The sequence below is a fragment of the Meles meles genome, chromosome 9, assembly GCF_922984935.1.
Source record: "Meles meles chromosome 9, mMelMel3.1 paternal haplotype, whole genome shotgun sequence".
NCBI classification, from domain to species: Eukaryota; Metazoa; Chordata; class Mammalia; order Carnivora; family Mustelidae; genus Meles; species Meles meles.
The window spans coordinates 76,732,395-76,876,573 of NC_060074.1; the positions used below are offsets into that span (position 1 = coordinate 76,732,395).

The following is a 144,179-nucleotide window of genomic DNA, read 5'->3' on the forward strand; positions in this document are numbered from 1 at the left end:
TCCCTATTCCTTGTTGTTGTGTTAACAAGGAGGCTGGCCATTTAATATCAGATTTGCCTTGAATTTTTCCATGGACTTCAGCCTTTTTTGCTTAGTCATTTTTCTTCCCTGACTCCTTTAGACATTTGAATATATACCTCTGGCTGGTAGGATCAAGTTTCAGTCAAAGCATCAGCATTGGTGTATTCTAAATGTATTTTACTTGTCTTGGAAGGCCAAGATCCAGGTATCAGCTTAAAGGAGAAATCTAGGAGGCCATTTACCTTACTTCAAACCTAAGCAAAAAGAATTCTGATGGCCGCATATGGTCCAGCCCAATATCTGAAGGTATACAGGGGTGTGGAATTAAGACCTAGCTAGTGAGCATTTGACAAAAGAGTTGCATGTATACTATTTGATTTGTTACGTCCTTTGGTGGCATGTAGCAAAAATAAACATAAGCCAAAATAATGTAACCAAAAAGGGAATCTGTTGGCTCTGTAATTGAAAAGTATAAGAGTTCATCTGACTTTAGGTATAGCTATAACAGAGGCTCAAATGACACCAGGAGTTTGAGAGTTTTGTCTCTATCTTGGTTCTGCTTCCTCTGACTTCATTCTCTAATAGCCACCCTGCCTTATGGTCACAAGGTAGCTGCCAACATTTCCAGTACTACATCCTTTCAGGTCTATATCTAACAGACAAGAGTGCTTATATTTGTCCTAGTATTCTAGCAAAATCCTAAATATATCACATTATCCATAATTGGGATAGATGGGTCCCAGTCTCTGCAGCCACAGGAATAATGGTCAGGCACTAGTGACAGGTCAGATACTCCATCAGAAATAAAAATGGCGGGGAGGGGGGTGTGCCAGGGAAGGGGAGAGTGTAGTCCCCCAGATGGAAATTGGGCTATGGTTATCAGGAGAAGAATGAATGAAGGACGGATAGCATCAGGGTCAGAAATCGACTATATCTGGGCAACTTGTAAAACAGCAAATTTTCACTGCCCAAATATTCTGATTCATGAGGTGTGGAGCTAGGCCCAGAAACCTTCTTATTTAACAAGATCCTCAGGGAATCTGGTGCAAGAAGTTATTAATTCAAACGTCGTGCAACACTTTGAGACTGCAGTATCTTATTACAACTAAAAATAAATTCATTATTATATGCCAGGAACTGTCTTAAGTATTTTACAGGCATTATTTCAAATAATCTCTTTTTTTTTTTTTTACGGTTTTATTTATTTATTTGACAGAGAGAGAAACAGTGAGAGAGGGAACACAAGCTGGAGGAGTGGGAGAGAGAGAATCAGGCTTCCTACAGAGCAGGGAGCCTGATGCGGGGCTCGATCCTGAGCTGAAGGCAGATGCTTAACAACTGAGCCAGCCAGGCACTCCTCAAATAATCTTTAAACAACTCTATGAAGTAGGTAACATTATTATCCTTATTTTTGAATGAGGAAATGAAGCTTAAGAAGTTTAATAATTTTCCAGTGACACATAGATAATTAGTGGCAGAGTCAGGATTGAAACCCAGAACTTTCAGACTCTAAAGTTCATGTTATTACATTACTCTGTTATAGTATCTGTATTCCTTCAGATATCTGGGCTTGCCATAGACTGAAGGATGATTTATGAATCAGTTTGATCTTGTTATTCTTTGACGTAAAGAACAGACAACTTACTCATATTCATCAGTGCGAGTCACTGTGTTAAGCAAAGTTATATCAAGCAGTGTACTGTTTCTACACTGCTATATAGTATATGTGACCTTAGGCAAGTTCCATCAGCCTTCTAAACCTCAGTTTCCTTTTCAGTAAAGAATTATTTATTTCACTTCTTAAGACTGATAGAGGAATTTAGTAAATAAGTGTAAGTGCCAAGACTATACTGGCTCTCAGTAAATATCGGGTATTTTTTTTCCATCTGTGTGTTAAATCATAATTAATTCAGTGATTTATTTTCCTACCGCTTTGTTACTGTTGCTGATCCACTGAGAAGTTCCACTGTGGGCCCCTCATCACCCTCAGTATAGGCTCCAGGAAATTCTGACCAACTTGTAGTTTTCAGAATGTTTGTGATGCCCTTGACACCTGTGTTTCCGTCTGGGAGAGGTGGTCAGGGATTGGAAGGAGAGGAAAGAACAAATATTTATTAAGTGAATACTTTGTGTGGCAGGCATATTTCCAAAAATACTTTATTCAGTTTTACCAACAATGCTACATCCTGTAGATGGGAACTCTAAGCGTGGAGAAGTTATTTGCCTAAGATCTCTCTGTGAAGCAGGTGGGGACCCCAGAATTTGGCCCATGTTTCATGCTAGTGACTTCACAACCTGTGGGCTTTTCTGAGTGTATTATTCTTTGTGAAGCCCTTGTCACAGTTAACTATTCTAGTTAACTATTCACCTGGTAATGACTCTACTTGAATGAAAACCTTGGTATGTTTGGCATATTAATGCTCAAAACCAGAACAGAAAGAAACTGTCAAATGTGAAGAATCATGGGCAGTTCTAATGATGAGATTTACAATATTGATTATGACAATAATAAATACATCTTCTTTTAAATATAGTCCTAGTTGACCCTTTTTTACTCTAGAGTAGAAATTAGACATTCCAACTAATCAAATGCTAGTGTAGTAAGTTTCCTAATAAGAAAGACATCACATAGTTTTGAATAGATGCAAGGTTTTTCTTTTCTCCGAGAAGAGAAAAACCTTCTGAAATCCTCAGTTGAGTTAAAACAGGTTTTTATTAGAGAACTGTAATAAATTTATGACAAAGATAGAGCTTTGTAAAGTTGCCTTTCTCATTTGCTTTGCACTCAATTCTGTTAGAAGAATACTAGAAAGATTCAATTGAATAGAAAAAAAAATTACCACAGTTCTAAAACTTGATCAAATATCTAACAATATTAAGAAACTGAATATATTTTCTTATGCATTCTATTTTATCTTTCCAAGTCAGTTTTTATTCTTTCTGAGGCTCAGGAAAGGTATTCTCTGGGTTTTTCTAAAACTTCCTGGACCTTAAGTAGTCTACCCCTTTTCTCCATTGGCCATCAATATTTTGAAAATGGCAGTAATTTTATTTTCAACCCATAGAAGCCACCTCACTATGCACCTGGAAGGAATACCAACATCCTTTTCAAATAATGGGTTTCAAATACTGACTCAAAATATATTGCCATTGTTATCAAAATATATTGCCATTGCTATGAAATGCTGAGTGCCTGACAATACGTTACACACCCTCAAAAAGAAGATAATTCTAAAATTGTAGCAAAGACATTAGAGGATGGTACAGACAACATGAATGTTACGCTCTTTTCTTCACAGCCCAATCTCAGATTTTGAGGAGTGTATACCCTCTGCCTCTTTATTCTCCCCCACTACACATGAATTCTACTCTTGAGGGCTATTGTATTTGGCAGTGAAATAAGGTATTCTAGAGTTTGAAAAAAGAATTTAAATGATGTTTAAGATTGTGTTTAATAGGGGCACCTGGGTGACTCAGTGGGTTAAGCCTCTGCCTTCGGCTCAGGTCATGATCTCGGGGTCCTGGGATCGAGCCCCACATCGGGCTTTCTGCTCAGCAGGGCCTGCTTCCCCCTCTCTCTCTGCTTGCCTCTCTGTCTACTTGTGATCTCTCTATATATACCAAATAAATAAAATCTTAAAAGAAAAAAGATTGTGTTTAATAAATTATGTTTAAAAGATATTCAGCATTGTCTATGCTTTTGTAACAGTGTTTGTAAACTGTAGTGTGGATTAGACCACATTTTTCACAACCTACCTATACTGGGTTGAATAGTTACCAGCCCCAACCCCCTCCTAAATTACTACCTATCTGAAATCTCAGAACAAGACTTCATTGGGAAGTAAGGTCCTTAAAGATGCAATTAGTTAAAATGAGGTCCTGGATCTTACCATATTAGAGTGGACTCTAATCCAATGACTAGCGAACTTATAAGAAGAGAAAACAGAGATGCAGGGTCACAAAGGGAGAAGGCCATGTGATGATGGAGGCAGCGATTAGAGATACATCTACAAGACAAGGACTGACAAGAATTGCCAGAATTCTTTGAAGCTAGGAGAGAGACATGGGGTGGACTCTCCCTCAGTCTCCATGACGAACTGACCATGCAGACTCTTTGACTTCGGATTTCTGGCCTCTTGAACTGTGAAAAAATAAATTTCTATTTTAAGCCACAGAGTTTGTGGTAATTATTGTGATAGCCCTAGAAAGCTAATATACTACATTTCCAGTCTTACTTTATACTCCTTTTTCCTTACTATCTCCTGGGGAAGCAGCCTCTGATGAAGGATAGTTAGAAGAAAGGCAGGCAGGGACAACCCTCTCCCCCACAAGAGGAAACCACCCCTAAAAGGATTTTACACCACCCTGGAAGGAGCCCTCCACCCTTTCCCACATGGCTGACAAAAACCTGATTGGATGACAGGCACATAGAGGGTTGATCAGATTAGAACAGCCCACCAACGAGGCCATAAAAAACCCTAGACTTAGAAACTCTGGTGGTGACCCTCTTGGATCCCCTCCTGTCTTGAGAACTTTGTGCTCTCTTTGCTATCACTCAATAAAACTTGCTTTGCTGCCCACCGTACTATCTGGTCTACCTCTTCATTCTTCAAAGTGGCCTGACCAAGAACCATGGGCGCCAATAGAGAAAAAATCCTATAATACCTCCATATCTCCCCTTCCTTTATTCACCCTTTTGGGAGTGCCTTTCTCTTTCAGCCAGTTCAAATCCAGGTAATCTTTCAAATGGGACTTTTTCTATAAAACCTTCCCTATCACTCAGCTCAAATTCTATCTTTCTCTGAATACCTACAGTAAGTACTATTTGTTATGTAAACATATCTTAGGTTTGTGACCCTCCACAGTTGATATGAACTCTTCTTAAATTATGTATTGTCTTTTATATGTTTTCCTTTTATATATTACCTCACCAACTAGATGATAAATTGTGCCATAAGAATTAACTTCGTCAAAGAGAAGTTTGGTCTTTGCCTTGGTTCTGGGGACTTAACCTCTAAATCCTTAGAATATCCTGCCTCGTTAGAGTGTTTTTGTTTACCTGGGGCCTTGGGCCATAATGTAATCTCTACTAACAATGTGATGTGTGGGGATGGGCCTTGGGCCACATGGTACTGGCTTAGCCTCTGGAGGAAGTGGAGACTAAGTTAACCACATGGGTGATGAGGAAGCCACAATAAAAGTTCATGGCACTAAATCTCAGGTGAGGTTTCCTGATTTGGCAATATTCCATGTGTATTTTCACAGACTGTTGCTGGGAGAAGTAGGTACTGTGCACGGGACTCCACTGAGAAAGGACTATTGGAAGCTTCACAGCATTGTGTCTCCTGGGTCCTCCCTGTATGCTTTTTTCCTCTGCTGATTTAATCTCTATTCTTTGACTGTAATTAACGGTACAGACTAGTATAATTGCTATCTGAGTTCTGTGAGTCCTTCCAGCAAATTATTTAACTCAAAGATGGTCTTGGGGACCCTGAGCTTATGGTTGGCATGAGAAGAAGGGTAATTTGGGACTCACGCAGTCTGCATACACTAATAAAGGGAAGGGAATGGACTACGTCATGTTTATTCTTATACATAACCATAACATCTAGCACAGAGTTTAGTATCCATTGTTGAATAATTGCTTAATTCCTTAACACTTTACTGTTTAATTTCTTTCCCAAAATCTACTTCCCGGGCGTATGATATAAAGATAACTACTTAAATAAGGGACAGAGGAGAGTGAAAAGGAAAAATGAAGTAAATGTGCTGAGTGTAAGGAATGCTGCATGATGTAACAACAACCATTCACTGAGACTATACGGGCCACCACGTATGCTGCTAGTCCCTTGCTTGCAGTACCTTCTAATTCTCTTAGCAGCCATTGGAGGTATGATTGCTAACTTTTCCTCCTTCACAAGATGCAAAATGTTTAATCCACTGATACTTTTTTAAAAATCCTCTAACCTCTTATTTTTTTTCTTGCCACCATCCTCTTCCTCCTTGCTGCCTCACAGCATTTCACTGAAAAATTTCTCCAGCAAGTTGATTGCCTCCCTCTTTCCTGCTTCCTTACGTCTCACACATTCCTTCACTTACTGCAACTTACTTATTTCTTCCTTTCTATCAGAATGGTTCTTGTCAAGGTCTACAAGTATCTTCACATTGTCAAATCCATCAAAAGTGCCTCCGTTTTTCTGTCTCACAGTTTACCATGTCTTCCTCCTGTAAATAGTTTCAATGTTACTTGCTGATCCTAATTAGTCTCGTCTGATGACACCTGCTCCTTTACCTAAACTTATTTTTAAATGCTAGCATGACACCCAGGACTTCCTTTGAGGTCCCTTTCTATCTTTATGGTCTTCTTAGGTGATCTCATTCCACTGATTTGCAAACATCTATACTCTGATGATGCCCAAGTTTGTAATACCAGCCTTGATATGCTCCAGGCCCAGAAATCCGTTTCCTCATGCATTCCTCTTGTTGACCCATTGTATACAAGAGTCTACAGACATGGAAGAGGCAGAAGCTCACTGTGCTGGTGCATTTATGACTTGGTGTAGCATCCAAGGGGTATTTTCTTTCCTTATTCTAACCGTCACCCAGAATATTGTGTTCAACTGGAGTCGATAAGAAAACAATGAGTCAAAATAATTTTTTAATAATTAGGGAAGTGTTCATGTATAGCATATATTTATATACATGCATAATGTACAAAGATTTTTTGCAGGATTTCATAATTTTTAAATATTTAGATCCAATTCAGCTTTCTAAAAATCTATGTGACAATCAAGCAAAGTCACCATATTTGATCTCAAACTTAGAATAAAATTCAAGCTCCTTTTAATAGTTTTTGTTGTTTTCAAGTTCAGCCCTTTCTCTGCCCCACCCCCAATCCATATTCTGTCCATACTACCCTCTCTATTTTTTTAATGTTATAGTCTACTCAGGATGGTACTTGCTTTCCCACTGACTAGAATATACTTTTTTTGCTGATCTTGCTCACAGTTAACTTCTTCTCAATCTTCAGGTCTCAACTCAAGTCTTTTCCTGACCCTTGCCCCCACCTTAAGCAGGAGACTCCACTGACCCTGTATCACATGATTTTGCTTTCTTCCTTTATAACACTCTATATAGTCTCTATTTTTATTTTTTTTTTAAAGATTTTACTTACCCATTTGACAGACAGAAATCACAAGTAGGAAGAGAGGCAGGGAGAGAAAGCAAGCTCCCTGCTGAGCAGAGAGCTCGATGTGGGGCTCTATCCCAGGACCCTGAGATCATGATGCAAGCCAAAGGCAGAGGCTTTAACCCACTGAGCCACCCAGATGCCCCTGCAGTCTCTATTTTTAATTGTCTGCCCATTAGAGAATGGTTTTTTTGGTCTGCCTTACTCAGTGCTGTAAGAATAGTTTTTGTTTGTTTGTCTGCCTTACTCAGTGCTATACTTTAGCACTTATAACAGTGTCTGGCCCACTCATAATTAATTTGTCCAATTTATTTGTTTTACCTAGCGCCTGTGCTAGGATTTGAACTTGAGCTGAACTTGACTCCAGAATTCAAGCTCTTAAATACTCTGCTTGACTAATACTTCATCTAAAGCAAATGACAATAGATAGTGAAAGATGACTGGTTGGCATCCATCATGGAAGATTTCTTGGAGAATTATGTGAGTGACTTGGCAAAAACTTAAAGAACATTTCAGAACAGGTGGACACACAGAGGAAATAAACTGGAAAAATTATGAGGGGGATGACAAGGAAATCTTAATTTTAAGCTTAACTGTATTATAATGGAACCGATATTGAACAGACATAACAGAAGTCTGGTGGAAGAGATTAATTCAATCCTAGTTTCTCCCAGTTTCCATGCCAAATTTAAGTTTCTTTTGGAGCTGATGAATGCATTTATACATTTATATGTGTATAGGAGATAAAGCTCCAACTTTGAGAATCAGGTTGGGATTTATAACAGGAAGTGAGAAAGGATCTGTTGGTTGCCACCATTAGTACTCAAAAGTTGTTAAAACCAAAAGCCAGTAACTGGGAATCCTCCTATTTATTCATGTTTGCTTTGAGCTACTCCAATAATATCCAGCATGATTGACACCAGATAGAAAGAGCAATGGGAGTTGGTGACAAGGGTGGGGGCAAAGATTGAGCAAATAAAGTGTTTTTACTTTGCAAATAAATTTAAGCAGTCTCCAAAATGTTTAAGTTTATATATGTTCATCTTGTTTCCAAGAATACGCCACTTTCATTTTGCAGTCTAGTGTTGTTAAATAGGAAAGCCTAAAAAATATAAAAGAAAAAGTATTATTTACTTCACTCAAATGCTTAGAGAAAAATATACTTAGCTGTACCACCCATGATTCACAAATGAAGCTGAGGTCCAACTACAAACTACAACTCCCACTCAGAGATAATGAAGCATGAAATGGCACTTAGAATTACACTGAGAGAAAGTGCCTTTCCAAAAACTCAAGTTAAAAAAAAAAAAGGTATTAAAACATTGAATACACAGCCAGTAAATAATATGTTGTTTATTGGGGTTATTTACCCTCCATTTTATGCGAATTTTTGCTTTACCTAAATGCTACAATATTTCCTAATAATTTCTTAGGGGAACATTTTATTGATAGATTTGATTTAAAATCATTTTCAGAAAGAAATGCATCTGGGCCTGGCGTTTTATTATATCAAGTAACTATTATGGTCAAATTCTAAACACAGATTCCTTTGGTTTATTTGAGTTATCCTCACAAAACGTTTTAGACCTTTCTGCTTCTTGAATGTCATATGTTTTTATGTTGTTTGAATGTGTTTAGTAAAACTTCAATAGTAAAACTTCAGCTGTTCTTTAGTTTTTTTCCCAATGTAATATAAATTTAATCATGATCCATAGATAAACAATTCCTATATACAAAGCCCAAAGGAACTATTCATGGCTCTCTGATCTTAAGTGTTAACCAAGAAAGAAAGAAAGAAAAGAATAAAGGAAGAAAGAAGAAAAATATCTTTATCAAATACTTTATTTTATTCTTAGGTATATCATATTATGCCTAAAAACTAATTTTATTCTTCTTGATTTTGCTGTTACAATGATATATAAATGACATAAACCCATTCGTGAATTTTGCTGATTTAAAGAAATATTTGCATGAGAATAATGCATTTTATATAGTAGAATATAAAAAATTAATAGCGATTTTATTTTTTTCCACTAAATAACAGGAAATGTTTCCAATTATTTTTTAGAGCAGGACATTTGGTACAGATAATGTTGCTATAGCAACTTTAGAACAGACTTAATTTGGGCCACAGTGAGTGCACCCACTTGTTTTAAATTCATCATTCAGTCTAATCTAGCATTTACATGAAGAGCTGCATTTATAAACACTGTAGCAGGAGTGGCTATGTAGAAAGTTGCTTAGGGATATTTTGCCTCAAATTTCTACTTCTATTCATGGAATTTATTAGGAACCTACATCACAGGGTTACCAAGAGCTATAGTGTTTATTAAGAAAAAATAAAATCTGATTCCAATTTTACACAGGATTAAAAGCTTTGAAAACTAATTTAACCTTAATGGATCTCTGAAAATATTTTGACATTGAGATACACTTTACTATTTAGTATTAAGCCTTTATCTTGGAAATCTTGAAAATTGATCTTGGAAAGGAGATATTTACTGTGTTTACCTGAAGAAAGATATTTTAACTTGGTCTGCATTAACTTATTTCTACTGTAATGATACCATGTACCTATTAGAATTTTGCCAGTATTGACACACATTTAGGATCAAGATGGTTTCAGATGGGAATACATGGGGTTTCCCAATTCAAGGAAAACATGCTAAATGTTTTCAGGTTTCAATCTCATGAAGGATAAATCTTTAAGTTATGATTTCAGGTAAGATTTAATCTCTGTTACAACTGAGGTATTACTCTAGAGGCAGCAATATCTTCACACTTTTTTATCTGTACCTAGAATTTGTTTCCTATCCCCTTATGTTACAGGATTCAACTTTCCTCCAGAACACTGGTTCTAGACTGGGCCTTGCTATTTCACATTCTTACTTGTGTATTTCTCACTACTAGACAGAGGGTTCCATGAAGAATACTTTCTTAAACTTGGTGTTTTCTTTCCCCCAAACTGAACCAGCATGTGATATAGAGCAGGTGCTATATACCAATTCAACAAACATTTGCTTAAATTAATCAACATACAGCTCTCAACCACTTATCATGAATTACAAAAGTGTTATGGACTATTTTTATCTGGCCCTTGATCACATATATAACATATGGCATATGTATAACTGAAACGGTACCTGAGAGTACCAGAAAATAAATGTCATCTGTAAAGTGACTAAAACCAGGAAGAACAATAAGTAATGTAAGAGTTTAAAAGACAGCAAGGAAGGTCAGAGAAGGTTTTAAGGAAATGGGAAGATTTGAGCTAACCTTGAAGTATAACTGGGAATTAGGGAAGTAGCCAAGAGTGTGGAAGTTTTCTTCAGAGAAGAGCCAAGAGCAAAAATCAATGGAAATGGATAATTGATGAAAGAACAGTAAATATACAAATGTGGCTGGATCTAAAGCTATCTGAAAGAGAAGAGATTCCTTGAGAATGTTTAAGATTCCAGAGGGTGGGTAAGACTAAGTATCTTTTAAAAATTGACTGTGGAAACTATATAGAAATGTTTTATATTACATACTATAGAGTTCCTGTGTCCCGACTTAAAACTGTTTCTAGTATTTATTATTAATTTAACCTCAGAACGTTTTTAGAACAACAATAAGTAAGGGTCATGACAGAGTAAAATATGAAATATCCAATTCCCTCCCAAATCCACTATCTCCTGATAAGACTGTATTTAACAGACATTTCACATAAGACAGGAAAGCAATGAAACAATGTATTTTAAGAAAAAGTAAATTTAGTTGATATCTCATCTGCCCTGACTTACTGCTATTAGCTCCACGCCTTTAATCATACTCTTTAATTCTTCATTGACATGACAGAAGTATCTAAAACAGCAACAAAAAAGTAACTATTTTATATAAATGAGAATTGAACCAATGATAGAGAAAAGATTTGAAGATCATCCTCATGGTTCAAAAAAATATGACAAAAGGAAGCTCTTAAACTTTGTATTATATAACTATTAGAGCCAAAAAATAAATTTTCTAGAATAAAAATGGGCCACTGATATTTTAAAAAGTCTGAAGTCACCATATATGCTTAAATGTTTAAAAAACAGGGAGAATTTTAAAGAAATAATTAAGAAGAAAAATGGTGAAAGGCCATAAATCTAATTTAATGAGAGGTCAAGATATACAAATTTGTATAAAAGACTATTTCCGAGTAGAAATACTAAATAAACAGTGTGGGAGTCAACTATTACAACAAATGAAGACTGGATTTAGAAAACAATCAAGAATAGAGATTAGAGGGCGCCTGGGTGGCTCAGTGGGTTGGGCCGCTGCCTTCGGCTCAGGTCATGATCTCGGGGTCCTGGGATCGAGTCCCGCATCGGGCTCTCTGCTCAGCAGGGATACTGCTTCCCTCTCTCTCTCTCTCTCTGCCTGCCTCTCTATCTACTTGTGATCTCTCTCTGTCAAATAAAAAAAAAAAAAAAAAATCTTAAAAAAAAAAAAAAAAGAATAGAGATTAGATGTGACAAATGAAATAAATACAAAACCCTAATGTTTAACCTTTAAATCAGTGATCTGGGACGCTAAAACATACTATGGTGGAGAATAAAAGCATGAATAAAAAAAGCATAAAAAACCATGCAGCACATTAACAGAATATTATGATTCAGAATAAAAAATTGCTAATCTTTTGCTAACAGTAAGAAAAATAAAAAATAGGAAACTCATTTTTAATAACATATTAACTCAATTATGAGAACTAAAGGTGATATAAAACGGCATAGATAATCCTATACTCTTGCTTCCCAAGAGCACTGAGAGTTAATGAGATGGCAGATGGTTCTATTTGATACAAAAGGAAGGTAATAAAGCTTCAATGGGAAAGTGTCTTTATTAATAAAGAAATAATGTTTTGTTTAAACATTATAAAACCTAAGCTTGAGTGTGCCTGGTTGGCTCAGTGGGTTAAGTGTCTGACTCTTGGTTTAGGCCCAGGTCCTGACTTCAGGATGGTGAGACTGAGCCTCCCATCAGGCTCTGTGCTCAGTGGGGAGTCTGCTTGAGACTCTCTCTCCCTCTCTCCTTCTGCCCCCCCTTCACTTGTGCTATCTCTCTTTAAAATAAATTCATATTTAAAAAAAAAAACTAGAATGAGGTATATAGAAAATGTAATAATGGTGTGACATACATTAATCACTTACCATATTCTAGGCTCTGTGCTCCATATGTTTAATGTTAACATATTAAACATGGTTACTGCGATACCTCATATGATCATTCGTGTGATCGTGCTCTTTATCAATTCATTGCCTCTCAACTCCCAAATCTACCCTTCATTCTCCGTTATGAAAAAATAGAGCTGAACTCCTCAAATATTTTTCCTTTACAAAATAACACAAGTTGAACTTTGTCAGTAGCAGGGTTGGGGAGGGGCACTGAAGGAGGAAGGAATGTTTCTCTTGCTGGGTCCGGAGTGCTCTCCTTGCCGGGTGCGCCGCACCGTGAGTGTGCCTTCCCTAGCACCTGGCTCCGGCTAGTGCTGCCGCTGCCACCCTGGTGGCCACAGCATTTCCCCAGCACCCAGTCAGTCAGACAGCTTCACAGCCATGCACCTCCCTATGGGACGGCTTTCTCTGGTACCCCCTTAATCCACTCGGCAGCCATTCCACTGTTCTTCCTTGGCTGCTCTAGCTCAGCCCTCAGGCAGTGTCTGCTCCTTCTGACCACCGTTGCTGGGCTCTGTAGAGTTCTGTTTTATTCACTAACTGATCTTTTCCTAACTTCAATCCCCTGGTACAGCTAATAATTTTTTTTTATGTTAAACTCACTCTGTTCAAGTAACTGTGAGGTTTCTGTCTTCCGCTTGGAACCTGACTGATACTGCTTTGATGAGATAGCAATTAGTAAGCCCATTGTATTGATAGAAAAGAGCATAACCTTCCAACGTCATATGGCTAAGAAGTGGGAGGATTGGGATTTGAACCTTGCTTTTTCTAACTTCACAGCTCAAGTTCCTATTTACAACCATGTATAATTAAAAATAGCTCCCCCTTTTATTCTTAGAAGTGTCCCAGTTTATGTGAGAAGTTAGCTGACCACCCTAATTATACTAGTCTATTTCTCCTTCTGTTTAAACCAACAATTCTCAAGCCTTTTAACCTTGTGACACAAATGAGAAGAGTCACGTGTGTGTCACACTCTGTCCAGTTCCTTTAACTCCTTTTCTCACACTCCAGAAAACACATGTCAGCACTTGACTCAAGAGATGTCAATAGGGAGATAATCTTGAACCACCTCTAACTTATTATAAAGGCAAGTCTTCCACATGTTTTGGTACTTTGTCTACTACATCAGTGAGTAATTACTTATGACACCTTGCAGCTGCTCAAGACACTATATGTGCTGAAAAAAAATTAGTTATTCTAATTCATTCACTAAGGAAACATTCTCCTATGTAAACTAAAGTTTCTCAATTGCCTTATGTAATACGGTTCACTATGTACAATATAATAGACAAGTGTTAAAATTCAATGTGTGCATATTAATATACAAAGCATATTTCTTTACTAAGATACTTTAAAAAGTTGATTGTTCTAAGGGTACCAACTTACACTCAAGCTGGACAGTTGTTTTGATCCTTTATCACTACCCGTATTATTAACTTTTTCATGTAAATAGCTCAGAATAGGGATCTAGCAAATGCACACACACAAACCTGAGAAATAAATTTTAAAAAATTCAGTTGGAATTTGCCTTTGCATCTTTGGATAAACTATCAAGCATTTCTCCCAATAAGCCAGGAAGAAAGATTCCTTATTAAATATGCTAAGAATTTCCAAAGCTTTTCTAGGATTATAAATTTTGATTCCTTCTAGCTTTATATCTGATGACAAGGATGTGAAGACCATTGGCATTATACTTCTCTCCAAAGCTTGGAAACCAGGAGGTTCAGAGAAGGATTAGGGTCATTTGAGAATGAGCAAGCATGGCCCATCATCGATGTTTAGGAACGACATAACAAATAGATGTGCTGAGTGGATAGATGAGTACTATTTCTTCCTACTAGTGTCAACTGCAGTTATACAATATGCTCACCTCAGTGTCTTGCTTAGGCTTAAGCGTCTAAAATGTGCAAGTCATTGGCAATTTCAGACTCCCATCTGGAGTGAGGAGAAGCACTTTGAGAATCCAGCCTTATCATCTTAAGGATTGTGTGGCTCATGTGTTTGAGCGGGGATAACACACTGGCACTGGGCCTCACTTCACCAACAGTCTAGCCTTGAACTAGCAGCTGTGACCTATCAGTCTTTGAGGTTTTGCCTACAGGCTTCTTTGGCTTACATGAGCCTCTGCATCTGCTTGCTGCATACTAGTGAGATTTGCCTGCCTTAAGATATTTAATATCTATCACAGAGGCACCAGATGCCTGACAGAAAAGGAATACTAATGAATGCCGTAGAAGCAGGTTCAGGAAAGATTACGAAAATTGTTTACAGAACGCTCAAAATAGATGTGATACTAACTGCTGGCATAGGCTTCATTTGATTGTTTCTAGAAATAAGATACTGTTGTCCGTGTGATGATTTGGTATCATGTGGCAATTTGGAGCCTTTCCAGGTATTACAAGTATTCCAGGTATCCTACTCTTTCCTAGAATCGTAAAACAGTTGATAGGATTGACTATTAACCTGAAGGTTTAGCAGGGTACTTCTAGTTCTCATCTCCACTTCTCAGAAGGAATATTCACTTGAAAAATGTTTTGCGTGTTTGGTCTCGGTGAATGTGCTGATTATAGTGTAAGAGTTTACTTCTATGGTTATGCCACCCCATTTTACAAATATGTGTTTTTGAACACTGGGCCATAATATAATAAAAATAAATATGTATGCAGTTGACAATACACTGGACATGTCTTTTAGAGATACTTGTTTCCAATGGAGTGTGTTTATAAAGATCTTTGCATATTTAGAGCCATTATTCCTGCAAATTACACTCAATACTTTTTAACTGAGATAGAATTGATAATGTAACATGTTAATATCAGGTATACAACATAATGATTTGATATTTGCATATGTTACAAAATGATCACCACATTAAGTCTTGTTAACATCAGTTACCATACAAGCGACAAAATTTTGTGTGTGTGATGAGAACTTTTAGGACAATCAACAATTTTTAAAAGGAAATTGAAATCCATGCCATAGACTGGGTAGAGAATAATAAATTTAAATCATAACAAGAGCTAATGAATTTATCCAAGGCAGTGGGAAGGTACTGAAATAAAATCTTAGTTGGATTTGATTTTTTTAATAGCTTTATAAATCCTTTTCTTTCTCTGTAAATTAATGAGTATGTTCTTGACTACAGACAAATAGCATGAGGGAAACCAGCTGTAAATGCTTCTGTTCTGCCACACTTCTGCTGAGGTGACAAGAGAGAAACCCTCAGCCCATTTGTGACCCCTCAGCCTGAGGCTCAGGCAGTACCGGTTTGTGCTTGTTCAGCTACATCATTGTCAAAGCTAGTCCTGGATGCTCTAAGCTTTTCAGCTAGTAAAAATGTTCAGGGAGAGGATGAAGGGAAATTTTTAGAATACCTAATACCAATAGCACTGGCGTGGAGTTGGGGGCTCCCAGATGTCAGTACTTAAACTGTTGAAGGGGCTGGAAAAAAGCAACAAGCAATTGAGAAGTAATAAAACAAAAAACAAAAAACAAACAAACAAACAAAAAACTTTCAGTAATTACTAGTCTCACTGCCTTGGTTGTAACAGACAAAATATTCTGCATCCCTTTACATACCCTCTGCTCTGTCCCACTCCCCATGAGACAGAGATTAATGCTGCAATACCAAAGAAGGAAAATGTGATTACACCAGATTTTATTGTAATACCATTATCGATTTGTTGCCATAATAATGTAAGATGCACATAGCTTTACTTCGGTAAGTTTTTATTTTTCTACATTTCTCCCTAGAGATTTGAGAGTCTGTATGTCTATAAAATTGCAACCTTGGGTCTGCAATTGGAAATCCCATCTATTGTTCTCACATTACCTTTAATCTGTCTATCCAGGTAGCCATAAACTATCAGGTAATAGAATGTAGTACTATAAATTTTTTATCACCTTGCTACTGTCTTAAGAGTATCTTAATATTTAAGTTGTATCTAGACACACCAAGATTTTTCCTCCATCGTAGTCACTTTTATTTGTGGGATGAAATGTGTTCTGCCGTATTATAGATTTCAAACTTAAACATCCAAAAAGTAATGATGCCAGCCTTCTTCACACTACTGTCTTTAAAATAGAAACATATTTCAGTTAGTCTTGTTAAAACAAAACAAAAAAGCTTTTGAGCTGGTTAGAGCTTTCTATCTTCCCATCACAGATTGCCATTGAAGAGACACACTTTCCTCTAACATTTTTTGCTTATTCCTTTGCTGATGCTAATATATTGTGAATACAATCAAATTTCCTTACAAATTATTACTTAATATGTGGTAAATCCTCCTGAAATATTTCATTTTATATAATAGGAAACATTTGTAACACCAAATACTATTCCTTATCTGCTGTTCTGCTCTCTACCTTCACGCTCTCCCTAGCTGTTCATCTATTCTTACAGCTTTATCTGCTACCTACATGAGGATAGCTTCCAATTTATATTTCTGGCTCACATCTCTTCTTGAGTTCAGACTCCTGTGGTCAACTGTCCAGTTAACATTAGGTGCCCCAGAGGCATCTCACTCCTCACTCATCCAAAGTGAAGTGCATGGTTTCCTTTCAAACCTGCTCTTCCTCCTTTTCCTCATCTCAATAAATGTCATCACTTTTCCATGAAGCTATTTTGATCATCCCCTCATTCCCTGCATCCAATCTGTCAGCAAGTTCTGAGGGTTCCATTCCCCAGGGATATTCCAAATCTATTCACACCTGTCCAGGTTACCACCTGGAGCCTCCTGACTATTCTTCCAATGTCCACGGATGGTGTCCTCTTAGCCATTCCCCATGTGGGAAACAAAGTATTCTCTTAAAATATTTTAGATCATGTCATATCCTAATTTCACTTAAAATAAAATGGAGAACTCTATGTATTATATTTAAAATCAAATCTAGGGGCACCTGGGTAGCTCAGTCGTTTAACTGTGTGCCTTCAGCTCAGGTCCTGATCGCAGGATCCTGGGACCAAGCCCTGCGATGGGGTCCCTTCTCACTGGGGAGCCTGCTTCCTCTCCTTCTGCCTGCTGCTTCCCCTGCTTGTGCGTGTTCTGTCTGTGTGTGTGTGAAATAAATAAATAAAATCTTGAAAAAAATAAAATAATAAACATTTCAAAGCTATTTCAAGGTCTATTACCTTATCTCTGTTCCTTTAGAATTCAAAAATCACCTTAAAGATGTTATTATTTTACTAATCTTTTAAGTGTTTTCTTCTATAACATAGCTCATTTCTTCATACACCAAGTTTGTGGACCACAAACTTCTACTTGGTGTATGAAGAAATGAGCTATGTTATAGAAACTTCACACAAAACCACAAAACTTCAGTGGTTTAATGCAAAAAGAAGTTGTTTCTCCTCTTGTTCCATATCCTAGGCACATCAGTAAGTTTCCCTGCTCCACATAGTCATTCAGGATGCAAACAGACAGAGATCTCACTACCCTACACCTGCATAGTGTCACAATACCTCCCCAATTTCCATTGAAGGAAAAGAGGGAAGTAAGAAATTACTCATACTCTTCCCATAATCCAGAAATAGCATACCATATTTCTGCTCACTTGCCATTGTCCAGAATTAGTGGCATGGCCCTGCCTAACTGTGCAGGGGCCAACAGGTGAACAACACAGCAAACATTTCTCTCTCTGCCACTCCTTCTACACCATCCAGATGATATAACTAGCAATCTTAAAGTGTCTAGAACTTTTTGTTTTTCAATCATTTATGAAGGATGTATGTATATATGGATCAGAAGAATAAACCTTGTTAGAATGTCTATACTGCCCGGAGCCATCTATACTTTCAGTGCCATCCTGGTCAAAATTCCACCAGCATTTTTCAAAAAGCCAGAACAAACAATCCTAAAATTTGTATGGAACCAGAAAAGACCCTGAATTGCTAAGGAAGTGTTGAAAAAGAACCAAAGCGGGGGGCATCACGTTACCTGATTTCAAGCTTTACTACAAAGCTGTGATCACGAAGACAGCATGGTACTGGCACAAAACAGACACATAGACCAGTGGAGCAGAGAGCCCAGAAATGGACCCTCAATGCTATGGTCAAATAATCTTTGACAAAGCAGGAAAAATATACAGTGGAAAAAAGACCGTCTCTTCAATAAATGGTGCTGGGAAAATTGGACAGCTATGTGTGGAAGAATGAAACTCGACCATTCTCTTACACCATACATAAAGATAAACTCGAAATGGATAAAAGACCTCAATGTGAGGGAATCCATCAGAATCCTAAAGGAGAGCATGGGCAGTAACCTCTTCAACATCGCCACAGCAACTTCTTTCAAGATATGTCTCCAAAGGCAAAGGAAACAAAAGCATAAATGAACTTTTGGGACTTCATCAAGATCAAAAGCTTCTGCACAGCAAAGGAAACAATCAACAAAACAAAGAGGCCATCCACGGAATGGGAGAAGATATTCGCAAATGACACTATAGACAAAGGGCTGATATCCAAGATATATAAAGAATTCCTCAAACTCAACACACACAAAACAGACAGTCACATCAAGAAATGGGCAGAAGACATGAACAGACACTTCTCCAAAGAAGACATACAAATGGCTAACAGACACATGAAAAAATGTTTATCATTAGCCATCAGGGAGATTCAAATCAAAACGACATTGAGATACCACCTTACACCAGTTAGAATGGCCAAAATCAACAAGACAGAAAACAACAAGTGTTGGAGAGGATGTGGAGAAAGGGAAACACTCTTACACTGTTGGTGGGAATGCAAGTTGCTGCAGCCACTTTGGAAAACAGTGTGGAGATTCCTTAAGAAATTAAAAGTAGAGCTACCCTAGGACCCTGCAACTGCACTACTGGGTATTTACCCCAAAGATACAGATGTAGTGAAAAGAAGGGCCATATGCACCCCAATGTTCATAGCACTAATGGCCACAGTCGCCAAACTGTGGAAAGAAACAAGATGCCATTCAACAGATGGATGGATAATGAAGATATGGTCCATATATACGATGGAGTATTATGCCTCCATCAGAAAGGATGAATACCCAACTTTTGTATCAACATGGATGGGACTAGAAGAGATTATGCTGAGTGAAATAAGTCAAGCATAGAGTGTCAATTATCATATGATTTTACTTACTTGTGGAGAGTAAGGAATAACACGGAGGACATTGGGAGATGGAGAGGAGAAGTGCGATAGGGGAAATCAGAGGGGGAGACAAACCACAACAGACTGTGTACTCTGAGAAATAAACTCAGGGTTGGGGAGGGGAGTGGGGGGAGGGGGTTGGGTGAGCCTGGTGATGGAGAGCATGTATTGCATGGAACACTGGGTATGGTGTATAAACAATGAATTTTGTAACACTGAAAAAATTTAAATTAAAAATAAAGGATGCATGTATATATATATATATGTGTGCACATAGATATTGGTAAGCTTATGTATGTGGCACTTAGTTCTAATGTAATTTAGTTTAGGAGTGAGCATATTTGGAGACATGAGCAGTTAATATGCACAACACGCATGGAATAAAACCTTGAAAGAGTGTATGTTTTATAACATAATGTGTAAATTAATATAATAAAAGCAGTAATGTGATCACAGGTGGGAGAAATAGAAAAAAGTGAAAAGAATATTTTATTCAGATATAAAAATAAATACTATCTCAAGAATAATTTGTTCTTTTTTTAAGATTTATTAAGTTCATTAGGTACAGAGCAAAGTAGAAAGTGCTCTAAAAGAGAGCACAGCATGTACAAAGTCACAGTGAAATTAAAGAAAAGAGAGCACAGCATGTACAAAGTCACAGTGAAATTAAAGAATTAAAGTGAAATTAAAGGTGTGGGGGCACTTGGGTGACTCAGTCAGTTGAGCATCCAACTCTAGATTTTGGCTCAGGTCATGATCTCAGGGTCATGAGATTAGGCTCTGTGCTCAGCATGGAGTCTGCTTGAGACTCTCTCTCCCACTCCTTCTGCTCATTATGTCTCTAAAATAAATAAATTTTAAAAAATAAAGAATATAGTGTATATCAAATTAACAATTGCCTAGTTTGACCTCATACCCACTGGCAAGGCTGTGAGTGTATATTCCTCTCACACATTACTAGTGTGCAAAGGCAAAAGTACAATCTCTGTAAAGAAGGATTTGGCAACTTCTAGCAAAACTGCATACACATTATTGATTGTAGGCAATTCCTTTTCTAGAAATCTATCCCAAAATTGACACTGGCAAAAATGTGAAAGGACATTATTATGTACAAGGCTATTGATTCCAGCACTATTTTTTATTTTTTTATTTGTTTTTTCCATCACTATTTTTAAAACCAAAAATATGTAAATAACTGTCAACCAAGAGTGCATAAACTATGACTGACTGAATAAACTATGATCCATTTATACAACATAGACTGTGCCCCTGTAAGAGAAATGGAGACTGTCTTTATTTACTGTTAGGGAATATCTCCAGTATATATTTAAGTGAAAAAGTGAAGTGAGGAAGAGTGAGTATAATACACCACCATTTACTTTAGGAGAGTAAGGATATGAATATTTACATTATATAGATTGAACACAAAATTTCCATTTGTAGATTAAAAAGCAGTCACATAATCACAGTGTGATATGGTTCTATTTAATGTATATGCCTATATTTTTTAAAATGAAAGGAAAACAAATGTAAATGGTGTCTTCAAGATACAATGACACATATCCCCATTTCTGCTCAAATAGTCCCCATTTATATTTGTTTCCAAGGTGTAATTGTTACTATAACCCCTTTTCACTCTTGAAAGTGTACCAGTTGGACTAACATTTTATTTTCATATAGGGGAATTAAGGAAAAAGAGGTAGAGAGGACAGGTGGGAAAGAAAAAAATAAGGACAGGAAGGACAGAGAAGTTTGACTTCTTCGAACATATTTTTTTCTCAGTTTAACTTTGAAAGGTAAATATTTTAAATCAAAAGTTAAATAAAATAAATCTAAATGTGTATTCAGTTGGTAGCGTAACTATACAGAAACAATTTAAAGTGACATAAAAATGCAATAATAGTTCCCTACTGGTGGAAAAAAAGATCTACAAACATGTCTTTTATGAATTATGCTATTGTCGATTTTGTTGGTATTATTCTGAGATAGCTTTGTGTGTAGTGCAGAATAAAGCCAATGAATAATTGTACTGATCATTAAGAACCCGGATTTTCAGCATGAGAGAAAAGATGTAAAGATACAAAATCAATAGGTTCAGTAAGTATCCAGTGGCTCTCAATTTGAATTAAAAGTATCAGTGTTAACTCAGGATGTATCTTTAAAAAAAAAAAAAAAAAAATAGGGGCACCTGGGTGGCTCAGTGGGTTAAAAAAAAAAAAAAAAGGACTTGATTTTTTTAGAGCAACTACAGGTTTGTAGTAAAATGGAGTGGAAAGTACAGAGATTTCCTATACACTTTGTCCCCACACATGGATGATATACTCAGTATCACTCACAAGAGTGGTATACAGTTGAGTCTTGAACAGCACCAACTGGAACTGCATGGATCTACTTATACACAGATTTTTTTCAATAAACCCAGTACATTGTTTTCCTTAGGATTATATTAATAACTTTTCTAGCTTACTGTATTATAAGAATAAGTATACAACATGTGTAAAATACCAAATATGTGTTAATCAACTGTTCATGTCATTGGTATGGCTTCCAGTCAACAATAGGCTATTAGTAATTAAATTTTGGGGAAGCCAAAAGTTATATATGAAGGAAAAAAAAAAAAAACTCTTAGAGCCAATACAGAAACTCAAAAATGTTATAGGATACAAAATCTGTTGTATTTCTATACTCTTATAACAAACTACCAGAAAGAGAAATTAAGACACAATCCTACTTATAATTGCATCAAAAAGGCTAAAATACCTATGAATAAATTTAACCAAGGAGGTGAAGACCTGTATATTAAAAACTACAAAATATTGACAAAAGCAACTGAAGAAGACCCAAATAAATGGAAAGATATTTCATGCTCATGGATTGAAGGACTTAATATTGTTAAAATGTCCATACTACTCAAAGCAGTCTATAAATTCAGTGCAACCCATATCAAAATTCCAATGTCATTTTTTACAGTAATAGAACAAACAATGCTAAAATTTTTGTGGAAGTGCAAAAGATCCCAAATAGCCAAAGTGATCTTGAAAAAGAAGAGCATCAGTCCCCTTACTTCAAACTTTATTACACAGCTTTAATAATTAAAACACTATGGTATTGACATAAAAACAGACACAGAGATCAATGGAACAGATAGAGAGCCCAGAAATAAACTACATATATATGGTGAATTAACTTACAACAAAAGAGCCAAGAATAGGCAGGGGGCAAAATACAGTCTTCAGCAAATGTTATTGGGAAAACTGGACAGTCACATGCAAAAGAATGAAACCAGATCACTATTTTATACCATATACAAAAATTACTCAAAATGGAACAAAGAACACAAGGTCTGAGACCATAAAATTCCTGTAAGAAAACATAGGTGGGGAGCTCCTTGACATAGTTCTTGGGGATCTATTGAATCTGACACAAAAGCAAAGCCAACAAAAGGAAAAATAAAGTAGGACTACATCAAAGTAAAAAGCTTCGGCACAGCAAAGAAACCATCAGCAAAATGAAAAGGCAACCTACAGAATGGGAGAAAATATTTGCAAATAATATATCTGATAAGAGGTTAATATCCAAAGTATGTAAAGATTCAATTCAAGGGGAAAAAATCCAGTTAAAAAATGGGCATAAGATCTGAATAGACATTTTTCCAAAGCTGTACAGATGACTAACAAGTAAACGAAAAGATGCTTAATATCACTAATCATCAAGGAAATACAAATCCAAACCACAATGAGCTAACATCTCACACATGCCAGAATAGCTATTACCAAAATTAACAATGACAACAACAACAACAACACGTGTTGGCAAGGATGTAGAGAAAAGAGAACACTTGTGCATTGCTAATGGGAATATAAATTGGCACAGTCACTATGGAAAACAGTATGGAAGATTCTTAAAAAATTAAAAACAGAATTACCATATGACCCAACAATTTTACTTGTGGGTATTTATCCAAAGAAACAAAATCACTAACTTGAAACTAACTTGAAAAATAATTACACCAAGTTTATTACAACATTATTTACAATAGCCAAGATATGGTGACAACTTAAATGTCCATTGATAAATGAATTGATAAAGAAGATATGGTATGTATACATGATGGAATATTATTCACCAATAAAAATGAATGAAATTTTACTATTTGCTACAATATGGTTGGTCCTCAAGGGCATAATGCTAAGTAAAATAATATGAAAAAGACAGACCATATGCTCTCTTTTATACATAAACTCAAAAACAAACAAACAAACAACAAGGTCATAGATAGAACAGACTTGTGGTTGCCAGAGGCAGAGGGTCAGGGAAAGGAGGAATGCATGGAGAAGGTCAATTGATAAAAGAAAAAAAATAATAAATTTAAAGAAAAAGAATAAACCATTAATTCATGATATTAACAAAATAAATATCTATGATCCACTTAATAGATGTGGACAAATGACTTAATAAAATTTAATATCCATCAATGTTAAAAAATCTGCCATCAAAGAGAAAAGCCTTAAATCTAATCAAAGGAATTTATATAAAAAAATCAAAAGTTAACTTCTGACCTAGTTGTAGAACATTATGTATAAGTTCTTCGGACAGTACCTGGTACAAAGTAATTACTACAAAAGAGTTTGCAAAAATTAATTATACAAATCTTTAATTTAGTGTGTCATAACTGCTATAAACAATTACATATCATGAAAATTTATGGTATGATATGTAGTATTTAACTTTTATCTTGGCCAAAATTGCAAGTTCAGTAAATGGTCTTTCTTTTTTCCAGTAAATGTTTCTTTTCCCCACTTTGGGAAAAAAGTAATAAGTGTCTGTTATAAAGCTAACCTCTACCTCATCCCCATAAATCCTACAGCATTCATAACACAAAGAATATACTATGCATATTTTATCCCTTGGTATTTAATACTGGTCTCATGGCATGATTTAGAAATTATTCTCTCAACTTCTATTTTCTGAAGGAGATTGTATAGAACTGGTATAATTTCTTCCTTAAATGTTTGGTAGATTTCACCAGTGAGCCCATCTGGGCCTGGTGCTTTCTCTTTTGGAAGATCATTAATCAATTATTCAGTTTATAATATAGGCCTTTTTAAATGGTCTAGTTCTTCTTGTGTGAGTTTTGACGGATTGTCTTTCAAAGAATTGGTCTAGTTCATCTAGGTTATCAAATTTATAAGCATAGTCTTATAGCTATTCGTAGTATTCCTTTATCATCCTATTAATGTCGATGGGGTATGTAGGGATGTCCACTTTTTCATTTCTGTTATTAGTAATTCATGTCCTCTTTCTTTTTCCTTTGTCTTGCTAAAGGCTTATCAGTTTTACTAATCTCATCAGAGAACCAGTTATTGGTTTTCAGCCTCATTGATTTTCTCTATTGATTTCCTGCTTTTCAATTTCATTAGTTTCTATTCCAATTCTTATTTTTTCTTCTCTTCTGCTTATTTTGAGTTTAATTTGCTCTTCTTTTTCTAGTTTCTTGATATGTTATATCTTCAAAACCATCAAACAAAACTTATTATTTCCTAATTCTATACACTGAAAAAATCTAGAGACAATGACCAATTCAGTAGCTCTGAGCATCCCTAGTGTCCCTACTGTGCTCACTATTACAAATATTTCCTAAAAGGAGCCAAGGATTTTTGGAGAAATAAAGCCTCCAGGTCTAGTGTTGAAAGATCCAGAGTAAGACCAGATTTCTTGTTATACCAGAACGCAAAGAAGCTACTATCGGTGACTACAAGGGCCTTGTTGAGGATTCTGGAAATAAGCTGAATAGGCTCCCTCTAGCAGAGAGGGGAGAATCATGCATTTATTCTGCCTTTCTTTAAATAACTATACTTCAGGGTAATTAGTTTATGACAGGAAGCTTTTCTTTATGGAAGTGTCCCTACCATTAAATAAAATGGTTTTTAGAATTAGAATATTATTTTGCAAACCCTAATTCGTTAATGAATCTGAAAAAATGATCATCAATAGCTAAAATTATACAAGGAATTGCAATCAGATATAACTCCTGTGATGTTACACAACACCATATCTGAAGTAATCTGATAATGCATTTAGATCTAACAATCGATACACAGGAAAAACAGGGGACACCGTAGGAATGCAACAAGCACAATCCAGATAGTGGGAAAGTCTACAAGAAAACTACCTGGGAATAGCCAGTTTCTGGCTGGCTCTGTCAGGAAAGCATGAGACTCTTGACCTTGGGGTCATGAGTTTGAGCCCCACTTTGGGTATAGAGAATACTTTAAAAATAAATAAATAAATAAAATTTTAAAAAAGAAAACTACCTGGTTTTTTTAATGAACAAATATAAGGGGAAAAGAGACAGAAAGGGGGAATCTATAGACTTGAAGAGATGTTAAGAGACAGGTCAAACAATTGCAAAATGTGGGTTTCTTTGGATCTTGATTCCACAAAACAAAATGTATAGAACAAAAAATGTAATCACCTTATAAGCTGATAACCAGAGAAACAGGAATACTAACTGGGTATTTGATTATTGAATTATTGTTTATTTATTTATTTGTGATAGTGATGTTTTGGTTACTTTTTTTTAAGAGCCTACACATTTTCTATTGCCAAAAGAAAGCAAGTACTCTGAGTAACCTTCCTTTGATAGCTATCTGAGGAAGTGGCTACTTTTCTTAAATTGCTATATAAAGACATTGCTTCTGGAAGCCTGTCTCTAAGTAACACTCTCACTTCAAACATTCAGCATAATCTGATCTCAGTAATATAGTTCACAGTTATAACATATAACTATGATTAATGTACTTTGCAAACAAACAAACAAAACATTCAGATACTCTACTGGCAATTCCTAGAGGTCAAAAGAAACAATTTTTTTCTTCTATAGAACATGTGCCTCTCAGTCTTGCTCCATTTTCTCCTCTGGTAGTATCCTCCCTCTAGTGAATGACCCAGAAAGGCAAATGCCAAAAACCGAAGGTTTAACACCGGGACAACCGTGAGCAGTAGATAGTTGTGGTATCACTTTGCAAATAATAACCAAAGAAAAATCCCAAATATCTGAGGTAGTTGAACAAGATTGCCAATTGGAATATAGGAAACTAAGTTTACATACCAGAACGAGGGGGTTACAAATAGGACAAAAGCTGGAACAGGTGTTGAGTAACTCAGTTTGGCTGAGTAGTAAGAATGGAATCTAGGTTAAAGATAGAGTCAGGAGAAACAGATGGAACAAAAGTTGAGCAGTAAGCAATATTGAATAATCAGAACAAGAACAGTGTCAGAACCAGAACCAAAAAAATACTGAAGTTAATTCTCTGAAGAAGCAACAGAGACCAGAAACTCTTGGGCTTGCTATGGAAAACAAAAGAAAACAAAACAAAATTTCCCTGAAGGTACAGGGAAGCACCAGCCAGCAGCTTTTATTCAAAACTTCATTTGCTTAAAAGAACTCCAGTTCCGATCCGCCAGGAAAGCATACACTGTTCACTACACACAATTATACAACATTCATTACACATATTGGCTGTGGAAAAAATTTATAATACCATATCATAAGGTTTAGGTAAAGATTAAATAAAATTAAGTATTTCAAGCACTTAACACAGTATTCCTTAAAGGTTAGCTTTAAAACATTAGCTATGCTAATGGGAGGTTGTGTTTGTAAATTATATCTTATGGAAGGACACTAAATCTTGTCATTTCTATTCCTGTAAGGCCTTTTAATTATTTTTACTTGATATCTTTGCTGATAGGACCTTAGTTTAAGTCACTGTTTCTCAAAGTGTATTCCAGGGAACCCTGGTGGTCTCCAAGACTCTTTCAAGGGGTCATGGGGTCAAAATGACTTCATAATAATATAAGATATTATTTGCCTGTTTTACTCTCACTGTCTTCCAAATATTCAGCAGAATTTTCCAGAAGCTGCATGACATGTGGTGACAGCATTAGTCTAATGACTAACAGCACATGTGTTTGTATGCTCTTGTGCTTGAAAATTTCCTCACTTTTTATTTCTAATATGGTAAAGATCAGTAGATATAACCCAGATAACCCTAAGTTGTTTGAGGTCATCAATGATTTTTAAGAGTGTAAAGGGGTCTTAAAACCCAAAAGATTGAGAACTATTGCTTTAAGCCATCACTTGTTGCCTTAACTTCTTAATGTATCCCTACATTTTTCTAATTTCTTCAAAGTGCTCATTCAAAAATACAAATATGACTATATTAGATCTCTGTTTAAAATTTTTATATCTTCTATAACCTATCACAGTAGCGTGATAGAACAAACTAGCCTTTGGTTTCACCTAGGGCTGAATTCAAATTCCATGTCTGTCAGATCCTGCTGATAGACCCCCAGGAACAATTGCTCTTTCTTCACGTTTGTAATAAAAATCTCTGAATTTGAGCTTAGCACATGACACTACCTTTGGAAACAACTTTCTTAAGTTCTTAAGATGAGTGTGGTCATATGACAGTGGCCACTGGGAGATGAGCAGAAGTGGTATATATATATGAAACTCCTAGGTCAAGCTATCTAAAAAAGAAAGCTGGTTTCCTTCCATTTTTCCCTCTCTCCTGCAAGCTTCAAAAAGGAGCGTAGACAGCCTGCCTTTGTTCATGTTTAGCATCTGTCCAACCTGTGGTTGCTTTCTGCTTTAGAATGTAAGCTCCTTGAGGGCTGAATCAACCCGTTAACCCTTTGCGTTCACTGTTCCATACCTGATACTTGGCTGTGTGTTTGACACATGGATCCCTTGGATACATTGTGTTGACTAAAGTAAGCTCAGATGTTTACATTCCAGTCCTTGATTTGTATTTTTTCTTCAAGTGTAATTTGAGACTATCAATAAAGAGAAACATTAACTTTAAAAAAAAAAAAAAAAAGGAGCGTAGAGTATGCTCAGCCAGCTTTAGCCATATGGGTGAAGACGATACATACTACTTCACATTGTCTGCCCAAGTCTGTATTTTTTCATGGGAAAAAAATTAACCTCTATCTTGAATTAGTTTGACTGAGGAGGCAGAGACTTGGGCTAAACCTCAATCAACCGCCCGCATGAACTAGATCCCTGAGGTAAATGTGTTTAAAAGGCTCTATCTAGATATTTTTAGGTTCCTACACCAGTTTCCCATTAACCTGGGCCTTCTCTGAACAGTCTTTCATTTTTTTATTTAATCTTTCATTTACTATTAATGAAGTATGCTCGGCACTGTGCACAATAGTATAACAATATTTCATCACCATTCAATCAATATGTCCATCAATAATGTGAGATCCAAAATGGAAAAAAAAAATAAGAAGAATAAAATGGTGTCCTGATAGAGCAAAGCGACAGGAACTCAGAGGATCAATACCCTGGAACCCAGTCACATGGTTTCTGGGTTTGTCCACAAGTAGCCAGGACTTCAATAAATGACAGGGTTTTTTATTTATTAGAGAAGGACAATTAAGAAGAAAGTGGCTTAATTGGTGAAATAAGGAGTGCGAGCTGTGCAGAGGGGTACCCATGTGTGACTAAAGTAACATAGGCACATTTATCATCAAGCCTGGGCTATTCTAGAATCCAGGGCAAGACTGAAGTATGCAAATAGGAGGCAAGTGATCCAAGCTCATCAAGAGCTGTGGAGGCCAATTACAGAAGAAAGCTTCTACCGTAACAGAAGATATGTATAGGACGTTAGAATTATACCTTTTGTAGACGTGCTTTTCCACGTGAAAGAAATACATGTTTTCCATGTCTTTGGTTTAAAATGGAAATATGGCCCATTTGGAGAAGGGCGGTGTTATTATTACATTTTTACTAAAAATAATTTCTCATTTTATATTCTTTTTAGGCCAAACCGAATGAAATTGCTGCTTTTGTGGATCAAACATGGAATTAAAGACTCACACAACTGCAGAAAGGTAGGAGTGAAGGCCAGGAAGGCCTCTTTGGGGAAATCTGAATATGCAAGAATTGTAGGAAAACTGCCACCAAAGGTCTCAGATATCCATAGCATCAAAGTGGCTGATACGCAGGATATCAAAAACCTTACCTCTCATCTACCTAGGGTCTGTCTAAAGCTAGAGGATATGGCTTTTGCTTTTCTTCTTCCTTACAAATCTCATGCAAGTACTTCTCATTTGTATTTCTGCCTAGAATCCTGCTGGCAGGAAAGTCTGCAGAATGTAGTGTATAGGTTTTATCCCTCTCCGGGGCGTGGGAAACCCGGAAGGGTGTGAGCTTATGGTGATGTAATTTTTATCAATTAGAGTAGGGGCAGAGTTTCTGGGGAAAATAAATAACAGTTCAAAGCAGGCAGAGAAGGTATCAACTCTATTTTTCTTTCAGGTGGTTCTTTTCCCTTTGCTCTTCTGCTTCTGTGATGGATGAATGGAGATACCCTTGATGTGTGTGTATACTTACAATATGATCCACAAAAGAAAGACTCTGAGAATTATGTTTCTATTAGCCTCTTTACCTTCCTTCATTCAAGGAATCAAAGTCACATTTACAGGTTTTAAAGGGGAGAGGTGGAATTGTTTGAAAATGTGAAACACATTTACCAGGAAGGAGAGTTATCCGGGATTCTATGGTATTAAATTAAATACATTCTTTATTCATTAACGTCCATTTAAAATAGAAATCAATGTGTAATTGTTAATTAATTTTCATTTGGTAAAGATGTCCCAAACTCACTAGTTCAGCTTCTCAGATTGGTTATTTAAGAAACCAGTAACACATCTAAGCCATGGGGCTTTCATTGTAATTGCATCTGATTCCTGGACATTATATTAATCCTGGATATTAGTGTAATAATAGCCACTGATATACTTTTCATCTGTATTTTTGTAATAGCATGTATCCATGGAAGACACCAAATTGGTCATAATAGAAAGTTGGTTTTTTTAAAGTATATTTTAAAGGGGTAATTCCTTATGACTGGACTGCAATAGTTGATACTGTAAAATTGTATCATTTTTTTCAATAAGTCAGTGTTAATCCATCTGGCAATCTGTTTAAGTCCGGTATGGTGGTCGGTCATTAGAGCTGTTAATAGTCTAGTGTCTCACACGTTGTTCTTTCAAATAAACCTATAGAGATATAAATTTTAGGGGAATTATCTGTGAAATAGCTTAGTGTTTTTTGAAATTATAAAATTAGTCATAGAGGTATTTGATACAATGTTCAAGATTTTTTAAAATGAGTAAAATTACTTAGGAGAAATACCAGTGTTCCTCTCTTCCGACTACTTTCTTTACTTTTTTCCTGACTGTAAATATTCAGGCCCAATGTACAAAATATATTTTAAAAATGGAAAATTCAAACCATATATATTCTACTATCTAGAAACATCACCATTTAAAAAATATATCCTCCCTTTTTTTCATTTATCTGTGTGTAAGAGTAGATATTTGTGTCAAGTGTGCACATGTGAGTAAGGACATAAGTATATGTTAAGTATATGTTCTCTGCAAGAATTCAAGTTAGGAACATACTGTATTTTGTTTACCATTTAAACATAGGCGACATCACCAGCATTTAGTGTTGGAAAATGAAATCTGAGGGCAAATTGATTTTTTACTGCTTTGGGAGTTGTTGAGATGGTGGATTACTAAAATAGATTTTCAGATGTTAAATCAGCCTTGCATCCTTGGAAAAAACCTACTTGATCATGGTGTAATACTTTTTAGATATTTCTGCGTTCTGTTCGCTAATATTTTGTTAAAGATTTTTGTGCTTACATGAGGAACATGGGTCTATAGTTTTGCTTTGTTTGGTTTTATACTGTCTTTGCCTGAATTTGATGTGATGTAATTACTGGCCTCATAAAACAAATTAAGCAGTGTTTCCTCCTCTTCTGCATTCTGAAAAAGGTTGTGTAGAATTCATGTTAATTCTTGTTTAAATATTTAATAGAATTCTCTGGTGATTCCATTTTATCCTGGCAATACCTTTTTCAGGAGCTTTTAAATTATGAATTAAATTTATTTAATGGTTATATGGCTATTTGAATTATTTCATATTTGTTGAATTTTGGCAGTTTGTGGGTTGTTTTTTTTTTAAGACTTTATTTATTTATTTGACAGACAGAGATCACAAGTAGGCAGAGAGGCAGGCAGAGAGAGAGGGGGAAGCAGGCTTCCCACTGAGCACAGAGCCCGATGCAGGGCTCGATTCCAGGACCCTAGCCCCAGGACCCTGAGATCATGACCAGAGCTGAAGGCAGGGGCTTAACCCACTGAGCCACCCAGCTACCCCTAGTTTGTGGTTTTCAAAGAATTGGTCTATTTCTTCTAGGTTGTTGAGTTAATGAGAGTAAAATTATTCACAGTATTCCTTTATTATCTTTTTAATGGCTGTAGGAATCTGTAGTGATTTTTTTTTTTTTTTTGTATCAGGTAAATTTTACGAAAGTACAATACACAGCATAGTTTGATGAGTTTTGACAAAGACATACACCCATATAATGTTCACCCAAATCAAGAGGAAGAATATTTCCACCAGTCTGGAAAGTTCCCTTGACCTCCATGTCAGTCAATCAGCTGTACTCTAGAGGAAACAATTGCTACTGTTTCTATCATTCTAGAACAAGGGTTAGCAAACTACAGCTCACACTAGTTAAATATGTTCTACCTCTTGTTTGTGCAAATAGGTTTTATTGGAATAAATTCACACACACACACTTTTTTTTTTTTTTTTTTGTATTTTATACTACTGCTTTCATGGCTCAAGTGCAGAATTGAGTAGTTGAGATGCAGACATTATGGTCCATACTTGGACAGTCCATATTTTTATGGATTTTTTCAGTAATCCTGCAGAGACCCAGCCTCCTGAGCAATGAAAAATTGGCATGGCTGTAAAGATAGAGAATACCTTCTTTTGTTCCCTAGGAACATTTGCTGGTCACATTTGAAGGGTATATATTTACATTGCAAAGGGAAACGAAATTGAGAGCTGTTTGTTTTCATTTCAAAGGATTGTAAACTAGAAACATTCCTCTTTTATTCCTAGTCAAGATTTATGTACCTTAGGGAGGTAAGATTTATGTCCTTCAGGAGTGGAGGGCGGCTGTGTAGCAGTTTCTGTATAAACTCTCAGATTCATAATTATAGGATTCCTCTCCTGTGATACAGAAACCTCCTTTTTGTATTACAGGCCTAACTTTTGGCTTTCATCGCATTACTCTAAAAGGAATAGGATTGGGGGGCAGGGGGGAAAGAGGAAATTATGCATTTATGCTGCTGTAAGTAATAGTATTTTCCTTTGATCCAGAAACTTCTTGTTTGCTTTCTGGGCAAAAACAAATGAGTATACATACTAAAAATTTATCAGCGCAAAGCCTTAAATATTTAATATTGGGCCCTTTACAGAAAAAGTTTCCTAACCTCTGTTGTAGGGTAGTATTACTGTTCTTGAACTGAAATACATGCAATTATAAGTATATACTCTGCCTGGTTTCTTTTGCTCAGCATAATATTTTAGAGATATATCCATATTGTTGTGTGTATCAGTAGCTATTTTAATTTCTAAGTAAATTCCATTAGGTGGCTATTCCACAGTTAGTTAATGATTTCCTATTGATGAACATTTGAGTCATTTTGAGTTTTTAGTTATTATGAATAAAGTTATTCTGAACATTCTTATAGAAGTCTTCATACTCTACACCTAAAGGAGCTGGAGAAAGAACAAGAAAGAAACCCTAAACCCAGCATGAGAAGAGAATCATAAAGATCAGAGCAGAAATCAATGAAATAGAAACCAAAAAACAATAGAACAAATCAATGAAACTAGGAGCTGGTTCTTTGAAAGAATTAATAAGATTGATAAATCCCTGGCCGGACTTATCAAAAAGAAAAGAGAAAGGACCCAAATAAAATCATGAATGAAAGAGGAGAGATCACAACTAACACCAAAGAAATACAGACAATTATAAGAACATACTATGAGCAACTCTATGCCAACAAATTTGACAATATGGAAGAAATGGATGCATTCCTAGAGACATATAAACTACCACAACTGAACCAGGAAGAAATAGAAAACCTGAACAGGCCCATAACCAGTAAGGAGATTGAAACAGTCATCAAAAATCTCCAAACAAAAGCCCAGGGCCAGATGGCTTCCCAGGGGAATTCTACTAAACATTTAAAGAAGAACTCATTCCTATTCTCCTGAAACTGTCCCAAAAAATAGAAATGGAAGAAAACTTCCAGACTCATTTTATGAGGCCAGCATCACCTTGATCCCAAAACCAGACAAGGATCCCACCAAAAAAGAGAACTACAGACCAATATCCTTGATGAACACAGATGCAAAAATTCTCACCAAAATACTAGCCAATAGGATTCAACAGTACATTAAAAGGATGATTCACCATGACCAAGTAGGATTTATTCCAGGGCTGCAAGGTTGGTTCAACATCCGCAAATCAATCAATGTGATACAACACATTAATAAAAGAAAGAACAAGAACCATATGATACTCTCAATAGATGCTGAAAAAGCACTTGACAAAGTACAGCATCCCTTCCTGATCAAAACTCTTCAAAGTGTAGGGATAGAGGGCACATACCTCAATATTATCAAAGCCATCTATGAAAAACCCATCGCAAATATCATTCTCAATGGAGAAAAACTGAAAGCTTTTCCATTAAGGTCAGGAACACGGCAGGGATGTCTGTTATCACCACTGCTATTCAACATAATACTAGAAGTCTTAGCCTCAGCAATCAGACAACAAAAAGAAATTAAAGGCATGCAAATCAGCAAAGAAGAAGTCAAACTATCACTCTTTGCAGATGATATGATACTATATGTGGAAAACCCAAAAGACTCCACTCCAAAACTGCTAGAACTTGTACAGGAATTCAGTCAAGTGTCAGGATATAAAAGCAATGCACAGAAATCAGTTGCATTTCTCTACACCAACAACAAGACAGAAGAAAGAGAAATTAAGGAGTCAATCCCATTTACAATTGCACCCAAAACTATAAGATACCTAGGAATAAACCTAACCAAAGAGGCTAAGAATCTATATGCAGAAAACTATAAAGTACTCATGAAAGAAATTGAGGAAGACACAAAGGAATGGAAAAATGTTCCATGCTCCTGGATTGGAAGAATAAATATTGTGAAAATGTCTATGCTACCTAAAGCAATCTACACATTTAATGCAATCCCTATCAAAATACCATCCATTTTTTTTCAAAGAAATGGAACAAATAATCCTAAAATTTATATGGAACCAGAAAAGACCTCGAATAGCCAAAGGAATATTGAAAAAGAAAGCCAAAGTTGGTGGCATCACAATTCCGGACTTCAAGCTCTATTACAAAGCTGTCATCATCAAGACAGTATGGTACTGGCACAAAAACAGACACATAGATCAATGGAACAGAATAGAGAGCCCAGAAATAGACCCTCAACTCTATGGTCAACTAATCTTCAACAAAGCAGGAAAGAATGTCCAATGGAAAAAAGACAGCCTCTTCAATAAATGGTGCTGGGAAAATTGGACAGCCACATGCAGAAAAATGAAATTGGACCACTTCCTTACACCACACACAAAAATAGACTCAAGATGGATGAAGGACCTCAATGTGAGAAAGGAATCCATCAAAATCCTTGAGGAGAACACAGGCAGCAACCTCTTCGACTTCAGCCGCAGCAACATCTTCCTAGGAACATCGGCAAAGGCAAGGGAAGCAAGGGCAAAAATGAACTATTGGGATTTCATCAAGATCAAAAGCTTCTGCACAGCAAAGGAAACAGTTAACAAAACCAAAAGACAACTGACAGAATGGGAGAAGATATTTGCAAACGACATATCAGATAAAGGGGTAGTATCCAAAATCTATAAAGAACTTAGCAAACTCAACACCCAAAGAACAAACAATCCAATCAAGAAATGGGCAGAGAACATGAACAGACATTTCTGCAATGAAGACATCCAGATGGCCAACAGACATATGAAAAAGTGCTCCACATCACTCGGCATCAGGGAATACAAATCAAAATCACAATGAGATATCACCTCACACCAGTCAGAATGGCTAAAATTAACAAGTCAGGAAATGAGAGATGCTGGCGAGGATGTGGAGAAAGGAGAACCCTCCTACACTGTTGGTGGGAATGCAAACTGGTGCAACCACTCTGGAAAACAGCATGGAGGTTCCTCAAAATGTTGAAAATAGAACTACCCTATGACCCAGCAATTGCACTACTGGGTATTTACCCTAAAGATACAAACGTAGTGATCCGAAGGGGCACGTGTACCCGAATGTTTATAGCAGCAATGTCTACAATAGCCAAACTATGGAAAGAACCTGGATGTCCATCAGCAGATGAATGGATAAAGAAGAGGTGGCATATACACACAATGGAATACTATGCAGCCATCAAAAGAAATGAAATCTTGCCATTTGTGATGACGTGGATGGAACTAGAGGGTATCATGCTTAGTGAAATAAGTCAATCAGAGAAAGACAACTATCATATGATCTCCCTGATATGAGGATGTGGAGATGCAACATGGGGGGTTAGGGGGATAGGAGAAGAATAAATGAAACAAGATGGGATTGGGAGGGAGATAAACCATAAGTGACTCTTAATCTCACAAAACAAACTGAGGGTTGCTGGGGGGAGAGGGGGTTGGGAGAGGGGGAGGGGAGTTATGGACATTAGGGAGTGTATGTCCTATGGAGAGTGCTGTGAAGTGTGTAAACCTGGTGATTCAACAGACCTGTACCCCTGGGGATAAAAATACATTATATGTTTATAAAAAAATAAGAAATAAATTAAAAAATTAAAAAAAAGACGTATTCGTGGGCATATGCTTCAATTATAGGGGGTATAATTTCTGAGTTACAGTAAAGATGTATGTATAATTTTATTAAAAATCCTCATTTGCCAAAAGTGATTATATCATTTAATGCTGTCAATGTATTAGATTTCCAGTTGATCCAAATTGTCATCAGTACTTAGTACAATCAACCTTTTTAATTTAAACCATTCTATGGACATAAAGTAGTACCTTCTTAAGGTTTTCATTACATTATTTTGTTTACGAATGACATTGGACTCCTTCTTATGTGCTTGTTAGCCAATCATAAATCTTTTGTGAATTGTCTGTTGAAGTGACTTACTATTTTAAATTTTATATTCATATTATTATATGTGTGTTGTATATATAATAATATTTATATTATATCTTTTATATTTTGGATGAAAGTCATTTATCAGATATATATATTGTGAATATCTCTCCCCAATCTTGCCTTTTCATTTTCTTATGAGTACTTTTTGATGAGAAGTTTTTCATTTTGGTAAAGTCTTATTTATCTGTTTATTCTTTTGTGGTTAATGATTTCTGTGTCCAAAGACATCTTTGCTTATTCTTCAGTTAAGAAGATATTCTCTTGTGTTTCTTTCAGAGCTGTATCCTTTTAAATGTTACATTTAGGTCTCTGAGCTACTTTGAATTAACTTTTATATATAGTGGAAGAATGTCAAGGTTTTGTTTGTTTTGTTTTGCTTTGTTTTTCAGTAGATTGTCCCATTTTTCCAGCAACATTTGCTGAATATATTTTCCTGCTTAATTTCGTTGGTACCTTTATCAGAATGGAATTTACCACGTGTAGGTGAATCAATCACTGAACTGTGTTCTGTCTGCTGATTTGTCTTTTCTTATGTTAATAGTAGACTCATTTAATATTTGTGGATTTATGGTATATCTCAAAATCAAATTGTCTTCCAACTATTTTTCTTCTTCATTATTTTCTTGGCTATTCTAGTTCTTCCACATTTCCATGTGAATTTTAGAATCAGCTTGTCTATTTCTACAAAATAGTGTGCTGGGATTTTGACTGAATCTACAGATAAACTTGGAGATTCTTAAAATCTAGGAATTCTGAGTTTTTTCAATCTTATTAACATAATATGTCTATTTATATAGACCCTCTTTAGTTTCTCTAGTAATAATAGTTTTCATTATGCAAGTCTTAATAACCCTTTAATTAAACTTATTCCTAAGAGTTTAATAAGAAATTTTTTACTGCTTCCCCTCCCCCCAAATGGTCATTGCTAAAATGTAGAAGCACTAGTTATTTTTGTAAATGGACTTTGTCTGATGCAGCCTTGCTAAACTCACTTATCAGTTCCAAAATTTGTTTATAGTTTCATCTGGATTTTCTCTGTACATATCTTCTACAAATAAAAACAGTTTTACTTTATTCTTTCAAAACAAAACTATATGCCTGGATTCAGCTCACAGGTCACCAAATTGACACCTTTAGGAGTCTAAACTCTTCACAGTTTAGGTTAAAAAAAACTGAGTTCCAAGAAATTATATGCTTAATTAATAAATAGCTGAGCCAAGAAAATGGTCCTATGATTCATAGGCCAGGAATCTCTCTGTGACCAAACTCCCATTATGTGAATGTAGGACAGATCTCAGAGTAAATGTCTCACTTCTATTCTTGGCCAAGTTATGTTTAGCTACCTTTCCAAAGCGGTTCCAATCCTAGGGTGCTCCTCAGAAGCGTCTGTTCCCCCTGTACTCAAAAGTTATGAAAAGGATGTTTTTCCTCAATTCTTATAAATATTTTTCTTTATTCTTGGAATTTAAGACAGTCACAGAATATCTACAGGTGTGAGCCTCTCCATTCTGCCCCAAACTAGCCCATAATGTTTAGTCCACATCTGTAAATATCTTTTTTTAAAGATTTATTTATTTAAGAGCAAAAGAGGCAGGCGCTGGGGAGGCAGGGATGCCCATGTACCCAAGCATGAGTGAGGGGAGGGGCAGATGGAGAGACTTCTCAAGCAGATTCCCTGCTGAGTGTGGAGCCCTCCTGGTCTGGTGATCCCATGACCCATGAGGTCACAACCTGAGTAGAAAACAAGAGTGGGATGTCTAACCAACTGAGTCACCCAGGTGCACCTACATCTGTAATTCTTATTTTAGCTCAAGAACTTTTCTTTGCTTGTTAATTTTTGTTAATGTTCCTTTAATTGTTGGATTTCAGTTCTTGCTAGCTACTTTTTTTTTTTACGATTTTATTTATTTATTAGAGAAAGAGTGAGAGAGAGAGAGAGCACAAGAGGGGGAGGAGTACAGGGAGAGGGAGAAGAAGATTCCTCACTGAGCAGGGAGCCTGATGGGGGGAATCAGTCTGGGTGCTCCACGATCATGACCTGAGCCAAAGACATACACTTAACTGACTGAGCCACCAGGTGCCCCTCTTGCTAGCTATTTCATTCATTATTCATTCATTCATTCATTCATTCATTCATTCCAAATATATTTAACCTATAAATTACTGGCACTCTAGTAGATTATAAATCTAGTAGATTATAATCTAGTAGATTATAAAGTGTCAGCAAAAACATGTCCATATCATGCCCTTATGATACTTAAAGGTGAGTGAGGGGACCACTGTTCGGTTTTGTGCATAGTTCAAATTCTCAGTTTCCTAAGCTTTTGGTCAGAGAATAGAAAATAAATAAAATACCTCTTTCTTTTCCTACTACTTTTTTCCCCCCAAGCAGGTGATTTTGCTGGGTCATAGAGGCAAAGTATATGCTGACCATTAATCGCATACTTAGTGAATCTTATCCCAAGTTCTATAAAGAACATGACCGGCAGCATTGTTTATTTGTTTGTTTGTTTTTTGGGTTTGTTTTGTTTTAGTATTATTGAGAGTTTCTATCTCTTGTTAGTGGGAAATCAAGAGAAGATATATCAAAACCTATGAGACAGACATTTTAAAACAGAATTCATAATGACTTAATGTAATCAATTTATTTTCCTAAATATTGTTCCTAATTTTTTAAAAAGATTTCATTTATTTATTTGACACAGAGAGAGATCATAAGTAGGGGGAGTGGCCGGCAGAGGGAGAGGGAGAAGCAAGCTCCCAGCCTAGCAAGGTATCTGATTCAGGATTCAATCCCAGGATCCTGGGATCATGACCTGAGCTTAAAGCAAATACTTAATGGAATGAGCCACCCAGGCACCCCTATTTTTCCTAATTTCTAATGTTTTCTAATATCTTTTATTAGATTTTATTTTTAAGTTGTTGGAAATGAATGTCTCATTATTCAAACCAGTTATTCTTCTTGAACTATTTTGGAATGTAAGGGGTTTTTTTGTTTTTGTTTTTTAAATAATCCACTCTTCTTTAACTATGACTATCAATATTTCTAATTTTAAAACACAAAAAATTGCTCTGTGACGGAAAATAGCTTAAACTAAGAAAATTATTGGCGGAAGAAGTTATAAAAGTCAGAAGTCTTTATACAGAGTCACTTAGCATTGGATTTTCTGCTAATTCTCTTTAGTGAGTACTTATTTCCTGTTGGTAAGTTTTATGCTCATTTTTTTAAATTACAAAATAATTGCTGCTTCTATAGATAGGTTTGAACTCTAGGTGAAAATGTTTTGTGCATCAGTTTCAAGTCTTTTTGGCAGGCTTCTCTTCATTTTAGTACTAAAATGGATATATTATTTGCAAAAATATTATATACAGATTACTGTGTGTAGTCCATTTATTCTTTTTCAGATTACATATTTCTCCCTTGGTTCTGGAATCATTAATGTGACAAAAGATATGTACAGGAAAGAATGATTAATTTGCTTTTGTTCTAAGTACCAGAATCCTCTGTGCTAATGCAGTCACTGCTTTAATCTATTGGTAGCTCACCATCAGCGATGGTAAGGTGAAAGAAACCTCCTCTGTCAAAGAAGTCTGACCTGAAGTTCTACATCATCTAGGAAAAGTGGAGCATTATCTTGAATTTTAGTTAGCAGGAGAAAAAAAAAATGAGAGAGAGAAAGAGAATAATTTGATGTAGTTTGATGCTAAAGATGACTGTGTCTGAGAATCTGCTCACAGTGGAAGAACAGATCACAAATTTCAGCATTTAAAGAAAGAGTTTATTAATTACACACACACACACCCAAAAAACCCGTCTGGTTTCTCTAATTTTTTATATCTTTCTGGTAACTGGTTTCTGATTTACCTGAAGAAAGGGAGCATAATCTAAGGTACCACTCTTTAACCAATGAGTTTGGATATTTGTGTATGTAAAGAAAAACCTGAGGTCTCAAAGTATTCCTAGATTTTTTTCTTTTTTTGAGATTTTATTTATTTATTTGACAGAGAGAGATCGCAAGTAGGCAGAGAGGCAGGCAGAGTGAGGGGGGGAAGCAGGCTCTCCGCTGAGCAGAGAGCCCCATGTGGGGCTCGATTCCAAGACCCCCAGATCACGACCCGAGCCAAATGCAGAGGCTTTAACCACTGAGCCACCCAGGCGCCCCAGTATTCCTAGATTTTTCATTTCTCCTTGTTGACTTACTTCAGGGTTTCATTTCTTTCTTTCTTTCTATTTTTAAGATTTTTTTATTCATTTAGGGGTACCTGGGTGGCTCAGTGGGTAAGCCTCTGCCTTCAGCTCAGGTCATGGTCTCAGGGTCCCGAGATTGAGCCCTGCATCGGGCTCTCTGCTTGGCAGGGAGCCTGCTTCCCTCTCTCTCTCCACCTGCCCCCTGCCTACTTGTGGTATCTCTCTCTCTCTCTCTGTCAAATAAATAAAATCTTTTTTAAAAAAAAGATTTTTTATTCATTTATTTGAGAGAGAGAGACTAAAAGAGAGAGAATGAGATGAGGGAGGGCCAGAGGGAGAAGCAGACTCCCCATTGAGCAGGGAGCCTGATGTGGGACCCAATCCTGGGATTCCAGGATCCTCATCTGAGCCAAAGGCAGACGTCTAACCGACTGAGCCACTGAGGTGCCCTAGGATTTCAAACTTATATTCTTATAGGGCCCAGGTAGGTAATGAAAAGTCTTGATTTCGGCTTGGTTTAAAACACGAGGGATTTGCTAGTCTTAGAGATTATGAGCCCTACCTAAAGGCCCTCAAACCCTGTACATTGTTTTTAGACAAACTCAACCCTTTGGAGAGGGTGAAGGGATATAAGCAAAATTCAGTCATGAAGATACCAGTTTCTTGCCCTTCTCCAGGTATCTGACACTAAATAGCTTCTCTTTAATTCTTTGAATAGCTTTGGGAATGAACTATCACTGTCCCCATTTCATCAAGAGAGACCAAGAACATGTGTATGCATTTAAATAAAGGCGTCCATTTGTACTTGTATGGATTATTATTATACGTGTAGCTACATTGAAGGTAGCAAAAATGACATCAAATCTAAAGACAGTCAAATGGGACTTCAATATTAGCTCTGCCACCAATGCATACATAATATGACAAACTCACTTAGCCCCTCTTTGCCTCATTTTTCATCAGTAGAATTGGGGTTTGTCATACTTTTTAAGAATTTAGAGAGCCACAGCATATGAAAATACATGGTAAACGTAAAAGATCAAGAGCAAACCAAAGTAGGCGTTAACTTTCACATGGTAGCAACCTCCAAGACTATACAGAGACAACATGGTGGAGGGTGGGGAGATGGGTAGCTATAGAACTATATTAGGCAGAATGAAGATTTTCCAAAGATGTCCCCATCCAAATCCCCAGAACCTGAACACATTGTAGTACAAGGCAGAGGAATTAAGGTCACACATGGAATGAGAGTCGCTAATCAGCTGTCCTCCAGATGGGGAGATTTATCCTATAATCATATGGTCTTTAAAAGGGGTGGGGAGGGACAAACCCATTCAGAGTCAGAGAAGATGTAGCCATAGGAGATTGGAGTAATGCAGTGTGAGAAGGACTCAACTTGACTCCACTGCCAGGAAATGCAGGCCGTCTCCAGAAGGTGGAAGGGTCAGGCAAACACATTCTCCCCTAGAGCTTCCATAAAGTAATGCAGCTCTGCTGGTGCCTTGATTTCAGTGTGGCTCATTTCAGGACTTTGGCCTCCAGGAATAAAGAAGATAATAAATAAATGTTTTTAAGCCACCAAGATTGTAATAACTTGTTACAGCAGCAATAGGAAACTAATACAAGAACTGACAGGCAGACAAGGGCAGCCGGATGTTCTCCGTTATGAGTGTCAGTGACTCTGAGCCGTTCACAGGAATGTCAGAGACTGAATACAGTTGGATGAAGCCTTTTCCTTCCTACCTGGTAGCTTTCTGGTGATTTGCTTGAGCTATCTCACCACTCAGAGAGATGCACAATAGAAATCAGAGAGAATTCTTGGACAGGAGCTCCTGTAATGGGGACAATTTTAAGGGTGATAAATTAAGAAAGGTGCCCCTCTCTTAATTATGCTGATGGGCTTCATGAATATATACAAATGTTGAAATTTATCTGTACACTTTAAATATTTGCAGTTTATTATGCATCAGTTATACCTCAATAATGCCATTTTTTAAAAAATGAAATATGATTCTTCTGATTTTTAAGTGTCTCTCTCTGTGCAATGTCTAGCAGTGGGCTCAGAGGTATCTCTGGTGCTGTCCTGTGATGAGGCCCATGAATGTCACAAGATTCATAGCTTGCTTCCCAACATGAGTCCTGAACTGCAGCTTCTTGGTGGCTATAAAAATGGGATTTGGGGTTTCACTTGGCACCTCATTTTCTTAATGTAGCAATAGCTAATTCTCTCTTTTCCCTTTATAGCTTTCTTGGGGTACAGAGAAGCAGAAAAACATATGTATGTCTCCTCCTGAGTTGTCCGTTGTCCTAGACTGCTATGACCAGAAGGGAAAGGCTGCCCTTATTTAGTAGGAGTGTGTGGGAAACAAATCAACTTGGGTTAATTCCATCCATTGACTGTCACTCCTTGTGGGCTCTCCTTCATTTCCAAAATTCCTAGTTTAAGATGTGCACAGGGACTACCTCATTGCATGAAAGCACTACAATATCGGAAGGAACTGACTCCTTACTTTCCCCTTTTCTGCCTCTAACCCCTTAGGATCCATCACTCGCTTATTTTCTAGCTTCCAGGCTCTACAGGTGCAGTAGTGAGCTTTGGGCTCATCAAGGCATGGGATTTATTTACCTGCATCCACTCCAAGTCCTCTCCATGAACTCAAGCAAATCAGTTTTTTTTTTAAGATTTTCTTTATTTATTTGACAGAGAGAGATCACAAGTAGATAGAGAGGCAGGCAGAGAGAGAGGGAAGCAGGCTCCCTGCTGAGCAGAGAGCCGGATACAGGACTCGATCCCAGGACCCTGAGATCTTGACCTGAGCCGAAGGCAGCGGCTTAACCCACTGAGCCACCCAGGCACCCCAAGCAAATCAGTTTTTATTCTCTTGTCTATAAGACGGGAATGATATGACTGCTCCCTTCTTCACACTAATAAATGTGATTAATACTGGAGACTGGAAATAGCCACACAGTTCTAAGTTCCTCGGAGTTGTGGTTAAATAGAAATTATGTAATACATATAGGGGTTCATCATAGACATGCCTAATGAAAAGGGGAAAAAAGTAGAAGAAAAAGAAAGCTGTTAAATGGAGAAACAAAGTGCTCTGGACATTAGGAAGAGTTATTACAAATTCCAGAAGTCCCTTTTAAAGCTGAGATTAAGCCTGAGTCCCATTAGTGAAAGTGCCTCATTCACTCAATCACTTAACCTCTGTGAGAGCCTGATAATAGTGGTATCTCTTTTAGTTTCTTTTGCTTACTCTGGATAACCCCAAATTTTGTTTAGGATTTCCTCTAAAATAGTTGTATGCAGCTTGATGTTTTTCTCTTGATATTTTCTCAAATATAAGCTGTCTTACTAGTTTTAACAGTAGTCTGAATACAGTGAGTTAAACTCACTGTAATGATTCAAAATTGGGTTTTGTATTAGTATATTACAAAATTGTATGCCTAGTCTCTTTTTAGAGGTACGAAAACAGGTAGCATTTGAAACAAGTCTGTGAGACACACTTTTCTCTCTCAGTCTCCCTCTGATAGACACACATGGGCACATACATACAAACATGCACACACGTGGACACAAACACCCCACCCAGTGTAGTTGCTTATCTCTTGAACTTGAGAAAAGCCTCATCTACTACTCAGTGTTTGCAATCTTTTATGTTTGCTTATGCCTTTAGAGTTCTGTGTTGTTTTTATCTGTTCTCCTCCCAGATAATGAAAGGGATACACACAACATTCTGTATATTAATGCCATAAACGTCTGCCTCTGGCAAAGCCTTAACATATGAACAAAGAAAGGAATTGTTCACACAGCAAAACATACAATGAGAAATGAATATCAGTGGCAGAAACCTCTCTGTTAGAGGGAATTTCAGATCATTTCAATGTTTACATTTGCAACTCAAGCATATTGACAGAGCAATGCAAATAGATGTACACGAGGAAATGCAGGAAGAAAATTATTTGCACAGATACTGCAAAGATTTTCTAGCTATGTGAGAAATGAAAATGCATTTTTGCCATAAATGGTAAACTGAATGTTATTAACAGGACAAACCTCATGTAAAAGGGAGATAAGCAGAAATTGATTTGAATATTATTGCAGGGCAAAGTAAATAACCACGATGCATTCAACCTTTATAAATGTGCAAAACCAGATTAATTTTCCCAATTACAAACCTTAATAATATTAAATGACTTTTAAGACATGAAATAGGATAAGAGATTGATGGTAATGATAATCCATAAATGTGTTCTAAGGGATATTAATAAATATTTGGTTAAACAAGGTGGGGAAGAGATGGGGAAGAGCGAGAAAACACTGTGTTAAATAAAGTTAAGGAGATATCCTCAAGACTTCTCAACTCCAAATCTCTAAATAGAAATACAGGGTGTGATATTTCCAAACTTTTTGGACCTTGAAACTCTGTGACAAAGCACTTGAGGAACTAAAAGTTCTGAGGAACACACATGGAACTGAATGTGTCTTCCCAACTGTTTCAGACCTAGAGTTAAATGGAACTCCACATTCTATTCCAGTCACTGCTATGGTGGCTAGTGTTGAAATCTGATCTTCTAGAAATGAGAAAGAGTGTAGAGAAATGCAAGTAGAGACATCATTGTTCTAGAATCCAGTTCCTGAAACCGAGGTCTCTATTGCTATAGTTGTAGAGGTTATGCCAGAGAAATGCTAACCCAAAAGTCACAAGGAAGCACCGCCAGATGGTTCACAAAGTGTTGACGAAGTCACCATGTAACAGGCCTGAAACTTGATTTTGTTATGTCCACTATCATAATATCAATCCCAAAGGTATAGACTCAAATTACTTCTAAAAAAATTCACTTATTTACAATGGAAAACACAGTTGTGAGAAGACAGCCAGGCGTCCAAGTCTCTGCCTGGCATCCCTTCTCTTTGTTGACTGATCTATCTCGGAAGCCTGATTAAAATAAGAAGCTTATTTGGTGACCATGGATCAAAGCAAGAGGAGCTAGTGATATGACCTACATCATTAATGGCATCATATCAGGCTTTCAGAGGCTGATCCACCATACCCCAGAGACAGTCACAGTCCCAGGAGTTCCAGCCTCGGTTAGGGTAGAACATTGCATGAGCGCTGCTAACTTTTTACCATCCACACTGCTCTTCAATGTTTTTTGTGAGATACCTCATTTTGACTAAATCCATGCTTATTAAGTGATGATAATGCAGTTTAATCTGCATCACTAGGCTTAGACATACTGTTATAGACGGGATTCACCTAAAGCTACACCCTAATAAATGGGTTGGAGAAACCTACTATCACCCACTATAATTTTCCATAACAACAGTCTCACAGCGACCTTATTACCACATTGTAAGACTATCTGACTATCATATCTTTTTATTTGCTGCAGAGAGAACCTGGCAAATTCAGACTTCTCCGTTGCACTATCACTTGTCTAAAGGTGTTAATCAAGTAGACACTGCATAGATACACATGGGATATGACTGCGCATGTGTCACTTACATCTATCAGGATTTTCTCTAGCCACAGCCAAGAGAAGGGAAGATAAGCAGTGATAAAGGGCTAATACCTCTGGGAATAGCCTGCAACCTGTGACAGACTCCAGCCTCCCTATCCCCAGATATGACAGCTCCGAAGATTATTTCGCATCATCTCCCAGGGGTTTCCAGTGAGATTGAGTCATAATCACCCAGTTTCCTAGATTGTTCCCTAAGTCCATCATATTGTCTTCCTTTTCCTGTCTCACTTCTCCACTTCCTGATTGGTTCTTCCTAGGATCACTTCCCAAATAAGCTACCTGCACCTGAAATACTAGTCTTGGAGTTCCAGGGGAACCCAACTTAAGATGATGTGTAACTACAGTGTTGATTAGCAATCTGCTCTAGACCCAGAAATGTTTACTTTCTTCCTGACAGCTCAATTAACTTTGAATTATTTTAATTACCTCTGCCTGGACTTGTGTAAGTCTGTAGAATTTCAATTTGCTTGTATATTATTGATCAATCCATGGCATGTAGTGACTATTCTACTTTTCTTGGAAATTCAGCCTTGTATCAAATGAGTCAACATTCTACTTGTGGTTTGGTCCAGGTGTAGAAGCTACTGATTGTGCCATTAAAGAAAGCCAAATGGCAGTATTCCAAACAGGCTGATCAACAGTGATGGTAACCTGGTGATAAAACCGCTCTGAAAGATTCAATTCCTCCTTTCCTTTTCCCTTGCTTTGGATCAAATTTTCCATAAATATTTTTTCAGTTCCTAATTGTGCATTATTTCTAATAGAATATAATTTTTATGGTGTTGTGCATGTTTAAGGATTAATTACATTTTTTGGAAATTTGAGCAAAAGGTAGATAAATGAGCATGGGATGAATCAAGATTCATACACTGTGCTAGCTGTCCACAACTGTTACGTCCCTTAGACCAGAAGGAGATTACATTCAGTGTTTTCTAAAGAATTTTTCTAATTCTAAAATTTTAATTTCCGTGGTTCCAAGTACCAAAAATTATCGACAGTTATTGCTAAATTGATATAAATTGTTATTATTAAAAGCACAGGGAAATATTTGCTTCTAGATTCTAGAAGCAAGGATATGTGAGATTATTTATACTTTTTGCATTTGGAAATTAGCTTTAGGCTAACAATTTTTTTAATTAACATATAATGTATTATTTGCTTCAGGGGTGCAGTTCTGTGATTCATCAGTCTTACACAATTCACAGCACTCACAGTAGCACATACCCTCCCCAATGTCCATTGCCCAGCCATCCCATCCCTCCCATCCCCCTCCACTCCAGCAACCCTCAGTTTGTTTTCTGAGATTAAGAGTTTCTTATGCTTGTCTCCCTCTCTGGTTTCGTCTTGTTTCATTTTTCCCTCCCTTCCCCTATAATCCTTTGTCTTGTTTCTCAAATTCCTCATATCAGTGATATCATGTGATAATTGTCTTCCTCTGATTGACTTATTTCATTCAGCATAATATGTTTTAGTTCCATCCACATCATTGCAAATGGCAAGATTTCATTTTTTGATGGCTACATAGTATTCCATTGTATAGATATAGATATAGATATAGATATAGATATAGATATAGATACCACATCTTCTTTATCCATTCATCTGTTGATGGACATCAAGGCTCTTTCCATCGTTTGGCTCTTGTGGACATTGCTGTTATAAACACTGAGGTTCATATGCCTGTTTGGATCACTACATTTGTATCTTTAGGGTAAATACCCAGTAGTGCAATTGCTGGGTCATAGGATAGCTCTATTTTAAACTTTCTGAGGAACCTCCATACTGTTTTCCAGAGTGGTTGCACCAGCTTTCATTCCCACCAACAGTGTAGGCTAACAATGTTTTAAAATAACTTCTGTGGGTGCCTGGGTGGCTCAGTCAGTTTAGCTTCTGACTCTTGATTTGAGCTCAGGTCATAATCTCAGGGTAATGGGATTGAGCCCCATGTCAGACTCCATGTTCAGCTGGAATCTGCTGGGGTTTCTCTCTTTCCCTCTCCCTCTGCCCCTACCCCACTTGTGTGTGCAAAATAAGTGAACAAATAAAATAAATAAAATCTTTTAAAAAAAATAAAAATAACTTCTGCTTTAGGTCAGGATAGAACATCAGAAAGAGTTTTTTTTTTCTTTAAAATATTATTTTTAAGTAATCTCTACACCCTACATGGGGCTTGAACTCACAGCCCAGAGATTAAGAGTCATATGTTCCACAAACTAAGCCAGTCAGGTGTCCCAGATAAAATGTATTTCTATGTTATGTTTTCAACATAAATATCCAGGGCACCTGGGTGGCTCAGTTAGTTAAGTGTTTGACTCTTGATTTTGGCTATGGTCATGATCTCGGGATTTTGAGATGGAGTCCCAACCACATCAGGCTCCATGCTGGGGTGAGCCTGCATGAGATTCTCTCTCTCCCTCTCCCTTTGTCCTTCCCCACCCCCCTGTCCTTCTCCATCTTTAAGCAAAATAAATAAATAAAAATAAAAACAAAAAAACAAACAAACTTGAATATCCAAATTGGACAGCATAATGCAGTGATTCCTAATATTGGTATAATAAGGAATACACTAAAGTCATGTTTTGATTTAAAGAATTGCTAATCTTTGAATCACTACTATTTATTGGAAGAGCAGGAGCTGGACCCTGGGAGTAGCATAGTTGGTTCATGTGTTAAGATAGATCTTTATCTCTTTAGCATGGTATAGAATAGATATGACTAATTTATGAAATGAAATAGCCTTTACAATAGAAAAAAGAAAAGAATCAGAATTGTTACAAGGCTTATACAAATCTTTAAACTTAAATGTCTCTGAATTCCTTTATGTAAATTAATCGGAAATACATAGCTATCATCTTTATTTTTTAAGAGATTTATTTATTTATTCATTTATTTATTTATTTATTTGAGAGAATGAGCGACAGAGAGTACAAGCAGGGTCGAGAGGCAGAGGGAAAGGGAAAAGCAGATTCCCCACTGAGCAGGGAGCCTGCCTGACATGGGAGCTCCATCCCAAGACTCTGGTATCATGACCTGAGCCAAAGGAAGATGCTTAACCAGCTAAGACACCCCAGCACCCCCACAGCCATCATTATCTTTAAAATACACTTTTATTTATTTTATTTTAAGATTTTACTTATTTATTTGAGAGAGAGAGCAAGAGACAGAGCATAAGAGCGGGGGCGGGAGAGGCAGAGGGAGAGAAAGAAGCAGACTCCCCAATGAGCAGGAGTCCAGTGCTGGGTTTGATCCTAAGACCCTGAGATTGAAAGCAGATGTTTAACCAACTGAGCCACTCAGGCACCCCAAATACACTTTTATTTTTGAAACAAAGAACTACACCTTCCAGTTTTCTTAAGTCAGCTTCTTTAAAACACAAAAACAAAAACTCATGTGTAAGAAGCTGTAAGCCTTCAGGGAGCCACTCAACTAACTAGAACTCATCCTTTGAAAGGTGCTATCAGTGACCATGGAAGACTGTGGCATTTTATTTTGTAAGCTTTACTCTTCCCCAGAATATGAAAGACCTACTTTGAAGGTGGCATTTTCCCCCTCTCCCATAAGTAGAAGATGGATAAATAAGAGAGGAAGCCAAGCAGTGCCCGGAGGGAGAACTCTGTTTTCCTAGATTCCAAATAAAGCTCACCGTTGAGCCAATCACACACCTCATGAAATGCTCAGTGGCCTTGGTGGTGGCTTTTCCAGTTGTATTGCTTTCTGGATCTTAGTTATGTCACTCTTAGTCCCACTTCTCTCAGCAGCAAGTACCTGCTCATCCTACTTAGTTTTCTCCAATATTCTAGTATTTTAACATCTCTTAGCAAAATAACCCTGTTCTTTTTGGGGGAACATCTGTTTGTGCTCCTAGACTTTTTCATGTGTGAAATGTAATGACAGAACCACTTTCTGGATACTTCTGGACACAGGAAACAGATGTTGGCCAAATGGATTCCGAAAACAGGTAGTAATGAAAAGCAATAATTACTCTGAGATTCTTCATTCTGACATAATCATGAGGCTCCCATGGTCTTTCCTCATTGCCTGGGATATATGGAAGCATTTTGTTGAAGCACTGAGGGAAGAAATTTATGTGCCTGGGTTCTCAAATCCTAGATTCAGTGATAGATGTCTTTTATACAGAATAATTTTGTTTACATGTTTTTCTTTCTTAGACTGTTTCCTAAGAGTTGCTCACCATTATCTTGCTAATTAAACTTCTCAGAATCTGTGAATCCTAAATTTGGTTATTGTGTAATTTTAAGTTATATTTTCTTTACTGCTCCAGGCATTTAAGTATCTAGATATAATTAAAGTAGGCTAGATAGTAATAGCAGAATACATTTACAGAGTGCGTATTACTTATATGTACTATGTCAAGTGTTTTCCATATATTAACCTTCTAAATAAACATATAAGGTAGGTCTTTATTAATTAGCCACATTTATAAATGTGGCAGTGAAGGCCTGGATTACAAGAATCATGCCCAAGGTTTCACAGCTAGTGCCTTCTAGAACTGAAACTCATATTGGCTAAAAAGCTCTAAATAAGGAATTTTGTCTAACTTCTCAGTTCTCAAATAAATAATTAAAAGAAATATACTTGAGAAATATTAATAAACTAAAAATAGAAATAAATTACCAGCTGTCATGATCCTCTCATAGCTCACAGATTGCACCCTTCTAACATATAAATACACATCAACAACAAACATTTGGCTATGCTCCAATGTCAATTAGAAGAAATGCAGAATAGAGAACTCTACTTGAGCACTTCAAATTCATAATCATATTCTATTATTGCCCCACAAATGCCGTTTTCTCCTCCAGAGCAGTGACTACTAGGCTTTACTTAATTTATCCTTCCTTTCTCCCTTCTTCTTTCCCTCCCTCCTCCTTCCCACCTTTCTTCCTTCGCTCCTTTCCTCCTTTCTTTTTTTCTCTCCTTTCTTTCTTTCTTACATTTCAGGTCATGTTTGTCAAACCTTTTTTTGGCTTCTTCTATGATCAAATGTGACTGAAATGATCACATGAATCACTTGCCCCCCACTGGCTTGCTGGGGCACATGCCCATACACCACAAATGTTTCCTGAGTGTGTTGCCAAATTTTGAGCAATGTGTAAAATGTAGTTTGGTTACAACTAAGGATACATATGGTCATTGAGATGTCTTTCAGATGAAATGTGGAGCAAAAGAGGTCCCGGGATCTGCTCTGGAGCAGGTTAGGACTAAAAGCTGGTTGGTATGTTTCCAGGCTGGCTTCAAAGTAACATGGAAGGTTCCTTAGTGAATTCCAAATCTTTGTCACTTGGGTTTTTCCAAATCTTTGTCGCTTGGGTTTTTAAGAAAGCATTCATCTGCAATAATTAGTTCTTCTCAAGGAGAAATGCTGTGCTGTAGGGCAAAGCTTGAATGCTGTAATGACTATGGCTGCTTTTGTAGGTTAGTGAGATATTATCATACTGTGAATGCTATGGTGTGGTAATCACTGTGATTACCACATGACACAAACCCCAAAAGTTCAAGAACCACTGAAATAGACTGATGTTTGAATTTTGCGTGTAGTGCTGATGTTAGAATACTTTATCTTTCATCCTTTTCCTTCCAGTGACTTTCTTATATTTTAGAAAACCTCTCGCTACCCCCAAATTTTCCATGTCCTGTTATTTTACCACACTTGAGTCTGATGTCCTGAATAGTAATCTTTATTGTCTCACTAGTTTCTGATTATCTTTCAACCCAAAAACTTAACTACTTGAAATAAACAACCGCCTGATAGTCCGTTAGCATTAGTGACCTAACTGTGAGCTCTATGTACTTCACAATCAATTCTAATTTGTCACTTAGACAAAACAGACTGATTTTGTGTATCTAATACTGCCATTGATTGAAAGATCCAAGCTACTAAAATGATCAGTCCATACACACATATATACAGTTATATACTGATACATATACCAGACACATATTTTCAACTATGTACTATTCTGGGGAAAAAACAATCAACTTTTATATCTTTATGAAGAAAGCCTGATTCTTAACTAAATTACTACATGTTGAATGACTATTACTCAAATATTGGAAAAGAATATGAACACTATTTGAAATATCAAAAACATGAAGCATATGCACCTACTCTTTTTTTAGAAGATCACATCTGACACACTTGTATACCTGCCTTCCACCTCTCGTTATAGATGTCTTTATTTATTTATTTATTTATTTATTTATTTTGTCAAATGCAGAAACTGCTTGGCAAATGTGAGCCTGCATTTGCCTATAAGTGTAATGTTATTCTTAGCCAAAAGAACAAAATTATATTTGTATGGCTCATCTCCAAATCCTACTAGTTGCCCTCCGTGAATGTGCTAATTGCATTTCCCTGCTATCCATTTTCTTATCCTAGCCTTTGTGGTTTTATGCACATTTTACTAGATGTTACACTTTCTTGTGTTTAGGTTTTATTTGCATGACACCAAAGTGTGAGTCAGTTGGCTCATTGCATTTTGCATACATTGCGCATAATGAATGCTAAAGTGAAGATTATCTTTTCATGGAATAAAACTGAAAACATGTGTTTCTCTGCCAGTTCTGCTTTGATGAAAAACAGAGAAACCTAAAATGTTGGGCAGTATATGGTAAAGTAATCTTTCTGCAATCCAATCTTCTTAGCCATGGAAGACTTTTTTCCTTGCTTTCTTTTCTTTTATATGTACCTCATTATTCTTTAATTATGATAAGATCAAAGAAAAGCATATTCAAATTTTTAATGAATAAATTTAATGAAATGTGAGGTGTAACGTTTGTGTATGTATATGTGAATATGTGTGTGTATTATTGTTGCCATGTGATTTGGTGTTTTGATACAATATGCTATATATGTTACATTAAGTAATTCAGATTTATCCTTAAAAATATAAAAAAGAGAAACCATCATAAAGAAAAAAGTGAAAATAACTCAAAATCTTAATAGCTCTAGTACAATTTTTTAATTCAATTTTTCTTATTCTGAATTTTATTCTGCAATAGGCCTGCCTACTTGAGAACTATCTTTTCACTATTTTAAGTTTACAATATGTTTTAATACTTAATATTGCAAATATTTCCCTCATTACTTTGAACTGAATTGCACTGCATCTCTGATATAATTTGGGAGAGAACTTTCTGCCACCATCCAATACAGAAAGAAAGAAAAAAGTAAAAAATCCTTTCTGGGCATTTTCTGTTACTTCATCATCTCAATTCAGAAAGAAACCCTTCCCACATTTCAGTCAGGGCACTCAGTAACCTCCAAGGGACCTGGAACCTGTAGCGCTGAGGGAGGTCCTTGCACAGGCATGGACAAGATGGAGGGCCAAAGAGGTAGTCAATGTTGTCAGTACTCCTGCGGCTGAATAGAAGAGAGGAGTCAAGACAGTTAGATCCCTATGCTCACTGACCATTGTACCCAAAAGTTCTGTGGTAGGAGCATTCAGGAAGAAAAGGAGAAGAGGGATGGAGGAAGGTGGGGAGGAAGGGAGGAAGGAAGAAAGGGAGAGAGGGAGGGAGGGAGAGAGGGAAAGAAGAAAGTGAAAGAGGGAAGGCAAAAAGAAAGGAAGGGAGGGAGGAAGGAAGGAAGAGGAGAAGAAAGGAAAGGAGGCACAGAGGAAGGAAGGGAGAAAGGAGAAAAGGAAGGAAGAAGAGAAAGAAGGAAAAGAGGGAGGAAGGGAGAGAGGGAGGAAGGGAAGAAAAGGTAAAAGGAAGGGAGGGAAATTCTTCCAATATTGTGGTTACATTCCAGTTTTAGATTTTGCCCCCCAGAACTAGAAATATGCCAAATAACCTTTTTAGTTTTTGGAGAGTCTGAATCTGACCCATGACAGCAGAGTGGTCTCTACAATGGTAGTACAATCCTGGCAAAAGCTGGAAGTTCTACATTGTATGTTGTCGTGCATACAGACTTATAATCGCAAGTTTCATCAACAGTTATAATTAAAAGGATTCCTGAATTCTTTCATTTATCATATTGAAATATATAATATCCTGGTTTCCAAGTTTATCAACATTGGTAAAACTTGTGTCATAAATTACAAAATAAAATTATCCTACAAGAGCTTCCAAAGAGATAAGATAGTCTTAGATAGATAAGATAGTCTTTGACTTTTTATAATAAGGAGTTCTAATTTTTAAAAATATTATCCTGAAGAGTTCTAAAATGCGATACTTCCTTTCTGTTAAAAAAAATTTATCCAAAACCTGACAATCAGAACAGGAGTGGCAGCATGTCCTATCAGTGTGGACAAAGCATTGGCTAAAAAGCACATCCAAGCTCAAAGTCACACCTGTAGGGGATGTATTTTTGTTGCACTTACTATTTACTGTTGATTAAGACCCGACACTTCAAGTTATGTTAAATTGTATATTTTTGTTCAAAAGAGATACAAATTACCTCTTTCCAGTAGAAAAGATAGCTACAAAGATTGTTTTCTTGTTTAAAAGACATTAATCCGGCTTGCCTCTAATTTAGCCAGCTTGTTGAATCACTAAATTCTACTCTTGAAATCAATATTACATTATATGTTAATAACTACAATGTAAATTTAAAAATTGATACAAAAAATAATTTAGCCAATTTATATTAGCATTCTTCTATTGACTAGTGATATAAGTGCTTCTCCAAAATTTCTCTTAATCAGCTTTACCATTGTGCTGGTTTACTCTTTAATTTAAAAGAAATGATAGTGGCGCCTGGGTGGCTCAGTCATTAAGCGTCTGCCTTCAGCTCAGGTCATGATCCCAGGGTCCTAGGATCAAACCCCACATCAGGATCCCTGCTCAGTGGGAAGACTGCTTCTCCCTCTCCCACTTCCCCTGCTTGTGTTCCCTCTCTTGCTGAGTCTCTCTCTATCAAATAAATAAATAAAATATTTAAAAATAAATAAATGAAATTATAAAATATTAAAATTTTTAAAATCTTCAATATGTGTTTATTTTATATTTATATGAGATGTATGTCTTTAAATTTTTTAAAATTATATTTTGGCATTCCAAAATATTTTAGCTGTCTGTGTGTGTGTGAGAGAGAGAGAGAGAATTAGTGACTACTGATGCCATTTAAGCAGTATTAATAAAGGGATTATATATAGGTCTTAATTATGTATGTAATTATGTATGTATAGTGCATAAACATATATATATCTTAGGAATACCAAGAAATATTAGAGAAAGTCTAGACAATACATAATGTCTGAAATTCAGTTGCTGAAAAACTGCTTAACATAAATTATGTAGTTACATACTATTTCTTAGTCTGGAATAAAAATATTTATAGAAACATTTTTTGAAAAGTCAATGTGGAATCTAGCTTTTGAGTTTGGAGTCTGAGAAAATTATTTCTTGTTCTCTTCTTACTCTCCATATAGAGTATATACAACAATTTTCCATCAATTTTTAATTTATAATTTAAATACTAAGCAATAAAGAGATTTACATAAAAGATTTTATGGCAGTAGTCATTTGCAGTATAAAAATGTGGTTTCTTATTATTTCTAGCTCTTAAAATGTTAATGTAGTACATAGCTCTGTAATTTTACAGGATAGTTTAATTTCCCTTGAAAATATGGACCTCAGGGAAGGGTCCAAATTAAAAAGAAATTAACATATTTCAAATATTAAGTTATTTTTCTGGTCTTCTGAGTTATATAATAGCTAGGCCTGGTGAAAATTTTTATTTTAAGAAAGTTACCAACAAGCAATCCTATTGGAATTTCTCATATTATCAGGAAATAAAAAATCAATTTAGAATGGATATTTTATATTTATTTCATTATATTAATTACTATCAAAAATCATAATAATCAGAATTCTGTTGACATAGTAACTAGTAGAAACATATCTGTCAAACACACTAACTCCTTACCAACTCTCCCTACATGGAATAAAATCGTCATCATTTGCTCTGACCAGAATCTTTCTAATTTGAGATAACATGTTATTTAGAAGGTTAAGTTGATCTCCATATATGTGAAAAATTTAACTGACAGGTTTAAATATTAGATCTTCAAGTTTGATATACCCATTTTACAGAAGCAAGAGTTAAGTTGAAATTATAGTAACAGATTATAGCTTTAATGTCAAGATTGGAAAACCTAAGATTCTTGGCCTGAACTGTCCAAAATGGCAAAAGTAGCCAAATGTGATATTCATACATAAGATTAAATTAACTAGCATTAAATAAAATGGAAAATCCAGCTCTTTTTGCACTAGCCACTTTCTAGTGCTCAATGTCATTGACGGTGATAGCTATTAGTGCATATATAGAACATTTCCATCATTACAGAAAATTTTACTGGACAGTACCATTGTAGACTTCAGTCATGTAGATCATGCTTCTTTCTCTTTTCAGATGTTAAAGATAAATTTGATTTTATCTAACACAGAAGCAATATAACATAGTACAATATCATACAAAACAACAAGCTCAACATTCCTAAGTTATTGAGCAGGGAATTTCAGTGTGTTTCACATTATGTCATGATGCTTTTTTTTCCAAAAAGATTTGCTAATTTTCTTTAATACATCTGTAACTTCTGTTTCTTATACCAATTTCCAGTCATTATACATATAATGATTAAACACTCCATCACCAGGAATCTTAACTCAGCAAGAATGAAAGTTTAAATCAGTGATTATTCCAAGCAATCCTTTTTTTCCATCCAGTCTAATCATTGGCAAGTGAGTCACACTGATGGTGATGATTGCTTTAACATAATTTAATTTAAATAATTCCTGTTATAAAATAAAGAGAAAATGGAATATCTGTATTTTACACCTAGGGATTCAACATGACATTTATCACTTCTTAATATTAATCCTGTTTTAATCTTTTTGTAGATAAAGTTATGCTTTTATTTGACTTAATGGAAAGAACATAAAAATTCTGTAGATATTCTGAAGAAAGCCTTATTTTATAAAAATTTATAGACTTACTATTGAACATTTAGTAATAGGGATTTGCACTAAAATTGATAAAATTTGATAAAATCTGGAAAACTATGTTTCCAGTTTTCAGGCAGTCAAGAAAAAACTCTGTGTGATTTTCTTAAAAAAAAAACATGCCAATAAAGGGATGTTACTGATGTCCTACCCCTCCTAGGATTGAGATAACCCAATGTTATATGTGAAGAAAAAAGATAATTTGAGCCTTGAGCTAGAGATTCTGATTATTTATATGTTGTTTTAGGATACTAGATACATGGTAAAATGGTAGTAATTCATATTTAAATATTTTATGTGTGTGTTGAATGTAATCTCTCATGTAAAAAGAGCCTAATTTAGGAATTTTAGCACCAAATATTAGCAATAGAGGGGAAATTTAACTTAAACTAAAATTAAAATATTTTTCATTAAATTATATTGATTTAAATAAACCATTTTCATTCAGATCACTAATGTAACAGTGAAAGTTTCATAAACTTACATAATTATAGCAATCCAAAAGTGAAATTGTGAGTCTGAGAAAATGATTAAATCTCTTGTAGAACACATCAAATGCACATAATCTTGAGTTTAAAACACTCTAATTTCCAGCCATGTATTTAAAGCAAAACAAAGTGCTGGCAAGAAAGAATGGTTGACTATTGGAAGATTTATTGGTGTAACTAAATACATTAGCAGATTGAGAAAAATCATGTTATCATTTCAAAAGATGCAGAAGAAAACATTTGCTGTAATAGATATTCAACCATGATTCAAAAAATAAAATTTTAGTAAGCAAGAAATAGAAGGAAAATAAAGGAAATGGAAGATATACTTATAAAGTATATTTAGCAAAAACCTATAGTAGATTCCATAGTAAACAGTAAAGTTTTAGAAATAATCTTATCAAAATCAGAAGGATAATAATTATGACTGCTCAGTCAGTATAATAAACATTGTACTGGAAGTTCTTGCAATAAGTCAAGGAAAAAAGGGTAAAAATAGAAAAGAAGCAAAATTTTTATATTCAGACAATATAACTGAACACAGAGAAAATCAAAAGATGCTCATAAATAAACTTTTATTAATAAGAGATAACAGCAATGTTCTTAGATGCAATACTGATGCTCAAAAATTAATAGCTTTCCAGTGCACAAGAAGAAACTAATTAGAAAATAAAATAATAATCATCATCGGAAGGAACCTAGCAAAAGATGAACAAGACTTTTGTTGAGAAAATTGCAACCTTTGTTAAAGGACATAAAAGAAGACTTGAGGAAATATCAAGATGTACTAAGTTCACTAATGGAGTGACTCAATATGGTAATTAAGTTAATTCTCCACTAACTTATATGGAAATTTCATACAATTCAATTGAAAATCTCACAGGATTCTATGTGCAACCAGGCAAACTGAGTCTGAAACTCATATAAAAAAAGAAGTTCTAAGATTTGGCTGAACAATTTGATAGAATGAGAAGAGATAACTTGTTTTGCCAAATATCAAGATCTATAATAAAAGTATAAGAATGAAAACAGCACATATTATTTGTTGGAGCAAAGACAGCCAAATAATACAATAAGCAAAATAGAAAACTCAGAAAGGCCCATACATGTTCAAATAACACAGAAGAAAATGTGGGTGACCTTAGGTATGGTGATGCCTTTTTAGATACAGTATGGAAGACACAGTCCATGAAAGAAATAATTTATTAGCTGAATTCATTAAAATAATGAAAGATACTATCAAGTGAGTGAGAAGATAAGCCACAGATGGGGAAAAAATATTTGCAAAAGACATATCTGGTAAAGGACTATTAACCCAAAACACACAAAGGACTCTTAAAACTCAACATTAAGAAACCAAATGATCTAATTAAAAAATTGGGCCACAGACCTGAAGAGATGACTCATCAAAGGAGAAATGCAGACGGCAAATAAATGTGAAAAAATGGTCCACATCATATATCCTCAGGGAAATGTAAATTATAGCAACAAAATACCAGTACCCACCTACTGGACTGGACAAAATCTAGAACACTGACAACAACAAATGCTGGCAAAGATGTGGAGCCAGAGGAACTGTCCTTCATTGCTGGTGAGAATGCAAAATGGTACAGGCACTTTAGAAGACATTTGGTAGTTTCTTAGAAAACTAAACATACTCTTAGGGCGCCTGGATGGCTCAGTTGGTTAAGCGTCTGCCCTAAGCTCAGGTCATGGTACCAGGGTCCTGGGCTCCTTGCTCAGTGGGGAGCATTCTTCTCCCTCTGCCTTCCACTCCCCCTGCTTGTGTTCTCTTTCTGACAAATAGATAAATAAAATCTTAAAAAAAACAACAACAACAACTAAACATCGTCTTATGATATGATCCAGCTACTATGCTCCCTCATATTTATCTAAAGGAATCGAAAACTTGTGTGCACACAGAAATCTGCATATAGATGTTTATAGTACCTTCGTTCATAACTGGAAACAATTAAGTGCATGAATGGATAAACTTTGGTGCACCCCAAACAATGGAAGATTATTTGGTGCTTGAAAGAAGTTATCAAGTCATGAAAGACATGGAAGAACCTTAAATGCATATTACTAAGTAAAAGAAGCTAATCTTAAGAGGCTACATACCATATAATTCCAACTACATGACATTGTGGAAATGGCAAAGCTCCTACGGAGGGAGTAAAAACGTCAGTGGTTTCCAGAGGTTAGAGGAAAGGAAGGGATGAAAAGGTAGAGAAAAGGTTTTTGTGGCAGTAAAAATACTCCTAAAGGTACTATAATGGTGGAGGGACACCTAGGTGGCTCAGTCAGCTGGGCGTCTGCCTTCGGCTCAAGTTATGATCCCAGGGTCCTAAGATCAAGTCCCACATCGGGCTTTTTGCTCAGTGTGGAGCCTGCTTCTCCTTCCTCCCGCCCCCCACTCGTGCTCGCGCTCTCTCTCTCTCTCTCCCTGACAAATAAATAAATAAAATCTTTAAAAAAAAAAGAGACACTATAATGGTGGCTATATGCCCTTATACATCTGTCAAACTCATAGAATGCACACTACCAGAGTGAGCCTTTATGTAAAGTAAAAACTTAGGATGATAATGATTTGTTGTCATAGATCATCAGTCATAACAAATGTACCACTCTGGTGGGAGATGGAGTTGATAATGAGGGAGATTGTGTGTGAGTAGGAGCAAGGAGAATATGGGGTATCTGTATATACCTTCTTTCAATTTTGCTATGAACCTAAAACTGCTCTTTAGAAGTTATCTTAAAAAAAAAAAAAAACTTAATAAAATGCCCAAGCAAGGAATAAAGGTTTGTGCTCAAATATATGCTAACCTCTAACAGCTCCCTGTCAGTTATCATTAAGGTGCAAACTCCTTAGGCGAGTCTTTAGGACTGTCATTTATATGAATCTGGCTTACCTCCTAGTGCTTTCCAATAAGTTCCTCCCTATCATCCATCCAGCTGAGCTGCTGATCTCAAATTTCCTGCCTCTGTGCTTTTCCCAGTGCTTCTACCCAGTCCCCTCCCTGTCATCTCTACCTGTCAAGATTTTGCCCATTCTTCAATGCCCAATTCACCTGGTTCCTTCTCCCTGAAGTATATCTCTTCTTAGAAACTAGAAGTTGTTTCACCCTCTTCACTAAACATCCTTTCATTGCTGCTGGACCTCTTTTATGGCACCAAGAGATAAGACACTCCCATGGGTGTGTATGTGTGTGTGTGTGTGTGTGTGTGTGTGTTGGTTGATTTTTTTTTTTAATCTCCTTGCAGATATCCCGGCACAAAATGAATGAGCAATAAATATTTATTATTAAATAAAAGCATTAAAAATTGTTTAATGCATGACTTTTTTTTTTCCTGGATCATAGTTTCCTACAGAGAAGTAACAATTTGTGGAATTTTTAAAGGGACTTAAAATACTGCATTGCAAATGGTATGGAAATACCACAGTGTAAAAATAGTAGCCTGTTCAATACAACTGTAATGAACACAGCAAAAGGAGGGGCACAGCTTTGTCATTTTGTGTGTCATCTGAAACATTTTCACAAAATTAAAACATTTAAAACATACTTGGTGGCATGTTTGGAATGCTTATCCTTAGCAACGTTAAATATAATCTTCCTTGTGTAATATGAAGGAAAATATAAATAAAATAGTTTGCTGTGCATGCTAACAAAGAACGATTTTAAGTGTGTGTAAGGAAGTAAATCAGCATATCTGCATTGTCTGTATATGACTGTCATAAGTCACGTCAGTTACTTTGTTCTGTTTCTTTTGCTTCTCTCTGTGAAGTAGATCAGTCAATTATCATTTTATTGGAACAATGTATTGTACTATTGGTGCTTTGCTCATACGTATAGCATGCAGTTAATTAAGATTTCCAATAAAAGATTTCTTTTCATTTTATAGATAGTCCAATTAGCAGTCCCTTATAGTAAAGTATAATAATATTTAGATTCAATTCAAGCTTTTACATTATTAAGAATAAGATGTTTATCTATTAAATTTAGTAATAAGATATTTTAATCACCTAGAATACTTACAGTCTTACTACTTTCCTCATTATTACTTTAGTTTTATAAGTTAACTTGGTATAAATATAACAGTGTAGATCCTTTTGGTAGGAATATTATTCTATTTCTGGAGTAGGGTTCTTCAGATTATATGGAAGGGACCAGAAGTGTTATCCTCTGAATTGTTACTAAAAATGCATTCTCAGCTCTGGGAATTAAATGCCTAGCAAACACAAAATACCCTTCATTGTCAGGATAATTGGCTTTACTTTAGTGTGCCTTAGATGTCTTAGTTACTTTCAATGGTCTGTCTGAGTTAAATGCTTGTTATTTTTTTTAAACTGACACCAAGTAAAGCCAACATAACATTAAGTTCTTCTGCCTTATTAACTTCAGCAGTCTAAGTGTTTCGCAGAGCAATACTGCCACTAAGAAGTCTAACTTATTAGGCTTGAATCTTCTCCTATCCAAATGCTTTCATTAATTCATTCATACAAGAGATATTTACTCATACCTGATATATCCTAGGCACTGGAAAAATAGAAAATTCTAGTATTCAAGAAATTCAGTCTAGTGGGGGAGATATAGTAAGAGAAAAATACTAGTTATAGTATTAACACTATAGTGTGGGATGTATAATTCATTATTCAACAAAAATTTTATAGAACACTCACTATGTATGTCTGATATTGTGATACACAAAACTATAAATAACATCATAAGCAAACAGACGTAATTGTCTTTACAGAGTTTATAGTCTAGAGAGTTATTTAAGAAATGAGTAGAAGACAAAATTGGTAGCTATGGGTAGTTATCAGCAGTTGGGTCATAGAATGGATGAATGGAGGTTTGAAGTTGAAGAATACACAGTTGCTTTCAAGGTTCTAATACGGATTTTTGTTTTGTTTTAATTATTCATTTATGATACTTAGCAGATACCCATATGGAACTTACTGCATGCTAGGTTATGTTCTAAGCACTTATTAATGGGTTGAAGATGTAATAATGTGAATAATGTATTTTTTGTAACCATAATAATTATATAGCCATATTGATCGAATAGATTTGGGACATCGGGGTGGGGGAAGATTGTAATCGGGTGGAAGGGTAAAAGAGACCTAAATTTTTTATCTTCCAAATTATGAAATCAATAGACAATGTCTAAAATGCAAAAAATAAGAACTGACACATTTTATTTAGTATATACAGAAATATATACAGAATAACCAGTTAAGAATTGAGAAGAGTGGTTCCCAATAAGAAAATAGAAATGGTTGAAAGCCTGCTATTTTTCATAACACAATTTGTGATATTATTGAACTTACTTGATTGTCTGCACATGTAATTTTGATTTTTTTTTTAGATTTTATTTAGCTATTTGATAGAGAGAGCACAAACAAGGAAATGGCAGGCAGAGGGAGAGGAAGAAGCAGGCTCCCACTGAGCACAGAGCCCGATGTGGGACTCCATCCCAGGAGCGGGGGACCACAACCTGAGCCAAAGGCAGAAGCTCAACCCTCTGAGCCACCCAGGCACCCTGTAATTTTGATTTTAAAGCTAACTGATACATGAACTTACAGGAGGAAAACAAAATGAAAGCCATAAATAGCAGAATTTGTAGTGGCAAGGATCGACATAGCAAGTTCCTAGAAGATGGAGCTGAAAAACTCCACCAGAGACAAAAAGTTCCAATAACCAGAAAATAGGAGTTTCTGGAGTGAAACAAAACAAGACAAACCAAAAATGATTAAAATAGGTAGAATGGATTCTTAGCATGACAAAAATGATAGATAACAAATTTTTTATACCTGAACTCATTATAGTGAAATTCAAGATTATCAAAGATAAGAATTTCTAAAAGAGAAAGAGCAGATCACTCAAAAAAAAAAAAAAAAAAAGATAATCAGATTGATATTTGACTCCCTAATGAAAGAAAGCACTGAAAAGAAGACAATGGGTGAATATTTTCAAAATATGGAAGGAAAAACTCTGATTTTAGAGTATTCTAATTTTCTTGGACTGCCATTTAAAAGTAAGGGTGAGATTAAGACATTCTTATATACTTAACACTTCAAAGATATGGTTTAAGAAAGATTGTCTGAAAACATTCTTTGAGAAAGTACTACAATAAAAAGTAGAGTACTACTAGAAACATGAAAAAAAATGGGTGAACTTAATAAAGTTATCATCGTATAAAATAGCAAGGACCAAAAATTTTTAATAATAAAAGGCAAGCAAACAGGAAGAAAAGAAATAAAAAAGGGAGAAAAAAAGGAAATCCATTCAACAAAAAAATAAACTCTAGAACTTAAATTCTGCCAACATAGTAGCAGAACCCTAAAAGTGAAGCCATGAAAAGGTACAAAATGTATTGCATTTTAATCAACAAAAGACAATTTAGTTTCTCCAATGCAAAGCAGGAGAAAAATGAAAACCAGAAATATATAAACAGAAAGTATAAAGTAAGATGGCATTTTTAAAGTCTCAGTATAGAAACAGTGAAGTAACTGTAAGTAAATTCAAATATCAGACTGATGGAGACAATCAGATTAGATTTAAAAAGCAGTATCCAGCAATACACTGTCAGAGTAATGCAAGATAAATATACAAATTCTATGGAACTTTTTTCTCAATAGCAAATAGGAAATGTATGATTTTCAGTAAAAGCAAACACATTAGGATATAGGAATTAAAAAAGAATTTACGAGACCTCTTAAAGTAAGCTGCCAAACTCTATGGAAAGATACAAGACCTGAAGTGAAAAGATATTCTGTGCTTGTGTAAAGGATGACTTAATATTATTACAACGTCTATTTTCCATAAATTATGTATCAAAGCAATGCAATCACAACTGAAATGTGGCTAGATTTTTTTTAGAAGAATATGACATATTTATTTATTTATTTATATGAAACTCGACCATTCTCTTACACCATACACAAAGATAAACTCAAAATGGATAAAAGACCTCAACGTGAGACAGGAATCCATCAGAATCCTAGAGGAGAACATAGGCAGTAACCTCTTCGATATCAGCCACAGCAACTTCTTTCAAGATATGTCTCCAAAGGCAAAGGAAACAAAAGTGAAAATGAACTTTTGGGACTTCATCAAGATCAAAAGCTTCTGCACAACAAAGGAAGCAGTCAACAGAACAAAAAGGCAACCCACAGAATGGGAGAAGATATTTGCAAATGACAGTATAGACAAAAGGTTGATATCCAGGATCTATAAAGAACTCCTCAAACTCAACATACACAAAACAGGTAATCATATCAAAAAATGGGCAGACAATATGAACAGACACTTCTCCAATGAAGACATACAAATGGCTATCAGACACATGAAAAAATGCTCATCATCACTAGCCATCAGGGAGATTCAAATTAAAACCACATTGAGATATCACCTTACACCAGTTAGAATGGCCAAAATTAGCAAGACAGGAAACAACATGTGTTGGAAAGGATGTGGAGAAAGGGGAACCCTTTTACACTGTTAGTGGGAATGCAAGTTGGTGCAGCCACTTTGGAGAACAGTGTGGAGATTCCTCAAGAAATTAAAAATAGAGCTTCCCCACGACCCTGTAATTGCACTGCTGGGTATTTACCCCAAAGATACAGATGTAATGAAAAGAAGAGCCATCTGTACCCCAATGTTTATAGCAGCAATGTCCACGGTCACCAAACTGTGGAAAGAACCAAGATGCCCTTCAACCGATGAATGGATAAGGAAGATGTGGTCCATATACACAATGGAGTATTATGCCTCCATCAGAAGCGATGAATACCCAACTTTTGTAGCAACATGGATGGGACTGGAAGAGATTATGCTGAGCGAAATGAGTCAAGCAGAGTCAAGTATCATATGGTTTCACTTATTTGTGGAGCATAACAAAGAACATGGAGGACATGGGGAGATGGAGAGGAGAAGGGAATTGAGGGAAATTGGAAGGGGAGATGAACCATGAGAGACTATGGACTCTGAAAAACAACCTGAGAGTTTTGAAGGGGCGGTGGGTGGGAGGTTGGGTACCAGGTGGTGGGTAATAGGGAGGGCACGTATTGCATGGAGCATTGGGTGTGGTGCAAAAACAATGAATACTGTTACGCTGAAAATAAATAAATAAATAGAAGAAGAATATGCATACTTATTTATTTATTTTAAAGATTATATTTATTTATTTGACACACAAAGAGATAGCTGCACAGGGAGAAGGAGAAACAGACTTCCCGCTGAGCAGAGAGCCCAACACAGGACTTGATCCCAGGACCCTGGAATCATGGCCTGAGCCCAAGGCAGATATTTAACCAACTGAGCCACCCAGGCACCCCTTACAACATGCTTTCTTAAAAAAACAAAATAACAGATTAAATATCCATGAATAACTAACCCCTTTCTTTTTTTTTTTTTAAATGACCTAAACTAGGGGAAGAGGATTGGCATCTAGCCTCACAACATTCAGACATACTAATGGTCTTAAAAGAGAAGGCCAAAGTATAATCTTTAACTAAAAGTGTGTATATTAATAGGTTTGGATGCATAAAAATAAGGATATTTGTTCAAAAAAAGAATATCTTAGACAAAGCTAATAAATAATGACACTATAGGAAAAGAGATTTGCCATATCTGAAATTGACAAGGAATGACACACACTGGAGGTTAGGAGGAATTAAGGAAAATAAGGAAAAGAAAAGAGACCCAAACTTGACAATCATTTAAGAAAAGGAGAAGCCCAAATGTTAAATAATTGCATGAGAAATACTCAGTTTGACTCATAATGAGAATAAAGTGAGTAAAAACACTGTGAGAATCCACTTTAAATCCTACAGATTGGAAAAAATTAGATATGGAGAAACAGAAACCACCACGGTTCAGCCCGTGTTGTTTAAAATGGTGTAGCTATTCTGGAGAGCGATGTGGCAATTCTTAGTAATACTAAGAAGTATACCTTGTGCCCAGAAAATCCTCCACTAGAATTCCCTCTCCAGAGAAATTCTCAACTAGGGTACATGTGAGAATATGCATCTTGCAGGGGGATTGAGGACATCTAGATATTCCTCCCCGGGAGAACAGAGCAGAATAAAGGTAGTGGGTGCATACTACAGAATACTTCTCAGCATTAGAAAAAAATAAACTTTTGGGATACCTGGGTTGTTCAGTCAGTTGAGTGATGGACTCTTGGTTTCAGCTCAGGTCATGATCTCAGAGTCTTGGATCAAGCTCCCTGTGGGGCTCTACACTAAGTGAGGAATCTGTTTTTCTTACCCTCTCTCTGCCTCTCTCCCTGCTCATGCTCACTCTCTCTAAAGTAAATAAATCTTTAAAGAAAAAAAAAAAGGAGGATAAGAAGAAATAAACTTTTTAATGTGTGTCCTAAGAATAAAGATGTATCTTAAAACATAGTGTGGAAAAAAGTGAAAAACAAAATGGGATCTATGGTGAAATTAACTTTATGTAAATTTAAAATATATGCAAAAATATTACTATATATTTTATATATTAAAATCATTGTCCATACAGGGGAGAGCAACTAGAGAGGGGTCTTGTGGAGATCAGTGCTATACTGTGCCCTGAGCTAAAAAGACTGACTCCACACTCTTCAGCTGAGGAGGTGGTGGAGAAGGAGGGAAGGAGAGAGGGAGAAGAAAAAGTAAAAATTTAAAATTTCAGACCTAGAAATACCTCTCATTTTCTAATTTAGCTTGGTTGTTTTCAATGTATGACATTATTTGTGCATACATTTTCTTACCTTATTAAACCTATGGAGTTCCTGAAACACCCAAGTTTCTGCCACACCACAATCACTGTAGACTCCTGTTTGACCTGAACGGGGAGACAAGAACCTAACAATAGACTGTAGACACTAGCCTCACAAGTCCAGAACCTTGAAACAAATGTACTAACAGAGTCCCCAAAACAAATAGTCCATGGACTAATATAAACTGTAGAACTCTTAGGCTGCCTGGGTGGTTCAGTCAATTAAGCTTCTTTCTTTGGCTCAGGTCATGATCCCATGGTCCTGGGATAGAGTCACACATCGGGCTCCTTGCTCAGCCTGGAGCCTGCTTCTCCCTCTGGCTGCTGCTCCCCCTGCTTGTCCTCTCTCTCTCTGACAAATAAATAAGTAAAATCTTTTTAAAAAATAATAAACTGTAGAATTCTTGTCTTTGGTGTATTGCCATGGTTTTATCTTATTACTGAGCAAGGCAGTGGTTTTCTAAAATATGCTTTTGTTCAAAATCTTTATTCTTAATTCCTTCATGAGACCATCTTTTTGGATTAGTGTAGAATGTTGCCAACACTCCCTAAGATAATAAATTATGTTCAGTAGTCATTACTGCAGCATTATGCTTTGAGGATGGAGGTTTTAGATTCCAAAATAAGTGGTAGGACCTCATGAAGGGATTTCCAATAGCAGACAAGGCTAGCATGAGCCACTCGAAACAAGAAATAGAGACAAGGAAATTCCAACAAGCAGGGGAAATTTGGGGAGTGATGAGTAGGCAAAAGCAGTAAGGTGAATATTTGCGAAGAGAGTAAATGCAATGAGAAGACAGGAAAAGAGAAGCATTAGAAAATAAGAACAACAACAAAAAATAGAATAGGGAAATGGAAAATTCGTAAAATATTTGCTTAGGAGAATGTTGTGCTCATTTCATTTAACAACATTTATTGATTGCCCACTCTGTGCCTGGCTCCGTGGGAACACAGCTGTGAATAAAATATTATTTCAGAACCAAGAGTCCAGTGTGGAAGACGGGTTAAAAAATAATGACGATTCAACTTGTTAAGGGTTATAATAAGGATATAAAAATGCTGTGAGAAGACTGTGGAGAGAGTAATTAATTCTCACATGGGAATTAAAAAAGGATTCTCAGGATGGCATTTGACCCTCAATTCAAAAATAAAGAGCAAAGATTATTTGAGGATAATCATTGAGTAAATAATACATTCTTATAATTTATTACTATTTTATATTTACTTAAGACTCCTAATTTTAGAGTGATCTCTATTAATTTAATTATCTTTATTCTAATTTCATATGATATAAAAATTATTTTCAAAAAACAGTTATTGTGCCCTATCCACATTGTGTCTGATTCCTCAGATGGAAAAATAATTTTGAAAAATGGATTTCTCTGTATAATTCTTACCAGGATGTTTGACCAAATTTTCCATAAATTGGCCTAAAAATCACTCATTTCTCTTTTAAGAGTTAGAAAATTTACTTCTCTCAAAAATAAGGTTAGTTTCATTTGAATGTAACAACTCCTAAGTCATTGCTCCAATCATTCCAACATAATTCTAATTAATGCAATTTTAATATAAAGTGATTTAATACCATGGTATTGCCTCAGTTTAGCTTTGAAGATAATTGAGCAAATGATAAAAATACTAAAAGATAAAGAAGTCATCATATAGTTAATGCCTAGCACAGTGCCTGGCAGGCTGCAAATGTTTCCTGATGAAATAAATAAATTATATAAACATGAACAATTTAATCATTTAAAATAAATTTACTAAATTGGTCAAACCACTTACTGAAATGAATTGACCATTTGTCTGAGTAACTCAAATATCTAGTCAGATCCTGTAGTCAAAATAATTTCCCATGTAAATGAAGATTTAGTCTTTATCCTTGGGTAGAAAATAAGCACTGACAATTATTAACATTAATGGAGCCTCAAAGTGCAGGAAGGAGAAAAGCTCAAGTCCTTTCTGAATAATAGCAATCCTTGGTTCTCCAGTCTTCACCAGTACTTTACGGGTTTAAAAACTGTTGAATTTTCATCTACCAACTTACATGGAAATGACAGTAGTAGGCAACATGCTGAATTTTCACCATGATGAGAGCAAAACAAAAGAAAACCAGGCAGGAGTTCTTGTGAACACAAAACTAACACAGAACAGAAAGTGTAATATATAAGGATGGGGAAGATGCTAGCGTGGCCCTTGGTATCAATCAATGCCTGTTTTCATTACAAAAGAAGATATCACAACAAATTCAAAGCTCCCTCTGAAAGAGAAACCTAAATGCTTCAACCCAAACTTAAAAACTTGTCCTCCAAGTTCCATTCAGAGCAAGAAAATCAAGTCCTGAGCTGCCATTTGTTTCCAAATTGTATTTAAGTTTCCCAGAAGATATAGTAAAGGGAGGAAGGGCATTTTCCAGAAATGACAATTTGAATAATTTTACTTTGTTGTTGTTTAAAATGAACAGTTGTTTAAAAGATAACACAAGAGACCCTTGCAGTGAGAGGTGAAAGTTGCCTGTCTGAAGATGGTCTTACTACTACCCTAATGTAAGACAACTCCTTCGGGAAACAGAAATACAGCATAAAAATACATGTGTTTAGTAACAGGGGCCATATTTCCTCCTGAACTTTAGCAAAAAGAGGCTTCAGTGATTTCAACACTCTCTCAATGTTTTGAAACTTTAAAAATATATTTGTAACACATATTTATATGTTTCTTTTGTTCTGTCATCAAGAGTTAGAGCAGGAGGGGGTAGGATTCTTATTCTTTGTTCTGTCAAGAATCAGATCTATGACCTACACAAAGCAGGTCAGCCAAGTTTCTACAATACCATATTACCTGCCTTCCCACAGGTACAGGTTAATGATTGTAGGGCTCATGGTGTAAGCAACAGAATGTACGGGCTGTCCAGAGTGAAAAGGAAATCATTGGAAGACTATAAAATCTGCAAACTGGAGAGAAGTTGTTCTGGACAATGTGAGATCCAAAGGAATTCTGGAAGTTAGGCAGCATAAGCATTGTTGCCAAAACACTAACATTGCAAACGGTTGGACCTTCACTGCCAGAGCACACCACACCTTCATTCAAAGCCCTTCTGCTGCTAGTTCTGTCTGCCCAGAGGTGGGGAGAGAGGAATTTTCCCACTCAGCTTCCTCAACAGAAGTAGGTTACTGGATCCCACTGACAACAATGCTCAGTGTGGTCATTCTAAAAAGGAAGGCAGCATTAGATGCTGAAGAGAAACAAAGAAGAAAGTAAAAGAGACATATCTATGGTATTGTTATTCTCTCTTCTCTAAAAATTATAAGGTATGAAGACAAAACCAAGAGACACAAAAGCCTTCTCTTTTTGGTTCACCTGATTATCTTCCTGAGCCTTTCAACCTTGTAATTTAAATGACTGCAATGCATTTAAATGTCTTAGAGGAAAGACAGTTTTCAAAATATCATTTCAGTCAACTGGAATTGCAATAAAACCTCAAACATAATCTATTTACCCACAGTTTATAAATGACATGGCACTAAACCAGCAGATAAAATGTGAAAGAAGCAATAAACTAACAGATGTTCTGTTAACATGGTATTCATATATTTGGAAAGGTACAAAATGACTGAGTGTGGAAGATCATTGTCATTGAGATAAATCTCTGATTTGTAGACAAAAAAGATGGAAGCATGAAGAGGTTAAAATCCCAGGCTAAATACATTATAATAAATAGCATAGCAGTCCAAACTGATTCATAATAGATAAAATAAAACAAAAACCTAGTACATCTAAAGTCTTTTGGAATTAAGCAGAAAGGAAATCAACCTATAGAAATAATTCCAAACTTTTTTTCCCCCCAATGTCTCCTGAGAAGTGCTCCAGATGCCAGAGTTTGAAAATCTCAGCCCAGAATATAAAAATCTATATTTGAATCCATTCTCCACACAGGAGTCAAAGTGAATTTTCTAAAACACAATTCAGATCATCTCATTCTCCCTCCTTAAAACCCTCCAATATCCTTATGCCATGTAGGATATAATTCAAAGAGCACATCAGAGCATCAGAGCATCCAGTATCCTCTGGCTTCTGTTTCTAAAACCTCACCTCTAGCCATCCTTCCCTTTGTTTTCTGTTTCCCGGACTCACTGGCATTTTAGTTTCTTGAGCAACCCAAGCCCAAGCCCTTTCCTATCTCAGGACCTATGCACATCCTGTTTTCTTTGCTTACGATGTTCTTGCTTCTTTTTGACCTTCCCTTCTTATGGCGAGTTTCTTCTCAACCATCTGATCTCAGCTTAAATGAGCCCCTTCCCCCCAAGATTAGCAAAATGTAAATTCCTCTATTTATTTATTATCTATCACCCCCACAGGGCTATATATATCCTGAGAGTAGTGAGCGGGTCGTTTTTTTCCTCCCTGTACATTTCACAATATCTGGCATGTAGCAGGCTATCAGTTAATATTGGTTGTACAAATTAATGAGTTTTTAATAAATATTTCAGCATATCATTTTCTACATTTCAAAAAGGTCAGTTGTTTTATATAGTATTTAATTATTCTTTTCATATTTTATATAATATTTTATTTTTTGATACATATGAATTCTTTTTAAACAGATGAGATAAAAGTACGAACTGTCAAGTTCATCAAGGCAAAATAATTGGCTGCAGTTTCATACTAAGATGTCCTACAGTTAAGACAGAACTTTTAATAGCACAAGAGCTAAGAGAAGAGCCCAAGGAGACAGGCCATTCGGGTTGGAATCTGGGCTGAACTATGTATTTATGAGCTGTGGTACCCTAGACACATTACTCTGACCCTCAAGTTCGTAATCTGAAATCTGGGAGAAATATTGAGTTGAGATGAAGATTAAATAAAAAGCCATAGAGAAAGTATCTGAAATAACACCTGATGTATGGTGAGCAATTATTATTATTACCCAAGTAAAACTCCCAAGTTCAATGGACTTTAATACCTTGAAAGTTGCAACATTTTTCATAATCATTAACCTTGACCCTTCCTAGTTGTTTGCCAAGTTGCCCTAGTGATGAAAATCATTTTAGCATTTGTGTTAGGCTGTCTTTCTAACCCCATGCCAAAAAAGCTCTGGTTTTATGGGACTTCATCAGTTACTTCAGGGTATCAGCCTTAGCCTGCTATTCTGATCAGTTTCCAACTTTAACATATTTTGGTTATTTGAAATGTTGGATTCAACATTTTTTAAAAAGAAATTGGACCTGATCTGCACCTGGCATTATTTATCACTCCAGATTATTTGAATCACATCCAATTTCAAACCCCCATCTGTAAAAAGTTCTGGCAAGCAGAGAAAAAAATATATGGAACTATTACTTGTTATATTATGCTTTCTCCTCCCCTGAGCTCTTATCCCTATATCCCATAGCATAATTTCAAAGTTATTTGAAACACAATATTGGTCTAATGATTGCCTACTCATTGTTATCAAATATTTTTAGGAAAGAAATACTTTTATAATAAAAAAGTGAAAGAAATAGATTTAAAGATGCCTTTATGAAAAATGAAATGGCTCATTACCTAATTTATAGCAGATGATGATGTTATTAAAGTCATATACAGAACAACGCATGTACATTAATAGCCCCCCGTAATCCTTGTCAACTGAAGTTCTGTAATTACCGCTCCTTCCTTTCAAATACTCTGGAGCCCACCTTTAGCTTATGATAGTCTTATTCTCTATGCCTAACCTACAAATGGTTTAGCTGTTTCTACCAGGAATTTATGAGCAATGTCATTAAGCAAAACACTGTTCTTCAGTGTGCCCAGACTTAAAAATATCTATAAGTAATTCTTTCTTGTGTGTAGGAAAGAAAGTTGCAGAGCTGTAAAATGTGGACTTGAATGGGACCTTGAAAATATTCTATCTTAACCTCCTTCCCAAAGCTGGAGACTTCTGTGCAAAGCTCTCAGAGTTTACAACATCACTCCCTTTGTCTCTGCATATCTTTACTAATGGTCTTATTTGGGTTTAATTAGGTTCAAATGTGCCTTCCTGAACCTTCCTGAAATGCGAGAGCTTCACAGCATACAACTAATCCTTTTCCTACATGTCATTCTGTAAAAATGAAAAGACAACAATCATATCAGCCCCTCTCCCCCAAAATATTTTAGTGTTTGAAACATTAAATTTATTATCTTCAAAAAGAAGACTTAGTTTGGACTTAGTTTGCACCCTTAAGTTTCTATTTCCACAGTGTAAATATTTTTAGGTCCTTTTGTTGGTGGGGTGTTCTTTCTTAACTAAGAGTTTATTTTTGGTCTCTCACTTACAAAATGGAGTTCCAGAAATCAAATCTCTTTAGGGTAATTTTATTCTTAATTTATTTTTAGAATTCAGAAATGTTAGAAACTGTACTGGGTTGAATGGCAACCCCCAAGAAGGTATGTATATAACCTAGTTCATGAAATCTGTGAATGTCACCTTTGGAAAAGGGGGGTCTTTGCAGATGTAATTAAGGATCTGGAGTTGAGGTCAGCCAGAGTTTAGAGTGGGCCCTCAATCCAATGACAGGTATCTTAAAAAAAAAAAAAAAAAAAGATTTATTTATTTATTTGAGAGAGCATGAGTGAGTGAGCATACATGGGTTAGGGGGAGGGGCCAAGGGAGGGAAAGAGAGAGAGAATCTCAAGCAGACTCCCCACTGAGTCCAGAGCCCCATGTAGGGCTTGATCCCATGACCCTAAGATCATGACCTGAGCTAAAATCAAGAGTCAGAGGCTTATCTGACTGAGCCACCCAGGTGACCCCCTTAAAAGAGACACACAGAGGACATTCTCAGAGAAGGCCACCAGTAGATAGGGGCAGAAACTGGAGTGATGGCACTATAAACCAATGGAAGCTTAGAGCCACCAGAAACTTGAAGAGGTAAGAAAGAATTCTCCCCTAAATCTTCAGAGAGAAGGTAACTTTATTTCCAACTTCTGGACTCTAGAACTATAAGAAAATAAATTTCTGTTGTTAGAAGCCACAGTGTTGTTGTTATCACGTTTGTGGTAATTTGTAATGGCAGCCCTAGGAAACTAATGGAGAGCTGTCTCTCATTCTGCATCACCAAATCTGTTCAACCGAATAGCTGCCAAGAGAAAACCTCTTCTCCCTCGTCTGGGAATATCTCTACCTCTGCCTTCCCCTTCCCCCCGTTTTCCTTTAAGATTCATTTACTTGTGATTTTTAATCTTGCTTTTAATGCTTACTATGGGGGAATATCCAAGAGATTCCCCTGGATTCCAGATGCTGACTAAAGAAAACTCAGGTGGATCTGAGAGATCATAGGTGGGTTCTCTTTGTGTCATAAGATGTGAAACGCTCATGAGCTGAAGACACTTAGGAGAACCCTAAAGTTCAAATAGGAAAAAATGTCACATCAGAGGCTCATTTCTTCCTGTTTTGTTGTTTGTTTGTTTGTTTACTCCTCCCTTGATTATGCTCCTGCCACTAATGACGAAAAGTGGGTTTTTGAGGAGAACATTGTGAAATTGTGCAAAAGGGGAAAACAAAGGTGTACCTATAGACACAGATATGCGCAATTTTATATACAACTTTGTGGGTCACATGCAGGCAGTGTAAGAGTCAACAGCCCTGTATTGTTTTGCTAGAGCTGTCATAACAAAGTACTGCTACAAACAGGGCAACTTCAACAACAACAAGTTATTTCTCACAGTTCTGAAGGCTAGAAGTCCAAGATCAAAGTGTTAGCAGGCTTGATTCGTTTGAAAGCTGTGAGGACAGTCTGTGCTGTGCCTTGCCCCAATTTCCGGTGATCTGCAGGTCATCTTGGGCCTTTCTTGACTTGCAGAAGCACCAGCCCAGTCTCTGCCTGCATCTTCACACAGCAGCGTCCTCACGTGCTAGCTGCAAAACTCCCCTCTTTATAAGGACACCAGTTGTACTGGATTTAGGTCCACCCTATTTGAGTAAGACCTCAGCTTTTCATTACTTCTGCAATGATCTTATTTCCAAATAAGGTCACATTTTGAAGTACTGGGGTTTAGGACTTCCACATACAAATTTAGGGATGACACAATTTAACCTACAATAGCATCCCAAGTTAAGTACTCTTGAGGCATGTACTACGTGTTCAGAGTTGTGGTCATTGTCATATGAAGTGGAAAAAATTATGTCATGATTTCTACTCTCAAAGAATTTCCTTGAATGGATATGTGAAACAATGACTGAAAAAATTAAGATCATTTAATTTGTGGGGGCATGAAGGCAAATACTGTATAATCCCTTGTTTGTAATATCTAAAGTAGTCAAATTCATAGAAACAAAAAGTAGAATAGTGGTTCCCAGGGGCTGTGGGAGTCTAAAAGGGAGGTTTTTAATGGGTATAGTTTCAATTTTGCAAGACAAAAAGGCTCTGACGATCTGTTTCACAACAGTGTGAAAATACTTAACACTGCCGAATTGTACACTTAAAAATGGTTAAGACAGGACGCATGGGTGGCTCAGTCAGTTAAGTGACTGCCTTCAGCTCAGGTCATGATCCCAGGGTCCTGGAATCAAGTCCCACATCAGGCTCCTTGCTCAGTTAAAATCATACTTTATTGAATAATGTTATTCCAAAGTTACTTTCCTGCTCTTGATAATCGTATGATGTTGACACTAGGGGGAAAGGGGACTAGAACCATAAGCACCTCTTTGACCAATTTTTGCACCATATTCTATAATCTAAGGTTCATAATAATAATAAATAATAATAATAAAAGACATTAGAACAGGAATTTGCAGCACAGTATAAACTGCTGTGTTCAAATCCTAGTGTTACTACTTACCGACTGTGTGACTCTGAAAAAGTTACTTAACCTCTCTGGTACTCATGTTTCTCATATGTAGACTGGAGATTATGCCATCATATTCTTCCCGTGGTTGTTATGAAGATTAAGTGAGTTCATATTGGTAAAATGCCTGGCAAATAAAAAGCTCTATAGAAGTGGTAGATAAAAAATAAATTATTGCTAAGGAGTGTTGGCTAGTTAAGAATACAATTAGGTGGACTTGCAATTGATTAATAGAATACCCGAGTCGCTGAAAAGAAGGCAAAGGAGAAATAAATCATCAGGAAGAGACCTGGCTTTGAACAAAATAAATGGTACTTTTTCCCACTGCGGCCAGAGGAAAGAAGGCAGTATGGACATAGAATAATGCATATTACTGGAAATAGGAAGAGTCAAAAGACTTGCTTACCTAAAAGATGCCTTATTTTTTATAAAATAGAAAGCAGGATTCTTAATTAAATATGGAAGATGGAAGGAATTAAAGCAGTTACCTATGTATATTTGTAGTTCCCACAAGGGAAACTTTTGGGAAAGAAAGAAGTCAGGTGATCCTCATGGACATGCTAATAGCCGAAACCTTATAAGCAGACTGATGATATTTGCAAGAAGAACCCTTATCCCTGGAATTCTTTTAACAGGATATTCCTATTTTAGGATTGCTCATGATAAAGGGACCTAAGTTGCATGGATTTATGAAGCATGGTTCTCTGGAAAATGTCATGAAAGCAAAGTAACTATTTGGGATACAAAATGAAGATATTTCATAACCTAAATGTTCCCACTATATAAGGTAATAATGGACCATGAGTGTTTCTTAGAGACCTCATCTATTACTCTGAACCACACAGTGAATGTCTAACACAGGAATGATGGACCAGACCATGAAAGGTATGCAGGATATCTTGGGCCTCTCTATGCTTCCCCTGTGCCTCTTGCTTGCTTGTATTCTCAAAAGTATTAATAAAACTTGATACTTGATGTATTTATGTAAGCCAATTTGGCAATCAAATCCTTTTGAGTTCGCTAAATGAACAGGAAACGGAAGAGCAGGAGGCTTAAGGAAATTAAGTTTGGAGTAGAGAAGGGAGCTGACGAAGGACACAGCACTGGGTAGCATTGAAGACCCAGCTGAGACTAGAGACGATGAATGGGTAGTGATATCAGCTCTTAGCAACACGTGATGTCTCCAGTAGTGTTCAGCAATGCGAAGGCAAAAACAGAGAAGGTAGATGGTTTGGCTGATGGACTTGGATCTTTTTAAGGATGGCAGTAGCTGACAAAACTGGAAAATAAAGGAACTGAGGGCAGTAGGGGAAAAGAGAATGTGAGAGAGAGAGGTTGAAGTAAAGTATTACAAGATAAAGGTGGACTATGTAAGGGAATAGGAACATAGGAGCTGGACGGTATAGGCTGCGGAGCACCTAGATCTGAATTTGAACAATCCTCCTCCCCCTTCTCTTAAGCTTCTTAAGCAATCTACGTAACCTTTCTATGTCTCAATGTCCTCCTGCAATGGGATGAGAATTCCTACTCATGGGAACCTCATACTGTTTAACCAAGATAATGTGTGTAAACGCACTTAGAACACTGTAAATTGTGATTTGTGTTGAGTAAATTGGCTGAAAGAAAATGAAGAGGTCAAGAAGATGGAGGCCTCAATGAACTCAAGACATGAAGAGCTGGGGTAAATAGCTGAGGGGTCGAAAGAGTCTCGGGTTGGTCAGAGACGGGATTTTAGGGATTTTAGGACGAAATAGTTGCAGAGAATAAAAAGGTCCAGGGTGGGGACCCAGGGTGTCATGGGCAGCTAACATGCATGACTGTGGTGGCCACTGTCATTGTGAAATTCCAGAACCTTGAGGCTTCTGGGAAGTTTTATCATTTTTCCTTTTCACTAACGTAAGCATCATGCGGACACAACTTAACTCTACCTTATAAATTCTTCAGTAAGACTCTGAAATTTGTGTTGAATGTAGATTGATTTGGTTTTTATTATTGCCTCCATAATGAAAACATTGGTGAGGACGACTGTGTTTCTGTTACGTTGGGAACCCCAGTGGATCCAGTTCTGCCATTTCCCCGTGAACAACACATTAACTGAGGTCCATTAAGCAATGAGCCAAGAAACACTATTTAATGTGATGGCAGTTTGCATTTAAATTATATTATAAACAATATTCCATTTGGCTAATTTACAAGATCAAAGCATAATTATTCTAGCATAGTTTCTAAAGAACAAATTAATTCAAATCACTAACAGATTTGCAGAAATTGGTTATGTAATATAGTATTTCAACAGAATAAATGATTTAAACTAACGTAACTTGTTGAAGTTAATAGTAATGCACTTGAGAATAATTCACAGAGATGTTTAATCAAAGGAAAACATGTAAAGATGGGAAATAGGCAAGGTTTAGAAATATACTAATATCAGTGTGAATGACATTAACATGGTTCTGCTCTATTTTAATGATAATAGTCCAAAAAATACCTAGTAACTAATAAACTAAGAAAAATAATCAGAACATTTAGAACTGATAATAGCATGACCAATGCTTTTGAACATAATTATAAAAATTATAAACTGGTAGGTAAAGCTCTTACCCTAAATATTGTATTAATGTGATACCCATATAATTTAAATATTGATTAGGATTCTACTCAGAAGAATAATTCCATTTCTATTGTGAATATACTAGAAGTTATACTGACAAATAAGAGTTTTTGAGAAATCTAGCCTATTTTGTGAAACACCAAGCACCCCAATGTTTAGAAACATTGGTATGGCTGAATAAAATAGAATAGAAATGATACATATAGATAGTAATACAATATATGTAGTAACATAGAATACATAGTCATATATCAATATTATGGTTTCTTGTTTTATAAAATTGTAGTTGGTGGATTTTGTCATAAGTTTTCATTGGAATGGTGGTTTTTGTTTTTTTTCAAGAGAAAAAGGAGTGGTTTGACAGGGAAACTATCATTGCAGGTCAGTGGTCAAACCCATTCTAAAGTTATAATAAATGTAAGGTTTCTGTTGTTTATCACAAAGTTAATATGCTGCTGTGTAACGTTTATCTTAAAAGTCTAAATACACTTCATCTTCTTTTCTTGCTTCTTCTCTCACATCTGCCTTTTTAATGCAGGATTTTAGCCAAGGTCCTATCCTCTGACCTCTTGTGTTTTCTCTCCCTTAAAATAAATGATCACAATCAAAGTATTGCATGTTTGCAATACTTTTTTTAGTTATAACTACTCAAATACCACCAAAACATGAAAACAACAGTATCTCTCAACTTTTCTCCTAATCCCACTTGTATTTCTCAGAAACAACCTCTTGGCCATCTCTGTTTCAGTAACTAATATGCTTCCAGATACATCAGTTTATTGTTCGAACAACTCTTGATGCTATCTACTGATTCAGCAATAGGAGTTTTAAGATTTAGCATATTTATACTCCCTTTTTTCCACCTTTGCTTTCTTCTCCTAATGTTTATAGTTTGATCGTTATCTTTAATTCTCCTGTTGCTTACATTTGTCACTTTAAATACTATCCTAAACCTCTGTTTCTTGTTCATTAATTTTTGTAAGGAGCCCTTAACTCTCCATTTAAAAAATTAAGACATTGACTCTCTACGCTTCTTTTCATTTTTCTTCCACCCCTTTCCACATCCCACCTTCTACCTTTTCTTTTTATATTTTCAAAGTTAACATGCATCTTCTTTCTTGTACCACAGCCCAGCTTGCTGTGCTTTTTCACAGATTGATTCTGGATGTAGGGACCCACAAAGAGCATTTATGTTATTGTTATGTGAATATTGTTCAAAGTTGGACCAAGCGTACTACATTAAAGTGTACTACATTGCATTGCTTTTTTCTATAATTCTAATGTTACAATTCCCAGGAACACTCAGGGAAATTGTGGGATTGTGGTGGCTAAGGAGTGTGTCAGTGTGTAATGTGATCAGCTAGGCTGAACTACATTTCCTAGAATTCCCTTCTCTGTCAGATTTCCCCTTGGAGTGGGCCACAGAGAGACACTTTGTGTGAGATGCTGAGGGCTGAAGTGAAGAAGTGGTCCTATTGTTTTTCTGCTCAGAAGATTGAGACAGGGGCGACAGGGCCTGTCACGCTCTTGCACGGTGTTTGCTTACTCACTGGCTCACTTTGTTGGCAATGAGCAGAAGCCCGGCCAGCCATTGTTTCATCCTTCCCTAGATTTTTTAGTTTCTTTGACATCGAGGCGAGGTGGATATTGTTTAATTCCATGACAGAAGAGCCCAGCTGATCCTGCAGAACATCCGCATCATCAAAGTTGGAGGTGTTGAGAAATGGACACAGATTCTCAGTCTGTTCTTAAAGATTTCAGCTAGTGTTTATTGGTTCTGGTATGTTTACTCCCCCCATTTTATGTATCTTCCCTACCCCTCGTCTGCCCTGAAGACATCTTCAAGGCCCAACATCAGACAGCAGTTGTTTCACAGTGTAAACAGCCTCTACAATTGTGTGCATATATCCCTCTGATACAAAGATGTTTCTAACATCAATTTTAAATGAATTTTTTTAAAACATTCTACAATTGCTTACCATTGTGTCACATCTTAGTTTGCTTCATAGTTTTCTCTGAAATCTTGCATTGCATTCTTTGTTCCTTGAATTTGTGACTTGATCATATTCACATTTTCCTGCCTTCTCAGTCATATTGTCTATACAGTTCCTTTTTTTCCCCCTTCAGAGATCAACTTCCTAGAGGTCTCTCTCTCCAGCTCTAATCTGATACTATTGCCAAGACCATAGTTCTGGGATTTCTTTATGTCTTTATCAAGTTAAATCTACTGTTTCCTAGGGCCCATATCTCCTTTTTTTGGTGTACTCTCCTGTTTTGCTGGAGTTTATCCTATAGTCACTTTACAGAGACAACACCGATGAAGAATAAATTTTTGGAACTCTGCATGCCTAAATATATTTCCAGACAGCCCTCATATTGGCTTAATAGTTTGAACATAATTTTTTTTCCTTAGAAATTTGAAGAACTTCTTTTAGAAGATTTTAGTGTGTTTTATACTTGTCACTGTGTAAAATTTCACTAGGACATATCTTCATGGGGATCTTTTTATAGTTCTGGACACTTGGTGAATCCTTTTACTATAAAGACACATGTCTTTTTTCCATTTTGGAAAATTTCTTTCTATTTTTGTCTTTGATAATACTCCCTCCCCCACCATCACCAACACTCACACTTATACACACACACACAATTTTTGTCCTGTCTTTCTAGGATTTAAATCAAAATTAGAATGTTCCATACTTGGGCTCTATGTCTCATTTTTTCACTAACATTTCCAATTCCTTCTAATTTTCATTAACTTCCTGGAAATTATCAATTTTTCTTTTTTTACTTCAGTCACATTTTAATCTCTAGGAGCTCTTTTCTTATTCTCTAACAGTTCCTTCTGCATTGTCTTCCAGTCTTTGGATTGAGAATGTATTATCTTTATGACTCTCTCTGAGTATATTAGATACTTAAGGTAAGGACATCTGGATCTTGGTTGTTTAGTTTGCTAAATAAGAAAAATAGCTATTCCATAAGGTTATTGTGAATGTTAAATGAGATTACATATGAAAAAACGCTATTGTAAATTATAAAATATGTAATATAGAAAAAAGACCTTTAAATTATTATATATTCCTACATGATAATGTTTCTGAGTATGGCACATTCATGCTTTCATTAACCTATCTTTATAGTTCTTATTCCTTTCTATATTGTTCCATACACAAAATTCCAGCCATGTCACACACACAATTTTCCCAGTTATTTTTCTGAGTCTTTTGCTGTTATACCTCTATGCTTTGTCTTTTTTTCCTATGATAGAAACTACCATATATCCCCAGTATTCATTCTCCACATCTTCCTCAGTAATAAAATCCTCAGTTTTTAGCAAGACACATCATTTTTCCACCTCTCCACCTCTCTTGTGGTTGATTCTGGGAGTAAATAGAATCAGTGTATGCAACTTTTTAAGTCCAGAAATAAAGAAAGGTATGCTCGTCTTCCCTAGCATGTCCTGCCTTCCTGCTGGCTGGAATGCATATATGATGACTGGAAATCAAGCAGCCATCTTAGAGCCTGAGTTGGAAGCGACATACAGAAGATGGGTGGGAAAACAGCATGGAGGGAACACCCTGGATTCCTATCCCTGGAACACAGTACTAACGCCACACTAATTATATCCAGGTTTCTTCTACAGGAGGAAAAGAAAATTTCCTAGCTTGTTGGACCAATGTTATTTTGGGTTTTCAGCTACTCAAGAATTAATCTAATCCTGACTAATACATTCCCCATCAGTGCACGACACTATTTACTCATCTTTTAAGACTCAATTAAAATATCACTCCTTCTAGTAAACCCTGCCTAATTAGGCCTCCCCAGTTAAATTTAATGTCTCATCTCTAGAGTATATTTTTCATGAGACTGAAAACCCTGTTTCTTTCATTCTCCATGTTATGCCTAGTGCCTAGAACAACCTGTGGGACATATTATTCACTTTTTAAATATTTGTTAAATATGCATAACTCTATGGCCCTTAGGACTTTATGGCTACCTCTACTATCATATATACATTTCCCAAAGCTGCTTTTCCAACTGAAATTGTAACCTTGCCCATAACCATATATAGGTAAAACCAATATATATCTTATCCCCTATTTTGTTCATTTATATATAGTACATGTCTGACAGTCTGACGAATTGAGTGCTTTAAAACAAGAATAAATTTGGGAAGCTCAGTTGGTTAAGCGGCTGCCTTCAGCTCGGGTCATGATTCCAGGGTCCTGGGATCAAGTCCTGCATCGGGCTCCTTGCTCAGCAGGGAGCCTGCTTCTCCCTCTGCTTGTGCGCACATGCTCTCTTTCTCACTCTCTCTCTCTCTCTCTCTGTCTTTCTCTGACAAATAAATAAACCCTTAAAAATAAATAAATAAATAAGAATAAATTTTACAATATATAAAAATTTCAATCTTGGGCACCTGGGTGGCTCAGTGGGTTAAGCCACTGCCTTCGGCTCAGGTCATGATCTCAGGGTCCTGGGACTGAGTCCTGCATCGGGCTCTCTGCTCAGCAGGGAGCATGCTTCTCCCCCTTCCCCACCTGCCTCTCTGCTTACTTGTGATCTTTCTGTGTCAAATAAAAAAAACTTTAAAACATTTTTTTCAATTGTAAAATTTATATAAAAGTCCTAAAATTTAGGGTGAACTATAACAGCATTGCCATTAAAAAGTAGTGTTTCCTCTCGCCCAAAACAATTTAGTGATTATATCTTTCTTAAACATCATAGCAGATCACAGCCTGAATGTGGGCAATTTATTGAGGTCCCAAACTTCATTTTTTTTAAAATCACTGTTGGAAGTCAATATCTATCACATTTGTTATCTTGGACCGTGCTTAACACATGTGCTTTAGTTAAATGGTAGCTACAGTTTTTATAATGATTAATAGAACACATTATCTTTCGAATTTAAAGATTTAAGGTTTTATGCACCCTTCTTTATTCGCCAAACATTTGCTTGGCCCCTAGTTCTAAAGAAACAAAGGTCCACATTCATCCTCTAGGAATATAGACACTAAACAAAAATTGCACTTGTGCTGAGTGCTGCCTGGGAAGAGGTGGCACGTGATGCTGAGGATTTGAGAAAGCTGTTACAGGAGTCAGGAACACATGAGGGGCTCATGGGTCAGGTTTACATAAAAAGATGACTCCTTCCCAGACCCTTAGACCCTGGCCTTTCAGTTTCTATTCACCCACAGAACTCAGCTCAAATGACATTTCCCGGGGGAAGCCCTCCTTGGTACCGCAGATTACATCTGGTTTTCCTGTTACACACCTGGCCTTTCTTCTTCAGAGTCTCACAAATAGAAGAGTTAATAATGTTTTTTTAAAAACTTGCATGTGAATAGGATTTTTAAAATAAATCATTCCATATGTGTCATATTTGCTATTTAAACAAATTCTGTCATTAATTTTCAAAACATAATTATCTCTTAATTACATTTTTAGTTGAGCAAATCCAACTTTATAATATTTTGCATTATTAAAAATCAACACTTGTGAATATGTGTGTGGGTGTAAATGTATGTAAATGGGCATAATTTTAAATATAGAAGACCCTAATGCATATATGTTTTTAACACGTATATTTTTAAGATATCAGGTAGTACCACTACTCTAAATTTTAACTTTTTCTATTTGAAGCAAGACACTAACTATACATATAAGTCAATTTTTTAACAGTCTGTATTTTTAAATATTTTCAAATTAAACGTATTTTTAAGAGTAAAAGTAATTTACTGTTTTTCCTCTTAAAATCATGATAGTAGCTCTAAAATCCTTCAGCTCATTTCTTTTCATTTTAACACCTAACGTCTTTCAAATGTCGAAAAATCTATTGTGAACAACATGTTTTTCTCAATATGTAAGACAAACTAATTGATTTTTTTTTTAGCTACAAAATCAGGTCGTGGGAGAAGAAGGAAGGAGTTTGATGTATTCATCCTAAAATGGCAAGGCTAGTGTGAATGAAAAGTAAAAGGTTATGTAAATGAAGGAGGTTAAGACCCAAAAGGTTACGACACAGTTGGATCATTCTCATTACAGAAACATTAACATAGATGAGTACAATCTGCAGACCAGCTAAATCCAAATTGCACAACTGCACCCAAGGGGACTGAAACGATTTCAACGGTTTCCTTAAACATCGAGCTAAACAATTTGAGTTTGAAAGGGTTGCTAAGTTATTTAGAAGAACTGTTTAATCTTTAACAGTAAAATATTAAACCAAAGAGATTTTTTGATCTATAACTTATTTCCAGAGAGCAATAAATTTATTATTCACATATTCTGAAAGAGCTTGCATCAATCACTACAAGACATTCAATCAAATTCAACTTGAAAAATGAAATGGCAAATGCGTTTAAATTCAGGAAAGCCAATTTGGGGCAATTGACTGTAATTAAGAATGTTCACTGGGATGAGGTCTACTAGATTCATGAATATATAAGAAAGAGCCTTGAAAACACTAAAAGTTAAATACCAGAGTCAGGATTTTAACATCCATCGGAAAATTAAGACTGGAAAGGTTTGTGTGAGTGAGGGAGGGAGTAACTGAGCAAGTGACTGAGTATGCATGAGTGTGTTTAGGGGCATATGTTACGTGTGTGTGTGTGCAAATGTGTGTGTGCATATGTGCACATCTGGAGAAGTACAGTTAAGATTACCAAAAGGAGGAATTACAATTCCTCCTCCCTCCCAAGCCCCAAGCCTCGCCACCATCAGAGAGTGATACATTCCTCATCTTTACTCTTCTTACAAAAGATTTGGAATGTTGTGAGTTTCTGTTTAAATTGCAGAAGCTTGGTAGGAAAGGCCTTGAAGAGTTTACCATAAGAAGAGTATGCTCTAGAGGTGTAGTATCAGGAGAATTCACTCTCTGAAATCAAGCTTTTAGGGAGAAGGCAAAGGTTCTGTGCCACTGTCTTGAGTAGGTACTATTTGAGCAAAGAAGAGCCACCGTTCTCATTCCTGCAACCACGAGACAGTAAATCCAGAGCAAACTGTTCCTGCATGCGAAACAGGTTGTTTTACCACTAGTTTAAGACTCAAAAAGATGGTGCTTGCTGAAGTGCAATTAAATGTGATGCCCCGAGCTTGCTAGAGTCCCGGTAACACCTTCAACTGGCGTCATCCCAAGGTGAGCCATATTGATGTTTCTGGCAAGCACTGGTGCCAATTTAATTAATACTTTTGACTGCACAATCTTCAAAAGAGTAGTTCTAAATTTAACCAAAGCACTTGCCATGATGCCAAAAATTAACATATTTGGTTGCCTTCACTCTTCCAACAACAGTCCTTGAACAACTGCCAAGTGCAGAACACTTGGGTAGGTGCCTTGGGAACACACAGCCACATACAAGAGTGGGCTGTGGTTAAAAAAAAAAAAAGTACAATCAGCTAAAACACAAGGCAGAGTGTGGTAAATGCCAAAAGTTAGATTCAAATACAAAGGTTTGGGGTGCTCAGTAAAGGCAGATAATATAGTCCCACCTCTCTTTGGCCCACTGCAGCAATGCGCCTCCAAACACCTCCTCTCCACATCCCCCATCCCCGCTCCAGGTCTCCCTCCTTTCCTGATCAGCCTAGATCCCAGCACAGACTTCACTTCCAGGTTCCTTCAGTCTCCTAAGCTTTCTTTCTGTTACCTCTGTCCACTCTGCAAATTCTCAGCTGGAGAACATTCCGAACCTCCAAGGCTCCTATTTCAAAAAATATGTGTTCTCAATGGAAAATCTAAAATAATTGCAGAAAATCATGCCACCATTATAAAGTTTAGATGTCTCACCTCCAAGAGACCTTTAGGACGACCTATTAATCTTTTGATTTTCCTCAGCAATGACTTCTCTGTTATTTTCTTCAGCAGGAATCAGAACCTCCAACAGTCTCTGTAAATGTACTATTCAACCATTGCTCCTTCCTCTCAGCAGGGAGAAAACCAAGGTCACAGGGTGTGAACTCCCTCAGGGTCTGGTTCTCGTGGGTGTTTCCTCAGGTTTTTTTTCCTCACAAGTTCTTATCCAAGCCTCATTTCCCCATGCACGCTCTAGAACTCTACCGGTCTCCTCCAAGACCTTCCTTCAGCAATTCTGAGGTCTCTTCACCTTCAATGGGTTCATCTCCACTGGCTCTTTCCTTTCAGTCTGCAAATTTGTGTAAATCTCTCCCTCTTGGCAAATAGTGCATTCTTCTTCATCTTTTGACTTCACTGTATTGATATATATGATCATTGCTTGTTAGATTATAAAGGTTCATAGTAGAATATTTTTAAAAATTAGAAATACATAAATAAGTAAAAGTTATTTTAATCCCATAGTCTAGAAATTACCACTTTTGTTAATTCTTTACCATATTGGTGTATTCCTTCTAGTGTTTTATTTTGTACATTTATATGTATGGGTTTTTTAATTTTGTAACAAAGTTTTAATTTAAAATACTTAAATCCTAATGTTTTGACTTTATTATATCAAGAATATTATTTAAAAATGAATATTATCTATGTCAATAAATATTTCTTGAAAAATAATTTTAATGGTGAAAAATTAATCTTATTAATTTTTCTTATTTATCTTATTTATCTTATTGCTGTAGCATACAATATTTTCCCCACACTGCGGGATTAACAATATTTTATAACGTGTTACTTGAATGGACAGATAAATACATATTTACTTAAATTTGTATGACTTCAATTACTGGCATTTAAATATGATTTTATCTATTTTTACTAGTCATTTTATCTTCTTTTACGGAATATCTGTTGGTGTATTTTGTCCATGCTTCTATTTATTTATGAGACTGTATTAATCCTTTTTCATATGTGTACCAATCATTTTCCCACTTTATTATATGCCTTTTAATTTTATTTATGGTATTATTTTAAATTTAAATGATCAAATTTTCTTTTAGATATATTCTGTTGCTTTTATGCACTGTAAATCATCCCCATTCCTGAAAATATACATAATTTTTCTCATTCATAGAGGCTTCAGTTGTTTACATTTAACTCTACACATCCTTGTAATTTATGTGGGGCTACAGTATGAGGTGAAAATCCAATTTAACTTGATCTTTTTCATAATAGGGTAACGATGATGTCCACAGCATTTATTAAACCATCATTCTTGTCTACTCTGATTTGTGATGTCATCTTTATTGTATATTCTGTTATGCCATGCCATCCTGTTGGCCTTCTTGTCCTTCTGCCACTCTGCTCCGTGATCTCATGCAAGCAGACCTTCCCAGGCTTTTTCCCACACTCCTTAGTAACAAGTCAGCCCCGCATCTGAGGGGAGGCCCTGATAGGAGACAAAGAGGACTGCAAGTGTTTCTCCTTTCTTTCTGCTTCGGGTGACATCTTGAGCAGAGATTGCTCTTCTCTGTCCCTCCTGGGACAGGTGCCCCATCCTTTTACCTGGTTTCCCTCCTAGACCCAGCCCTGACCTCTATGAGCTCCACCCCCTTCTTGAGTGTCCCTCCAACCTAGGGGTGCCCCCGCTGCAGCTGTGTTGTTCATCCTTGGGTGGCTTCTCAGTCCCTTTTCTCACCAGTGTAACCCAGTGTCTGTGTTAAGTTTCCTCTGCATTAAATATTCAGTTTAATTTTACTTTTCCTGCTTGGAGCCTAACTGATACAGCTGTCATTCCTAGTCACTAATGTATGTGTTCTCTTCTGTACTGGGGCTACAATCTTAATGACTGCAACTTTGAGAAAACATTTTAATTTTATTCAGGTTTTATAAAATATTGTTCCCTAATTTTGTTTTGGAAAAATGAATTTTTTCAAAGTGAGCTTTAGAGTTATTTTGTCAATTTTTTTAAAATGTTATCTTATTGACACTCACATGAATATACAAAAATATCTATACAAAATGTGTATTTAAAAATTGTACTGGTAAAAAAGTGAAAACAACCAATGTTAAATACATTTAGGGAATATTTAAACAATGTGATCCCTTAGGTCTTTAAAAAGAATATGGTACACACACTGCTATGGGAGCATAAACTGCTATAATTATTTTGTAAAACTCTTTGGCATATCTATGAAAACTCAATATATGAATACCCTATCACCTAGCTCTTCTACTGCTAGGTATATATCCAAAAGATATATATACATATATTCATAAAAAGATGTACAAGAATGTTCCCCGCATCTCTATTCATAATATTCTGCCTGGGAAACACTGCAAATATCCACTAAAGGAGGAATGTGTAAATTGTATTATAGTCATGTAATGTAATATGGCAATGCAAAGCCAAACTACTGAATGACTCCTAAATATTGAGTATGAGACCAGACACAATAATAACATACTGCCTGATTCCATTTATATAAAGCCCAAGAATGGATAACATTAATCCATGCTGAAAAAAGTCACAGTAGTGTTTACCTTTTAGGGAATTATGATTTGGAAGGGACATGAGGGAAGGATGATTTCTGCGCTCTTTTGTATGTATGATAAATTTCAATTTTAGAAGTTTAAAAATGTATAAGGTAGATCCATATGTATTGATGTAGAAAGATATCCAAGTTATGCAGCTAAGTTAAATAAAATAGTTGTTGGAGGGTGCATAAAGAGAGAGTCCATATGTGTTAAAAAAAAAAAGACTATCATATATATGTGTGTATGTATAAATATATATTCATATGTGTGTACTTACACACATACACATACACACACTCAAGAGAAAGTAAGAGAATGAGAGACTGGGTTTGAATTTTTCCCCACAAATATGAACCATCACATAATAAAAAAACCTCAATGGAATATTTGTGTTACATTGCGTTGAAACCATAAGTTAATTTAGGAAAATAATTTTATCCTACAATATTGTTTTCCTAGTCAGAAATCTGGTATGCCTCGCCATGTGTTCATCTCTCCCTTTACACCCTCTAGTCAAGCGTTTAAACTTTCTTCCTGTAAGTCCTGCATGACTCTTGAGAGGTTAGTGCTGTGGGTTAGTTATTTATTTACCACCGCTCTTATGAATGAAACTAATTGCTAAGCTTCTCAAATGAGAAGTCTAACCATTTCCTTATTTCTCATTCATTGCTAACCTGCTCAACCCTAATGAAGCTTTTCTGGCAGAGATTATCAGTTGCCAAGTACAACAGATGGCTTCCATTTTTTAGTATGACACTTGTAGAAAGTCATTAATTCATCAATTCGATAAATATTTGTTGATCACTTGATATATGCTAGACGTAGTGCCATACACTCTCAGTTCAAAAGTAAACACCACCCCGATCGTCAGACCGTGTATGTCTTACTAGAGCAAACAGTAAACGGACACTTACAACACACTGTGGTATGTGCTGAAGTGGAGGTGAGCACAGACATCACAGGGCCGCTTGCCCAGGCTTGGGTTATTAGAAACCACTTCCCAGAACAGATGTTGTAGAAGTTGAAATGTAACTCTTAGGAGAGTGATTTACATTCTAGATGTAAGTAAGATGACTACATTATCTGCAGAAGGTCAGAATCGAGAGAAAGAATAGCATATTCCAGCACACTTAAAGAAATGATAATAATTCAATATGGCTGGAGTACAGAACACGAGGTAGGTAATTGTAGAAACTTAGACCACAGTAGTAAGCAGAAGGCAGGCCATAAGGCCTTTAATGGCATCCTAAGGAATTTAGAGATCAGTGACAAGCCACTCAAGGTTTTTGTTTGTTTCACTAGAAAGTTTTATCAGACATTTTATTTTTAATTTTTAGTCTTTTTTTCTTGAAATTTAATTAACATACTGTTTAGATTAGATTCAGGTGTAAGCTATCTTGATTTACCAATTCTATAGGTTTCTCAGTGTTCATCAAGATAAGTATATCTTAATCCCCTTCATCTATTTCACCCATCCCCCACCCACCTCCCCTCTGGCACTGCAGTTTTAAGGATAGGAGCTGATATGATCAAATTTGCACTTTAGGAAGCTGACTTGAATTGCATTGTAAAGAACAGATTAGAAAGGCAGAGGCACTGGAAACAGGGAGCCCCTACTTGCTTTAATAATCTAGACTCTGAAAATGCAGGCAAGTTATAAGATACCAGAAATTTCAAACAAGCCAAAGTAAGAAGACCTGGTAATTAACTGGATAGAAGAGGGAAAGGAAGGAAGGAAGTCAATGAAAAGCAAGGAAGTCAATGAAAGCAAAGTTCTGACCTGGCAGACAGAGTCAGCTATATCTCTATTGACCAAAATGAGACAAACAAGAACAATTTTGCAAGGGCAGGGAGTAATGTGATGGCAAGTTTAGTTTGAGAGATGTGAGTTTTGAGTTGCTTGTTCAAAACTGCGGGAGGCCGTGCAATATAAGGGCCTGGTCTTTGGGAATTGTGCTTGGGAAGGAGCACTGGACTTGAGAACCTGGAGAATTTGGCAGAGAATATATGCACATGGGTGGGATCACTGAGGATAAGGACACAGAACCAGTGATTAAGGGACAGTCCCTGTTCAGTCATATTTGGGTAACTTGGTTTTGTTGCTTTTGCTACCTGCAAGCTCTGGGACCATTCTTAAGCTCTTTAACTTCTCTGTAAGATGAGCTCTTAATAATATCGAGCTTATAGGGTTTTGTAAAGAATGAAATATCATTTATAAAAAGCTTTTAATACAAGTACGAATTTGATGAATATTGGCTGTTATTACTATTGCTGAGGTTGTTATAAGTCTGAAGATAAACTCCCATGACCTGACACCTTTTAATAGGAAAACAGAGAAAAATTACTAATGAAGGAAATCTGAGAAGCAACAGCCAGAGAGTTAGGGGGAAAATCAGAAAATGTAATGTCACATGGGCCAACATGGGGAGAGGGAGAGAGGGAAGGAGCATCTCAAGAAGAAAAAGTAGACAACAGTTTAAAATGCAATGAAGAGGGATGCCTGGGTGGCTCAGCTGGTTAAGCATCTGCCTTCAGATCAGGTCATGATCCTGGGGTCCTGGGACTGAGTCCCACGTGGGCCTCCTTACTCAGCAGTAAGGTAGAAGGTAGAAGCAGTAAGCTTCTCCCTCTGCCTGCTGCTCCCCCTGCTTGTGCTCTCTCTGACCAAACAAATAAATAAATCTTTAAAATAAAACAAAGTGCAGTGACAGAAGTAAAAGAGGGGCTTATTTGGCATCTAATGATCTTGACAAGCATAGATCCATGGGTATTCTGGAAACAAAAGCCAGAATACAACTGGGCTGAGGAATGAATAGAAGGAGAGAAAACAGAAGACAGTCTTTATAGTCATGGATTGTGAAAAGAGAAAGATGATGGAGAAAGATGGGCAGGGGAAGAAGTTTGGCTGGCTGTTGATAAAAGAGTGAAGAACTGACCACGGACATACTGATGGGAAGACATCTTGCAGTGAGGGTGCTTGTACACGCTGAAGAGAAAAGATGGCCGGCCAATCAAAAAGGTAAGGATGAGGTAGGAGCAAATGGATCTAATACACAGGAGCAGGGAGAGAGACGAACCTCTGCTCCACCACGAACGTCTGCTCCGCAGCGAGGGAGGGAAGGGAGGCAAGAGAAGGGGGCACGAATTGGGAGGCTTACAAATGCAGCAGGAGGAGTCTGAAGAAAGTTCCATCTAATGTTGTCTATTTTCTCTGGAAATTATCTCCTCTAAGTGAAGAGTGAGATAGAGAGAGATCGATGGTTTCAGGAGAAAGAAAATTTGAAAAGAATCTGTGAAAAGTGAAAAAGGAAACCATTGAGAGAAAGGCAGAATATTTTCCAGGCAGATTTCAGGACTCAGTTATTATTGAAACTGTTAATTTGTTAGGCCATCAGTCTGTCTGATAATTCTCTCCGGTAGTACTTAGTAGCCCAGGATAGAGAATGGAGAGAATGGGCAAGGAAGGGGGTGAAACTTTGCTTTTGTTGGTGGAAGCAGGGAAGGGTTAAGTGGCCAGAATTGAGAGAAATGGGAAGAGAGGAGCTTAAATTTGGAGCTTGGACAGAAAAGGAAGTGAAAATAGGAGGGAACCATGGATAAAAATAAAGGGAAGGAGAAATTACAGATCCCAGTGAGATTGTGGAAACACTGATGAGAAGAACTAGAAGGATAAGAGTTTTTGGCACAAGAGCAATTGTGAGTATTTCAGGAAAGGGGCACTGTCTGATGAAAATAGTCTGGGCTAGAGGTATGGCAGTGGTGCCCTAATGGAGTGGATGTGAAGATTGTTGGTGTAAGAAAAGCGAAGCTAAGGAGAAGCTAAGCTGTTGGCTGGGAGACCCAGTGATCACTGAAGCTGTTCTGGAGAATGGAGGGAATAGGGGTAGAGAGAAAGACGCGTCAGGTGCCAAAATATGTGATGAATGGAAAGTAGTGACTGTGGAACTTACTAGAGCAAAAAAGGTATGTAAGGTGATCCTGCAAACGCATCACGAAGCTCCAGGAAGGAGTGAGACAAGCAGTCATAAAAGTCTGGATTGGGGGGCACCTGGGTGGCTCAGTGGGTTGAGGCTTCTGCCTTCGGCTCGGGTCGTGGTCTCAGGGTCCTGGGATCGAGCCCCGCATCGGGCTTTCTGCTCGGCGGGGAGCCTGCTTCCTCCTCCCTCTCTCTCTGCCTACTTGTGATCTCTGTCTGTCAAATAAATAAATTTTAAAAAAACCTTAAAAAAAAAAAAGTCTGGATTGGCACAGGGGCATGAGAATTTGATACTAGTTTGGTGTAGGAAATGGGTGACACTCACTTAAGACAGGTGCTAGAGAAGCCAGTTTTCAGTGAAAGCCAGGGAATGGGAGCCTCAGTCGCTGCAGAAGGTCAAGACGTGTGTTGAGAGGGAGGCTGTGTAAGATCGGCATCACAGAGGGGAGCGTGGAAGATCTGGGAGGGGGGCGGGTGGGGGAGGCAGAGGAGAGAAACCTTTTCAAATGAGGAGAGTATGGAAAACACACAGTGGAAAGCTATAAATTAGGAGCAGTAACCACAAATGGCAGGAATGTGAGGCACGGTGGGTTCACGGATTCTCAATGTAAACACTCCATGCCTCACTATTGTAGCAAACTCCTAACTGGCTGTTCTGCTTCCAGCTTTGCTCTTTTAAATTCATTTTACATGATGTATCTGGAGTCGATTATATAAAATGTACTTCTAATCTGTCATTCATCTCCTTGATTAAAATCCTCCATTTTTTTTTATCAAATCTCCAGTGCTAATTGCAAACCCCTAAAATTACAGACTCTCCCCAGTTATCTGGCTCCTGTCCACCTCCCCAGGCTTCTCTCCTCGCAGACCCTCAACTGTTGTACCCCGTCCCTTCCTCACATTGAACTCCATGAAATTTCCCCAAACTCCACACACTCTCAATAGAGATAAGGGGGGAAAGTATTCTAGGTAGAATAAACAGTTTAAAGAAACAGGAGAGCTGGGAGCTTTGAGAAACGTCAAAAGATAGAGTTTAACTGGACTCCAAAACATAATTAGAAGATAAGACATGAAAAATAAGGATTGCTCATAGCTTTGATTCTTGAATAAAGTATTGCCTCTTTGAAATGCAGTACAGAATAGGTGCTGGTAATTTTGCTCAAGCAGTTTAATTTTATGCACCTAGCAGGCTAAATATTTTTTTATTAAGACACACTTGTCTGATGTTGCTATTAACAATTACCATACACATGAACTTTTCCTCATCTTTCCAAACCTTATATAGTCAAACTTTTGACGTTGAGAGGCATATTGTTTAAGAGGTACTCTTCACAGCATGTAACTCACAACAGACACCTTGCAAAAATGTGTGTGAGTTTGTATATTTTTCAAAGATAATGAGCAGAAAGATTTAAAATCTGTTCAAATGTTTTCTGGCAAAATGTATGCGAATCGTGCCAAAAGGAATTGCATATTGCATGCCTTCAATCTGTTTTTGAAATATTTGTAGATACAGGCAACATCTGTTCCACTGGACAGAGATACACTAGAAGTGCTAATAACTTTGGAAAGCCCTGATTTTAAAAGTTTGTACTTGAAAATTAAATATTTTTTAAACAGCTACATGCTAAAGCTCTCTGAATGAACTTCATTTTTTAAAGAAAATCACCGTGATCATAAAGAAAATTTTTTACAAAATAAACCAGAGTTCAAGACTTACAGAATTTTCTGAATGATTTCATCGTGTGTTAAATATGTCTACTGGCAAAACATAATATTGCAACCCAGCTCTGTTAGGCATCAGGGGGGTGGTATGTGGTGTGGAAAAAGACCTAAGGGACCTATTTGCAGATATATAAAATAGATCCCAACTTAAGACAAAACAAAAACTGTGTAGTGTTGAGAGAACATGAATGTGAGTTAAAAAAATCGGTGGCTCAAGTAGTTGGATGTCTGGCTTTTGAACTCCACTCCAGTCTTGATCTCAGGGTGGTGGGTTTAAGCCCTGCGTGGGGCTCCACACTGGCATTACTTAAAAAAAAAAAAAAAAAAATCCCAAGTGTAAGGAAAATGATGAAAAACTGTCTCTGGACAACACGGCCCAAGGGAATGATGTGGTAGAGATCCCTGACCTGGCCAGCACACATCCAGACTGAACCTGGTTCATGATTAGTAAACACTGTAAGTGCAGGTGCACCAGCAGCGACCACATTTGTAATTGGAATAACGTTGGTTCAGAAAAGTATAGGTCTGAATCAAAATAGATGAAAATAAGAGTCCCTTTGTAAAAAAAATCCGTCTTGTGGTAAATTATATGAAATGGTAGAAATTTCTTTTTTTATAGCTCTAGGAGGAAAACCTTTGACAATCTGCTTATTGCCATTAGGCAGTATTTTTCAGATTTCAGGGAACCTCGACTTAGTGGGTCATGAAATTCATCTGAGTTGATCGCAACATTTTTTAAATGAAAAATAATACTTGAACATGATATTGCATTACGATAATAAGGGTAAGAATTGTTAACATTCTGTTTCAAATGTGTAGTTATGAGAAAGATATGAAATGTATTTCTTATTGTAAATCACAGTAAAAAAAAAATATATATATATATATGTATAAAAAATACTTTCTCCTCTTTGGAGGCTGGCCTGGTTGCAACTCCGTCTAAAGAGAAGATCTAAACCGGAGAAGATCCTGGGCCAGATAAAGTCCTGGGTATTATAAGCTCCTCTAAGGGTCAGAAGTGCAGAGAAGTCAGGTTGACCAGGGAAGAATCTGGGGTGGGGAGGTTGACGGAAAGCGGGTGGGGTTGGGGGATCACAACAGTAGCCTTACTCCTGGTATTACAACTTGGGGAGCCTGGACTGGACTTGGGAGGAAGAGGGGTATTTCTTGGCTCCCCCATGGAACGTTCACTCCATTCTTTATAGTACACTAGGAAATAATAGCAAGTGAATTCTTGGCTGTTTTTATAATCAACAAAGGAAAGGGTACCTTATTAGCTATTAGAAGTTATGGGATCAGGGGCACCTGGGTGGCTCAGTGGGTTAAGCCTCTGCCTTTGGCTCAGGGCATGATCTCAGGGTCCTGGGATCAAGCCCCACTTCAGGCTCTCTACTCAACGGGAGCCTGCTTTCCCTTCCTCTCTCTCTACCTGCCTCTCTGCCTATTCGTGCTCTCTCTGTCTCTCTCTGTTAAATGAATAAACATAATTTTAAAAAAACACACACACAAACACAGAAATCAGAACAATCTGGATTAAAATCTTGCCTTTAAAAAAAAAAAAGAGAGAGAGAGAGAGAGAGAAGTTATGGGATCAGTATTCCAGGCTCCATAGGTATCAGTCACCAAGATGCTAAACATCTCAGGTGATTGAGGAACCTGCATACCTAAAGCAAAGAACAAAAACTTGCATATCCAGTGAGTTGAAAAGCCACTGTTGTGTACTTGAATGACAATATAGCAGTACTTTTCTACCCTGATCAAAAAAAAAAGAGGTATTGAAAGACAGTAAGGGTGGTTGATCAGGGGAGGAAAACGAAGGGGCTGAGAAATAGGTTAGGAGGACACATAATTTTCACTGCACACACTTCTGCAACTCTTGAATTTTAAACCATGTGCATTTTACCTCTTTGAAAAAATAGTACTCTGCACTTAGAAAAATAAAATAAGTGTCTTATTAGTGAAATTTTTAGGTAAACTAAACTAGCTCTATAGGGGACACATTATTGGGTCTTTAGCCATTAGGCATTCTCCGGGATCCTTTTAGTTAAAAAATGTCTGATTTTTCTCCTGGTGGTAGTATGTCCAAGCCCCAGAAGATAGATGAAGATTAGCCTACACCAAGCCAGTGATGGCAGGAGAAACCACAACCCTCCAGTGTGGGAGAGCCGGCTCTGAGAAAGGGGCTGCTCCAAACTGAGAGGCATGGCTAGGAAGCCCAAGAGAGGAAGCTGAGACTGTCAGGAAGGTGCAAGTCTGCCTGCCAGGGTGACTCCTCCTACCCCTTCCCTCTGGGGCTAAGTATAGTCCACAGCTAAAGCAATAAATGCGTGAGCGCGCGCACACACACACATGCACACACACACTTTCTCTCTCTCTCTCTAAATGCAGGCAGTGATCATCAGAATTAGCTTTCACAGACAGGTCTCAAATACACACATAAGAATACTATCAAAAATCACAAAAATTCCATAATGAAAGGAAGGAACAAATAATTTAAAGAATCATAAATATTTTCAGCAGAATATGAGAGGCTGTCTTATCCATGAAAAATAACAGTCCAAGTTATAAATCTTGAAAATAAAAAATATGTAGCGGTTAGTACAAAAAAGAAAGAAAGGTAGAAAAGGAGAGAGAGAGAGATGGACGAGCCACATAATTGTGCCTGGAAAGTAAACTAAAGAGCACAACTGTCAAGCAGTGGATTCTCCTACAGTGAGGCCCAAGGCGACAGACTGGAGACAGGGAAAGAAAGCAATATGGAAAAGAAATTCAGAAGATCCAACATTCAGCCAATACAGTTTCTCAAAGGACTGATATGAGGAAATGTCAAAATTATAAGAGGTAGAGGATGCTGAATGCTGAAGAAAGACAAGAATTTTCCACTGAAAATGGACCATCTAGTGCTAAGCAGAATAAATTAAAAGGACACGCACTTGGAAACCCTTGGAAAAATGCAAGAGAGAAACAAGAATTTGAAAATCCTTAAAAATGTTAAGAGACAGAAGTAAAAAATTTTAATTACAAAGAAATGAGATAGAGCTAAGACTGGTTAAAAAAAAAAGATGTAAAAAGACAATCTAACAATTCTCAAAAATTCTAAAGGGGAAAAATGTCTGAAACTAGAAGTTTATGCCAACAAAAATAATTCACATTAGAAAAAATATCGAAATAATAGAAGATAGGGAAAATGTATAGTGATAAGAAAGTTTGATAACAATAATTTCTTTTTTTAACTATGGCAAGAAAAGTCCAGACACACAAGTTATAACACAATATAAAGGAGATGTGTGCTTCTACTGAAATTTAGAGATTTTTCAAATTTGGTAAAAACAAACAAAATCGATCTAAATGTGTGATGTTTACAAAAGACCTATCTAGGGCAACATGATATAAATATATTGGAAAAGAAAAATAACGGAGAAAAATATAACAGAAAATTGCTAACAAAAAGAGCAGATGTAAAAATGACAATATCAGGCAAAATAGAAATCAAGACAAAGCATGAAAAGGAAAAAGAGTTGTACAGAGAAGAAAGGTACAATATAAAAATAATATGTACTCTTTATACTTTAGGTTTTTAACAGCAGAAATATGTAAAACAAAAGGGAAAATTCAAAGAGAGAAATATAAGTGAAATTAATAAATCCAAAATAGAGATTTAATGTATCTTCTTTATAAACTGATGGATCAGGTAAACTAAAAATATTTAAAGCTATTTAGAATCCCAAAACACAACTTTCAAAATTGGTTTTATAAATAATAAATATATAAGGACTTTGTATCCAGGGGAACATTCATTAAAATTTACCATTTTGCAGTCCACAAAAGAAATCTCCACAGGCAAAATGCTCTGATCTCAAAGCAATAAAATCACAGAGCCACTCACAATTCGAAGTGTTTACTTGTGCCAGACATTTTTTTTTTTTAGATTTTATTTATTTATTTGAGAGAGTCAGCATGAGCAGGGGTGGGGAGAGGGAGAGGCAGGCTCCTTGCTTTGCTGAGCAGGGACCTGATGTGGGGCTTGGGCTCAATCCCATGATCCTGAGATCACAACGTGTACTGCAGGTGGACGCTTAACCAACTCAGCCACCCAGACACCACATCATTAGTTGTTTTAAGCTGTGGTTGCTGGATCTAGCAAATAAAAGTACAAGATACCAAGTGAGATTAGAATTTAAGACATACACTGAATAATTCCGTAGAGATTTTAAACTTTTGGAAATTTTTTGAGATAATTAGCTTTCAAAGCATTGGGAGAAAATAAGAGAAATCTTCCCGTATCCTTCTAAGATAATTTTATAACCTTGACACCTAACTGAGACAAACATAGCACAAAATATAAAACCATAGATCAACTTCACTTTTAAATATAGCTGCAGGGCGCCTGGGTGGCTCAGTGGGTTAAGCCGCTGCCTTCAGCTCGGGTCATGATCTCAGGGTCCTGGGATCGAGTCCCGCATTGGGCTCTCTGCTCAGCGGAGAGCCTGCTTCCCTTCCTCTCTCTCTGCCTGCCTCTCTTGTGATTTCTCTCTGTCAAATAAATCTTTAAAAAAAATCAAATAAATAAATAAATAAATAAATAAATAAATAAATATAGCTGCAAACTTCTAAATAAAAACCAATAGATTAAACGTAACAGTGTATTAAAAGTTGCTTGACACCAGAAATGCAAGAAAGGTTTGACACTATAAAATGCTTTAATGTAATTATTTTTTTAAAAGATTAAAGAAAAAAACACAAAACGATTTTAATTAATGCAAAAAATCCATTTACTAAAAATGGTGTTTTTTTTTTAAGATTTTATTTATTTATTTGACAGAGAGCAATCACAAGTACGGAGAGAGGCAGGCAGAGAGAGAGAGAGGAGCAAGCAGGCTCCCTGCCAAGCAGAGAGCCCGATGCGGAGCTCGATCCCAGGATACTGGGATCATGACCTGAGCGAAAGGCAGAGGCTTTACCCCACTGAGCCACCCAGGCGCCCCTAAAAATGGTATTTTTTAAATTTGGTATATCATGCAAGAAGCAGCTTTCCTAACTTGATGAAGAATACCTATCTAAACATCAGCAATGACAAATTAGAAGATATAAAGGACAAAAGCGTGGCGCCTGGGTGGCTCAGTGGATTAAGCCGCTGCCTTCGGCTCGGGTCATGGTCTCAGGGTCCTGGGACCGAGCCCCGCATCGGGCTCTCTGCTCCGCGGGGAGACTGCTTCCTCCTCTCTCTCTGCCTGCCTCTCTGCCTACTTGTGATCTCTCTCTCTCTGTCAAATGAATAAATAAAATCTTAACAAAACAAAACAAAAAAAAAAACTGTTAAAGGACAAAAGCCCTAGTCATAATTGAAAATGATAGAGAATTAAAGAAAATATCTTGGAATAAAACTAATGCAAATTTGCAATATCTATTGTAAAAACTCTACTGCAGGACATAAAAGAAGATATCATTTAATAGAGAAATATACCCTATTCTAAATGGAAAGAAAATACAGTAAAAGTAGTCATTCTCCACTAAATAAATTACAAAATAAATATAATCCTGATTCAAAGCTTAACAAGATTTTTAAATAAAACTTGATAGTCCAGTTTCAGAAAAGATGCAAAGTTAACCAAAAAAATGTATTAACAGAAAGAAAAAGAATTTACACTATCAAATTTCAAAATATACTATAAAAATATAGCAGTTAGAATTATATGACAACCATACATTAATATACATTAAAAACATAAATGTCTAAAACAAAACTATGGAAACATTCTAAGGGAATATATTTGTAATTTTGGAGTACAGGAGACCTTTGGAAAGATGTAAGTGCATATGTTGTAAAATAAACTATTAATAAATTTAAAATTCATATATAAGGCATGTGCATGAAAAAAGAATGATATTTCTACCAATATTATTAACCTTTACCATTAAGAAATTTTGACTCTTCAGAAGAAATGGCTCAAAACTCAGAAAGTTAAAGGTGGAGAGGGAGAACTGCCAAATGGTCAAGGTCTGCTATGTAACAGATACCATGCTAGGGCCTGAACGTAGGCCATCCCATTTAATCTTGGAGAATGCTCATCAAACCAAGAAAGATGTTACTATGGTCATGTGGCTGAAGAAGAAACTTGCTTTCAATCTCCAGTCAGACACAGCACTTCCAATACCACTTTGACTTCCTACAAAATTAGTAAACATAAGAAATTATACAGGGGTGCCTGGGTAGCTCAGTTGGTTAAGGGTCCTACTCTTGGTTTCAAGTGGAGTGGTGATTTTGGGTTTGAGGGACTAAGCCCTGCGGTGCAGTGCTGAGTGTGAAGTTCGCTTGGGAATCCTTCCCTCTTCCTCGCCCTAGACCTCTGCTGCCCCCCAATATGTGCATGCGCACTCTCACTCTCTTTCAAATAAAATAAATACAATCCTTTTTTAAAAAAGAAATTATACAAACAGTGCTGAGTGCTAGTTTGCTAAAAGAGTAAATCTATTAGAAGCTGGTAGATTAAAATGGAAATATACAATTGAAATGCACTCCAAGGAAACTGTAACTTAGTACAGTGTATGGTAGCCAACAATAGTAAGGAGGAAGCAGGAGACTCAGTAAGAGGCTATGAAAAAGTTTTAGTATTATACCGGTAGAGCCCGCACCAGTTTTGTAGGCATGAACGAACGTGTAAAATGTTTCAGAGTACTCAAGAATAGCAGGTAAAGCTAAATTCAGCTGTAAGAGAAATCACTGAATCTGCTTCCTTGGTTTTAAGTTAGGCTGTTGGTGTGCCGACAGCTCGGACCACCAGTGAAGAGTAGTAGTGATCCCCGAAAAATGGAACCCACGGCTGCCTCTCCTGGAGTCATTTGTAGATCATCACTGCGTCTGTAGCCCTACATTCTGAATACTACAGGCAGGGATTTTGTGTCTTGTGAAGTTCTTGGCCTACTGAGTAGGGTCAGTGGAAGCTTTATCAAAAGGGCTCTCTAGGAGGAATTTCGGGTCTGACCCCAAATCAGAGTATCTGCTGATTTTAAAAAGAATGGAATCTATGTAAAGAAGAAAATATTTTACTGGTGGAGTTATAGCCAAAAACAGGAGGATTTGCTCAGTGCATTTTACATTCTTTTCTAGGAATAATTTTTAAGTATTTACATTGTTTGAAGTAGAGTCAGCCCATGCCCTGCGTGAGTTCGGAGTGGAAGTCACTTCAGCCTCCTGGGTCTCCACCTCTTGAGCCCTGAAGCAGTCCCTTCAAAGTCCCGCAGTGTTTTAAGAGCTTTGCAATGAATATGGCCATTCAAATGATAGGATTGGGGATGCCTATAGTAAGATCTTGGCCCAGCATACTAACTAGAATAAGAAAACGTGCCTGGTAATCTCTCTCCTGAATGCTTCGCTGATGTGATTCAATGTCTGCCTCAAATTCCCTTTGCTTTCATCCAGTGAAAATGGTACCACCCACATGACCCGGGCCTGGCAAGGTTAGGACTCCTTCACAGCCTCTTACAGGACTTAACACTGCATCCCTATCCAGCAGGATTGGCTTTCATGTGAACGAAGATCTAGAAGCCAGGCACTGACCTCTGACCTTCCCGTGTTTGCTGAGTTCCCATCCCTCTCTTCAAAAGGAACATTTTTCACAGACATAATTTCCCACTAATAAATCAGGGAGAATTACCTGAACTCAATAAAAGGAGAAAATTTAAATGTCAGTGTTTATTAAAATGTCAATTATTATGGTACCTAATATCCCTACTATAAAAGTGTAAAAATATTCATTGCAATGGGTTTTAAAAATCTTCTTAAAATTTATATTGTTTGCTATGGCCAAAAGAATTTCTTCGCTGTTTCCATTTTGGACATTTGAGTTAGAATGTAACATTTGTGGGTAAACATCATTTTAGACAGAGGAAGGCTGCTGCCTAGAATAAGCTGAAACAGGGTTTTCATTGAAAAAAAAAAATGGAAAGAGTACCTGGCACCTCAGTTGGTTAAGCTTCTGCCTTTGGTTCAGGTCATGATCCCAGGGTCCTGGGATCCAGTCCCATATCAGGCTCCTTGGTCGGCAAGCCTGTTTCTCCCTCTGCCTCTGCCTCTCTTTCTCTCTGTCTCTCATGAATAAATAAATAAAATCTTTTTTAAAAAAAAAGAAAAGAAAAAAATGGAAAGTAGACATAAAACAATGTGCTTATATATTTCTGAGATTAAAGCCATCTAAAGAAAGGAGAAAAGAATGAGCCTAAGCTTTTCTCCTCCAATAAAGACCTGTAAACTAGAAATTTCTTTGTTTTCCTATTTGAAAATATACTCCAGTGCCTTGAGTGGTTTTTTTCTTCTCAACACATAATTGATTCTTGGAATGACATTCACTTTGAGTGTGGACAGTTGTGCCTTTGGGACAGAAGCAGTTGTTTCTACCTTTGTCATTTTGAACAACAGCAATAGTAGAACTATTTTCTCCCAAAATTACCATTTAAGAGACCTGGAAAACTGAGCAATGTCATTTTGTATGTTTATAAAAGACAAAGCAATCTTTCTACTATAAGCCAGCCAAGTAGAGGAAAAAGAAAATTGAACCAATGGTATCTTTATCAGTGGGAATATACAATGTCATTAAAAATAGAAGCATGTGAAATATTTAAGGACAATGAAAATGGTGGTGTGTTGAATTTTTTGAAAAAGATTCAAAAAATGCAAAAACTTTTGCAGACTAGCAAAAAAATTAATGGAAATTAAAAAAAAAAGACTACAGATAGAAAAACTGTTTCAATGTATTTTTCTTATCTCTTTTCTTTTTGAGAAGAGGCCCTGTATAAAAGAACAAAATGTGCCTCCCATAACCAGTGAACACTGGAAAAGATAGATTTTGCATTAATTTATGACTAAGTAACTTATCCTCTTAGCTGTAATGATAAATGACCCCTTTTCTTTACTTCACGATTGAATCATAATCTCACGAGCCAAGATGGTGGATCTATATCCAGCCATAGATAAAAATTCAAAATCATGTAACTTGAATGAACTAAATATATAAACATCATGACTAAGACAAAAATTAAAAACTAAGGGTCATTTAAATGTAATTTAAGTGTAAATATATATATATAGTCTATATTTTTTTCTTTTTCTTCCCCAGGGTTTGCATGTGGGTTTAGTGGTTATGAAATGAACACGACTAGTAGTGACCTAACTGAACAAATATATTACAATGAAATATATTTATAAGCAATAAATTATTTCAATGTACTAATGAGAATGTGTACCACTTAATGTCAAACTGACCTTCCATTAAACACTAAATTTAATATTATAGTATTTGTTAAACAACCTACAGTAAGGTTTATTGTTTTTATTAGTATTTTACCAAATTTCTTGGTAAACACTATCATCGTCTTCAAGTTAGAATTCTAACCTACACACTAAAATTTATTTTAAATTGTCTCCTATTATGTTTACTGTATCTTTATCAGTATTCCAGATCCTCAAATGCTCCCTCATTTAGTCTTTTTAAACCAGAAACTTGTTTACCTAAGCATCTGAAAAAATGAGAAAAAAGAAGGCGATTAGTATGATGGCAAATTATTCAAATTTTTTTAAAGAGTTTACTTATTTATTTGACAGAGTGAGAGACAGCTACAGAGGGGACACAAGGCAGGAGAGAGGGAGAGGGAGAAGCAGGTTCCCTACGGAGCCAGAAGCCCAACTGGGACTCCAACCCTGAGATCATGACCTGAGCTGAAGGCAGCCACTTAATGACTGAGCCACCCAGACTCCCCAAATTATTCAAATTTTTACACAATCAAAAACTTATTTATAAAAGATTTAGTTAGAATGTTGACCTTCTGATACTTAAAAAAGTTAGGCTCCTAAAAAATGTTATAGTTTTCCTTCAAAATGTTTTCAGAGGATTGTTATATGGTTAAATATATTTTTCTATTAAATCTTAACCTAAAGATATGAGGCATTAGGAAGTAACAATACCATTCATGAAAGAATTCACTATAAATTTACCTAAAAATATTTTTTCCCACTGCATTTCTAATTCAACCTGAAAAAAATCAATCTGCACACAATTTTTAGAAGTTCAGCTATTCAATAATGCATAATAAAGATGCATTTTTCTCACGTCATGCTCACAAAATCAGCATGAGCTATTATATCCCCTCTCTGCATAAGAGAAAATAGAAATCCAATGAGGTCATGCCTTTGCCTCATCATATGCAAAACAGGTTCATTGTCCATGTTTTCTAGTTTACTGATATTTTCATTTCAAAGAAGCTCATATTCACAGTTTCATACTTGAAATAACCATAGTCTAGAAAAAAAGTTTAAATTAAAATGAAATGACCTTTACTATTGGTATTATACTTCTGATGATCACCATCATCAAACGCATTACCATTTCCATAGGAGCACGTGAATAGAATACAAGCTGACGAATACTTTGTGCAGAAAGAAAAATATTTTAAACCTATAAAACAAGATATTATGAGTCCCACTCAAACTTTTTTTTTCATATCTAGATTTTTTTTTTAAGATTTTGTTTATTTATTTATTTGAGAGAAAGAGAGAGAGAACAGGAGCAGGGGGTTGGAGGAGGGAGAAACAGGCTTCCACTGAGCAGGGTGCCCAACACGAAGGAGGGCTTCATCCGAGGACCCTAGGATCTTGACCTCAGCCGAAGGCAGACACTTAACCAACTGAGCTACCCAGGCATCCCTATATCTCAATTATTTTAAATTATAAACCTCAAAGTATAGAACAGAACCTTAGGTAGTATTTAACAATGTAAGCATCTCTTGGTATATGAATCAGCCAGGGAAGTTTTTATTTGTGTAGCAGGGATGCCTGGTAGGCTAAGTTTTTCCTGATTAAGCAAAAAAAAGTCAAATATGAGCCAGTTTTGAGAAGGCATGTGAAGGAAAGTGTTTGCAAGGGCTAAGTGGTATGCATGTGTGAAAGGACTATAAATGTAAGGTAACAAGGAGTAGTGGGACAGTCAAGGAAAAATGAACATAAAGCACTTAGAAGCATTCAAGCACAGAACCTTCAAAATTTTGTGCTAGGATTGACTAGAGTTAAACAAAGGATCTCTTCAAATGGTAGCCCACAGTTTCTGACCCTTGTTTGGTGGAATTCGGAAAATATAAGTCACCTCAGAGCATTGATTCATTTTAAGAGTCACTGGATTCGCCCCTTCTATTGTACCAATGCTAGCTGGACACCAGTGACTCCTGGAGAAGAATGCAAAACATTTAATTTTTGGTTTGATGAAGCCTCTACTAATACCCTCTTGAAATGCAGGACATAACAGGGGAGGAGGGAGAAAAGTGTCCTATCAACAGAGAACACTACTAGAAAGAAAGGGATTTCAGTTTAATTTGTTCTCGGTGCTCTAGATTTGAAATGGTCTGACTGAGCGTCCCTGTTAGAAAAGGACACCAAGGACTACAGAGAGAACCTTGCCACAATATAAGGGAGAAAGAACTCAAGGCTAGGACCAAGAAGCTCATGAGTTGTAAATCTAGTTAAGACTAGAAGCTAAGACTTGCTTTAAGCCTCTTTGTTTCATCCTTTGGGTACAAAGTAAGTGTTCTGCCCACAGATGTGACTTTAAACAGCTGTAACCTGGATGCCAAGTATAGGAATGTGATTTAACAAAGGTTTCATTGACTGAATGAGAAAGGATAGTCCTTGCTGTAGGCATAGGAACAAATTAAAATTGCAACACTCTGTAGCAGAAACAGATAGGACAGCCTGAATCAGGGACCTACTTGAACTGATCAGAATGTCCCACTGCTCACCACCTCATGCTTGGAAGCAGTACCAACAACTTTGGACTTGAGTACACCCCAGACGCTGAGACAACTGCCCCCAACAAAGTCTTAAGAGGGAGATCTAGACTTCTGCCTTATGTATGGCCAAATGAGGTAGAGGAGGGTCAAGTACTTAAGGAAAGAGAAAAGATAGCGTGTTTGTAGTTCTGGCTGAAGAAGTGGGTCTTTCTGGTTGTACTACCTCAGTAAGAAATCAAAGATTCTTGAATACATTGTTCAGGTAGAGGATTCAAATTCAAATTCTTATTTAGAGTACATAATTTGGTTTTCCAATCAAGTTTTTTAAAAAATGACTGATATTCAAAAAACGTGTGGTCAATTATCTTTAGACTATTTCAGCTCTACTTAATAAGTAAAATCTACTGACGAAGATGAGATTTTACATTTGTGTCACCTCTCCTTTTGCTTATATTATCTCCTTTTAGCAGCACCGCACACCTATGAATTGGGTCAAATTATGGTTTTGTTGTTCACAACTCAGGTGAATCCTTTGGACCAAGTCACTATGTGCAGAAATCACAGAGAACCTCAAATAAATAGACTGAAAGGACTTCTGGTTTAAGAGTATAAAGGGAGTTGATATTTCTCTTCCTGCCCACCCTGGCCAATGTCCATTTCAAGCACGTGCCTCTTTGAATTTGGGGGCAAAAAGGGAGAAAGAGGAAGATGGCAAGGCTACTTGCCAAAAGAGGAACCAGAAAAAAATCCCTTGATTCTCCTTCTCTATCTTGCCCAAGAGGTGATCAAAGGTCTCTGGCATCAAGTCATGTGGGGGCTTATTTGGAGCTTATTTGTAGTGAAGAGCCTTAGGTTGGACCCTAGAACCTGCACCTGGGATCTCTCAGGTGGCCTCTGGGAATCATCATTTTTATTATATTTTAAATTATTTTATTTATTTATTTATAATTCTCTGTTAATTAGCAACCGGTTAGTACTGGGTAGTTAGCTACTGAATAGTACATAATTAGCCCTTGATGTAGTGTTCAAGGATTCATTAGTTAAGTATAACACCCAGTGCTCATCACAACACTTACCCTCCTCAATACTCATCGCCCTATTACTCCCTCCCCCACCCTCCTCCTCTCTGAAACCCCTAGAATGTTTCTCGGGGTCCACCATTTCTCATGGTTCATCTCCCTCTCTGATTTCTCCCCCCTTGGATTTCCTGTCCTTCCCCTATGGTCCTCCGTTCTATTGCTGAACAGTCTTCTCAAGGGTTAGTCTGCATGCTAAGCTATAAGATCACTGCCTACTCCCCGCAGGACTGCCTTCCATTTAAAAGTCCTAGTGTCAGAATTATTTGATTAATAACACTTATAATGTCACATAATTTGTTTAGAAGGGCTAATCAGTGAGTCTGTGGTTAAGTCATTACAAATCACAGAAAATGACTCTTTGCATTTGTCCATTTCGTAGAGTTAACTTATAAGAAATGGATCTGCTTATGAACTGGCTTTGGAAATAAATACCATGCTGTTTCTAATAGTCCCCTTTTGTTTTCAACTCTTAAAATGTGATATAGCCCAAGTAAATTATATAAAACATCAAAATAGAGGTCAACGTTGAAATTAGAACCGTACAAGAAAATAATATGGAAAATTTGAATATGCTTTGTTTGGTCTCATGCCTTCAGAACTTCAGTTACTCTCTTTCACTAAGTCCAACAGTTGCCACAGTGCTTTTTAGATCTTACCCAGTTCTGATAAAGGACACTTTGGTTAAACGAGATTGAAAAATTTGAGTTTAAGTAATTTTTTTTTCTTTAGAAAAGTGAATGCTCAGGGAACAAAATACTTTATTTTATTTTTTTTTTTAAGATTTTTATTTTTTATTTATTTGACAGAGAGAGATCACCAGTAGATAGAGAGGCAGGCAGAGAGAGAGAGAGAGGTAAGCAGGCTCCCTGCTGAGCAGAGAGCCCGATGTGGGACTCTATCCCAGGACCCCGAGATCATGACCTGAGCCGAAGGCAGCGGCTTAACCCACTGAGCCACCCAGGTGCCCCAGGGAACAAAATACTTTAGAAGCTATCTATGAAATGTCACTAAATATAAATGAAAACTAATAAGTGTATTCATATGGAAGTCATTGTGTTTTATACAAAAAAACAATTTTACTAATTGGTTTTAGTATTTATTTACTAAGTAAATAAATGTTTTATTTAGTTAGTTTTTATATATTTACTGACTTATTTATTTACTAATACCTTCTTTTTCCAACTGAATTCTAATGATTCCTCTATTACATCCTATGTGCTCACAGATGCTCAACATTAGGTCTACACCATTTTATTCCAATTACTGAGCTTTATATCCCATAAAATACACTAGGAAAAAACACTCCCCCTGCCCATCTTGTTCTGCTTTCTTAATTTTGACCATGATCCCCTCATACGGATTTCAGATTCAGTTTGTCTGGTTCCATGTAAAATTCTATTAAGAGTTTTATTTGAATTACACTACATTCGTGGCCTCATGAGGGAGAAATTTGACATATTTCTAGTTTTGAGTCTTTTCATCCATAACCATGGCAAATTCTCACATTTATTATGTCCTTCAATAACATTCTGTCCCTTCTTTCATACAGTTCTTACACATCTTTTGTGAAGTTTGCTTCTCTGTATTTGTATTTTTTAAGTAGTATCTGTTTTCTAAAAGATTTTATATTTGGTCATTGTTGATGCACAGAACTATATTTTGTGCATTTTTTTTTATTCATCTAATGTGTGTCTGCATATTTTCTTAAACTTGATGTATATTCTACCACCTACAAATGAAAATCCCTTTGCCTCCTCTTTCCCTATCATTACCCTATTCTCAAACATTTCTGCTTTTAATGCATCAGCCAGATTCCTCAGTAAAATATTGAATAGGCTGACAGCACGCCTTCTTGTCCTGATTTCAATCAAAATGCTTCTAAATATTTTGCCACTAGATATTTGTAGAGGATTCTATAGTTCTTCATCAAGGTAAGATAGTTGTAGCTTGCAAAGAGATTATACGTAATAACTTAGATTTTATCAGTTCCTTCTTTGGGAACTATTGAAATTGTTCTGTTTAACCTTTTAGTCTGCTAATACACGGTACTGCTGTCATGGTTTTTCTGCGGGTCATCTGTCTTTGTACTCCTAATATAAGCCTTCTCGACCAGCATGAGTTATTTTTTAATACCAGTGGATTTGATATGGTGAAAATTTTTCTAAGACTTTCGCACCAACGTCCATATTGGGTAGCCTTTTTGGGGTCTTCGCAGACTTGGGTTTCTTCCCTGTAGCATATTTGCCACACACCTGACATCGATCCCTGTAAACCAGATCATGCTACTGAAACTAAAACCCAGAGTCCTTAACAGAGCTCATAAAACCCTACACAGGCTGCTGCCAACACCCTCCCTCAATATATCTCCTGTCCCATTTCCCTTCCTCACTCCTCTCCTTGCACACTTACCTCAGAGCCTTTGCCCTCACTCTTCCTCCTACGTGAAGTGCTCTTACTCCTGATATTTGCAGGGCCATTCTCTAATTCTTTTTAAGGCCGCTCACATGTCACGTCATGAGAAAAGCCTTCCCTATTGACTCTATATAAAACAGTGCCTCCTTCTCCGTCCCTATCCTACTCAACTTATTTTATTTTTCCTCGTAGCACTTGTCATCACATGACATACTTTATATTTATATTAACACATTTATTTGTGGTCGATCCTCAGACAACTGAAATATGAATTTAATGAAAGCAAGTATATTTTTTTAATTGACTGTAACCCCAGCAGTGAACACTCCTGGACCATGGGATATGCTCAAGAAAATTAGGATTAGGATTATGTTAGGTACCTTCTGTGATTACCTGTCTGAAGAAACAGCAAACACTCATTCATTCAGTAAATATCACCCAACTACAGCGTGCCCAGACCTGCGCTAGACACTGCCATGTCCATGCCCCAACTTCTAGTTAATGAGAGGGACTTCGTGTTCACTCCCACAGGGACAAGTTCAGCTGCTTCATCACTTGCCCACGCCAAGACATAAAGTGCTTCTGAGCACATTTCCAGTCAAGATTCCTAAATCCTGGCTTTCTGCTACTATTTCAGCTCTAGCTCTCTGACTACAAGGAGCCTTCAAATAAGACTCCTTTTCCACTTGAGTGTTAAGACCCGTAATTCTCCCCTCACCCTCCCCACTCTTGCGTGAGGCTGCCAACCTAGCCTAAGTTTTGTTTTGTTTTTATAACACCTAACATTTCACCTCAGCTCCTGCTCGCTCTGACTTTGAGGTTCTTCTTAATTTCCGGTACATGGTATTTCTTTCTTGGATTAATGATTAGCTTTTAGCCAGCATGTCCATGTACCGGTGAAAGAAATGCAGTTTTTTGCATTGGCTAAAATTTTGTCGTGGGAACTGAAATGTCGCAGAGAAACTGTGCATATAGCCCTGGATGTTATGAGTGGTGAATAATTGTGTAATTCATTTCTGTGGCAGTGTGCCCTCAGTACTCTGATGAAAAATAAAAATCCTGCTTCTTTTTTTATTGATTTTTCACTTCATTGTCCTTAAAAATATGCTTTTAAATGCCACATTTCTAAATCTTCCGTAACTATTTCATGACTGTTTTTATGAATTGTTGGTATTTCATAGCCCTTTGAGTGTAAATTATCACTCCAAAGATGATATGTTATATTCAGTGTATCGCACTGGAGTCTTAGGCGTGGGTGACTTTATTGTGTCTCAAGGTGACTATAAAACATGCTTGGAAAAGGTTTCACTAAAGCTACCTCAGTATAGAATCTTTCATATGAGCAAAGACGAAAATGCTCCAAGAAGGTGAAAGTGCGTGGGACAGGCCCAGGTTAGAGAAAGACTGCATTTTTAATTGAATACTGTTTACAAAACCCAATAGGAATCGAATAGAGAGATTGTCTTCCTGCCTTTGCCACATGAACCCTGCAATGCCACTATAAGAAACCCTTCCCCCGAAAAGTCTAGATCTCAGTTCATTAAGCAGCTAAATGTATTCACCATTTAGTATATTAATTTAGCCATCTTTCTTTGAAAGCAAATGCCCTCCAAAAGTTTTTTACTTCTTTTCTTTTTTTTCAGTTTCAGCAAGTCTTTACAAACAGCTTTATATCAAGAATACAATTATGTGGGTAATAGGGAGGGCACGTACTGCATGGAGCACTGGGTGTTATGCCAAAACAATGAACACTGTTATGCTGTAAATAAACAAATAAAAATAAATATAAAAAAATAAAAAAATAAAAAAAAAGAATACAATTATGCAGGGGAAATGTCCCAGCGTGTTTTCCAAATCGCACAATAATTACTTTGGAGACAATGTTAAAATTAGCATGTTTAAATTTAACAGTCACTCACATGGCTTATGTCTACATAATGCCAAAGTAATAGTAATAAACATGTTCTTCCCTAAAACTGTGCGTTGATGAATAAACCAGTTGAAATGATCTCTGCCATCTGGGATAGGCAAAACAACTGCCTAACTTGGTTTCATGGAAGATCTAAAGAGTGTCTGCGTTATTTTTTACCATCTATATGAAAGCCGCATTAGAATATCTTCTTAGCTTCAGAAATAAAATCATGATTGGTGTACTTACCATTCTTTCATAATACATGACAGTAATTCAGAGTTGAAAGAATGCAGTTGGGCATTCTCCATTCAGGTTTAGTAAGAGGCAGAATCTAGTACTAGTTCAGAGCTCAAACTCTAAAGCTGGGCTCTCTGGTTCAATCCACTTACTAGCTATGTGTCCTGGAAGTTACTTCATCCGTTAAAAGCTTCCTTTTGATTCTAATCGCATAAGTTTGTTAGAGGATGAAATAATTATAACTACATAAAAATGCTTAAAACAAAGCCTGGCATATATAAGTCTGTTCTAACCATGAGCTTACTTTCTTTTAGTCTCTTATCTGCAGATTATAGTCATAAAAAATTATGTTTCTCACAACAATGATCTATATACGCATAAACATAGTACAAATCATATTTATCTTGACTCACAGCTCCTTAGTAAGGGATGGGTTTAGAATTAAGTTGTATTAATCTGATAAAAACCATATTGGACACATGCTAGTCTAGTATTGCTTTTTCTAGATTTGACTATCAATAATCCAATCCTTATAGTAGCTATCAATTTGAGTGTATTTTCTTCTTAAGGTGATAAGCACCAGAACTAGTCAGAAATCTGGGGCACCTGGGTGGCTCAGTCAGTTAAGCTTCTGCCTTTGGCTCAGGTCATGATCCTGGGGTCCTGGGATGGAGCCCCATGTCTCTGATCACTGGGGAGTCTGCTTCTTACTCTTCCTCCGCCTGCAGCTCCCCCGCTTGTGCCCCCTCTCTTTCTCTGTCAAATAAATAAATAAAACCTTAAAAAAAAGAAGTATTCAGAAATCATATATTCTACTTATCCTCCAACCACTCCTCCCAAAAAGATAAATAAAACTGAAAAAAGTCTTGACAAAACAGGAAACAAGTAATATCTTGAACAGAAAGATTTTCTATTCATTTTCCAAGTTTCATGGTCAATTTCTTTCCTCTCCCTCCAAATACACAGTATAGAATCTACATTTCTAAAACCTGGAGATGGTATTGTTGCTATCAAGTGGAATTAATAATACTAAAGACTTGCCACAATTAAGATCACAAGGCTTCTTTACTAGTGTATAATTCATGATATGTATCTTTTTCATTTTTATAACATGAATACAAAATACTTTAGATAGTGATGGAATGACTTAGTTTAGCACCCAGAAATTTAAACATATACTATTCTTGGACACCAAGTAGTGTAAACAGGTTAAAAATTCTCCAACATAAAATATGCTGAATATTTCATCTCTACTTTTTTCAGAACAATATAAAAACATTGGTTTTCTAACTTGGGGCCAACACAGTTATAGCAATAAAATACTGTCAGGATACACTCTTAGCTCGTTCAAGCTTATGTTACTTCTGATCAGGTAGGTATCCTTAACAAATAGGTATATCATAGAGCACATAGATAGAGTCAATTGAAAAGTAGTCCAACTTCTGTATAAATCTTCAAAATAGATTTTTTTTAAAGATTTTATTTATTTATTTGACAGACAGAGATCACAAGTAGGCAGAGAGGCAGGGGGGAAAGCAGACTCCCTGCTGAGCAGAGAGCCCAATGCGGGGCTCGATCCCAGGACCCTGGGATCATGACCTGAGCAGAAGGCATAGGCTTTAACCCACTGAGCCACCCAGGTGCCTCCAAAATAGATTTTTTAGAATGTGTTTTATATTGTTGAAAACTCTTATCTATATGAAAATATTTCTGTTAAATCCAAACTCTGAAAGCTTTTTTTTTTTTTTTTTTTACATATTTAGAGAAGTTTTTCTTTCCTTTTCCTAGTGCATTTGCCCTGTAGGTACCCTTTCCACTCTTCACTACCTGCTCTCCACTCTAGAAGAACAGTATTTGTGGACTAGAAGGGTGTCCTTTGCCCGCTAGCTTCCTTTTGGCTTTGGTTAGTAAAGAATGTTGGCATGAGGTCAACAGAAAGGAAGAAAGAGTGAAGTCTATGACACAGACTGCCTGAATGATCCCTCTGCCAAAAGTCACAGCTCCTTTCAGGAAGACCTCTTCACCAGACTTCCTGTCTCTGATTTTCAGGTACTGCTCTCTTCTCCTGATATCCTTTTTGTCTGCGTGATAATCTGGACCCTGGACACTATCCCCTCTCCTTGTCCCTTCTTGCCTGGTAGTGGTTACTGCTCTTACTAGCCCGGGTTCCTGGAGTCTCCCTTGCAGTTTCCCCACACCCCGCCAGCAATAAACACCCTCTTTATTAACCTGCTGTCAGGTTACAGTGGGGGCCTGCCTTTCATCACACTTAGCTCACATTTCCTGCCAGGACCATGACTGATCCCCTTACCTAAAAATCTTGTGAGAAAATCCAAAACGCATGCTCTGTTTTGTTCTAGACAACACAGCTCCCACTAAGCAGAATGTTTGGGTTTTGCTCATGTTTAGTGCCTCTTAATATTTCATGCTTCCACCTTTCTTCCAGCCTCCCAAGGAACACGATGCCAAGCCCTTCTATGGCTCTGTTCCAGCCAGAAGAGCTTCATATCCAGAGCTTGTCTTCTGTTTTCCCAGACATAAACATTTACCTTTCTTAGTTCCATTTCCGGACATACCTGCATACAGGTAAAATCTACTGAACTCTTTTAACATGACTGTTGGTCGGTTAACATATTTTCAAATTAACAATTTTTCTGGAATCAGCACCTTCTTTCAAGGAACTGTAGTAGATTTCTGAAGGAAAAACTGGGGGATGGGCAGGCTTTGCGCTACTTCAAAATCACTCCCTAGAGGTGAACATTTAGTCTGCCTGAAAATGGAGTCAGATATGTTGTATTCCGTAGATATCTGTTATTAACAAAAATTTGAGAATTATAAAGTGAATTCAGCAATGGTATTCATCATATTCTAATGGGAGATTAAAAGGATTTTGTCTTTGCAAATAAATGAAGGCACATATTGTCTAACAACACCATTCTGCTGGAAACTGTTGAAAATCCATTATTTATAATATATGGAGAACAAATTTCATATTCATAATATTAAAAGATTGAAAGGGATTCAATTTAAAGATATACAAAATTTATAACTTATTTTTACATAACTGGATTTTGTTGGTGGTCATTTTGTGGAGATAATGTTTTTTACTAGGCAATCAATTTAAAAAATATCCAATGTTATTTTCTCATATTTAAAAGCTTTCCAAAAATTTACTTTAGTAGCATTGTTTGCCTCCTCACAAATAGTAAGAATATCTCAAGCCATTTAAGTCACACTGAAGGTAAAGCATCCATCTCTTTACATAAAACTGCCTTCAATTTTTCATGATCAGTTATAAAATAATAGAGCTCTCCTATTGGCTTAACAGACAAGCTGCATCTTGGTATACAGCTTTAAGTCATTGCAATTCAATTCCCAGCTCTATTTATCAGGATTGATATTTAAGTGATGGTGAGCAATGAGAATCCCCATTGAGTGATGAGAAGTGGTTTTGATAAAATGTTACTAATACTCACAAACCCCAGCACAGGTCAAAAAAAAAAATCTATATTCTTTAATAATTAAATATATATAGTAGTTACGTGATGCCGAGATTTGGGAAATTATTGTGAAAGAGAAAAATGTTGTATTAATGAAGGCAATTTTAAAAAATTGATAACAACGATAGTGTATTTCTCTCAATTATTTTCTCATCAAGCTTCAAATCATACTCCTATCTACAGAAGCAATATCTATGTCTCGATAAGTGGGAATAAATCATGCTTACAATGAAAACAGAGCACAGAGAAGTTTGGAAAGAAAGAAGGAGCAAATTTGAAACATGAAAAATAATGTACAGTTTTAAGATAAAGAAGGGTAAATTTATGTTAAAAATCACCTGGTGGAAATATTTCTGGTTGGAATGTCTTAGGACTGATTTTTTTTAACTGAAATATAGTTGATCTATAGTATTATATTTGTTTCAGGTGTCTAACGTAGTGATCCAATATTTATGTACATTATAGAATGCTCAGCCATGTTAAGTGTAGTTATCATCTGTTACCATCCCAAGTCATTACAACACTTTTTACTATATCCCGTATGCTGTACTTTACCTCCTTGACTTATTTATTTTATAACTGAAAGTTTGTAGCTCTTAATCCCCTTCACCGATTTCACCTCCCTCCCCTTTGGCAACCACCACTGTATTACAAAAATAAACTCAAAATGGACTGAAGACCTAAACGTAAGACCTGGAATTCCAGAACTGATTTTTGAATCATCTCTCCCACACAAGAAGCCCAAATGTGAGCTCTCATGACACAGTCCGCTCTAATGGGTGGGGCTGATTTGTGTGATCCCTGCGAAAAGAGAAGGTCATGAGGTGAGGCTCACAGTTGAGCTGATTCTACCTGGAAACCATTTCCTGGCCATAACAAAGAAAGCTAGAATCCCAAAAGATCATGGAATTCCTACTGACTTTAGGTAGAAAAGATGAGAGTCCAGAGTAACTAAAATAACTGGAATCTAAACCCAGACTCAATAGGTTAAGCGTCTGACTCTGACTCTTGATTTTGGCTCAGGTCATGATCTCGGGGTTGTGAGATCCAGCCCCAGATGGGGCTCTGGGCTGGGCATGGAGTCTGCTTAAGATTCTCTCCCTCCTTCTGCCCCCTCCCCTGCCCCAAGCATATACTCTCTCCCTCTCTGTAAAATAAGTAAGTAAATAAATAATTGGGATCTACACAGCAAGTTACTAAAGAGGTGGAGGAAGTGTATGAAGATGGCCTGAAGTCGTACACACGTCCCCTATAAGTCTTTTCTGAAGATTCCCTATCTATAGAGCAGGACTACCCAGGGCTTACAGAGACCAGCTGCTATGGAATTTAGCATGGAGCACACATACCAGAGGCTGGGCTAGATCTCCACGTATATATGGAAGATATCTGTATATCTATATGGATCCATTCAGAGAAAAGAAAATGGAGCGGGATTATACATCTCTGGGTTTCCTACTGTGCCAAAGCATCTTCTGACATGAAAAGAACCGCAGCCAGGACACTCTGCTTCTTTTCCCACAGCCTGACATTGTTTCAGTTCTTACTTGGGAACATATCCAAGGCCTGGAGCACAAGGATGTTCTGTACATGATTTTAAATAAAATACTTTTATTATAAAAATCGAAAAAGGGCTGGAGGAGGGAAACTTACCCTACTCATCGGCACTTCTATAAATGCACAAAAGACTGCATTGTGCTGTACTCAGTAATTATTATTAAGCGTTTGTATAGAACTTTATATTTACAAAGTGCTTTGTAGTCCTTTTTATTATTATTCCTCACAGCAGCCTTATGAGGTAGGTTGGTATTGTTAAATCTATTTTACCCCACTTCAGGAGGTCGCTCTTTGAAGTACTTTGAAATAAACCTTGAAGAATCAAAACCCTTCGGTGTGTCTGGAAGAACAAGGTGAAAAAAACCCCATGGTGAAAGTTTGTGTTAAAAAAGAAATCCCAAAGGGAGCCTGTGTGCTGGAGAAGGAGATCAGAGACCAAAACAGGAGCTGGAAATTACATCAATTTGATTTGGAAATAATGTGCAGCCTCAATATAGTGAGATTCAGGGACTAGGCTAGTTACGGGGCCTGTTTTCTCCTTGATTTTTCTGGAAAGAAAACTTGGTCTTGGGTATCAATCGATAAATAGTCAATTAATCAAATATTTCTTAATAGGCTATCCAGATGAGATTGGTGAGTGCCCTTCATCTACATCTTCTGTGTTCTTATAGCGTACTACATATGATCACAAATCATAAAACGCAGGGCAATCTAACAATTTAGATCCTAGTACTTATCCAAACATGAGCTAATCACACAGGAAGAGGTTTTATTTGCATAGCCTTGGAAGAGAAATGTTATCTTTTTTCTTCCCATTTGAAAAATAATTCATACTTGTTTGAAAAATTTGGAGGAAAAATAAAATTTAGGAAAGTTGGAAGATTTCATCCATATTCCTAATACCCCAGACGATCAATATTTAAAATGTCATATTTTCTTCATATTTTTGTCTGAGTGTATATTTTAACAGTATTCTAGTTATATCATGCTTATAATCTTGCATGTTCCTCTTTTAACATTTTAGCTGTGGGCATTATGCTGTGTTTTGTGTAACAAACACTATGACCTACAACTCTTCTAAGCCTGCAGGAATTTACTGAGTCCCAGAAAATGCAGAGGGATTTTAGCATTATTCTAAGATAGCATTACCTTAAAAATAGCATTACTCTTAAAATCTAATATGATAAACCTCCCTAGTAATGGCAGAAAGCTGTCGTATTTGCATGAAATGGATCATCAGTCTCACAGCTTTGAATACCATCCACATGCTGATAACTCTGAAATTATATGCTCACATCTCTTTTCTGAATTCCAAACTTGTATATCCAACTGCCCGCTCCGCTTTTTCCTTTTAATAAATCAGTCTACCTCATATCCCCACTAAGCCTTCTCCACTATGGGTCCTTCCTGCTGAATTAATGGAAACTCGACAATGTTTCCAGTTGCTCAAGCCAAAACTAGAAATCAATCTTTACTTCTCTATTTTTGTCACACACACAGCCATTTATTAGCAAATCCTCTGGACTCTACCTTCAAAATCTAACCACTGCCCACAATCTCCACTGATACAAACTAAGTTCAAGTCACTGGTTTCCCTCTGGTTTATGGCATTTGCCTCCTCTTTGGTGTTTGCTTCTGCTCTTGCTCCTTTTAGTACTACCATCGATCCAGCAGCCAACAAAATCCGGTCGAAACCTGTTAGAACACGTCTCTCCTCTGCCGGAAACCTTGTAGTAGCTTCCCGTTTCATTCACAGCCTAAGTGTTCCTTGGATATAAATCCACATGATTGGCACCGCCCCCACCTCCACGCCCCACCCCACATTCCTTATCTCTTGGACTTCATCTCTGACTCCCATTCAGGGGGCCCACTCTTTCCAGCTACCCTGGACTCCACCTATGGTGATCCCGAACTCTCCTGCCTCAGGACATTTGTACTTCTTGTCCCTCATTCTAAAATGTTCTTTGTCCAAATAGTCACACAGCCCCCTCCCACAGCTATTCCTTTCCTGGTCACCCTACCCAAAATTCAACAGCTACTTCCAGCTCTAGAAATCATTTATTTTCCTCGCTACTTTCTTCCTCTTTAGTATTTACTTTGGGTTACCATACAATACATGTTTCTTTTTTATCCTGTTTAATATATTCTTTCCCCACTAGAATGCAAACTAGAATGTAATGAAAATATAAAGGCATAGATTTTTGTCTGTTTTGATTGTTGCTGCATTTCCAGGACCTAAAACAGTATTGATACACAACTCATGCCGAATAAATATTTGTTGGCTAAATGAACCTTCCGAGGCCAATTATGGGGAAATCTCTTTTAACAGACATAGCTAATTTAAAATGAGAGTACAGGGGGAAGTAGCCGCAAAAGGTATTTAGAGATAGTGCAAAGCCAAGTAGCCTGTATAATGCCGAGGTACCCCCGGGGCCACTTGCCAAAGAAAGTACCTGTTCTTCATTTTAGGAAAAAGTCACTGATATTCAAGGCCAAGGTTTTTGATGTATTCCATTCTCTTTCTAAAATCCAGGGCAGAGTCGTGCGTTAGGTTCTAAGGATGGAGCCCTTCCTGCATTGCCACTGTGTAACTCAGAAACTTTGTGTGATAAATAATTTTCTACAACACCTCGTTCTCAGACCATTTCTTAGGAAAAGATTAATCTCAGAATAACAATTTCATGTTGCTGAGATGTCGTATTGTCAAATGAGCATGCATGAAATGTAAGTAATCACGAACATAACAAATTTAATTCTGTGCAGCGATCTATTTGATTTTCAACATGTAAAATTTGTTCATTGGCACCAGGCTCTATTCCAGTGTTCAAAATGTACACAGTTTGTGTAAGAGTTGAAATAACTAAAAATAAATAAAAACTATAAATATTAACATTTCTTGCTAAATACCTCTTAAGAATAGAATTTATTCAGAACTCAGTAATAAGACAAATTAATGTCCCATAGTAATGAAGAGAGAAAAGTTTAGCCAAATCTGCACAAAAAAATTATTAGGTGAGGTTAACTTATCAAAATCAGTAGTCAAAACAAAGCTATCTAATAATAGTTTTAATTGTGTATTGTGGGGGAAAGGTTTAAAGATTTAGACATGTAAGTGTATACACACACGCATATACACATATATCTATACATATCAAACTGCTTATTCAGGTCATATTTTAAACCTTAAGAAATGAACTTAAATGTAAGCAAAAGTTAAGACTTCATTTTTATTTGCTAACATTGCTCCACTGCAGGGACAATTTCTTCCTTTTTCTAAAGACGCTGACACAAATTTTGGTGATCATTGCTGTACGCCAGGCCATATGCCGCACGGCATAGAATGGCATTTGGTAGGCTAACTTTGTAGCAATACAATTTTAGATTTTTGAAGATATACACACATATGAAAGCTATCATGATAGTAGCTGAATTTTTACCCTGATGAATTATCTATATATGTCACTTCAAAACCCATCCCTTTAAAAATAGACTGTATATATTTTACGAAAAAGTAGTACAACTTACAGCTTTTAAAATGCCATTTCTTATCTATCATGCAAGACCACATTTAATTTTCTTGTGCAGTTTTTTAGTTGCTAATTACTGAAAAAAATTACAATGTAATTGCCTGTGAGAAGATGATTGTTATGTAGAAGCTAGACCTGAGCAGTTCCTGAAGGAACGCCCCAGGGCAGAGTCCCATGTCCTTGAAGGGGAATGATAGAGACTGAAGCTGGAGGCAAGGACAGTGCTTTAAAAAAAAAAAAAAAAAAAAAAAGTTACACATTGTAAGTCCAGGAGCTCAACACCCTGACCTTGTGTCTTTTGAGACTTGGCTGACAGATCAAGAGCCACAGGGACAGAATATACACTCTCCTCTTCTTTTTTTTTTTTACACTCTCCTCTTCTAACTCCGCCCCAGGGTAACCCCTAGACTAGAATGCATTTGCACTGCTGGTATCATCTCCCCTGCCCCAGTGGAGAAAGGCTGCCGCTGAGGTTTGGTACAAACCTTGTAGGATCAGAAACTCCCCCTTCCCAACCTGTGGGAAGAGTTTCCCAAAAGAATGGAAGCGGCCTCCATTCGAGTCCACTCCACTGTCTGTCACAGCTCCTCCCAGAGAGACCTGATAATATCCAATCCCAAAACAACCCAGGGGCCACTTCCATCTGATCTGCTTGTTCTGAGCATGGATCCCCACGGAAATTTTCTCTTGGTGAATACAAAGGCCAAGACCTCCATTCAGATAATGTAGACTGTCTTTCAACCCTAACATTATGATATGAAAACACTCTGCCAAAAATGGATAAAATTGAAGAGAAATGCCCTAATGAAAATAAAACTCCCCCATATAATGCTTTTTTCCTTTAATCAATAATTTTCCCGAGTATATCATATACAGTTGAAGTAACTGCTTAATCATCTACCAAGACATTAGTCACATCTGTGAATTCTCTTCAAGATATGAAATCACCCCTGTTAAATTGAGGACAAAATATGAAATGTTTGTTCCTTTCCAATATAACAAATTTCAATATTTATTTTAGAATTGATCATCACAAAGCTAAGCCTCAGCTCATCATACACCATCATACCCCTAGAGCTCTACGGTCCTGATAGCTTGACCTTGTTAAACTTCTAGAAATTCCCTTCCTGACATCACCAAATAATTTATAATTTGAAGAGAGTTTTAGTTAAATTGAATCTGTACAGGGGCGCCTGGGTGGCTCAGTCAGTTAAGTGTCTGCCTTCTGCTCAGGTCATGATCTCAGTGTCCTGGGATCAAGTCCCACATCAGGACTTCCTGCTCAGAGAGGAGTCTGCTTCCTCCTCGCCCCCTACCCTTCCCCCTGCTCATGCTCTCTCTCTCAAATAAGTAAAATCTTAAAAAAAAAAAAAAAAATTGAATCGGACACCAAAACAAATTTGCATCCCTTCATTTACTTAACAAAAATGTATTGAGCTCCTTGCATGTACTAATTATTGTCTAGAAATCAATAGTCAGCCAGATAGAGATGAAGCAGGGAAGACGGAATTAAGTAATTATAAACTTGCCGTTAGCCATGACAGATTGAACACAACAGTGTATCACTGCTTCCTCCTGGAAGTCCACTTGCATGACACAAACTAACAAAGACAAAGAGAATGAGAAAGAACAGGGAACAGTATAATTCAAGAAAATTGAGAAAGATGGAAAGTAGGTAGAAAATTGGTGACTGCCTAAAGTTTCAACCTTCTCTTCTCTGCTGAGGGCCTGGGTAGGCAGAAGTAGAGGCTGGGGGCAGTGGGAGAAGTCAGTAAGAGATGAACTGATCAGGACCTCAGTATTTCACAAAAATCCTGGAAGAGGTACCAGTTCTTTCCTGGCACCAGGTGTATAAGGCAAGGCTGACGACAACTGGATTGATTAAAAGTCTGAATAAAGAATATTCAGGCCCCTCTAGTCTCTTTTCCAGCCAAATGATTTACTCTCTGCAGATCTTAAACACCAGAGGCCTCACTAGGAGAAAACAGGAGTAATGTTAAGGGAGGAAAAATCTTTACTGCTCACCGGAAGATACTCAGCCCTTTTCCCTTCAGTTCCCAGAAGTCTTGTTGCCTCGCTTATACACTCCTCCCCTTGTCCCAAAGCAGGGGTGGAAAGTTCCCTCCCTGAAGAAGCTGACAAGCCCAGGAGAAAATACCTATCAATACTGGCAGTAGGGACTGCCAAAGAAATGGTCTGCTATGCCCAGCCACTCCAGTGCATTTCATCACTTGGCAGAGTCCACAATGCACACAGAAATTCCAGTTTATCTTTCAGTCTCACTTTTAAATATGAACGGATGGTCAAAGATCATGAGACATAAGTAGAGGGAATGTAACTTGCAAGACCAGAGCAAAACAAAGAAATACGAAAACAAAAGAAAATGGGAGAAAACAAAGACCATGTCAGGAACCAGAAGAAAGTTTCAAGCAACTATACTCTCCCTTGAGAGATAAGAGGTGTGGCGTTTTACGAGAACAGAGTGCTGCTTTGAAAAAAAGGGAGGTAGCATTCAGAGAACAAAGAACTCTTATAAATTAAAAATGTGAAGACAGAATTTATGAAGTTTGAGGGAGATAAAGTCGAGTGAATTACTTGTAAAGTAAAGCAAACAAACAAAACATGACAGTTCAAAAGACAAGGAAAATATTCAATGAGAAAATGGTCAATAAAAGAATCATTTCAGAAGATACAAGATGTCTAATAGGAATTCCAAAACGAAAGAACTGAGAAATAAGAGGAAAGGAAATGATGAATAAAATAATACCAGAATTTATCTCAGAGTTGAAGTACATGAGTTTTCAGACTGGAAGAGCTCAGGGAGCTCCCTGTCCAATGAGTCAAAACTGACGCCCAACAAGCTCCCTCATTATTAAATTTTGAACTCCAGAAATAAAGAGAAAATCTTCAGAAGAAAGTACATGAGAGGGGCGCCTGGGTGGCTCAGTGGTTTAAGCTGCTGCCTTCGGCTCAGGTCATGATCTCGGGATCCTGGGATCGAGTCCTGCATCGGGCTCTCTGCTTGGCAAGGAGCCTGCTTCCTTCTCACTCTCTCTGCCTACCTCTCTGCCTACTTGTGATTTCTCTCTGTCAAATAAATAAATAAAATCTTTAAAAAAAAAAAAAAAAAGAAAGTACATGAGAAAAGACAAGCATACTAAAAACAAACCACATCCAAATAATAGTCAGAATGATATTATAATTTGCAAAGCAACAATGGAGATATGCCTTCAAAATTTTGAGTAAAAATATTATTTCCAACCTACAAGTATATACCCAAGAAAACTATCAAGCAAGTGTGAGAGTGGAATAAAAACAAGTTCAGACATCCCCAGCTTCAACAATTTATTCCAGAGATACACCCAACCTCAGGAGAGTTCCGGAGAATAGACTCTGGCAGAATAAAGGGGTAAGCCAGGAGAAACGTAGGCACGCAATCCAAGATGCACAGAATTCAACACTAGAAAAATCCAAGGGCCAGGCTGAAGAGAAGACCCAGGATGACAACTGATGCCCCAGTTGTTTTATTTATAAATAAATAAAAATCTTAAAAATAATAATAATAATAGGTACAAGAAAACTAAACAAACCAAATTTTATTTATTTTTTTTAAAGATTTTATTTATTTATTTGACAGAGATCACAAGTAGGCAGAGAGGCAGGCAGAGAGGAGGAAGCAGGCTCCCCGCTGAGCAGAGAGCCGGATGCGGGGCTCAATCCCAGGTCCTGGGATCATGACCTGAGCTGAAGGCAGAGGCTTCAACCCACTGAGCCACCCAGGCGCCCCACAAACGAAATTTTAAAATATAAAAAAATTACTAACCTCAGGGAAAAAAAAGAAATTGTTTAAGAGAGGAGAGAAAATGACACGAAACACAGTCTGTGGCTCTTAAGTAGAGATTATTATGAGAATAAGTACACTAATGATAATTTCACAAAGACTATTTTTCAAACTGGCTAATGAGAGAGTGGATATCGGGGAATATGGAGAAGTAGAAGAAATAGAAATCTTAATCCTTTATAGTAAGAAGTCAGTAAATACTGACCACAATTTTAAAATCCATGAAATTTCCCTGTAAGTTCTTGGAGAGGTATGGGACAGGGGGCTGCTGGTTCCGCAGTGAACACTGAGGTACTATTTAATTTTTTTTTTTTTAAGATTTTACTTATTTATATGATACAGAGAGAGAGCAAGAGAGCAAACAGGGAGAGCAGTAGGCAGAGGGAAAAGGAAAAGCAGGCTCCCTGTCAAGCAAGGAGTCTGATGCAGGGCTCAATCCCAGGACCCTGGGATCATGACTGGAGCCAAAGGCAGACGCTTAACCAACCAACTGAGACACCCAGATGCTCCAACTTTTTAAGGTACATATACATATTGTTTGAATAAAAATCAAAATTATGTAAATGCTAATATAATTATCATACTAAGTATGAAGAAGAAATATTGGTAGTCAAGAGAGATAGCCCTAAGTTGACAGAAGGAATATATTGTTTTTCTCTATCTTAGGTTGGTTTCCCTGTGAGAGGAAGAATTGTGTGGAAGAGATTTGAGAAGAATGTCTATGGGACATTGGGAGTGGGAATAACACTCCTAAGGGCGGGAGAGGAGAAGGATTGAACAAGGGGAGTTAAACTGAGAAGTGGTTGTAACATATGCTTCCTGGGGAGACCTGGAGCTGGGATAGCTCTTCCCAGTTGTTCCAAATGAAGGAAGGGAGTCTTTAACTCCAATGACCAGTCATAGGTGACAACAAAACCCAGCGAGATCTAGCCATAACATTACATGAGGCAGCTTCCTCTGAGGGAAGAAATTCCTAGAAGGGGACTCTGCTCTGAGACATCAGCCAACGCTGGGAGCAGCTGAAGATAAATGTGTCAATCCTGATTGGCAGGGAGGAGGGGTGGCAGAGACGAGGGGTGGGGTACACCAGCACATCCACTAAAATCCTTCTTTTATTAGCAGATCAAGTTGCAAAGTTTTGTATATAAATTTGGAGAAATTTAAAACCTTTTAAACATTAAAAAGGTAAATAAATACCCAAACACTTTTGACATTGTAGGTAGCTTCCCGAGATGGACCACAGTTGTTTGTTGGCTCCATAATGCTACTAAAGTAGCTTTGTAAGCTAATCATGAAAGGGAATACAATTTCTCTTGACAGATGCCTTTGGAGTTCTACCTTTGAATGTGAGGGCACGCCTCTTGTACGGTAACTATTTGCCGCAGAGGTGGGGACTCCACTTTGTCCGAGGGATGTCTTCTCGCAGCCAAGCCTCCTCGGTCCTGAATATAAGAATGTGGGAAGGTAGGGAGTAGAGAAGAGGAGAGAGAAGAGGGCCTCTGGGCGTCAAGAGTATGGGGGTTTTCCAAGTGGGCTGAGAAGACGGAACACCGTCAAGTCTTACCCAGTGTATTCTGCAGTGTTTAAATAGAAGAGAACAAAAAAGGAGAACCTTGGAAAGAGAGGGAATCTACCCAGCAGAACCTATGTTGCGTGAGAGACGCTTGTTTTGCGTCAGTGCATATTTACGGAATGCCTAACACGGGTCTGGCTTTGTGTGGGACACCAGGAAAGAGGCAAGGAGAAATCTACATGACCCAGAAGAGCAAGCATTTGAAATATTGGGGATTGCCTATTGTGAGAAAACTGACCCTCATCTAACCTCACTGAGGAACATCGAAGGAGAAGACCCATCATATATACTAGATACTGCAGGGGCAACCGTAGGAGGTACCGGTAAAGAACTGTGAAGAACAAAACCTCAGAGCAAGCCTGACGGAGAATTATGCAAGAAAGAACAGCATCTCAGCGTCATCTCACTGTAACTACTGATGCAAATGGAATATCTGCTGTTTACTAAAAGTAGGCTGGCGTATGACTGTAGCTTTCGTTCCATATAGGTTGAGCTGAAAATCCACTGTAACTTTGTAGCTACCTGCATGCATTCAGGGAATTTTCTTTGTTCCATGATAAAATTACCCAATTCTGAATTGATGACTGGGCATGTTCCTTTGGGTCTCAGCTTCTTTGTTTTTACTCTCCCGGTACTGTATGTGTCTAGGCTCACAAATAATAAGAAAAAAAAAAATATATATATATATATATATGTGCACTACCATCCAAAATAGCAAGTACTCATCATGAATATTTAGCTAGCAAACTCATTCTACAATCTTTAGAACTCCTTTAAGCATTATGATTTCATGGTGGATTCAATGTTTAGCAAAATGCTATTTACAAAGAATTTTATATAAAAAATAATGCATGCTTTTGAGCCATCTTAGACTCAAAGAGCATTTACAAAATATTTATCCAATCAGCTGTATCACTGTGTGCTGAGTATGTCATTCCAGCCAATTAGATAGTAAAGGTAGACGTACTTAACATGTGTTTCAGGGTAAATAGTCCAAAATCTTCAACATGCCTTACTTCAGAGCAGCTCTAGAGCTAACTGTATTTCATGTAAAAGTCAAGTTTCCTTCTTCCAAAGTCATAGTTTTGTCTGTCTGTATCATCTGTTACCAATATTTTGCCCTTGCCACATTTTCTCCCATTGCTAGACAGTTTTGTGATGAGTTTATCATTTTGATTTTATTTTGGTCGCAAAGCATGAGTAAGTCATTTTTCAATTGATTTATGCTATTTATAAGTGCCACATCAACTATTACTGAAGTTCCTCTTTTGAATTCTGACAGCTCTGGTAAATAAAACACTATCTGCCAAAGAGGAATGCCTGAGGTCTATTTGGAGGAATTCTCCGTTGACCTCTTTGACCCAAAGCATTCAGCAATGCCTTCCCACAAGCCCAAATCACAAGAAACTTCTCTTACCATGAAAACAAGGTGGGTGCGTCTCCTACTTTGATACTTCGGTTTGTCAACAGTACACAATTGTTTCTCTTTGTTTTATGTATCGGATTCATGTACTAGTCAAATGCTTCTGGGAAGACCATGCCCTAAAACACAAAGTCTTCCTCTAAAAAAATGCTGGGGTGCGGGGTGGAAACACGTATAATTTGTTGAATCATTTGTAAAGTCCTACTCATGACAAGTAGGAAAATGCATACCCACGTTGGCCCCTGTTGGGTGCTGTATTGTCAGTTATACCAAGGGAAGGCTTGTGTGTTGTCATCCAGTAAGAGGCAGGTGGTCTAGCAACCCCCTGAAGCAACTGGCAGCTTAGTTTACGTTCCGCAGAGCAGCTGCCTCCTGGTTTTAACTAGCATTGCGTCACAAAGCAATAGTCAAGAGACAATAGTCTCTTGTGTAGGTCGTAACACAGAGCCAGGGACTGACCCTATTCTCACAGTCTTCTGCAGGGCTCGAGGACGTTATCTCGTTTGTTCACGCTGAATCCCATTGGGAGGCCCCTCCTCTTCAAGTATTTATCTCTACCAATGCCTAAGTGTTGTTAACAATCCTTTAACTGTCCTAGGTACGTGAATTCCAGAATACTTGTTAACCTCTCAAGGCACTGCCACAGCTAACTTGGAATTCTCTAACTTGGAACTCTATTAAAGACACCCTAACTGTTCATTGCGAACGAATAAAGTGAATGCCATGTACTAAGAACTATATACTATTTACCTGAGTGGTAACTATAATGTGATAAACTTCAAAAGCTTCAGAAGATTCTGGTAGTAATTGACTAATCAATCCCTCCTTGTTAGGATGCGGTGAAACCCTTCGCCATCAGAGAAATGCCCGGGTCTGGGACGGGCTCACACAGACATCTTGCGCTGCCTGCTTATCACCCTTCCCAAGTCTCATTCCTGCTGCTTCACCAAGATGAACTCTCTCATCAGGGCTTCTGATAGTAAAGGAAGGAATTGTCCAATTCTCTGTTTACATCTGCTCTATCCTTTCAACACAGATGCTTTATCAGGGGTGTAAAAGACCAGAAGTACGGTAATTTATCTGAAGTTGATTTTGTAAGCAAAGCTCTGCCATTCTGGGGTGGGGGGGGGGGGGAAGAAAGAAAGAAAGAAAGAAAGAAAGAAAGAAAGAAAGAAGAAAGAAAAGAAATAGAAAGTACACTCTCTTCATTTATTTCATTTGAAGCCTTGACCAACTTTCAGAAGATGACCCCTCTTTGTTTACAGTTTTGTACAGTTTTTCCCCCCTAAGTTTTAACGTAGCAGCTGGAGGAGTTTTATATCTCATTCTGACTTTCGGAAAGATGGGAACAGAACAGCTTCCAGGCTTGATAGAAAATAAAGAATTCACCCTTTGGGATCCTTCTTCTTAGACTTACACCTTTCTCTCACCAGCACCATCCCCACTCAGGTGCCTTGGGGCTTATTGTTGAACCATTCAGTGATCACTTTTCCAAAGCCTGCCTATGCAAAAGCAGAATAGTTCCAAAATTATTTAGATTATAACGTTAGTCAAAGCAACTCATTCTCTTTGGTCTCTTAGGAGCTCATAGCTACTATAGTCCCATGGACTGCCACACAGAAAGATTTCATTTGAACAAAATTTGAGCACTTGACCAGAAGTCAGTTCTATCGGAACCTAGTTCAGTTTAACAGTGTTAGTTCTGTGAAACAGAAAAACACAAAACTATAATTTGTCTCTTGGTCTCCTCTCTGCTCTTATATGAAAACCAATTGGCTGTCAGTCAAGTCAAAGCTTAGAAACTTTCTAAGGAAAAATAAGCATTCACAAACTGAAATGAGACACAAATCACTTCAGTAGCTTCGATTTGTACTTCGGGAAGTGTCAAACTAAACTAATCACAGTAGGAATTGATGGAGTATTAGCTCTGGATTTGAAGTTATTATAATTTTTCACTGTCTGTCTCCCATTTTTGGCTGTCTGTCAGATATAATTACCTTGGAAATCCCATCTTCAGTGTTAGTTTGCTGTTTAGGGCCTCAGGGGAATAGCTATAAAAATGAATTAGTCCCATGAAAACAGAGTACTTATGGGTGTTTTCTGCATGGTTTCTGGACTACAGAATAGACATTCTGTAACCTTGACTTCACAGGAGTGCAAGGTGGCAGATACCGGACACTGGAGAAAGCAATGAATACAAACTCACAGAAATGATGCCCCATTGTTCCACCCATCCTGACCCAAAGTCTGTAGGGAAACCTGGGTATTATTCTCAAATTACATGAAAATTCAATTTATTGCCTTCTTCTTTATTTGGGATCAGTAACCTTCATTTTAGACAATTGCCAAAAACTAAAGTAACAGTCTTCTTTCCCGTTTCATTTAGAGCTGTTTTTATATTGCCACTGCTAAAAGTTCTTGCTTTCCTAAGCATCGGTTCTAAGAAGTGGTCATTTGAATAACCCTCTGGAGGAACAGGGCAAAATGGTTAGGACCAATGGTTCTTTCACAAAACTGATGCTTTGTTATTATATGACCTTGGGGAAGCTATCTAACCATCAAACCTCAGTCGTCTTATCTGTAAACTGAAAAAACAATGATAAACTGAATTCATATTAATGAGGTTAGATGAGATAAGGCATTCAGAGACAGAGTGCAGTTCATCATTACTATTTTTTACAAATATAAATTATGACATATGTTCCTTCTGGTACAGTTGCAGGATACAGGATTTATTTTTTTAAAGATTGTATTGTACTTATGGAGACTTCTAATACTTATACATGCCAGGAGGTTTGGGTATTGAATGTGTTCACATTTAATATCTTAATTACATAAATGGCAGAATCCAGTATATATATGGCAAATTACTTAAAGTAGATATCTCACAGGTGTGTGATGATACCTCCTCGGCAAACCTCTGTGGCCACATTTTCACCAAGACAATAACTATGATCATAAGCAAGAAGAGGTAGGAAGGCTTCTAGTTGAGCAGTTCCAGTTTTGTCCTGGGCTTCTCATCAAGAAAGGATCCATTACTGGGCACCTGGGTGGCTCAGTGGGTTAAGAAAGGATCCATTACTAAGTTATTAAACATAAGAATGACTGGGGTATGTTGTACCAAGTCCTTAAAAGATACAGGCCGACATCTAACTAAGCACAAATTTGAGTCTGCTCATCACATATACCGAATAGGCGGTATAAATGGTCACATAGGCCACTATGCCCTCGAATCCATTTACTTATGGATTACTTGGAATTGCTTGGAATCCTGCTCTGGTCCTATGCTTGCATGGGGCACATAAAACTGACATAATGGAGGTTACAGTCCAGTGTCAAGTTGGAGAGGCAGGTAATAAACAATATATGTTATGCCTTGTACCGTGTACTGTGAAGAAAACAACCAGGGCACAGTGTATTTGTATAAAGGGTAATTACCCACCATAAATAGCCCAAGAAAGATTCTATGGGGAATAAACATTTAGACTGAGATCTGAAGGATGGAGGTGTCAGTAATGTGACTAATCAGGAAGGAAGGTATTATGGACTCAACGTTTGTGTCCTTCCAAAATTCATGTTGAAAGCTTGCCCCTCAGTAGTAAGGTATTGGAAGGTGGGGCCTTTAAGAGGTAATTAGATTGGATGAAGTCATTATGGTGGTGCCCTCAGGAATCGAATTAGTTCCTTGTTGAGAGCAGAAAGCTTGCTTCCCCCCTCTGCTCTCCATCAGAGAGGACACAGTGACAAGTCAGTAGTCTTCTCATCATTATCCTTAACCACTTTGCATAAAGCCTTCTGGATTATTCAATCTGGGCTACTCTAGTTTGTTAGAGCATTATCCTTAACCACTTTGCATAAAGCCTTCTGGATTATTCGATCTGGGCTGCTCTAGAGCAGCCCAGATCGAATAATCCAGAAGGCTTTATGCAAAGTGGTTAAGGATAATGATGAGAAGCCAGGCACGAAACCGTTAAACGGGAATGCTCCTGAGTTCCTGCTTGCACAAAGAGGATGTCTAACGGTGCTTCCCAGGAAGTGTCCCAGCCCTGCACTGTAAGACCTGAGTGTCATTGCAGCGTCCAGTCAGAAAATGACTTTTCTCGCTGAACAGGACAATTAGAAAGTGGAACCTTCCCCAGGGATCTGTAAAGAAGACTGAGGCTAGAGTGAATTTTTAGAAGGAGCTGCAGGGTGAACAGAGCTAGCTGCCTGCATTTTGCAAAGAATTTCAAAGGCAAGCAAGGCCTCGTTTTCAATTAGCTAAAGGCTCTACCTTATTTAAGTTTACAGAGCTTGAGAATGGGCTAGAACAACAAAAACCTCAATCGGGGCGCTCTGTAAGAGTAAAGATATTACGGAGTACACGCGAAAGAAGCTGCAGAACTTGGATAATTGAGAAGAAAATAATTATCACCGGTTTGTGGTAAGGAACTGAAAGTTAATATCATGAATGCAACGAATATTTACTGTGTGACACTAGGGTACCAAGAAACACCAGGAGACGATGATATCTGCCCTCGAGGAACTTACACTGACGAGCTGGGAGAGTGAGGGGAGAAGAGACTGGCATCAAGCATTGAACAAACATAAGTAAATGACAGAGTATGTTAAGGGAGGAATGAAATTATAAAATGAAAAAGAGCAGGAAAGGGAAGTTGGTGCTGGGAAGGGACAATTCGCAGTATTACGCAGTCGTTCAAGCCAGGCCTCATGGAAAAGGTGCCCTTTCAGCCAAGACTTGAAAAAGCTGAAGGAATTGGGGCGCCTGGGTGGCTCAGTGGGTTAAGCCCCTGCCTTTGGCTCAGGTCATGATCTCAGGGTCCTGGGATCGGGCTCTCTGCTCCGCGGGGAGCCTGCTTCCTCCTCTCTCTCTGCCTGCCTCTCTGCCTACTTGTGATCTCTGTCTGTCAAATAAATAAATACAATCTTTAAAAAAAAAAAAAAAGCTGAAGGAATTGGTCAAGCACATATCTGAGGGAAGAGAGAATTCTAGGTCAAGAGTATGAGGCTCAGGTATCGTTATAGGCACTTACATTTAAGTTTTTATGTAGTAGGATGAATATTTCCTTCATTCACATGATAATTACACATACATTACAGTATATTTTAAGCACAAATTACCATTTTCGGGCAAATCCTTTTCCTGCCTTCAAAAAATGCTAAGTTAAAAAACCCTTCTGGGAGTTATTACAGATGGATTTGAATGGCTTCTTGGACTTAACTAACAACCACCAGCAAGATTCTGGATCCCAGAGTAGGCAACACAAAGGAAGCAGCACCCCTTTACAAAATACTGCTTTGTAAAGGATCATTTCTGTCCTGGCATGTTTCATACTATATTAGGTAATTTAGAGGAAATAAATATGTCATGAGCCCTCCCTGAGGAGTAATTAAAAAGTCATTTAACCTCATATCCAACTTTTGCTTTTGACTGTGTAGTCACAGGTAAATTCTGCTTTTTCCAGTTCTAAGGCAAATATTAAAAGCTCATGAGGAGGCCCGGAGGAGTCAAGGACAGCTTCCACACGACCTCTTCCTGCCACCCTAGTCAGGAAGGTTGTCTTAGGGAAGTAGAGAATCATTTAGTACGTAAAATGATATTATTCTTGGAACAAGATATGTTACATATTTTTCCTGCATAAAAAACAATTCAGTCAACCATTGATGCTTCCAAAAAGCAATCCCTGGGTGTTTTGAATGGTGGGGGTGAGGGGAAAATGTGGTAACTAAAGCAAAAACATGATATAGTTGTCGAAAAAGCCAGTCACATCTTAAGGCAGCATTCATGGAAATAAAGTCTCCAGATTCTAAAAATAACGTACCCACACGATTTTATATCAGTCCTATGATATCTAACCAATAAGGGGTTTTTTGAGCATCACACTGTAAAAGAGATGTTAAGGAATAGTGAGGTTATAGGATCATGACATTCACGTAGGGGTACTGAAATTACCATATGAGGAATGGTTAATGACCATAGTTAGAGACAAGATAAAGCAGAACTTTCAGATATTTGGAGGGCTATCATAATGGTTATCACAGAGGTTTTTAGTATATTCTGTGTGATAGAATGAGGGCCAGTGGCAGGCAGTTAAGTAGAAGCCAATTTTGGCACAGGATAAGAGGAAACTTTCTGAAAATTAGAGCTTTCTAGATAAGAAGGTGGCTTATCAGCTCATGAACTAATCTCTGGTTGTTAGAAATATTCAAAAAGAATTTAGATGGTGAACTATAATCAGAATTCCCATGTATAATGGGAGCCTATTGTGTAGGCTTGACCTCTGAAGAATTTTCCCATATTCACATTCCTTGATTTTATAATGTATATAAACAAGCAACAGCTAATCAAAAACCCCTTCTCTTTGGAATCACACACGTCACATAAAACTTAGTGTAAACTTAGCAAACGTGATTTATGCTTCTGTTGGTATTATCATCCAAGCTATCGTGCATCAAATAAAAACTCTCAAAGTGAGATAATACTGCTTAGTGAGTTAACTTTCTTTAATGACAATGATAAAGTGGGTTGTTCTAGTTCCTGATTTATTATCCTTTATCTCCACACACATCCTTTTTGCCCTGCTTTGTGATATAAGAACTAGGCTCTGCAGATCACACGTATCTCTTTTGCTAGCTGGCTCAGTGCTAGGTTCTGCCAATAGAGGGAGCTGGAGAGAGACTGCAAGGCAAGAAGAGGAAGGAGAGACATTTTCCTTGCCCAGTATTCAGTTGCTCATGCTGTGCACCAACCCAGCATCAAGTAGGTTCTGCAGTAGCTACAGCCTCTCATCACAGATCTGAATTTCTGCCGTTCTTCTTGAGGTTCCTTTCTATTTTGCTTTCCCCTACGTTCTAGGAGTCCTTCTTTCCGTAGCTGCTATCTCCAGTGCCTTAGATTTTCCTTTTACTTGTTTTAGGACTTAACTGTCTTAAATCTAGTTGATAATTCTTTCTATTTATGTTTTCCTGTTCAAATTAATGTTGTGGTTCCTATCACCTGATTGTACCCTGACTAATACAAGACTCGACAACAAAAATGATAGCCAAACCCAATTCAAAACATCTTATTATTGGTTTCTCCTAAAGCTTTCACACAATAAATGGAAATGTTATTCCCCTTCTCCTGGTTTTGTGATGGTGGGGGGAGGGGGAGAGGTGGTGGTCGGGTGGAAATGGTTTTAACCCTGTTTCACTGGATATCAGTTCTGTTCTGACAGAAGCGCTCGATAAGTCATATATCCATATGCTTAGCTTAGCTGACCATAGCCCCAAAGGACTGCTTAGAAATATCTAAACCCCTTATTTGTGGAAGGCAGAAGCTTGACATGATAGTCAGTCATGTAAAAATCTCATGACAAAAAAAAGAAATTCACACATGTCACACTAGCTTCTTGGGTGTCAGATTTAACTGCTTCCCGTGGTTATGTAAAGGATGCTGAAAACTCAAGTTCTCTTTTAAGCCTATGTGTCAAAGAATATACTATGAATTTGGCAGGAAATATTGTGTATTCATATTTTAGTATAAACATATATAAAGTATAAATGCCCAGTCACCTCTACAGATCTCGTTAAACTCTAGGTACTTGTAACTGACCCAAAGTATGTGACAGAAGATAGTAATCTCCAGAAACAAATGATATGATAGAAGAGATAAGAAACTTTAAAAGCGGTGTGCCTAGGTGGCTCAGTCGGTTAAGCATCTGCCTTTGGCTCAGGTCATGATCCTGGGGTCCTGGGATAGAGCTCTGCATCAGGCTCCCTGCTCACTGGGGAATCAGCTTCTCTCTCTGCCTCTGTCTGCTCATGCTCATTCTCTCTCTCTCAAATAAATAAAACCGAAAGAAAGAAAGAAAGAAAGAAAGAAAGAAAGACTTTAAAAGCCAAATGTTCACTGTCTCTCTTCTCCTGCTTACAAAACAAAGACTGAGTTGCATGACTAACACTTGTTCTGTATGTTGATTGGGAGGGCTGGTGGTACTAGAGGTGATAGGTATAGATAGAGAATTAAAGAGGCTAGATAATTAGAGTGATCTCGCTCTGCAACAGAATGAAGCCTGGGGAGCAAAGCAGGAAGCAAATAAAAGGGCCTTTAGGTGTAGAGAGGAAAACCAAAAAGGTGGGACAGGAGAGAAGTAGAGAGAGATATAGAAGACCAAGGTAGCGTCCAACCCAGGAGAGGTGGAGGGCTTTGAGGGGAGGTGGGGGAAGTTACAATAAGGGTAGGGATGTAGGAAAAGATATAAAGAAAAATTTAATATGTTTTCCTCTGGGATGCTTGTTTAAAACTGCCCATTGTGCCCTCAATAAAATTTAACAAAGTTTTCCATTTCAAGATTTTTTCTGTTATAGTTAAGATGGACTATGTGTTTCTTTTGGATATGACAGGAGAAAAGAAGAAAGCCTCAAGATGGCCCACTTATATTCAAGACCCAATGGAAGAAGAGAAAAAACATTTCCAGACGACGGTGTACCTTTCTATTATACACTTTTGTTACTTAACAGTTTTCCATTAAAAAAATCATACCACTTGAAAAAGTAGTGAATAACACTACGTCTTGTAGTTATATATTTGTTCCCATCTTTCTATGTCAGATTTCATAACATAATTCAAGTGTGTCCCTTACAATTCAGTCAAAGATGTCAAAAGAGTCTCTACATAATGGCTGGATCTCTTTAGGATATTGTGTAAGTTACAGGGTATACTATTAAGTGTGATTTGATTATGAAAAACTATGATGATAGTGTTTGGTAGCATTATTTACATGGTCAAGATTATGTTCTTCAACAAAACGACAAATACTGAAATCAAAAGGAAATACATCAAATACCCGTTAGTTAATGTATATCATGCTTCCTAGTGACACTTACTTTTTTCAATATCTGGAACATCTAACACCTGCTTAGGGAGCAGGAGACTAAATAAAGGGAGGAGAACAAGATGTACGGCACGCAGCTCTGCCGTCAGTCTAATGGGAGGGAATGGTTTAAGTGTGACAGGCCAGAACTGATGAGCCCCTAACTACAAAAAGAGTGTCTGATGTTTTATAAACTGAGGTCTTTCTGTTCTGCGTGTAAGAGAAACCATCCAGGCTATATGAAAGCCTGCATCTTTTATGATACAAAACTACTACCTCTGAGTATTGTGGGTTCTGGTTCCAGTAATAGGAAAGGAGTTCATATAACAACAAGGAGACACTTTGGACAAAGAGGTTTTTTTGTTTGTTTGTTTCAGTTGCTAGGCCTGGGACTAGGGCGAGGTGCACTCACCTCACGTGCACAATTTAAAGGGTTCCAAAAACTCTGTAATCAAGAGAAATATTATACTAATGCAGTGTATTTTAAAAATCCAAACGAATGCAAAAAAAAAAAAAAAAGATGAACATAATACCAAAAATGTTTTTAAATATTTTATTTCTTACAGAGAGCTTGTGAGTGTGCAGGAGCGGGGAGCGGGTGAGGGGGGAAGAGGATGAGGGAGAAACAGACTCCCCGCTGATCTGGGAGCCTCACCTTCAGGGCTCAGGCCTGGATCTTAGGACTCTGAGATCATGATCTGAGCTGAAGTCAGATGCTTAACCAACTGAGCCACCCAGGTGCCCCCATAATACCAAAATGTTAAATAAAAATAAGATCAGTGTTACTGATTTTTCCCCCTTTAACCTTTTCTTCTAATATGGATCAGTATAGCACTGTTACTGATCTTGTCTTTATTTAAAATTTTGACACTTTTCTTATTGTGGATTTTTGCATAAGCCAGTAACCAAGAAATAGAATAAAGGAAGTTCTCTGGGCTCTGTGAAGGAGGTAGTTGCCCAGGAGAAATGCAAAAAAATGAATGGGGAATCATCTCTGCCCCATCTGAACTAATCACAGTTATTCCTCTGGAAAGTGTCAAAAATGTGAATGTGAATGTTATCATTTCAACAGTGCCGAACGTTTCCTGACCATTAAGGCTAAGTAGCAGTTTCATATCTTTGCCTGACATTTGGTATTTGGCCTTGTCTGGAATAACTCTAGTCTGGAACACTGAACAACAACTTGACAATCTGAGCCAAAACCGCTGCAAAGGGGTAATTATCTAGTGTGCCACTGAAGAAACTCTCCACAAAGTAGGAAAGTAATCTTTTGGAAATGGCCTCTCTCTCAGGTTATCTGTGTGCCGTTCTACAGAATTTGGTAATAAGGATGTGGGATGGACCCAGAGATGCTCGGCCAGATCCCCCTCAGGAAAGTATTTCCTGCCCAGAGCAGGGACTCTAAGGGTTCACTGTGGCTGTAAGGAGCCACCCCTCCTGAGCTCACCCCCTTCCTCGTGAGAAAGCCCACTTCTGCAGAATGAGCAAGGAAGGAGTTGAAAGGCCCAGAATTTTATCCAAGGCAGGAGACCCGTGAAGAGACCGGTGAAGAGACCAGTGAAGAGACAGCTTCTGCTGGATTGGTCAAGGATTTGTTAGCCTGTATCAGTTCAATTCCTCCCTCTGCCGAGGCCTGCTTCCTCCCTGTCCTTTAAGGCCTGGCACTCTAAAACCCATCTGTGTCCATGTTTGCCTCCAGAAAACCTGACTCAAGAGAGGCAAACTGGATGACATTCTTCTTTTTATAATTATTATTTGAACAACAGAAAAACTTATGCAAAAAAAAAAAAAAATGAATATACAAGTCTATTTGTAAGATATCTCTTTGAGCACTCTCCATTTAGATCTGGATTATCATAGTTATAATTAGCGTGCATATGTGATTTTGGATTTGGATTTTTCTATTGATATTAACATACAATACCTTATAGCAAATCTGTCCACATATTTGCCTTTTGCGATGCCTTTGTGGTAGTCCATGGTGGATTTCTTAACTGTCTCCAAATTTATGGCCTTAAATTGTTCCTTGTTTTTCCACTGCTTAAAATAGTGCGTTATAAATATTTTTGTACAAATTGCTTTCTTTCTTTTTTGATTAATTCCTTTGACAATTTCTTTTCTAGAGTTGGACCAGAGTCTTATGAATATCAGCACTGGGACCAGTTAGCAGAAAAGAAAGGAAGAATAAAAGGGAAAAGAGTGAGTTCTCACATGACCACCAGATTTTCCTTTTTCATATGTAAAGGATGTATATAAATGGAGTGTATATAAATCTAGAACAACCTGAAACTCCACCAGGTCCTGGATTATTTCATTTTCCCTATGAATCTTCTTGAATAACCCTATTCTACAGTAATATGTGCTTTGAATATGGATATTGAATTATTTATTTGTAGCACTATTACCCAAAATCCAGTTCATGGAATATTAGTTCACCAATGTTTATTTACTATGAAGAAAAAAGTTCAGAAGATGAACAGTTTGAGGAAATGCTCCACATTATGTAATCTTTTTGAAGACTAATATTGTAGAAGGGCATACAGAGGCGGAATTCTTGCAGCAAAGAAACATAACAAATTATTTAATCTAGTACAATTAATATTATAAGAAAAACAGTTTGTGAAACGATGGCATACGTGGTGTCCATAAAAAAAACTTTTAGGAGAAATTTTGTACATACACAGATAATACCCATGCAGCTCTCTTCCTAGAAAAGCCCATTTATGTTATTCCATTAGTATGTGCTCTAGCACCTACCACCCATCCAGGAAAATTTTAGATGTTTTGCAAAGGTTTATGAAGTTACATTAAACATCTGTTAAAAATCACTTTGTTCGTTGCTAGACATTTATATAATATAGTTTTAAAGAAAGATAACAGCTGAGGAGAGCTACAGAAAAAAATAGAACTTATGCTGAATTATTTTTTCTTGTACATATGAAGTTTCTCTGTGAGAACAAGAGCACTCAGCAGATGTACAGATCCATTATCTTTTCGCATGGCAATATGTTCCTCCTTTCAGAAAATTTGAGCAAGTTTGGAACATAAAATATTACAAATAGGCTGAAATGCAAAGCAGAGAAAATGAAAATGATTGGCAGAAAATCTTGGGACACTCCTAAGAGGTGTGACAGGTGAGCTTTCCTCAGGGCATTAAGCACTGAAGTCCACCATTTAGCGAGGCATCCAAATATATCATAATCCTTTTAAATATTTGGAGGAGCAGAGCCCCAGCACATGTATCCCTGTGCACCGCCTACATTAACAACCCATGACCATGGTTTTCGCCTCCTGTCATTTCAGCCTGACTCTCTCAAGGCTCGTGAGATCTCTGCATGACTCACATAACCTGTGTATTCAGAAACAGGTGTTTATAGATGTGTGTCTGGTGATAAATAGCAAAGATAGAAGATGAACAGAAGATGAACAGATAGAAGATCAGTCTACGTCATTCTTTCTCACTTGGCGCTGCACTGTGGCAGTGAGGACTCTGCAGGCTTCAGAATGCCCCTGCTCCCTCGAAATTCCAAGTCGTATTTCTCTTTGTATGTTTAGACATTCATAAAGTTTTGGATCAAGAAAAGATTTTAAAAATAGAGGTTGACCCATCATTCTACAGTTGAGAAAATTGAGAGTCAGAAAGTTGAAAGCTTTTGTCCAGATTCAGAAAATTGAATTTTGTGTAATTTGGTGAAAATCACGTCCTTTGTTTCCTACCACAATTTTCTCCCCCCACTGGATTATTCTAAGAAACTTTGGAAGTGTAGTTAAAACAATATTGCATTATGGGGCGCCTGGGTGGCTCAGTGGGTTAAGCCTCTGCCTTCGGCTCAGGTCATGATCTCAGGGTCCTGGGATCAAGCCCCGCATGGGGCTCTCTGCTCAGCAGGGAGCCTTCTTCCCCCTCTCTCTCTGCCTGCCTCTCTGCCTACTTGTGATCTCTCTCTCTCTCTGTGTCAAATAAATAAAAATCTTTAAAAAAAAAAAAAACAATATTGCATTATAGTTAAAAAGCACAAGTTCTGGAATTAGGAAGGCCAAGGTAACAAAAGGAATATTATTTAACCTCTTTAAGCTTAGTTTATTCATTGGTAAAAGAATTATAATATTCTGTGTGACGTAATGCTGTTGTGAGTTTTGAATGACATAGAATGTAGCTAAGTGCCAAAGAACTGTTTACTATTATCATGATTACATATGTAAGTAAAATCCATTTTCTGTACATGATCATAGTCTTCAAAAACTGTAGATAGATTTTTTTGGAAATTTGGAGGCTAGTCTCATGTAGATGGTAAGCCAGGTATCATATCCAAAATTCATGCTGACTTCTGCTTCTGGGAGGATGACTAGGGGTGCTTTTCCCTATTCCTCCCATTAGGCACAACTAAAAATCCTGGACGTTATATATAAAACAAATAAGAAGATTTTTGAAAGGTAGGAAGAAGAAGGCAGGCAAACTAGGAAACTTAGAACACAAGGAACCGTACAGTGAATTCCCTGGACTTTCTTTTCCCCCACACATCCCAGACTGGGTCCTGCAGGACCCCCAAAATGCTAATGACGCAGAACCAAAGAACAAAGCCCCAAGAACAATCTGCTCTCCCTTGTCAGTGGGCCAGGAAAGGGACAGTTAGCAAAACAAACAACATTTAGACAATAGCCATTCTGCTCCAGCCAAATGCAGAGAAAACACTGCCATCCCACTCCCCACAGGCTAAAGTCCAGGAGAGAAGATGCATTTCCCCCCTTGCCCAGCTGTAGGGAGTGCTACAACTCTCTCCCAACAGCTAGGGTGGTGTCCAAGAAGGCAGAGTGGGAAGCTGAGACATTTATCTCTACTACGTGGTAAAGAGGACCCCCCCTTGCATGGTATCAATGTGAGACTAGGGGCCAGGGGTAAGGGGAGTCTTGGATTCCGACCCCCACCCAGAGGGAATAGCCACCTCTCTTACTCCCACTGAGGCAGGGTCAGAGAGGGCCTAGTGGAGAGTCAGGACTTTAACCACCACTCACTGGTGACAGGATGGCCCCAACAGAGCCAGTGGAGGCAATGTGGAGAGCAGTTAAGTTGTTCCTCCCCATCCCAGCCAGTGTGGAATCAACAGAGGCCTAGCAGGGAAGTGATTTTTTTAAAAAAGATTTTATTTATTTATTTGACAGAGACATCACAAGTAGGCAGAGGGGCAGGCAGAGAGACGGGGAAGCAGGCTCCCTGCTGAGCAGAGAGCCCGATGCAGGGCTTGATCCCAGGACCCTGAGATCATGACCTGAGCCCAAGGCAGAGGCTTAACCCACTGAGCCACCCAGGTGCCCCAGGGAAGTAATTTTTGACCAAAGTGTAGAAGCAGTTCAGTGGAGAAAGAACAAGCTTTTTAACAAATGGTGCTATGGCAGCTGAGTATCCACAGGCAAAACAATATATACCTCTATCTATATCTTTGCAAAAATTAACCCAAATCATAGATTTAAATATATAATACAAGACATATGGGACTTTTAGAAAATTGGGGGGACCTGAGGCTTAGTGAAGAGTTCATGGACATGACACCAAAAAATCCATAAAAGTGAAAAAAAACAATAAAGTGATCTCGTCAAAATTTAATTTTTTGTGTGAAAGATCCTGTTAAGAGGATGAAAAGACAAGCTACAGAGTAAGAGAAAATATTTCCAAACAAATCTGAAAAATCACTCATCTAGAACTTGTAAAAATTAAGCAGTAAAAACAAATAATCCAATTAGAAAGCGGGCAAAATCATTGAGATGTTTCACTGAGGAGAATATGTGGATGGCAAGTAAACATGTGAAAAATTGTTCAGCATCACTAGCTATTAGGGAAATGCAATTTAAAGCCATGATGGGATATCGCTGTATAACTTTCAGCATGATAAAATATAAAAATCGTGGCAATACTCAATGCTAGCAAGAATCCAAAGATACTTAGTCAGTTATACACTGCTGGTAGGATTATAGATGGTACAGCCACTCTGGAAAACAGTTTGACAGTTCCTTAAAACAATTAAATATATATTTACCGCATAATCCAGCAATTGCACTCCTAGGCATTTATCTCAGAGAAATGAAACATTATTGTAGCAGCTTTATTGTAATAGCCCCAAACTGGAAACAACCAAAATGTAATACAGGTCAGTAATAAAAACTATTGAACTATTGATATACACAACTTGGAGAGATATCAAAGACACAATGCTAAGTGAAAAAAAAAATTTCAAAAAGGATATATACACTGTAAGTCCATTTATATAACATTCTTGAAATGACAAAATTATATTGATGGGAAACAGATTAATGGTTGCCAGAGGTTAGGGGTGGTATGGGGGATGGAACTGGGTGTGGATATAAAGGGGTAGCAGGAGGAAGATCTTTAAGGTGTTAGGATAGTTCTCTATCTTGATTGCACTGATGGTTGCAGGAGCCTACACATGAGAGAATACAGAATTATACACATACATCATGTCAATATCCAATTCCTGTCATTGATATTGTTTTATAATATCATTATATATATGATATATATAATATCATATATATAATATATATATAATATAATATATATATAATATAATATCATTGTATTTATAATAAAATGTTTTATAATAATTATGGAAGATGGACCCATTGGGGAGAAACTGAGTAAAGGGTACATAGGCCCTCTGTGTATCTCCTTTGTAATTTCCTGTGACTCTATAATTACTTCAAAATAAAGTCTGTTTCATTTTAATTTCATTTTGGAGGCATTTCTGGGGAGCGATGGAGGCTTCTAGTCAGGAGAGCCGTGGTCTGCCAAGGGCATTTGAAAGCAAAGTGCAACACAAAGGAAGGTCGGCTACCAACTAAGAAGAAAGGCTGTGTACAGAGAGATTTTTGTGGCAGAGAAAACAATCATTCCTTTCCAATATGAATTCCAAGTATAGTAATGTTTTTTAACCCTTGACTGCTGATTACAACAAAGTGCAAAGTTGTTTTTGTTTTTGTTTTTGTTTTTTTAAGTAGGCTCCGCACCCAGCTTGGAGCCCAGTGAGGGGCTTGAACTCACAACCCTGAGGCTGAGACCTGAGCAGAGATCGAAAGTTGGACCCTTAACCAACTGAGCCACCCAGGCACCCCAGAACTAAGTGGAAAGTTTTTTAAATGTTTAGTGTCCAGCCCTGTCTCCGGTGATTCCGATTCTTTTGGGTTAGGACGATCATAATTATCCTAGATGATTCTGCAGTACAGCCTGGACTGAGGTACACCGTATTACTCCAAGGAATGTAACATTACTTGAGTGTCTGCAATTTGACGCTATTTTGAACCCTGTAAAAGAAAAGTAAACCTAAAAATTTACATTATTCAAATAGTTTATGTTAAGACTTGTTACTGAG

General features: G+C 37.1%; 1 long non-coding RNA gene across 1 annotated transcript; it reads left to right on the forward strand.

Moving 5' to 3' along the window:
- Nucleotides 1-29,367: 29,367 nt before the first annotated feature.
- Nucleotides 29,368-115,104, forward strand: LOC123950997. Its single transcript, XR_006820325.1, has 3 exons — nt 29,368-29,437; nt 114,313-114,573; nt 114,971-115,104. It is a non-coding gene; the product is annotated as an uncharacterized LOC123950997 (long non-coding RNA).
- Nucleotides 115,105-144,179: the final 29,075 nt, after the last annotated feature.